At 45.7% G+C, this 143,546-nt stretch overlaps 2 protein-coding genes and 1 long non-coding RNA gene across 6 annotated transcripts; 2 read left to right on the top strand and 1 right to left on the bottom strand.

Annotated features, from left to right (window-relative positions):
- Nucleotides 1-3,950: 3,950 nt before the first annotated feature.
- LOC125638526 (NACHT, LRR and PYD domains-containing protein 3) lies at nt 3,951-64,726 on the top strand. 3 transcript variants are annotated; one of them, XM_048854414.2, is made up of 14 exons: nt 3,951-4,150; nt 9,573-9,759; nt 13,503-13,807; nt 16,205-16,237; nt 16,704-18,468; nt 20,288-20,377; nt 33,180-33,350; nt 37,197-37,367; nt 38,570-38,743; nt 47,111-47,281; nt 48,977-49,147; nt 56,085-56,255; nt 60,259-60,429; nt 61,884-64,726. In XM_048854414.2, exons 3-14 carry the CDS (start codon nt 13,525-13,527, stop codon nt 61,972-61,974), a joined length of 3,462 nt encoding a protein of 1,153 aa, XP_048710371.2. In that variant the 5' UTR covers nt 3,951-4,150; nt 9,573-9,759; nt 13,503-13,524; the 3' UTR covers nt 61,975-64,726. The 3 variants fall into 3 exon arrangements, with proteins under 3 accessions (XP_048710371.2, XP_074985384.1, XP_074985385.1); XM_075129283.1 differs by having other exon boundaries at nt 13,483-13,807; XM_075129284.1 differs by lacking the exons at nt 48,977-49,147; nt 56,085-56,255; nt 60,259-60,429; nt 61,884-64,726 and having other exon boundaries at nt 47,111-47,285.
- Nucleotides 64,727-70,886: 6,160 nt separating this feature from the next.
- LOC125638529 (NACHT, LRR and PYD domains-containing protein 3) lies at nt 70,887-141,188 on the top strand. 2 transcript variants are annotated; one of them, XM_075129285.1, is made up of 12 exons: nt 70,887-71,043; nt 89,184-89,280; nt 89,864-90,167; nt 93,154-94,879; nt 100,363-100,452; nt 106,114-106,284; nt 109,905-110,075; nt 112,891-113,064; nt 122,235-122,405; nt 126,864-127,034; nt 130,411-130,485; nt 140,184-141,188. In XM_075129285.1, the coding sequence occupies exons 3-12, from the start codon at nt 89,885-89,887 to the stop codon at nt 140,266-140,268; spliced, it is 3,117 nt and encodes a 1,038-aa protein (XP_074985386.1). In that variant the 5' UTR covers nt 70,887-71,043; nt 89,184-89,280; nt 89,864-89,884; the 3' UTR covers nt 140,269-141,188. The 2 variants fall into 2 exon arrangements, with proteins under 2 accessions (XP_074985386.1, XP_048710376.2); XM_048854419.2 differs by having other exon boundaries at nt 130,411-130,515.
- On the bottom strand, nt 73,375-77,986 carry LOC142072475 (uncharacterized). The gene is made up of 2 exons (XR_012668843.1): nt 76,988-77,986; nt 73,375-74,557 (listed from the first exon to the last, which is right to left on the bottom strand). It is a non-coding gene; the product is annotated as an uncharacterized LOC142072475 (long non-coding RNA).
- Nucleotides 141,189-143,546: the final 2,358 nt, after the last annotated feature.

Genomic DNA, 143,546 nt, shown 5'->3' with positions numbered 1-143,546 from the left:
AGCTGTTCAGACTCAGAGGAAAATCTTAACATGCAGCAATGTAAGTACATGGGACAGAAAGTAAACTGTGCACACTGGATGGAAACAAACATGGGCAGACAGTGCACTTTGGTTTCACTTATCTGTTTCTGCACGTGATGTTATCACAAACAAGAAGTAATTAAACCTCAAGAACAGAGGGGCTTTCTATTTCCTGACTGATAAGCAACTATTTAGGCAGTGACACTGAGCATGTCATAAGAGATTTGGACATCAGGATGCACCAGTAGTAAAATCTCAGGCAAAACTGTGTGACTTCCATCAAAAGGCTCTAGACACTCAGGGTGATATTCTGCCATCTTTACTCATGCTGATTTCAGTGGGGTTATACCAGAGTTGTAAAGAATAATAATTAATTTGGCCACCAGCAGATAGGAGCCATAATCAAAAAGAAAAGAAAAAAGAAAATGGCTTCACAACCAAAAATAAACACAAATAGTGAAGAAATCTAGGCAAAATAACCCAGTGCTCTTTCTGAATTACCCACCAGACTCTGCTGAGCTGCAATGCTTAACACAGTCAGATTCTATAATGAGGAGAAGTTTATCTTGAGGACTAAACTTTGAAGGAAAAGAGATTTAAAACATATTAGGGCAAGTATGACCATTCTTTCAAAGGAACAATTATTTAAGAATGAAAGTGTTTCAGATACTCCATTCTTTCCTGTCTACAGCCAAATCTATGCATTTAATACTCAGGATGTGAAGGGTTTCCAGAGACCTTTTACAAAAGTGGGAATTGTAATATCCTGGTTTTTAGGCTCTGAGCCTAAATTTTATAATGTAACCAGTTATTCCAGGTACCTTAGATTCTGGGTGCCTAAATTTAAACAACTTAAAAATTAGGCTCTTTTCAAGTATCTCCTGTTGGGCACCCAAAATTACCAGTCAGTTCTGAAAATCTTAGCCTAAATGTTCGATTTCCAGTTTCTATATAGAAATCACAGACATTGATATGGAGGAAAAAATGTGGCCATTAGTTAAAATAGGGGAAAACTGTGGAGAAATCTCTTATGAGTGGTGGTCCTAGATTTTGAAGAGAGCTGCCATCACCTCCTCTGTGTGTTTCTGTTAAAGTAACTCACTGCAATGTGCTGTTCCAATGACATATCACTACCTCTTAAAAAATTTAAAGCAGTTCTGAGGTTCTGAGACAGTGTAGAGGGAAGATTCCATTCACAACTCCTGATGAGACATCCATCCTCAGTTTGATCGTTGAAACCAATGGATCCTGAGTGCCATCGGGCCTCATGGTGATATTGCTATGTCACCTTGTGAAAGCAAAGTGTGCACTAGGGATAAACTCCTGCCCTCATTGAAGTCAAGGCAAAATTCCCATTGACTTGAGTGGGGCCAGGATTTCACCCTTGAAAACTCTAAGCTTCAGCCTAACGTGCTGATTGCAACAAAATTCCCCTTAGCTACATGTTAGTAAAAGAACAGTCTTACAGGAGCAGTCTCTTAAAGAGCAGTTCAGATGGGAAAAAGAAAGAGAACTGCTACCAGTAACAGGTCAGCATGTATGAATGTATGGTTCTGTGTCCTAAAAAAAATATTAGAGATACAGAAGTAACTAGTAAAACATTAACACTCAGGCCCCTGGGCTTAGGGAAAAATGTGTGTGGGTTGTTTTGTTGTTGTTTTTTTTTTGTTGCTATTCACACAACAGACATAATATGAAGGACGGCATGGGCACAGTGTGGTCCAGATAACTATGTTCATTGAATATACAGACCACACAAGGCTGTCTGGTTGGGTTCTGGCAGCTTCTAATGCATAGCACACAGTGAGTGTCGCTAGAGGGTTCACATATTTTTAAAGGGATATTACACTATTATGTACTACATACTTCTGCCCCTTTGATGTAAAGGATGTTACAGTTACAAATATATTTCTGTCAAAACTACTATCAGTAAATGGACACCGTGCTAAAAATTCAGTCTGAGAGGTAGTTTATGACTTCTCTCTGGATAACACAGGCATCACAACGGTTTCTGGGACAGTTTCTGCTCTATCTGGTGCAGCTGTGTCAGCAACACCTTCCCGTTCTGTCATCTTAGGGTCATCTGTCGTAGAAACAAATGTGAGGCTCGGTGGTACTAGAACAAGGAGTTTAAATTCTCTCCACACTGGCACTGCTCTATTAATTTCCTTAATTCCGCCACTATTGAGAAATGGTTTCATTTCCCCTTCAATTCTGACTGTAAGTGCAGAAACGTTCTGCAATCCCCAGTGGCTTTGGGGATGGGGGATTTTATAGAATTTTCGCAATCAGCAAATATTGTGCCTGTGGGTTTAATAGCAGTTGTCCTGCTGTGCAGCGGGTTACATGTTTGAGCCCCTGTTACACTCAGTAAAACGCCACCTTTTTCTCCTCAGTTTATATCATTGGCTATTATACAGTGCTCCAGTCTCCCTAGTCCTCTATGGATCCATCAAACAAGTCCCTTTCCTACCAACGACCTGTCACTTTTAGCCTTTGTTTCCCCCTAAATAAGTAGTTTACTCTCAGTGGCTGCCGCTTTCTTTTTAGTTTCCCTTCCTTGAGGCCTCTGCAGTCACACTCTGTCACTGCAGTCCTGGATGAGGACCCCATCCTGATCACCAGTTGTCTTTTGCTCTTCACACAACATACATAATAAGAAGGAACCACATGAGCACGGGGGCGGGAGGGGGGCAAATACCGACATTGATTGAATATACATACCATGCAAGGCCGAGCTATGTGCACCCTACTGCTGTGGTTGAGTTCTGGCAGCTTCTAAAATATAGACTACAGTGAGGACCATTAGAGGGCTCACAAACTATTTAAAGAGATACTACCCTACTCCTGTACACTACAATTACATATACACGACTTGGGCGATCTGAACCAAACCTGTTGGCCAGGGCTATGAACCTCTTGTTCACTCCCCTCCTTTTTACTGTTTCTTCTAATCCTCTTCCTTAGCACAAGGGGCTAGTGGGGCTGCCCTGTCTAGGGCAGGAGGGACAGATAGATTCTGCTTCCTGCTGCCTGCCTCTGGAGCATGAGTGTTGCCTCAAGCATCCATTTAAAAAAAAGCCTTTGCGTGATAGCACTGGAGGAGCTCTCGGGTCTTCAAAGGGGGGATTTGATAGCTGCTTTCAACTACCTGAAAGGGGGTTCCAAAGAGGATGGATCTAGACTGTTCTCAGTGGTAGCAGATGACAGAACAAGGAGTAATGGTCTCAAGTTTCAGTGGGGGAGGTTTAGGTTGGATATTAGGAAAAACTTTTTCACTAGGAGGGTGGTGAAACACTGGAATGCGTTGCCTAGGGAGGTGGTGGAATCTCCTTCCTTAGAAGTTTTTAAGGTCAGGCTTGACAAAGCTCTGGCTGGGATGATTTAGTTGGGGATTGGTCCTGCTTTGAGCAGGGGGTTGGACTAGATGACCTCCTGAGGTCCCTTCCAACCCTGATATTCTATGATTCTATGAAAGCCATCTCTGGGGCAAAAACAGGCAACTTCTGCTGCTCAAGTCTCCTCCAGAACCTGCCCCTCTCAGGGCCCCAAACCCCCTTTGCTCCTCCTCAAAGGCCTGCCTAAAGCCACCTTGCTGTTGTTCAAATCCCTCCTTGAACTCTCCTCATCCATCATGCCCACAAAATATCAGTGGTCAGGCAGATGGTGTGATATGACCACCCCTTCCACACTGACCAGTTGGTTTCCTTTTGCTCCCTGTGTCTTTTGCCTTACACTTATACTGTGAACTTCTTGGCTGGTGGCAAAAGAATAACAAAAGAGGGTCGTTGATGTTAAGTGATTTCCGGTTGAAATGAAATAGCTCTAAATAAAGGACTGGCTCCCAACCAGGAGAACTGGTTTATTGGGGAGAGGTTTCCTTGGCAACAGAGTCATTCGGCAAGGGACAGCAGTCATCTTTTGAGGCTGAACAGAGAGTCACCTGACAGAGAGGACTGGGACATTATAAAAATGTCAGAAGCTGTTCTTTTTTATTTCTTTTCTTGGGTCATTTTTCTCCAGCTCAAGAGAAGGGAGAAGTAACCCAGCATGTCGGAGCCGGGTGAGGCAGGGGATACTGCCTATCTTCCTGAACACAGATGGTCCCCCAAGAACTCCCTAGGAAAGGGTGAGCTGCATTTAGGATGTTTGGTGTGTTCTATATGGTCTTACTCTCTTGTGCTTTATCTGTTAAGTAAAAGAGCAGTGGTATTAGAATCTGTTCTGTGTCTGTGTGTGTTATAGGCTTTACACTTCCCTCGTGCTTCCTGAGTTAAACTGTACTCCAGAAGGCTCACAGAGGGTGTGTTGAAGCTATGGGGAAGTGTGAACGGTCAGCACTGAGCCTCGGATCAGCTAGACAGGGGGTTGCAACACTTAAGGATAGTGTACTAGGCAGAGGGTCTGTGCCCCAAGACTGTGCCTAGGGACCCCAAACACCGGGACCGTGTGAGTCCCACGTCAGGCTCTGGGGGCTAAAAACATGTGGGGACCCAGCAGCTGGGTTCCCTCAGCAGTGGCCAAGACGGGCTCTTGACTGGGACCTGCAACAAGGTAACACAAGATAGCTGTGATCCAAAGCATGGAGGTATTGGTAAGCAAACATGGAGTCATCAAATCCTGTTAACTAGGGCCAAGATGTTCAAAAACAGGAGCCTGAAGTGAGGTCCCTCCAATAAGAGATCTGAGTTTCAAAAATGCTGAGCTCCCATTGACCTCAGCTCTGACCTCAGAGACTAGACCAGGGACCAGAGTCTTCATACCTCAACTGCCAGGTCCTTTTTAACTTTTAGGACATGAGATTTAAGATTTCCGCTAACCCTTCCCTAGTGTATCATTTCTCCCCCTTCCATTTTCTCTCTGTTCTTTTCCATCCTTTTTGTCTTCTCTATCAGCAGTTTCAGACTTGGTCAATTTTGGAATTGGCTCAGTTCCATTATATGATTGCTGTAATCAGTTTGGAAGGCTAAAGCAGCCTGAGAATCCCTGCACTGGCGTGAGAGAGAACTGGTGGGAAGAAACTAGTGCAAATGTCAGCTGAAACTGGAGGAGTGAAGTGAAACCCAAAGGTTGAGTGACCGGTTTATGACCAAGTTGTCCGTGTGTCCTGCCTGCAGCACTCTGGAGAAGCAAGTATCGTAGAAGTTCCTGTTCTTTTCTGTCATTTTCTTAGAGTTGGTAAATCATTAGAAAATAGGGTTCTATAGAATCATAGAAATGTGGGGCTAGAAGGGACCTCAAAATGATCAAATCCAGCCCTCTGTGCTAAAATAAACCTAGACCATCCCTGACAGGTGTTTGGACAACCGGTTGTTAAAACCTCCAATGTTGGGGATTCCACCACCTCCTTTCAAACCCTATGCCAGAGCTTAACTATCCTTGTCATTAAAACGTTTCCCCTCATATCTAACCTAAATCTCCCTTGCTGCAGATTAAGCCTATAATTTTTCTTGTTTTACCTTTAACGGACAGGGAGACCAACTGATCACTGTAATCTTTATAACAGCCCTTAACATATTTGAAAGCTGTCATCAGGTCCCTTCTCAATCTTCGTTTCTCAAATATGCCCAGTTTTTTTAGGTCAGGTTTTGTAAATCTTTTATAATTTTTGTAGCTCCCCTCTGGCCTCTCTCAATTTTTTCCTCATCTTTCTTAAAGTGTGGCGCCCAGAACTGGTCACAGTACTCCAGCTGAGGCCCCACCAGTGTTGTGCAGAGTGGGACAATTACATCCCATGTCTTACACATGACACCCCTATTAATGCACCCCAGAATGACACGAGCCTTTTTTGCTCATTGTTGAGTCATATTCAGTTTGTGACCCGCTATAACCCCAAGTCTTTTCCAGCTGTATTATCACTGCGCCAGTTACGTCCCATTTTGCAGCTGTACATTTGACTTTTCCTTCCTGAGTGAAGGATTTTGCATGTGTCTTTATTGCATTTCACCTTGCGGGATTCAGACCAATTTTCCAATTTGTCAAAGTCCTTCTGAATTTAAACCTGTTCACCAAAGTGCTTGCAACCCCTCCCGGCTGGTGTCATCCACAAATTGTATAAGTATACTCTCCACTCCATTATCCAAGTCATTAGTGAAAATACTGAATAATACCGGACCCAGGACAGACTCCTGTAGGACCTCACTAAATACGCCCTCCCAGTTCGACAAATAATCATTGATATCTTTAAGTGTGGTCTTTCAACCCGTTGAGCACACACCCTATAGTAATTTTATCTAGACTGCATTTCCCTAATTTGCTTATGAGAATGTCATGTGTCAAAAACCTTACTAAAAACAAGATATATCACATCTACTGCTTTCACCTATCCACTAGGGGAGTAACCTGAAGGAAATTGGTTTGGCATGATTTAGCATGGTTTGGCACGATGACAAATCTATCCTGGCTGTGTTTTATAAACCTATTATACTCTAGGTGCTTACAAATTGATTGCTTAATAATTTGTTCCAATTCCCTGGGACCTCTTTGTTTCCCCTTTCAAAGATAGGTACTATGTTTCTTTCTTCAGTCCTCTGGGACCTCACCTATCCTACAGGAATTTTAGAAAGATATTTTCTAGACAGTTCTTCAGCTAGGTCCTTAAGTACACTATGATGGATTACATCAGGCCCTGCTGATTTGAATACATCTAACTTATCTAAATATTCTTTAACCTGTTCTTTCCTTATTTTGGCTTGTTTCTTGCCCCTTGTCTATATTAATTGTGTTGAGTATCTGATTACTATTAACCTCTTTAATGAAGACTCAAGCAAAATAGTTATTAAACACCTCAGCCTTCTTGATGTCCTCAGTTATTAACTCTCCTTCCCCACTAAGCAGAGGACCTACACTCAGAGTGGTCCCTAGGATATGGTGAATCGGGGCCGTTGCCTAGGGCCCTGTGCTTTGGGGGCCCCCACGCTAATCATGAGGAGACATGCGGGGAGGTGAGGCGGAGGCGAATGGGGAGATGAGCGGCTAATGTAAATAAAGAACCTCTTTTTGTTGCCTTTTTTGTCCCTTGCTAACAGGACTTATTTTATGCCTTACACTTTCTGCTTTTGTCCCTACATGCTTGTGTTATTCTTTTGAACTCCTCCTTAGGAATTCATCCAGGTTTCCATTTTTTGCAGGATTCCTTTTTGATTTTCAGGTCATTATAGAGTTCCTGATGGAGCCATATTGGCCTCTTACTGTTCTTCCTATATTTCCTTTGCATCAGGATAGTTTGCAGTTGTGTGTTTTAATATTGTCTCCTTGAGAAACTGACAGCTCTCCTGAATGTCTTTATCCGTTAGATTTTTCTTTCCATGGGACCATTCCTACCAGTTCTCTGCGTTTGTCAGTGTGCTTTTTTAAAAACAAACAAACAAACTTGTCGTCCTTATTCTGCTGCTGTCACTCCTTCCTTTTCTCAAAATCATGAAATTTGTCATTTCATGATCACTTTCACCCAAATTGCCTTCAACCTTCAGATTCACAACCAGTTGCTCCCTTGTGGTCAGAATCATGTTTAAAAAATGGCTGTCTCCGTGGTTACTTCCTCAACTTCCTGAAATAAAAAGTTGTTCCCCATACTCATGTTTTGCCATATTATTTTTCTACCAGATGTTTGGGTAGTTAAGGTCCCCCATTATTGCCAGATCTTGTGTTTTGGATGTTTCTATTGTTTGTTCTAGAAATGCCTCATCCACCTTCTCTTCCTGATTTGGTGGTTTATAGTAAACCCCTATCATGTTATCACCTCTATTTTTTCCCCTTTTACCTTCACCCAGAAACTTTCAACTGGTCTGCCCCTCACCTCCTTCTGGACCTCAGAACAACTGTATATGTTCTTGCTGCATAATGCAACACCTCCTCCCTTTTTTCTTGTTTGTCCTTCCTGAACAGACCCCTCTATAGCAGTATTCCCATCATGAGACTTATCCTACCACGTCTATGACCCTATTGTACTTTTCCATGTTCATCCCCTCTGCTCCCAACATCTAGCCTCTGTTAAGGTTGCCTTTTTAATGCTTTTCCTGAATTTTTTTCTAAATACAAATCTAAACTAAATGTTTCAAGTTACTTTTTTCTGAAATGTTTTGGATTTTCCCCACTTTCTGTTTCACAAATTTTTCCAGTAGGAAAACAAAATAAAGTGGCAGGGGATGTGGGGAAGACCCGGGGCTACTTTTTCAAACCTTTTTGCTGTTTAACACAGTAAGAAAGTGTGATGAAGTAAGTTTCCCTCCGCTTTCTCACATTGTCTTACTGTTTTCTAACCTAAGCAGCCATTTGGTATGACTGTAAGAATTAAGGTTGTACAGCTGTTTATGAAGTCTTGGGTGTTAGCAATGTGTTGCGGAAAAAGAGGGCAGAAGTAGGTAAGAGCTGATACGTTTAATATTGGTGCAGGTAGCGAGCATATAGATGTGTGATTGTTGGCCTGTTGTTCTTAGCTTCTCAATGCTTGAAGAAAGTATTACAGTTGAATAGAGCTTCCTTAACTAATAAATGATTTGTTGTGTGTATATACATAATATATATAAAATTACCCTTTAAAAAAATTAGCAGCCAGCTAAACCTGTCATGGGTGAGTCATGGATGGCCAGCCCTAGTAGTCAGAGCCAAAGTCTGCAGTCACAAGACAGGAGATGAGATGGCAGGGCCAGGACACTGAGACTGGGCTTCACAGGTCTCAGGTAAGCTATTGCCCAGAGGCTACTAGGTGGAGGGTTGGAACATGGCTGCTCGTCTGAACCTTGCGGACTTGGGTTCGGAGCTCATGACAAAATCTGCACATACAAACCCCTACAAAACAGAGAACTGATCAGCGAAGGGAGGCTTCATTGTACCATAAAATCCATACATCTCATCAATGTCTCGCAGAGTCAGACCCTGTCCCTCCCTAAGAGACTCACTTCACCTCACACACACATGGATATCCAGTGAGACACAGAATTCCTCTCACTCACTCTGGAATGCAACTGCTGAACCCCACCTCCGCAGCCCATATGTGGGGATACTCTTCAGTCTGTCTATGGAGGCTGGTAGGTTTTGGCCCATAAAGTTCAAAGATTAGTATAAAAAATTAAAAGAAGAATCAGATAGTTTAACATTTCTGTCTGAACCCAAGTCCAGGCAAAAATGAAATTAATTAAATAATATTCGATCAGTGTGGTTATCTTCGGTGTAAGATGTAGGGTGTCGATATTGCCGTGTTGTCAAGGGAAGGCGAATTAGCGGGGAGTGAGTAGGTGGCACATAATGATGGATGGTGTGTAGATATTCACGTACTCAGTATGGAATGGTGCAGGGGGGGTTCTGTCAATCTTAAGAGATTTGCTCTGGAATGACGAAGTTCAGTGACCCTTTAGGGTGGCTTCACTCTGCAGTTTCATACTCCACAATATGTTTTTTTAAATGAAACTTTCCTTTGTAGGTTTAAAAGGGAAAAAAAATCAGAAAGACATTCAGTATTCTACTAATAAATTTTATCTTTAAAGTACTGATAGAAATTTGCAACCTTAATTCCAGTTGCTGAACTTTTTTTTTTTTTTTTTTTTGACTAGGAAAGGGGCAGGGCTGAGTCTAATAGTGACTGATTTTAAAGACACTGGAAATGCAGAGACCATATATAGACTATGAGAGCACTCCCAGATTTCACCAGATTGCAGAGAACAGTATTCCTCCACTTTAGCATGAAAAAGTTCTAAAAAAAAAAATTCAAGCTAAACAAGCTCTCTTCAGCGCCTCAAGGTGAGTCCACAATGCATAATATTTTTATTGATCTGTCATATGGCTGTCAGCCAGGTTCTCTGAAGAAAGCCAGAGTTTTCTGTGCAGATAGAAAATGGACACACATGTAGAGAGCTCTCTGGTCCCGTGTAGAGACAGAGGGGTATATGTTCAAGATAATATTTGACTGTGATTTCTCTTGTGTGAAAACCTGAAGGGAGAATGTGTGTCATTTGCTCTAGTTTCTGAATCTCTTGTCAGGTCTCTTGTATTTGTGTGTGGGAAAGTGGCAGAAAGAGACACTGTTGGGGAAGAAGTAATGGGCCCTTCTGTGTCTGCAAGTAGAGGGTAGAGCTGGGTGAAGTATTTCAGCTGAAACCTTTTTTCACCTAAAAATGCAGATCAGTGTTGGCCAAATCATTTTGCAAATTGATTTTGACACATTTTTTTTGGTCGGGGGTAGGGGGTAGCAAACATTATTTATTTATTTTATTTTATTTATTCTGAAAAACGTGAAGTGGTTTGTTTAGGCATTTTGGAAACACAATATTTCAACTTTGCATTTTGAAATGTCTTGGTTTTGGAATTTCCTTTGATTTTTATTTAAAAGGTTAAAAATGAAATAAAAAAAGAAGGGTTTTGTTGCATCCAAAACAATTTTGTTTTGATTTTACAGAACTGTCACTACACTGAAAAATCAGTTATTTGCACAGCTGTAGTGGAGGGGAGAGGGGATCTGAGAATCCCAGCTCCACAGGGGAAGGAGAAAGCAAAGCTTGCTCTGCAGCATCTTTCTATTTTTGCCCCCAGTCCCACTGATGCCCTTCCACAGAGTTCAAGCTCTCTTATATGGTGAGGGAAAACAGTCCTGGGGTGGGCAGCAGAAATAGACCCTCTTTGTGACATTCTTGTATCTCGATTAAAAAGCCTCCTTTTTTGAACCCTCCTGTCCCATTGAACTCCCTGTTCTTTACCTACATTAATATTACATTAAATCTGCGAAAGCCAAACTTGCATGTGGTGTTTCAAGATCACAGCTACTTCACAGGCTGCTGACAGCATGTGCACATTAAAGTTACTCTAAGACCCTTAGCTTCTGAACTTGGCCCACAAAATGCTGCTCCATGTCACACCCTCTCTCAGCCGCGTTTTGCAAATGCTCATTGAATAACAACATGGGGTTTGAATATTTTCTTTTAATATTTTTAGTGGGTCAAGAAAATGTATGATAATAAAACTATCTTTGTGACTTTTTTCTTGCAAAATGTTTTCAGAAATAACACAAAAGAATAAAAGAAATATGGGAGAGATAGGACACCATAATCAGAAAGGAAAAACATACAGTAAAAATTATGAAACAGAATAAGAATTAGGTACCAGAAACAATAAGGAAGCCCAAATTACATCAGGAGAAGACTTTCATATCCATATCATATAGTAAAGCAAAGTGGTTAAATTCATCTGGTGGCTTATGGGACGTGGGGGATAGTTTTGTTCAAATGCTGAAAAGTGGAGCCAAATTGTTGAGAAATAACTAGGACTCAAATTGCCTTTTTATTGGTAAGATTCTTCATAAAACTAAATGAGCCTGCAGCATTGTTTAATCAAATAATTGTGTCTGGAGACTTGTTCTCTTACTAACATGCAGCTAAGGAGAATTTTGTTGCTCTCGGGAGATTAGGCACAAGCTTAGAGTGGTCTAGGGTGAAATTCTGGCCCCATTCAAGTCAATGGGAATCTTGCCTTTGACTTCAATGGATCAGAGTTCATCTGTGGTTCATACTCCCCGTCACAGGGTGGCACAGTAATATCACAAAGAAGTCCAGCTGCAATCTGGATCCAATGATTTCAAAGATTAAGTCAAGGGTAGTTATGTAAACATTTGCCACATTCAGACACTTTTCTGAATGGAACTCCCCCTTCCCCCACCCCACCCCTCTCCACTGAGTTGCTTTAATTATTTTAAGAGGTAGTGAGGCATCACTGGAACAGCAGCTTATAGTGAGTTACTTTCAGAGGAAAGCATACAGAGGAAGTGATGGCTCTTGTACACATCTGGGATCACTCATCCAGAATTTTGCTGAAGTTCTTTCCCCATTTTAACGTATTGCCACTTTTTCTTTCCATACCAGTGTTTGTGCTTACTATGGAGAAACTGGAAATTACACAGTTTAGGATAAGGTTTTCAAGAGTGACTCATAATTCTGGGTGCACACCATGAAACGCTGAAAACTGGGGATTTTTCAAGTGCCGAACACTCACCCCCTGAAAATCAGGCCCCTTTAAGGTGTCTCAATTTAGGCACCCCAAGTCACTGGTCACTAATGAAAATCTTGTTCTCAGAGCCAAAAATACAGGATATTACAATTTCCACGTTGGTAAAAGGTCTCTAGAAACCCTTTACATCCTGACTATTATGTGCATAGATTCAACTGTAGACAGGGCACAATCAGGATCTAAAATATTTCCATTCTTAAATACATGACTGTTCTGCCGAGAGAATGGTCACATTTGCGCGAATGGTTTTTTTTAAGCTTCTTTTCTTTCAAAGCTTGATCCTCCCTAGAACAAATGTCTCCCCCAGTATAATCTGACTTTCTGTGACTAAGCGTTTCAGCACAACAGTGTCTGTGGAAGGAGGTGGGAGTAACTCAGGAAGAGCACTGAGGTTTTGCTTAGATTTCTTACGTTTGCTTAGACTCTGTGGTTCTGCTTAGATTTCTTCACCATTTGTCTTAATTTTCGGTTGTTAAACCATTTTCCTTTTTTTCCTTCTGTTCATTTTTTATGGCTCCTGTTTGCTGATAGCCAAATTAATGATTCTTTTGCAACTCTGCTGAAAACTCTATTGTAAATTCTATTTAAAAAATTGGCCTCCAGTTTTGCCCCCTAATCAATTAGGGGCTCAGTTTTTGGGAGTGCAAATATTCATGGGGTTCAGTGTTGGCATTTAGAAGTCTCTCTGATTTGGGGGCACCATCAGCAAGTCAGTCAGCAGAGGGCACAATAGTGCAAAGGAACCTGTATGTGTGTAATGGTGACCCCATCTTAGGCTCGGGGCCTGTCACCTGTTGTGCCTACAATGATTTGCACCAACAAAACTGCACCTGCTACTGATCGCAGGTAGAAAAATGGACGCTGTTTTTAAACCTGTGGCCCTAAGCCTCTAGCTAGTAGAACTGATATAATTAGGTGCATGGGGATAATTCTTATTTAGTTAAGCATTTGTCATATTTTCAATCAATGGCTTTTCAGGGATCTGTCAGACTTTCCTTTGTTCATAAATTCAGTAAGATGTTTCTAGAGATTTGGTGAACAACAATTCACCCCCAAAACTTGGTTAAATTTTAGAGCTATATTCTGCCCCCATTATTCACCCCGAGTATACCTTACCCACATGTAGTCCCACTGAAATCAACATGAGTAAAGATGGCAGAATATGTCCCAGAACACTCAGAACAACTGGGCTGTAGTCACACAAGTCTGACTGAATGCGGGTGCAGCATGGTGTCCAAACCGCTTATGACACAGTTATGGCCTGTGAGTTAGATGAGTATGATTATCCCCATTTACAGATGGGAAAATAGAGGCCCAGAGAGACAAAGTGAGCTGTCCAGTGTTTCATTTGTGAGGAAAACAACAGAGGAGTTATGAGCCCCCATGATTTACTCTCATTACTATACTACACTTCTGTCTTCTACATAGGGAAAATTGCTGTTATACCCCATTAATTATGAATTACAGGATTTTATTTTGTGTGTTAGTTTCCTTTCCTGATACCCAGTGATGGAAAACAGAAGCAGCAGGATCAGTGACCTGCTCATACATGCCCTCAACAACCTCTCTCAGGAAGAGTTCAAAAGATTTAAAGACAAATTATCACACTGTGACTTTGAGGGGAAAGGTAACATCCCCCGAGGTCGGATGGAGAATGCTGATGCAATAGATACGAAGAACCTCCTGATGGCATTCTATGGTGGAGACGCTGCAGTAGATGTGACCATAGAAGTTTTCAATCACCTCAATCTCAGAGAAGCTTCTGCTAACCTCAGAGAAGAAAGAAAGAACGGTAAGAAACCTAAAGTTCCTATAAAACCTGGGAGTCTCCCCAAGGAATCTGCAACAAGAACAGAAGGAGAAACAGGCTGATGGGAGGAATGACAAATTCTAAATCCCAGCAGGAAGCCAGGGGAACTCAGAGCAGAGATGCTCACAGTGGGCCAGATTCTCTGACCTGCTCCACTGCCTTTTTTCTACTCAGCGGGCACAAGGGGAGCAGAGTCAGCCTGTAACTCTCCCTCTGAGGAAATCCCCATGAGTGTAGAGCCAACAGAGCGGTGCAGAGGGACTGTCCTGGACGGAGAGAGGTGGGGAGGAGGAATGACTGGAGTGCATCCCCGTCTGGGGGACCATTTCTTGGGGTCCAGTGGCAGCTGATGCAAGTTAGAACAGCCCCCAGGCAGCTCTAACCTGTGGTGGGGCTGGGACAGAGAATCAATGATCTGTAATTGGAAACTGATCACAAAAGAGAATCTGACCCAGCATATTCTCAGTAAACAGCTGAATGGGACCTTTCTACGATTCCAGGCAGGGACTTTATCTTCCAGGCTCTATTTAATTAAAGAAACAAATTTAGTGGAAAACAAACTGTTGAGTGGGCAGCAAACCTAGGGAGCTGCAGTTCAAAGGCCTCCAGCTGCTTTTAAGTGTCCCACACGAGAGCGAAGTCCAGTTCATGCAATCAGGGTGGTGCTGGCCTAGGGCATCTATGACACCACCTTCACAGTCCTCGAGACTTGTCTACACTTAAAGTATATCAGTTTAAGGAAGGTCTGAATTTAAATTGGAGTAGCTGTTCCCGAATAACTCCATGTGTGGACACTCTTATTCCAGAATAAGAGTGCCTTTTTTCCAGTTTAGCTTAATCCACTTTCAACATATATTAAGCTAACTGGGAGTAAGAGTATCCACATGTGGAGTTGTTATTCCAGAATAACTCCAGATGTAGACAACCCTTCAGACAGTGGTTAATGAAGTACATGGCTGCTTGTATAGTCTCACACGTACAGTTTTAAGAGTATAGACTGGCACAGGTGTGGTTAGCTGAGTCCCATCCTCAAATCCCATCCTCAAAGTTAGGTCTTGTAGAATTAGCACCTCCTTTACTCAGTTTCTAGGTGTGGGGAAAAGTGGACCAGATCCAGTCCATTTGAGTGTTCAGGGCTTTTGATGTCCAGATTTTTCCAGGCCTTGAAAGAACCAATTCTAAGCTGCTGAGAGATTTGAAATAAGAAAAACACGTAAGGTGCCATTTTAGTTTTTACACCATGCTTTAAAACCTTTCATTTTTGTATGTAGAGGCCTCTTCAGCTCATAGTTTAAAAACCTTTGCCTCAGGTTGGTCTTGATTGACCAGTCTTTTGGATGGGAGCCAAACACTCTAGCCAGCTGAGCAGCTATGGCCAGTATCCCATCCTTATTTCAACCCCTTAAACTGTCTTACATATAATTTACCTGAGACATTGCTCTGTTTGAATTGTTTGGGGTCTCCTGGTCAGCTCCAGAGTGTCAAACCTCAGTTGTGCCCAAGGGCTGGGCTCATGCTTTGTCTCTGCACTGTCCTTGTGATGACATTCATCATCTGTTACCATGGCTGTGCAGCTCTCATGGCTTGGTTGTAGTGTATCAAACACCGGTTGTGCCAAAGGCAGATGTGTTTCTTCAGTTCTCACTGTCTCGCTCATATAACATCTCTTTACGAGCTCCTTGGCTATGGGTGGTGGCAAGATCCGATTCAAGGTGCCCCCATCTTTATCCCATGGTCCACGTCAATTGAATCATAGGGCTAAAAGGGACTGCCAGGGTCATCTAGTCTAACCCCCTGCCAAGAGCTAAGAGTGAGCATCATTCTTAGCACCTCCTGACAAGACTGATGCTGTTAGAAAGAAAATCAACTGTCTCCTTCTGAAGGGACAGCTTGTGAGCAAGGTGGCCTCCTGGTATTTGCAGGCTTCTTTTGAAATGTTTTTTTCTCTATCAGCCATTATGTATTTTCAGTGTGCATTTAACGTAATTTTTGTATTTTCTTTGTAGTTTGCAAAATAAACCAAGTAAAGTAATAATGGTAAATATTTTCTACAAAACTATTTAAGATATGTTGAAACTTAAGGAGAACCTTTGGTTTGCATTTCCTGCCCCATAATTACTAAACTGTAGCTTCCCCTAATATTTCAAGGCTATTTTCATGTATTAAATCCATGTTTAACCATTTTCATAACATTACTCTCCATTATTGAAAGCACAATAAAAGCAGATACACTCGTACTCCTATATACCGATACCTTAAATTTGACAAATTCTTATTCCTGCAGAGACCACTGACTGGATGAATTACCCCATCTTCCTTAACTGCATGCCACACTGTGATTCTGTTACACTAACATTCATCTGCAAATTTCTCTTGCAGCTTTATGTCCTAAACAAACACCTGGAAGACCAGGTATGTGACATTCTAATAGAAAATTGTGTTGATTACAGGCATTAGATGTTTTGTTTACCACTAGAAATAAGAAATAACACCTCAGCCTGTGTAGTCTTATTACATCAGACTGTGTACTCGGGGGAGGCAGTGAGGTACCCCACACTTCCGGTTATCTGAACACCCAGTTATCCAACCGCCCAGTTATCCGAACATTTCAGATGTCCTGCAGGCCATTCGGATAAAGAGAATTCTATTGTACGTGCATGGAAGATCCTACAGCTTTTACTCACATGACTAATTTCAATGGGACAATTTATAATCAGGCCCATAGTTAATTGATTTTGGGATACTTAGTGCTGGAAGTTGCAGTATAATCTTAAAGTAGCATTATTATTGTTTAAATAGCTGTACTGTAACATTAGTGGTAAGTCTTTCTTCTGAATTTCTGATTCCATATTTCTAATGCTTCATGTCACTACCTTAGATTACAGGGTGAAATATAGAGAACACATACAAAACAAGTACAGAATAATAAAAGACTTGAACTCTCGTCTTGGTGAGAACGTGACTCTAAACAGCAGATACACAAAGCTGATTATTGTAAAGAAACATTGTCACAAAAAGGAAAGAGAACATGAAATAATGACCTTGGGATGGAGACATGAAGAAATAATGACTAAGCGAGCTAGTTCTATCACCCTGGGTAATTTATTTAAATGTGATGAAGATGGACAAACACCACAAATTGTTGTGCTGCTAGGAGCTGCAGGGATTGGAAAAACAATGACAGCAAGAAAGATTATGTTTGACTGGGCAGCTGGAGAGCTTTATAAAGAAAAGTTTGATTATGCTTTCTACATAAATTGTAGGGAAGTGAACTTTGGCAGTGAGCAAGGAAGAATTGCTGATTTGATTTTAAAGAATTGTCCTAATAAAAATGCACCAGTTGAAGAGATTTTGATAAATCCAGAGAAACTCCTGTTTATAATTGATGGTTTTGATGAATTGAGATTTTCCTTGGATCAGCCAGAAGACAGTCTATGCTCTGATCCCTGTGAGAAGCAGCCAATGGAAATTACATTGAGCAGTTTACTTCGGAAAACTGTTCTTTTTGAATCCTATGTAATAATCACTACGAGACCAACTGCTCTGGAGAAACTCAGACAGTGTTTGGAATGTGCACGTTATGCAGAGATCTTGGGGTTTTCTGCAGCTGAGCGGGAGGAATATTTCCACAAGTTTTTTGGGAATGAAGAAAAAGCAAGAAAGGCCTTTAACTTTGTCAAAGAAAATGAAATGCTCTTCACCATGTGCTTTGTCCCCATTGTATGTTGGATAATTTGCACGGTTCTGAAACAACAGATGGAAGCAGGTGAAGATCTTGCACAAACATCCAAAACAATCACTGGTGTATATATGCTCTATCTTTTCAGTTTATTAAAGGGTCACAGCAGCAATTCAAAGAAGCACACACCAGCTAACTTGAAGGGACTTTGCTCCTTGGCTGCAGATGGAATCTGGAGGCAGAAAATACTCTTTGGGGAAGAAGAAATCAAGAAGCACGGCTTAGATGTATCTGACTCTCTCTTTCTGAATGAGAACATGTTTCAAAAAGATATTGACTGTGAGTGTGTCTACAGCTTCATTCACTTGAGTTTTCAAGAGTTTTTTGCAGCTTTGTTTTACGTGTTGGAGAAAGAAGAAACAACAACCGTGGAAGATTCAGGAAGTGCTATGAACAATGTGAAAAAATTGTTAGAAAACTATGGAAAATCTAGAAATTACTTAATGTTAACAGTGCGATTCTTGTTTGGTCTCTTAAATGAAGAGAGAATGGAGGACATGGAGAAAAAACTTAGCTGCAAAATTTCTCCCAAAATTAAACCAGATTTACTACAGTGGGTTAAAACAAAACCAAAAATATCGTCTTTGTCCCTGGAGTCTGAGGAGCTGTTCTTGGAGCCTGATGAGGAGTTGTCATCCTTTAAACGTAATGCTGAGATGATTTATCAGCTTGAGGAGTTTCACTGTTTGTATGAAATTCAAGAAGAGAGTTTTGTGCAAAGTGCACTCAATCGCTTCACTGAGCTGTATTTAGCTGAATATAATTTTACCAAAATGGACCAAGTGGCTCTTTCATTCTGTCTAAAAAACTGTCGTAAGCTGGAGACGCTCTATCTAAATCTGTGCATGTTTGGATTTGAAGACCCGAATGAAGATTCCCTACGGCCACCCAAGCAGCCACGTTTGTAAGTAGTGTCTGAGATGGAAACACACCTACATAATTCCTTAAGTAGAGAAACATACATTGTGGAGGGAGAAGGTCATTTAAAAAGGAAAGATGGCAGCAGTACGAGTGACAAAGGTCTTACGGCTGAACTTCAGATCAATGGGAGAATCTGGGCAGTCAGGTGACATGTCAATGAGGCATTAAGTACCAAAGCACCAAAGTACGGTGATTTCAACCGTAAAACTGAAAGGACCTTGTGGAGGTGTGTGTGTGTGACTTTCTGTTCCCTCAGCTGGAATGACACTTGTGAGCCCTGCTGCCTCCTGTTTCCAAGGAGGCCAGGAAGATGGCGCTGCTCTGGGGCTGCAGAGAGTCACCCTCTCAACCACATTAAGGTGTTCACTGAAGAAACACAACTGCTTAAGCTGGGTGCCCAAATAGTGACATTCAGGGCAAGGCACAAAAAGGATCTTTAAAATCTGAGTTACACAAGTTACTGTTAAGTGGAAGAGGGAGGGGGAAAAGCAAAAACATCCCCACACACCTATCCTTTTCTTCACCTCATGTGGAGGGTCAATAATCTCCTCCTCCTCCACCCCTGTAGGCCTCTCACCCCCGCAGGGGTGCTCCTTCTGACCCAGGCCAAACACTCCAGGAAGGTCCCACTCCCTCCCATGTCTCAGTAAGGGGATTCACATCTGCATAATCTTGTCCCCTGCCACAGAGATGGGACACTGGAAAAGGGTGCCGGAATCAGAAGAGGGCCAATTCACTGAACATGTGTTAACTGATGACAGAAAAAAAATCTGCCCCATATTTTCAGTGCATGCTGCACTTTGCGCAAAATATGTGAGGGCAAGAGTGAGGTGATTATGGGTGGCTGGGAACAGGGAATGCAGAGAGGTTCTAGAGTAGCAGCCGTGTTAGTCTGTATCCGTAAAAAGAAAAGGAGTACTTGTGGCACCTTAGAGGCTAACAAATTTATTAGAGCATAAGCTTTAGCTCACTTCATCTATTTTTCTGGATTCATGTCTTCAAGCTGGTAGACTTTTACCAGCCCCGAAAAAAACAGTGCAATGCTCGAGTCCATTTCAAGCCCTTCTGTTTTATACCGGTTCTTATAGCATGCTCATCACTATCATCTGAGGGATTGCCAGTAGCATGCTCATCACTATCATCTGAGGGATTGCCAGCATTAAGACATGAGACACTGTCAGGTGGTATTTGTTCTCTCATCCTCTCCTCAGAGGGAGAAGTGTGTGCAGCAGGGGTGAAAGTAACGTAAAAGACTTACTGGTATGGGGACCTGACTCTGGGACCCTGGAAGGGGTGGGGCCTCGGGCAGAAGGGGTTGGACTGGGGGAGTCAGCCTCTCCCAGCCAGCCCTTCCACGCTGCCCAACCTGCACCACCTGGGGCTCCGGCGGTGATTTAAAGCAGCAGCAGCTGCCCCGTTTGCTCCCCCATGTCCGTGGCCCTGGGGAGGGAGAGGTGGCAAAAGGGGCAGTAATGTTAAAGTGCTGCCATGGCAGTGTTTTAACATCGGCTGTGTACGGGCCGGTACCGGCGGCCACTTCTTACCGGTGCACCGTACTGGCCCGTACCGTCCTACTTTCACCTGTGATGTGCAGTGTCATGTTTTGCTTGTGTGTGTGTGTGTGTGTGTGTGTGTGTGTGACCATGGGATGGCTCCCTTGTGAATCCCACTCACAGACTCATGGAGTAACTTATATGCAGTGTATGATTACGCCATCTGAGAGGATATTATCATGTTCAGGAAAGAGAATTAAAATCTGTTTCCAGAGATCAACATAGAAAATTTCTATTCTCTCTTTTTAGGGAACAGCATTGGGATGAGCCGACACGTTCACCTATTTACCTGCTCTGTCAAGCATTGAAGGATCCAAACTGTAAATTAAAGAAACTAAAGTAAGACGCTTTTTTTTCCTTTTCAAAACCCTCCTATTATTGCTGTTATCCCGGAAGTTCTACAGCACCGTAGCTCTCCTGACCCTGTCTGCTGTAGTGACTACATAGAATTGTTTAGGTGCTCAGGAATATAAATTTCCATTTACCGTATACTCCCTATTGCCCAAATAGCTTGGGGGACACAGATTTTATATGGATAATTGGGAGTTTGGATAGTCAGGAGGCAGGGGCATGTCCCCTCTCATTCACTTCCATGACAGTGGGGCCGTAGAGAGCTCCCTGCGCTGCCTCCTACGCTGATCCCTGCAGGAGGAAGGTGCAGCGGCTGGAGTGGTCTTCAGGGGGTAGAACAGACAGCCCCAGCCAAGACTGCTCTGCCCTGCCAGCACCACAGCCTTCTTGCACTTGTGTAACGCCGACAGACCCTGGTTGCCAGTGGGCAGGATCGAACCGGGGACCTCTGGAGTTTAGTGCATGAGCCTCTACAGCATGAGCTAAAAGCCAACTGCCTGTTAGCTACGGCTGTAGAGCAGACTCATTTTATCTCTCTCTCACTCTAAGTGGACTCGGTGCCACTAGATGGGACAGGGTGCCACTAGATGGGACAGAACACCACACCCAGGAGGTGTGTGGGTTGCACTTGCACCTGCAGAAATCACCTGCAGGGAAGGCTATGGTTCTGGTGTGGCAGAGCAGAGTCCTGGTCTGGGTTCTCTGCTGTCACACACCAAGGTGTAGGTGGTGCAACCTAGTGGGCGGAGCAGGAGTCTGGCCTAGTGGTTGGAGCAGAATCAGAGGGCAGAACCAGAGTTGTGGTCAGGAGACAAGCCGGTGGTCAGAGTCAGGGGTCAGAACAGAACCAAAGGGCAGAGCTCAGGTTGTGGTCAGGAGACCAGCCGGTGTCAGAGTTAGGACTCAGGAGTTCAGAGGCAGGCAGGAGCTTGGCTGGAGTGGAGCAGGCAAAGGCTGGACAGGTGGGAGGTCTGGTGCCAATGTAGGTGTGGAACGCATTAAGCAGCCACTGTACTGTTCTTGCTACAGGCTTCAATGATGATCTGTTGGCTCTTTTGATCAGTCGCACTGTGACTTAGTGAGGGTTTATTGGTCCCAGCTGAGCTCATTGGGTTGCTAGGCAACCAAGCCTGGAGGCGGTTTTGTTCATGACATCTGCTCTGCCCTGCTGGGACTGCAGCCTCCCCTCCACACCTTGCACGCGCAGGTGTCACCAGCCCAGTGGCAGTGCAGGGAGCCCTCTGCAGCTCCGTTGGCATGGCCCCGCTCGCTCACTCCCATGACAGCAGGGCTGCAGAGGGCTCTCTGCGATGCTGCAGGGCTGGTGACAGCCGATCCCTGCAGGCCCAAGGTCTCTGCTCTAGTCCATATTATCCGAATCCCTACCTTGTCCCCTAACATGAGATGCGTGCTGCAGAGGGTATGTGTCCTCCAGCATGAGGTATGTGAGACAAGAGCTGTGAGAAACACGTAGCCAGGATGATGGGCACATTTAGGTGAAAGTTCAAGATGCTCCTGGGAATGAATCTCAGAGGAGTCTATACTATGACCTTAGCTTTGTAATGTCTGGTAAGGTGGATCAGTGAGTAGAGTCTGAGACTCATTTGCTATCTGAGTTACAGTCATGCTCAGTAGGAAAATGATCTTCCACGTAAGAAAATTAAGCTCAAGTTGAAACGAATGCTTCAAAAGGAGCTTATGACACAGGAGCTGTTTAATGGGTGTTCAGAAGTGTCAATCCCCATATGAACCAGAGGATAACGGCTGCAGAGACACTTTGTCTGCTTCCTGATAGGCTGGAATGGCTGACAAATGCCCCTGGATGGAGTTAGTCTTTAGTGTAGACTCAGATGAAGGAGTCAGTCAAGCTGTTTTTCTGTGGCGCAAATACAGGGGTCCCATGGACATGTCTGCATCCCACCAGAAACCCTTTTCACTGGACATTATCGGTACTTCTCATAGTTGGCTGATACGATTCCAGGAAGACATAAGCCATGCGCTTTTGTCTATGGCCCTGTACTCTGTCCGGAGCCAAGCTGTCAGGGAGAGGGCTCCAGCGTAGGATGGAGCAAGGTGTCTTCATTTTACATGATGATCCAAGACTAGACTCTCAGCCTGATGGGATCATCTGCACCACAGCTGAGAGCCGTACCTGTCCTGGCCAGTGTGAGGCTCTGAGGATTGTAGAACCCTTGTCTCTTCTGAGATGTGCCACTGCTTTTGTTATAATGGGCTGGAATCAAGGTATGCAGGAGCATCCTCCTCCAGGGATAGAGAAGACATCCCTTGCTAGCACTCTTCTCGGGACTATAGATTCATAGATTCTATGATTCCATAACGGACCACTGTCATCCAGACTGACCTCGTCTAGAACACAGGCCATAGAACTTCCCCTAGAGCATATCTTTTAGAAACTTCCCCTAGAGCATATCTTTTAGAAAAACATCCAGTCTTGATTTTAACATTGCCAGTGAATGGAGAATCCACCATGACCCTTCCTAAATTGTTCCAATGGTTAATTACTCTCACTTAACATGTATGCCTCATATCCAGTCTGAATTTGTCTAGCTTCAGTGTCCAGCAATTGGATCCTATTATACCTTCCTCTGCTAGATTGAAGAGCCCATTATAAAATATTTGTACGCCATGTAGGTACTTATAGACTGTGATCAAGTCACCCTTTAAACTTCTCTTTGTTAAACTAAAATGATTGAGGTCCTTGAATCTATCACTATAAGACAGGTTTTCTAATCCGTTAATCATTCTCATGGATCTTCTCTGAACCCACTCCAATTTATCAACATCTTTCTTCAATTGTGGACACCTGAACTGGACACAATATCACACAAGAGCCTCATACAGAGGTAAAATAACCTCTATACTCCTGCTTGAGATTCCTTTCGTTATGCATCCAAGGATCACATTAGCTCTTTTGACCACAGCGTTGCACTGGGAGATCATATTCAGCTGATTATCAACCACTATCCCCGAATCTTTTTCAGAGTCATTGCTTCCAAGAACAAAGTCTTCCATTCTATAAGTATGACCTACATTCTTTGTTCCTAGATGTATACATTTACATTTGGCCTTATTAAAACGTATATTTGTTTGCTTGCATCCAGCTTACCAGGCGATCCACTGTGTATCAATGACCGGTCCTCTTCATTATTTACCACTCCCCCAATTTTTGTGCCATCTGCAAACTTTATCAGAAATGATTTTTTGTTTTATTCCAGGTCATTGATAAAAATGTTAAATAGCATAAGGTCAAGAACTGCTTCCTATGAGACCCCACTAGAAATACACCTCAGTGATGACTCCCCATTTACAGTTACGTTTTAAGACCTACCAGTTAGCTAGTTTTTAATCCATTTTAATGTGTGCCATGTTAATTTTGTATCATTCTAATCAAAATGTCTTGCAGTAGCAAGTGAAATGCCTTGCAGAAGTCTACGTATATTACATCAGTACTGTTTCTTTATCAATCAAATCTGTAATCTCATCATAAAGAGATATCAAATTAGTTTGACAGGGCATATTTTTCATAGAACCATACTGATTGGCACTAAACTGTATTTCTCTTCTATAATTCTTTATTAAACAAGTCCCAGATCAGCCACTCCATTAACTTGCCTGGGATCAATGTCAGGCTGACAAACCTATAATTACCTGGTTCATTCCATTTACCCTTTTAAATATTGGCACAATACTAGCTTTCTTCCAGCCTTCTGGAACTTCCCCACTGTTCCAAGACTTACTGAAAACCAACTTTAATGGCCCAGTGAGCTCCTCAGTCAGCTCTTTAAAATCTCGGTGAGCATGGGGGCATGGCTCAAACAATAAACAAGATAGTGGTTTAATCTATCTCTCCGCAATAAACTGGGGAGAAATTAAAACAATTTAAGAAGATAAAAAGAACTAAGACAAACTGAATCCACAGATCTGTGCCCTAAATATGAATAACCCCTCTTGGAGCCAGTTTTAAACAGAAGGCTGAAGGAAGCTGGATAGCTCCCAATCTCAGAGAGCTGACTCTGAGGGAGAATATCCAACAACAGAATCCAGAGCCCTCAGCTTGCAGAATATATTAATAATTACTATGCAAATGTGGAGATGTTGAACTGGACCCTCATCATCCTGTAAAGAGACAGAGGATGAGTGCAATGAGATTTAAAAAAATAATAATTAAAATTGTACTATTGTGTCCGGGGGAGGAAGTGTGTCATCAGTGGCCATTTTGGAAAGGTCAGACAAACAAAGGGGAAGTGTGGTGGCAGCCATCTTGAGAGAGGTGTAACAAGCAGGAAGGAAAGACAAGAAGATGTAGATGTCTGGGAAAGGAAAGATCTCCTGTGTACAAACATCTGACTCCCCCAAAACAAAGACATGGCCATAAAAAGTAGTAACGGCCCTTCAGCAAACAAACTGTGGAGAAGCACCAGTCACTAAGGCTGATTTGAAGGACCTGCTGTTAGAAATCAAAGGAATGAATAAGGAAATGAGGGAAGAGTAATGCAGCCTTACATTAAAGAGTTAAAAATAAAATTAATGATAAACTAACAGATGTGGAAATAGGATTAAATGAACAATCCAACGGAATTACTAATCAAGATTGAAGAATCCAAATAATTAAAAAAAAAAAAAAAGAACAAGAAATAGAATTGAAGCTGCAGGACATGAAAATTAGAGAATGCAGGAATAGCATAAGGATTAAAGGTTTTCCAGAGGAGACTCAAGGGAGAAATCTGCTGGACACATTGGTCGATATTTTTCATACCATTAATACTGGGTAATAAAGATGCATTCATACTGAGAGGGCTCACAGATCTCTTTTCCCCAGACCCCAAGCAGGCTCCAGACCAGAGATAGGGTTGTCCATCTACACTGCGATCAAGACAAGGATAAAATACTGAGGGTGATGAGGGAGAGAGCTGAATCACTGATGATTCTTAATCAGCCCATACAAATGTTCTCAGATCTAGCAACAGCAACCCTTAGAAAGTGAAGAGAATTTACTAGGTGACCACAATTCTTAGAGAGAACAATATAAGATACAAGAGGGGTTTCCCATTTAGATTGGCCTTTAGATGGAAAAGCAGATATCTGTCTCAGGTCCAAAAGAGAGGAAACCAGTACTTATGGATATGGGTACAGGCAAATCAGCTCAAGAACAATCTGAAGGGGATGAAGGACATCGGTCCTCCAGGTTGCCAAGAATCAGTGAGATCAAAGAGACCAAAATAGCTCAAAAAGATGCATCATTAAGACAACTGGACAGACATGAGAGCAAAGTAAAAAGTCCACATCCCAAAGAACACAATCAGTATTTCAAGACATTACAATAAATAATGGATATTATATCCATGTGGTTATAGTGACAAAGGGTTAGAGTTAAATGGAAGCTGCATGCAGGATAGTTTACTCTGTGTGGATACAGTATCCTTAATGGTTATAAGATTATAGTTTTTTTAATGTTGTGATTTATATTTATATTGTATAAACAAAAATTAATAACAAAATAGCAGGAGACCTAGATCTGCCTTATTGAAGTCAGTTTGACTTTAAAGTAATCACAAACATTCCAAAATTTACATTAATTGGAAATGGATCATCTATGGTGGAATATTTTAAGAATAAATTAACTCAAAGATAGCATTATAATCTCAGAATGCTCAATATTACAAAGGTGTTTGATAAGATTATATAAGGCTTGGTTCTTGAAACATTAAAAAAAGAAAGAAAAGAAAACCTCCCTTCAGTTGGGAGCTAACATGCCCCCGAGGACATAAGGAAAGTCTGGATTCTCGCTGATAAAGTATCAGGGGTAGCCATGTTAGTCTGGATCTATAAAAGCAGCAAAGAGTCCTGTGGCACCTTATAGACTAACAGACATATTGGAGCATAAGCTTTTGTGGGTGAATGCCCACTTCGTCGGATACATGCATCCAACAAAGTGGGTATTCACCCACAAAAGCTTATGCTCCAATACGTCTGTTAGTCTATAAGGTGCCACAGGACTCTTTGCTGCTTTCACTGATAAAGGGGACCAGATGACAGTGGGAGAATGCATAGGGAGGGGAATGAGAGGGAAACAGAGGATAAGAGAACAGAAACATGTTAAATACTGTTATATGTTTCAACAGAAAAATTATACTAAAAACTTGGGGAGCAGAATTGAAAATTATAGTAAATCAGATGCAGAGTCAAGGTACACTAATGCAGGTGTTAAAAAAAGGAAAAGTGATGTATGTGAATCTTAAAATGACTATGTGTAGGATGTGAACTCTATCTAAAATATCTTACTTAAAGAACAGGCACAAATGTAATGGGGACATGGCATCTGGCTGGGGTAATATACTGGGTGAGAACAGGCTTGGGAGTTATAGGTGAGTTTATTGTGCAATGATTGTTAATGTTAAGGGGGATGAACAGTCCAACAAAAAGGAGAAGTGTATTCTGCTCACTGAAAAAAAGATTTTCCTAGTGTAATCTAGTTACAGGAAACACACTTGAAGAAAAATGATGATAAATAATAAACTACCTTGTCTCCCCAGGGCAATCTAATAGAAGAAGGATGGCAATATTCTTTGCTAAATGCTTCCATTTTATTTTTTCAGCACAACTCATAGATACAGAAGGCAGATATATTTTAATTCAGGGGCCCTTGAAAGATAAACTTCTCACATTAGCCAATGTACCTGCTCCCAGTCAAGGGCAAGCTTCCTTTGTTAATAGTTTTTTAGGGGTTTATGAAGTTTTAGGGACGGGGATATTATTCTAGGGGGGATTTTAACAAGGTGCTTAATCCCACTTTGGATCGATCAAATGTACCCAGAGGGCTTTTGGGAAAAGCAAGTGCAAATTTGTTGCATCACTTGGAAAATGTCTGGCAGGAGATGAATCTGGATGTTGGGAACGGTACATATTCTGCTACTTATGGATCTTATTTCAGTATTTATATGATTTTTATTCTAGGACCTTGGCTAATTTATTAAAAAAAGAGCTTTGTTATATGACCCCCTTAGAATTAAAGAGCTGGAATACAATTTTCAGAAGTGTGTATATATAGTAATTAGAAAGAGATCAATAAAAGTGAGTTCTGGGATGCCAAAAAGGTGATAATGAGGGAGCGCCTTATAAATAAAGCACCATACCTCAAAAAGACGAGAGAGCATGAAGAAGAGAGTTTGGTTAATAAACTTTCTATTTTGGAAGGTAGACATAAATCGACAGAACATACAAGAGTGTATAAGAAAATAATTGAGATAAGAGGGAAGATTAGCTTGTTACAAACAGGTACAGCCGAGTAAACACTTATATATATTCAACAAAAATATTATGAAAAGGACAATAAGGCTGATCGGCTTTTCCCCAGAAAGTTAAAACAGAAATCAGCCTTCCCCTTGATTAGAAATAAAAAGGGAGATTTGGTAACCGGCATCAAAGAGATCTCTGAATTGTTTGCTAACTTGTCCATAGTTAGTACACTTCATAACAGCCAAACCCTGAACTTATAAATAGATATTTGAGAAGTGTGATGCTACCTCAACTCTCAATGGATTATGGGGCAGCTCATGATAGGCGAATTGCTGCAGAGGAATTTTAAGTTGTAATTATGACTTTAATATCCAACAAAGCTCCAGGTCCCAGTAGGGTTCCTGGCATCTCTCTGATAATATCAGAAGAACTCTCAGTTTGATCTATAATGTTAATTCTAGCAATTCTTCCTGTGTGCTGCTTTCTTTGGATGCTGAGAAAGCCTTTGACTGGCTGGAGTGGGAGTACTTCAGGCAGATTTTGGTATGGTTTGGTTTTGGAAATCAGTTTTCTACAAAAAGAAAAGGAGTACTTGTGGCACCTTAGAGACTAACCAATTTATTTGAGCATGAGCTTTCGTGAGCTACAGCTCACTTCATCAGATGTTTACCGTGGAAACTGCAGCAGACTTTATATACACACAGAGAATATGAAACAATACCTCCTCCCACCCCACTGTCCTGCTGGTAATAGCTTATCTAAAGTGATCAACAGGTGGGCCATTTCCAGCACAAATCCAGGTTTTCTCACCCTCCACCCCCCCCCACAAATTCACTCTCCTGCTGGTGCTAGCCCATCCAAAGTGACAACTCTTTACATAATCAAGTCGGGCTATTTCCTGCATAGATCAAGGTTTTCTCACATCCCCACCCCCACCCCCATACACACACAAACTCACTCTCCTGCTGGTAATAGCTCATCTAAACTGACCACTCTCCAAGTTTAAATCCAAGTTAAACCAGAGCATCTGGGGGGTGGGGGGGGGTAGGAAAAAACAAGAGGAAACAGGCTACCTTGCATAATGACTTAGCCACTCCCAGTCTCTATTTAAGCCTAAATTAATAGTATCCAATTTGCAAATGAATTCCAATTCAGCAGTTTCTCGCTGGAGTCTGGATTTGAAGTTTTTTTGTTTTAAGATAGCGACCTTCATGTCTGTGATTGCGTGACCAGAGAGATTGAAGTGTTCTCCGACTGGTTTATGAATGTTATAATTCTTGACATCTGATTTGTGTCCATTTATTCTTTTACGTAGAGACTGTCCAGTTTGACCAATGTACATGGCAGAGGGGCATTGCTGGCACATGATGGCATATATCACATTGGTGGATGTGCAGGTGAACGAGCCTCTGATAGTGTGGCTGATGTTATTAGGCCCTGTGATGGTGTCCCCTGAATAGATATGTGGGCACAATTGGCAACGGGCTTTGTTGCAAGGATAAGTTCCTGGGTTAGTGGTTCTGTTGTGTGGTATGTGGTTGTTGGTGAGTATTTGCTTCAGGTTGCGGGGCTGTCTGTAGGCAAGGACTGGCCTGTCTCCCAAGACTTGTGAGAGTGTTGGGTCATCCTTTAGGATAGGTTGTAGATCCTTAACAATGCGTTGGAGGGGTTTTAGTTGGGGGCTGAAGGTGACCGCTAGTGGCGTTCTGTTATTTTCTTTGTTAGGCCTGTCCTGTAGTAGGTAACTTCTGGGAACTCTTCTGGCTCTATCAATCTGTTTCTTTACTTCTGCAGGTGGGTATTGTAGTTGTAAGAAAGCTTGACAGAGATCTTGTAGGTGTTTGTCTCTGTCTGAGGGGTTGGAGCAAATGCGGTTGTATCGCAGAGCTTGGCTGTAGACGATGGATCGTGTGGTGTGGTCAGGGTGAAAGCTGGAGGCATGCAGGTAGGAATAGCGGTCAGTAGGTTTCCGGTATAGGGTGGTGTTTATGTGGCCATTGTTTATTAGCACTGTAGTGTCCAGGAAGTGGATCTCTTGTGTGGACTGGACCAGGCTGAGGTTGGTGGTGGGATGGAAATTGTTGAAATCATGGTGGAATTCCTCAAGGGCTTCTTTTCCATGGGTCCAGATGATGAAGATGTCATCAATATAGCGCAAGTAGAGTAGGGGCCTTAGGGGACGAGAGCTGAGGAAGCGTTGTTCTAAATCAGCCATAAAAATGTTGGCATACTGTGGGGCCATGCGGGTACCCATAGCAGTGCCGCTGATCTGAAGGTATACATTGTCCCCAAATGTGAAATAGTTATGGGTATTTCTACAGGCATTTTGGCCTTGCATTCTCATCCTCAAGTGTCTGCTTTGGTTAATGGTCATCACTCCCCTCCCTTTAATTTGTTTAGGGGTATGAGACAGGGTTGTTCCTTATCCTCCCTATTGTTTGCTTTGGCAATGGAGCCATTTGCAATAAATGTGAAAAACAGCCCCTAGAAAAGGCATCAAAACATCTCCTAGATTAAAACACAAAATAGCTTGTATGCTGATGTCTTGTTGTATTTGCAGGATCCAGAAGCCTCATTAAAAATGATAGGATAATTGATTTTGGAATTTGGGCAGGTATCAGTTTTCAAAATAAAGGATGACAAATCTGAAATTTTTAGGAATTGATATTCCTGAAGGGGTCAAAACAAACTGTTGGCAGGTACATACATTTAAAAGAACTAAGGAATCTTTAAAATATTTAGGAATAAATATTGTGGAGAAACATACAAATTCTTTTTAAAGGCAAATTATCCTCCACTGTGAAATAAAATAATAAAGTACTTGGAAGAATGGAACTAATATGAAATTTCTTGGGTAGGTATGGCAGCCTCGGTAAAGATGAATTTCGTCCCAAAGTTATTATTTTTGTTTCTGTGGATCTCTGTTGGTATCCCTGACATGAGATTAAAAACATGGCAGGATGTGCTATTAAAATTAATATGGAAACATAAAAGACAAAAGGTGAGTTCTAAAGTTCTGTTTAAGTCTATAAAGTGAATTGGACTAGTGTCCCCCTAATTCGTCGTCTTCTTCTTATTATGCATCACAATGGAAAATATATGATAAATTAGGTTCACAATAGACCATCTGAACATTGGGTAAAACTTGAACAAGACTGGAGCTCAGACGCAGCTATTTATAGTAATTATTGGTTTAAGAAAAAATGTAGGTCACCAAAAATAAAAGTCACCCATTCATCCAGTCTACCTTAGCCACTTTGGACAATTTTTTTTTAAATTTGTGTTGCGAAAGGCCCTCTTCCTTAGGTATAGTCATTAATAATCAGGAAATTATCCCTAGAAAATATCAAAGTGACTATTCATTGTGGGTAGGAGCTGAGATGACTCAATTTGGACAGCTGTTCCGGGGTCCTGATTTAAAATCACACCAAGAGATATGTAATAAGGTAAAAATCCTGTATTTTCAATATTTACAAGTCGAACACTTTATTGTAAAATCTAGTTACAAGACTGCGCTATCTAGACCTTTAACCGAATTTCAGGAGTTGCCCCAGGAGCAAGCTGGAACAAAAGGTTTAATTGCTAAGACATATACAATTTTGATTGAAAAAGATTTTGATGAGAAAACAACCCAGATGAAAATATGGGAGAAGGATTTGGACAAAGAAATTGATCTGGATGAGCGGGTCCCTATATGACAAAGGGGATATACATCTTCAATTTGTGTAGCTCATAAATAATTTTTTTTATAAAATACTGTATTCATGGCATGTTGCTTCAGTTAAGATCCATTATATTTTTTGCTACTAAGGAGGTGCTCTCTTGGAGGGGTTGCAGGAAAAGGGGGACATACTTGCATATGTGGTTGTTGTGTCCAAGAATTTGATAGTTTTGGGAGGAAATTGTTAAAGATTTTCATCTTATGACAAAATGCCAGCTTCCTGGGAGATGCCCTGACCTGCTTAATTAATGCTCCAGTACGTGATCTATGTTTTAAACTGAAAAACAAATTAATTTCTTTTTTATTGTTAGCAGTAAGACTTTGTATTGCACATTATTGGAAAATTGTAGGACTTCTCCTATGGAATTGTGGTATAGTAAAATATGTGCTGTCCTTGCACTGGAAATGCTTTCAGATCAAATACGTGCACAAGCGAGAGGCCAAAAAGAGGATAGGCATTTAGAAATTTGGTTACCCTTTTTAGCATACTCAGAGGAGGAGAACTCCCCAACCAGCAAGCCAGAGTCTTTAACCAGATTCTATGAATATTAACCGGATCCTGAATAAGTAATAAGCAATGTACAATGTGGTATTTTATTGTAACTTTGCCTTACTAAAAAGTTTCAGAAAGAAAAAATCTGTATGAGCAGAAGGCTAGTAGCTTCTTGTTCAGATGGGTGGCAAAGACGTCTGGTGTCCACCAATGGAGGAAGATGTGGTCTCTTTGTTATAATTTCCTATCATTGCGCTACTGCGGGTGCAGTGCCCCTGCAGGTAGCAACAGACACCCTCATTTTTACTTAGAGCATGGTTAGGTGACACCGTGGTTAATAACACTGGCAGGCAGTCTGCACCAAGGGAGTTGAAATGGTGAGAGACTATAAGAACAATTTCATTGTGGGTATATCCACAATGCAACAACAACAACAAAAAACCCGGTGGGACCGAGACTCAGAGCCCAGCTCAGCTGACTCGAGCTGGTGGGGCTCAGGCTGCAGGGTTATAAAATTGCAGTGTACGAGTCCGGGCTCTGAGACCCCACAAGGCAGGAGGGTCTCAGAGCCCAGGCTCCAGCCTGAGCCTGAATGTCTACAGTGCAGTTTTATAGCCCTGCAGCCCAAGCCCTGCCAGCCTGAGTCAGGTGGCCAAGGCCAGCTGCAGCCGTGCCATGGGTTGTTTATTGCACTGTGGACATGCCCTGTAGGCCCAGCCTATGAGACTCGGCTTCCTAGGGAAATTCCAGCCTTTTCTAGTCTATGGTCCAGCCCAGAAAAAATGGGAGAGGGAGAGAGGACTGAAAAGCTGGCAAAATGGAACCCATCCCTGAGTCCTGAATGTTCAACACTAAGTATCCCATAGATGGAGGTTTGTTTGCTGAGCCCTAAGTAGAAATGATGCAACAGAGAGAAGAATGGGCTCCCCCTCATTCACAGAACTGTAACATACCTTCCAGCAGTGTGTTCATTATTTCCCAGTGAGATTCCTTTCGCTCCCTTTCTTTCCCGTCCCCTGACCCCTCATTGATAATAATTTCTTTATTAGGGGAAACCCAAGTGTTTCTGCTCAGGGGATGGAGTTTGGGAACTTCGCCTTTGAATAACATTCGTGTGTGGAACAAAGGATCAGTGAGAGCTACAGGTGCATGTGGATTGAAACCTACAAATGGTCATATGATCCTCAGCATCCACTAGCACAATGCTGTGGATTTTATTCCCAGAATAAAGGACTCTTTCTAAGAACACACTGGTACCCACTGAGGAACCGGACAGACAGAGGTGCTCATTTTCCTCTCTGTTTATCTGTCTCCTGCAGGCTTACTAACGGCCATCTTACCAACGCTTGTTATAGGGATCTCTCTTCTGCTCTCAGTACCAAACAGACCCTGACTGAGCTGGACCTGTCAATGAACAACCTGGGAGACTCGGGTGTGAGATTACTATGTGAGGGACTGAACCATCCAACCTGCAAACTGCAGAGACTGGGGTGAGTACTTGCAGGTTTCTTTCTGTAAAGAACTCAGCAGGCCATGAGGATGGTGTGTGATGTCAGCTCTTGTAGGAGCATGGAGAGGCTGAAATCTGTGTGTCCCTCCAGCATCAGGTGTGTCAGTGGCTCCCAACAGCCTGATGGCTGGTCATTTTTGGAGAATGGAAGTGATAAATAAGGATGGTCCCAAACTGGAGCACTAATTCCAAACTCCCCTAAAAGTGATCTTCACTGAAATGGATTTTTGAATAAAAATTGAAGCATAATCTCATCTTCTGAGGGAAAAGCCCATTTTAAACACCACTTTATGATCTTTAAAACTATTTTACATATATTGTGCATCTAAGCATCGAAGGCAGAGGTGTGAAACTCACTCAGGGAAGAGGCCTGATTTGTATGGTTAATTGTAGTCCAGGGTATAAATACAATGTACTCCCTGTGATGCACAATAGACTCCTCCCCTGATAGCAACAATCAAGGGGACAAAATGGGTTTATGTAGTAACTAATTGTTTTGTTTATTATTTGTGCTGCGCTTTCTTGCCACATTCCTCATCAGTGAGAAAATCTGCTCCCCTTTAAGGTCACTGCATTTCTGCCCTTGGTTTCTCTTCCTTCTCCATCCTTCTTTCTGTTTCTCTTCCTCTTGCTGGTGTTTGGGAGTTTGCTCTGTTCCATGTCTCTGCATTTTCTTCTCTGTAGCAACTTCCAATCCACAAGCTACTGGGTTTCATGCCCACCCCTTCCTACCTCTTCCAGCCACCAAAATGATCAGTGATTTAAAGCCCATTGATGATGGTTCAGAGTCAATATTAACTAAGTTGATACTCCAGTCAGAATACCAGGCAACAGGAGAGTTCAGACCCCCGCGTTGTTGTTTCAGGCTGTCTGCCAACTCAGGTAAACGTCATTGTATGTGTTACACTGGATTCACATTGAGAAGGTGATCTCTGCTGCCATGAGGGCTAGAAACTTACTTTGTTTAAATGGCAGCTTAGATTTTGGAGAATCTGAGAATGTCATATGGGCTGCATAAATATATCATGCACATCAGATCCTCCTGCAGGCTGCATGCTTGGTGTCTGCAGTGTAAGGGGTTCCCAGGTTCCATGGCTGATCTGGGCAGGGTTAAGGAAGTAAAGGGGAAGCAGGTGTGGAGGAAGCTATCTAATGGGGAGGCACTGTCCGTTACCCTTCAAGCTGACAATGTCGTGGGAAGTTATTACCCAGTATAATGAGTTGATTTCCTCTTGCTTTTAAAACTTGTTTTTCACAATAAAGCAAGACGCGATGAAAGGGACTTGAAGTGAGTTGTAGCTGGGACTTAATTTTTCCTCACCAGCTGCTGAGTCTGCCCATTGGCTTACACTGTGCCATAGGGAAAGAGGAAACCCTGTATTTGGAATACTCCCTTGGGAAAGGCCAAACTCAGCCTTTGGTGAGCAACATCTAGGCCTCAGTGGACAAACCTAAGCCTATGTCATGGTTACAAGGCTAGCTACACCCTGTCCCCTTTCAGGTCTTTTTGAGTGCACCCACCTCAGGCCCTGGGCCCCTAGTCCTTGCTTCTCTCTGGGTGGAATCATGCAACTTCCCCACTCTTAGACCAGGCCCAGGGTAGCAGTCCCCTTTGTATTCACTGTGATGGCCCTGCAAGTCTGACCGGTTCAGCCAGTACCTGTGTATCCACTGTGATTATCCTGCGGGTCTAAGTGGGTTCAACACCTGTGATTCTTCCCTTCGGGAGTCTCTGACTAGTCAAACCCAGTGGCCAGAACAGCCTTCTGAGAACACAAGTATTGTTTATTTAATAAGAAGAAAGCCTTTTAGGGAAAAAAAAGGTTTCAAAACATCAGAGTCTACATGCATAGTTATCTTACCCGGAATCCTATCACTCCCATCCCCGTCTCCGCTGGAGATCTAGGCTGGTCTAGCTTCCTCAGACACTCTAGTAGATTCTAGGGTGTGACCCTCTGTTTCCCTTTGCCTTAGCTCCCTAGGTATGTCTCCTTAAACCCTTCTATGGTCCCCTCGTGTAAAAGTGGAATATTGTGTCCCAGCAGGAGGGGGAGCCAGTATCACCCAGGCTAATAGTTCTGGCATTGTCCTTTGAGGGTGTGGTGTTAGGTGTTTATCTCAAGCAATCTCCCCCTTCCTGACAGCCCTGCTATTAAGCTGGCAGTATGAAGTTGGTCATGGCAAGTCAGCAGGAGCTAGAGGTGTAGGTATTTTCTTCTGGAGGTGGGCAGATCTACTTGCGGGAAGTGTGCATTGCTTATTTGCACTCTTTTGAAGCATAGTCAGCCTTGCATGCTGCAGGTCATTTTCATATGTTATGGCCCTCCGGGCAGTTTTAAGAGTGATGGCATCGTCAAAGTTTGCGGGATCTATATGAGCCAACCCATATAAATTAGATGTGAATGTATGGCTAAGGCGGCCACTAAAGGCTGTATTCAGCTCCGAATCAACAAGATGCGTGGGCTGATTCCTGCCCCACACTGCTGCACAATATTCTGCCGGATCAAACACTAGAGCCAGGACTGAAGTTTGCAGAACATTTGCCTCTTCTCCCCAGGAGGTGAACTTTTTCTTTCAATGGATGTTAGCCTGCAGTCCAGTTTGACTCCTAAATAAGTGACAACTGGCTGGAAAGGGAGTGGATGATCCTCCACACAGAGTGTAAGAGGCAGATTGATCAGGAAGCACATGGCCAGTGCTTCTTAGTTTCCACACTAAGGGCCAGATCCTCAGCTGCTGTCAATCAGCAAAGCTCCACTAACTTCAAAGTAGTTTGTCTGATTTACACCATCTCAGCATCCTGCCTTGCGCATCACTGGAAATTCAGTTGAGGTTTCTTAAGGGAACTCATTTGGCATCTATCGGTTTCTTCTTAGCATTGTGCACTTGTACGTAACATGTACAACACATCAGGGCTCAGTCATTCTATCTACCCTTTCAGTTCTTCCCGAATGCACTGCAATTTAACTCCTAAGCTTCTGATCTCTCTCCAGCCGCATCCCTTCCACATCATTTTGTCAGAGTCCAACACACACGAATTTTCCACAAGCACCTTTAGGTTACTGTTTATTACATTGTCTGCTCAGAGTTCTGTTCAAATTTCACTAACAAAATGGCACTACTCCCAGTGCAGCTGCAAAGGTATTAACAACGGACAGTGGCATTTTCCCTAAGAGCAGGGCTAGGCGCTCCAATGGTTAAGAATGTGGCAGGCAGTCTGCCACTGGTAGAAATGCAATGGTGAACGATGGTAACAATTTTCATTGTAGGCCCAGCCCGTGAGACTGCCCTCCCTTGGGAAATTGAGGCCTCCTTTAGTGTGTGGTCAAGCCCAGGCAACATGGAGAGTGATGGGGGACTTGAGACAAGGCAAAACTCACCCATCCCTGAATGTTCAATACTGAGTATCCCATAGAGGGCAGCTTGTTTGCGGAGTCCTAAGTTGAAATGATGCCGCAAGAGAGAGAAGAATGGGCTGCCCCCATCCACAAAACTGCAATAGACTTTCCAGTGAGGTTCCTTTCCCTCCTTTTCTTCCCCTTCCTGTCCTATCAGGTGTAATAAAGTTTCTTTAGTAGGGGAAACCCAAATGTTTTTGCTCAGGAGATGGAGGTTGGGAACTTTGCCTTAGAATAATGTTCATGTATGGAACACAGGATCAATGAAAGCTACAGATGCCTAGGATTGAAACCGACACCTGGTCATGTGGTCCTCAGCATCCACTACTACAGTTCTGTAATTTTTAATCCCAAATTAAAGGAATCTTCCTAGAAATCCACTGAGACCGAAGTGCTCATTTCCCTCTCTGGTTATCTGTCCCCTCTAGGCTTTCTAACTGCCATCTCACGGCCGTGTGTGGTGGGGATCTCTCCTCTCTTCTCAGCACCAAACCCACCCTGACAGAGCTGGACATAGGGGAGAACAACCTGGGGGATTCAGGAGTGCAGCTGCTGTGTGAGGGACTGAAACATCCACACAGCAAACTGCAGAAGCTGCGGTGAGTATTTCTAAGTTTCTCTTCTGGAAAGAGCTCAGCAGGGTCTGGGGACGGTGTGTAATGTCAGCTCCCTGCAGGCTCATGGCGAGGCTGAAAGCTGAGTGTCCCTCCAGCCCCTGACGTGTCAGTGGCTCCCAACATCCCGATGGCCCCTCATGTTTGGAAAATGGAACGTATAAAGAAAGATGAGCCCAAACAGGAGCCCTCGTTCAACCCCGCCTCCCCTGAAATTGAGGACGAAGTTGTAGTAATATTCACTAAAAATGTAAGTCCAATAAAGCATGATCTCACTCCCTTTGATAACAACCAATTCGTACAACGATCTTTAAAACAATGTTACATTTTCTGCGATTTAAGACAAATGAAAGGACAAGAGGCCTTACAAAGCCTCAGAATCCTAAATCTCTTACAGCCCTGCCTAAGGGAGGGTGTGAGAGAGATTCTGTGTGAGGGAGGTAGAATTCTTCCTGCACATCCTTCACCGGCAGGGGAATTTGCCTGCAGCTAAATCCTTCTGCGAGCTGCACCATGTTCTTCTGTTTGTACAGCCAGCCGTGCTGGCCAGTGAGTCGCAGGACTTTATCATGCCCCCTTCTGTTCTGCTCTTGCCTGCTTTGGTTCTACTTTTGCATCACAGTGGAGAGAGAAGGGATCAGACCTTTGGCTCAGGGGAATGCAAGGGCACAGCCGTAGTGCGGGTTGCAAGGAGAGGGAGGCTTTCTGTGCTTTTCCTTCCCCTCGAGCACCTTGAAATAACTTCATTTTTCCACTCCAGCTCTGAGTCTGTCCAGTGGCTTATAGCCTGCCATCGGGAAAGAGGAAACCCTGTATCTAGAATGCTACCTTGTGAAAGGCCAAATTCAGACTTTGGTGAGCAACATCTAGGCTGCAGTGGACATATTCAATCCTGTGTCACAGTTACAGGGCTAGCTACACCCCTGTCCCCTTTCGGGTCTCTCTGGGTGCACCCACCTCAGGTCCCGGGCCTCCATCTCTCTCTGGTGGAATCATACAATTCTCTCACTCTTAGGCCCACTGAGAGCTAAAGCTGCATGTGGACTGAAATCCTTATGTGATCCCTAGCATCCACGACTACAGCAGGGTGATTTTATTCCCAGAATAAAGGACTCTTTCTAGAAACCCACGGAGGGAACTGGCCAGACAGAAGTGCTCATTTCCCTCTCTGATTATGTCTCCTGCAGGTTGATGAATTGTGGTCTGACAGCCAGTTCCTGTGGGAATCTCTCCTCTGTTCTCAGGGCCAAACCGACCCTGACTGAGTTGGATCTTGTGCTGAACAACCTGGGAGAGGCGGGAGGAATGAAGCTGCTGTGTGAAGGACTGAAACATCCCGACTGCAAACTGCAGAAACTGAGGTGAGTATTCACACATCTTCCTGCTGGAAAGAACTCAGCAGGGGGAATGGATGGTGGAAGATGTCAGGTCCTTGAAGGAACACAGAGAGGCTGAAAGCTGAGTGTCCCTCCAGCACCTGTTGTCTCAGTGGCTCCCAATATCCCTACGGTCTATTGCGATTGGAGAACAGAATTTATTAATAAAGATGGGACCAAACTGGAGCAGTAGTTCAAACTCCCCTGAACATGAGGAATGAGTGATTTCCACTAGCATGTATTTTTTTCAATAAAAATTGAAGCAGGCTCTTTTAAACACCTGTTTAATCACCTTTAAACAAGACTACATTTATTTTGATTTCAAACTAATAGAAACACAAGAGGTCCAAGGAGATCAGGAGCCTAAATCTCTCATCTGTCTGCCTCAGGGGGAACTGTGGGAGGGATAAAAAGGAGTACTTGTGGCACCTTAGAGACTAACAAATTTATTTGAGCATAAGCTTTCGTGAGCTACAGCTCACTTCATCGGATGCATGCAGTGGAAAATACAGTGGGGAGATTTTATATACACAGAGAACCTGAAACAATGGGTGTTACCATACAGACTGTAACGAGCGTGATCAGGTAAGGTGAGCTATTACCAGCAGGAGAGGGGAAAAAAACAAAACAAAAAATCCCCATAACCTTTTGTAGTGATAATCAAGGTGGGCCATTTCCAGCAGTTGACAAGAACATGTGAGGAATAGTAGGGGGGGAAATAAACATGGGGAAATAGTTTTACTTTGTGTAATGACACATCCACTCCCAGTCTTTATTCAAGCCTAATGTAATGGTGTCCAGTTTGCAAATTAATTCCAATTCAGCAGTCTCTCATTGGAGTCTGTTTTTGAAATTTTTTTGTTAAAGAATTGCTACTTTTAGGTCTGTAATCGAGTGACCAGAGAGATTGAAGTGTTCTCCGACTGGTTTTTGAATGTCATAATTCTTGATGTCTGATTTGTGTCCATTTATTCTTTTACGGAGAGACTGTCCGGTTTGGCCAATGTACATGGCAGAGATACACACAAAGTGTTTGGCCAATGTACATACACAGTGGTACACACAAAGATGGACTACAAGCCGTCAGGAACAGTATCCCTGATAATGTCACGGCAAACCTGGTGGCTGAACTTTGTGACTATAAAAGGTTTTGGTGTCCCCCCCCATCCTGCTGGTAATAACTCACCTTACCTGATCGCTCTCGTTACAGTGTGTATGGTAACACCCATTGTTTCATGTTCTCTCTGTATATAAAATCTCCCCACTGTATTTTCCACTGCATGCATCCGATGAAGTGAGCTGTAGCTCACGAAAGCTTATGCTCAAATAAATTTGTTAGTCTCCAAGGTGCCACAAGTACTTCTTTCCTTTTTGCGGATACAGACTAACACAGCTGCTACTCTGAAACCTGGGAGGGACACTGTTTCAGAGAGGAAGAATTTTTCCTGCACATGTAATGCTGACAGACACCGGTGATCAGTGGGCAGGATTGAACTGGGGACCTCTGGAGATTCGTGCGTGAGCCTCTACCACATGAGCTAAAAGCCAACTGCCTGTTAGCTAAGGCTGTAGAGCAGACTTATTAATTGCTCTCTCTTTAAGTGATCTCGGTGCTACTAGAGGGGACAGAACACCACACCCAGGAGGTGTGTGGGTTACATACTTCCCCTAGCTGAGGAAGCATGTCCCGAGCTTCAGAGACTTCCCAGTTGGAATCCTGGATGAGCCCCAACTTGTAACACTGACAGACACTGGTCACCGACGGGCAGGATCGAACTGGGGACCTCTGGAGCTTAGAGCATGAGCCTTTACTACGTGAGCTAAAAGCCACCTGCTTCTTAGCTAAGGCTGTAGGGCAGACTCATTTTATCTCTCTCTTTCAGGGATCTCGGTGCCACTAGATGGGACAGAACACCACACCCAAGAGGTGTGTGTGTTACACATATCCTTTACATGCCAAGGGGTCAGGAAGATTTGTCTGTAGCTAAACCCTCTTCAAGAGCTACCATTTGTTCTTCTGTTTGCCCAGCTGCCTGTCCTGGCCAGTGCACTGTGGGATTTTATCATGGCCCCCTTCTACTCTTCATTGGTTGCTTAGCTGTTTATTTTGCCCCTAAGAGCAAAGAAGGGATCGGACCTTGTGCTCAGGGGAGCGCGAGGGCTGCAGCTGGGCAAGGAGAGAGAGGCTTCCTGTGCTGTCCCCTCTGTAGCCCGATCTATAGATTATAGAGGAAATATAAATATAATCCCCAGTTATCACTTTGAGGGTTGACAGTATCTTGTCCCAAGATCAGGCCCAGTATTTATTCAAATCATTATATAATGGGAAACTCCGATGTGCACAGCTGCAACACTCACACTACAGGAACTCCTCTATATTTACAAATAGTTTATTAATATATTTAGCACAGTCACAAACATATCCAGCTCAGGATTCTACAGAATGTACATCTGTACATCCATTTACTCACACCATCCATTGTAGAACAACCTGAAATGTGAGCCATCATAGAATCATAGGACCGGAAGGGACCTCAAGAGGTCATCTAGTCCAGTCCCCTGCACTCACGGCAGGACTAAGTATTATCTAGAACATCCCTGACAGGTTTGTCCAACCTGCTCTTAAAAATCCCCAATGATGGAGATTCCACCACCTCCCTAGGCAATTTATTCCAGTGCTTAACCACTCTGACAGTTAGAAAGTTTTTCCTAATGTCCAACCTAAACCGCCCTTGCTGTAATTTAAGCCCACTGCTTCTTGTCCTATCCTCGGAGGTTAAGAAGAACAATTTTTCTCCCTCCTCCTTGTAACAACCTTTTACATCCTTGAAAACTGTTATCATGTCCCCTCCCAGTCTTCTCTTCTCCATACTAAACAAACCCAATTTTTTCAATCTTCCCTCATAGGTCATGTGTTTCTAGACTTTTAATCATTTTTGTTGCTCTTCTCTGGACTTTCTCCAATTTGTCCACATCTTTCCTGAAATGTGGTGCCCAGAACTGGACACAATTCTCCAGCTGAGGCTTAATCAGTGCAGAGTAGAGCGGAAGAATTACTTCTTGTGTCTTGCTTACAATACTCCTGCTAATTCATTCCAGAATGATGTTTGCTTTTTTTGCAACAGCGTTCCACTGTTGACTCATATTTAGCTTGTGATCCACTATGACCCCCAGATCCCTTTCCGCAGTACTCCTCCCTAGGTAGTCATTTCCCATTTTGTATGTGTGCAACTGATTTTTCCTTCCTAAGTGGAGTACTTCGCATTTGTCCTTACTGAATTTCATCCTATTTACTTCAGACCATTTCTCCAGTTTGCCCAGATCATTTTGAATTTTAATCCTATCCGCCAAAGCACTTGCAATGCCTCCCAGCTTGGTATCATCCACAAACTTTATAAGTGTACTCTCTATGCCATTATCTAAATCATTGATGAAGATATTGAACAGAACTGGACCCAGAACCGATCCCTGCGGGACCCAACTCATTATCCCCTTCTAGCATGACTGTGGACCACTAATAACTACTCTCTGGGAACGATTTTCCAACTAGTTATGCACCCACCTTATAGTAGCTCCATCTAGGTTGTATTTCCCTAGTTTGTTTATGAGAAGGTCATGCAAGACAGTATCAAAACCCTTACTAAAGTGAAGATATACCGCATCTACCGCTTGCCCCCTATCCACAAGGTTTGTTAGCCTGTCAAAGAAAGCTATCAGGTTGGTTTGATATGATTTGTTCTTGACCAATCCATGCTGACTGTAATTTATCACCTTATTATCTTCTAGGTGTTTGCAAATTAATTGCTTAATTATTTGCTCCATTATCTTTCTGGGTACAGAAGTTAAGCTGACTGGTCTGTAATTCCCCAGGTTGTCCTTATTTCCCTTTTTATAGATGGGCACTAAATTTACCCTTTTCCATTCTTCTGGAATGTCTCCTGTCTTCCATGACTTTTCAAAGATAATTGCTAATGGCTCAGATATCTCCTCAGTCAGCTCCTTGAGTATTCTAGGATGCATGTCATCAGGGCCTGGTGATTTGAAGACTTCTAACTTGTCTAAGTAATTTTTGACTTGTTCTTTCCCTACTTTAGACTCTGATCCTACCTCATTTTCATCTTCCTCATCACCATCACCTTCCCCTTCATCATCAGTGGCCATCATTCTGGCACCTCCGAAGAGCTACATCTCCTTCTCCTACTGCCCCTAGGCTGGGATGCAACTTTTATATGATGTTACGCTGATGCCTCTATGTTTGATGCAAGGCTTTTCCCCCTTTTCCTCATTTGTATTTCCTCACCTTGCTAATGTTGGAGTATCCTTCTCCTGTAAGTCAGTATATCAGTGATCTCAGCTTATCACATAGGTCAATTTGTTACCATGGCCCTCTTTTGGTTAGGTGTCTGTGGATGTAGCTCATGTACCTGTTATGTATGTCAGTTCATTGCCATAACACTCTTGTGGTTGGGCCGTGTTCCTGTGGTCAGAAATCCCCCTTAAATACTCTATTTACAGCTCCCTGTTTCTGTTGGGCCGTTTATCTGTTCAGAGTTCCTAGGCCTCAAGCCTTATGCTAACTTGCTGAAGCTAATGTCTTAGAATCATAGAATCATAGAATCATAGAATATCAGGGTTGGAAGGGACCTCAGGAGGTCATCTAGTCCAACCCCCTGCTCAAAGCAGGACCAATCCCCAATTAAATCATCCCAGCCAGGGCTTTGTCAAGCCTGACCTTAAAAACCTCTAAGGAAGGAGATTCTACCACCTCCCTAGGTAACGCATTCCAGTGTTTCACCACCCTCTTAGTGAAAAAGTTTTTCCTAATATCCAACCTAAACCTCCCCCACTGCAACTTGAGACCATTACTCCTTGTCCTGTCCTCTTCTACCACTGAGAATAGTCTAGAACCATCCTCTTTGGAACCACCTCTCAGGTAGTTGAAAGCAGCTATCAAATCCCCTCATTCTTCTCTTCTGCAGACTAAACAATCCCAGTTCCCTCAGCCTCTCCTCATAAGTCATGTGTTCCAGACCCCTAATCATTTTTGTTGCTCTTCACTGGACTCTCTCCAATTTATCCACATCCTTCTTGTAGTGTGGGGCCCAAAACTGGACACAGTACTCCAGAGAGACCTCACCAATGTCGAATAGAGGGGAACGATCACATCCCTCGATCTGTTGGCTATGCTCCTACTTATACAACCCAAAATGCCATTGGCTTTCTTGGCAACAAGGGCACACTGCTGTCTTACAGGACACAGGCCTGTAGGTTCCTTGCATTACTGCTGAATATAATGTGAAGCAGTGAATATAATACAAGCAAGCTCGCTCTACGAGCTACACCTCCCTTTGTTCATCTTCTGAGCAGCCAGCACAGTGTGAACTGCACCATTCACCAGTGTCAGCTTCCTCCTGGCTGAGGTGGCTCTAGCCTGTGAAGTCCCCGCACTGGGAAGTGAAGCAAGGCTCAGCCAAGAGAAACAACCAGTTTGTAGAAATACCCTTGACAAGAGGCCCCTCCGGGAATAGAAAAATGTTTCTAGTTACTAAGGTAGCAGTATGTGGGTGTCCTCTGTCATGTGACAGGCCATTATCACATTGATCCAAGTCATGGGACTAGGCAGGGCCAGGAAATAGCAAACAGTTTCTCTCCAGCACTCCTCTGTGTCAGATCCTTGTCATCTGGGGGCAGAAGTGAACTGAAACCTTTCACTGAATGAAGCCTCTTCAGTCTCTCACTTGGAAAGGGAGTTTGGCAGAGAACTGTAGGAGGAGATAGCTGCGCTTCCAGATTTTCCTGGGAGCAAATGGAGTTGCAGAGAAACCGGTGAGAGCGACCTTCTCCTTTCTGCTACAAGTGGGAATGGCAGTGGGAGCAGATGAATGATCCCCCCGAGAATCCTGTTGCTCAGCGACCTCCAACTGGGGTAGGGTGAGTTGCAACATCACATTCACTTTCCAACACTGACGGACAGGTTTAGGGGGGCCTCTAACATGTTGCCCCAAGGAATTGCCAGGCCCAGCCTGGGCACTGGGGGCTGATCTGCTGCTGTGACCAAGAAGGGGGGGGGGGGGGGGGGGGCTTGATGGCGGGGGGAGCCTACCGATGGGCAGTTTGTATTGGTGTTCTGGAAGGCTTTACCCTTTCTCAAGAGATCTTCGGGTGAGTTGGGGACCAACCCGTCTCAGACTGGGGCAGCTGCATGAGCATTGGCTGCTGGATTTCAGACTGCAAGCTGCTGTGAATAGTCAGACGCAACTTTTTAAAAAAATACAGCGATCCAGGCAGCAGTATCTCTTGGGAAAGGCACTTCCCCAGCAGCAAGGCGACATCACTGACCACTATGTACAGACCACAGGGCAGCCAAGTGTCAGGTATCTCATCTGACCCTGGTTTGGCAACCCTGTGACTCCTGTCCCTACTGCAGATGGAATCCAGTGAAGGCAGGGAGTGTAGTTCCTCTGGCCAGTCACTAGAGGTCACTGCTGCTTCATATTTTGGAAGGGGCCGGGGGGAAGTACTTGCGAAATGTTCCATAACAGGTAACGTTGTCAAGTTGATGATGCACACAGGGCCGCTGTGCCAGGTTATGAAATGTAAACGTCGTATTTGTCCTTGTATAAGATGCTTTGCTTTTCCTTGGGGAAATGTCCTGGTTTTCTGACCTTGGGGGTTTGCCCCTCCTGTTCCTGATGGGGCAGAGGAAACTTAACTAGTTTTCTGAACTTGGAGTATGAGCCTGTGCCACTCCACATTTTGGAAGGCTGTGTGCTGGGCAGCAATTGGAGCTACCTGAACGCCGGTCTCTGTAAGGGATCAGAGAGGCTGGTCTGGCATTTAGATCTGAACATGGACAGGGCCAGGCTCAGTCTGATCTTCCCTGGGAAAGCGCTCCCCAGCTGGGGCCTGCTGCTGAGAATGCTCTGCCTGTGCCCCTGGGAGTCTGACCTGGACTTTGTTAGCTGTAGTGCCCCTGGAAAATGTAGTCAGGTTGGTGGATCACGGGTGGGTGAACAGTCTCTGAGACAGCCTCACCTTGAGCTATTACGAGTCTTGTAAATCAGGGCTACTGCTAGGGTTTGGAATGATATCCTGAAACTCATGGGGGTTTGGTACAGTTTGAGAGTCATGGTGTGATATGCTCAGATAATTTGGCTGCTGCACACTGTCTGAGCTGTACTTTGCGTGTGACATTTACCTTCAGTCCCAGAGAAGGAATTCCAGTCTCAGCCAAGGGGATTCAGGAGTGACACCACTTTGTAGAGGCTGAAACATCCCAACTGTAAAATACAAAGATTAGCATCAGCAGCCACTGGCTTCCTTTGTAATTCCCTCCCCAGTCTTCACTTCCTACACCAATCCATGTATATTTTCATCCATTGATAAATTGTGACTCACACTACATGTCAGGGAGTTTATGGCCAGTGAATTTCCACACTAGGGACCAGATCTTCTGCTGGTACAAATCAGTATCGCTCCACTGACTTCAAAGTAGCTTCACTGATTTACACCAGCCACGGATCTGGCTTTGACCATCATTGGAAGTTCGTTTGAGCTTTCTTGAGGGAAGTTGTGAGGCACCTATCAGTCTGTCTCTAGCATTATGAGCCCATATGTAACACAGACACTAGCTCTGGGCTCATTTTATCCCACTTTTTAGCTCTTCACAAATTTCTGATGCCTCTACAGTCACTCCCATGATGCTGCTGTCACAACAGTGGGTCTGCAATGGTGAAAGACTGTAACAATTTAATTGGAGGCCCAGCCTGCGAGACTGGGCTCCCTATGGAAATTCCAGCCATTTCTAGTGTATGGTCAAACCTAGGGAAAATGGGACAGGGATGGGGGGACCTGACCCTCAGCAAAACTGAGCCCATCCCTGAATTCTGAATGTTCAGAACTAAGTACTCCATAGAGGCTGGCTTCGTGGCTGAATCCTAAGTAAAAATGAGACAGCAAGAGAGAACAACAGGCTTCCCACGTCTGCAAAACTAAAGTATAGCTTTGACTGCAGGAGCAGTTTCATTATTTTCCAATGAGAATCTTGTCCCTCCCTTTATTCCCTCTCTCCTGGCTCCTCCTTTAATGTTCCTTCATTAGCAGAAGCTACAGTGCTTATGCTCAGGGGATGGAGTTTGGGAACTTTGCCTTAGAATAACATTCATATGTGGAATACAGGATCAATGAGAGCTGCAGCTGCACATGGATTGAAATCCTCACATGGTCCTCAGCAACCACTGCTGCAGCTCTGTGATTTTATTCACGGAATAAAGGAATCTTGCTATAAAAACCCAAGGAGGGAACAGGACAGACAGAGGTGCTCATTTCCCTCTGTTTATGTGTCTCCTGCAGGTTGATGGGTTGCCAGCTCACAGCTGCTTGTTGTGAGGATCTCTCCTCTGTTCTCAGTATCAACCAGACGCTGACCGAGTTGGAGCTGAGGGGGAACCTCCTTAGAGATTCAGGAGTGCAGCTGCTGTGTGAGGGACTGAAGCATGCAAACTGCAAGCTGCAGAAACTGGGGTGAGTGTTTACAGGTTCCTTTTCTGTAAAGAACTCAGCAGGCTGTGCCGATGGTGTGAGACTGTCAGCTCCCAGCGAGTAAATGGTGAGGCTGACAGCTGACTAAGCCTGCAGCACCTCATGTGTCAGTTGTTGACAACATCCCGCTGGCCTGTCATGTTTGTACACTTGAAGCTATAAAGAAAGATGGGGCCAGACTGGAGCTTTACCTCCAAACTCCTCCTCTTCCTCTGAATTTGAGGAATAAGTGTTTTGCCTGTAATTGAATTCATGTGCTGGTAGTATCACCTATTATTAAGTTTGCCTGATACTTCCTATTGTAAGTCTGTCTTCAGTTGCTTATAAATTGGCTGAACTCTAACTGCTTGGATGGAAATTTTCCATACTGGGTATCTGCTTCAGGCTGAACTTTTTTAGTAAATTTAAGCTCAACAGCGCAAATGCTTCCAAGAACAAGATTAGGGTGAACATACATTTTTACCAGCTATTTTGCTGAGGAGATCTCGCCCCCACCACCCTTACGTTGGAGAAAGGACTCAACATTTAGCAGGGCGCAGCCTTTTTGTTAGATGTGCCTTTTGCTTTTCCTGTGAAAATCTTCCCAAATGGGCATCTCTGGGCCTTCCTGTGTTCTGTCCCAAGCCTACAGACCAGCTCAAGTTAATTGCATCCTCCACAGAGGCTCAAGGGCTGTCCAATTAGACAGCAGGCTCTTATGTGTCACAGCCTTCTGTAGGCATCCCATGCCTGCCTTCCAGCGGGACCTAATAATTATGCAGGGCCATTTGCTCTATGGCTAATCAGACTCTGGGAGCGGGGGCAAAGCAAGAGGTTTGGTATAAAAGGCTAAGTTGATCTTGACAGAGGGGTCCTCTTTTTTGATTTGACAAATGGCTGTGACCTTTTCTCCAAGGGAAGACCCCACCCTGCTGAAGGGTTGTTGGGACTGGAACCTGCCTGGGTCTCCATAGAGGTGATGTGGGGTGGAGGGAGCATTTAAATCCTGTTATTGTTTTATGTTTTCTCTGTATGTTTTTGTCCTTAAATAATTGCACTCTGCTTTGAGAGTGCTGGGTAGGTCACTAGTAAACCACAGTTACAGGCTTTGGAAAGAGAGCAAAGTCCAGGGACTGCACTTAGTCAGACCTTCTGGGGATAATCAGAGTGTGGCTGCCCCAGGCTAAACTCCCAGTCAGAAGGGAATAGGGCCTGGGTCCCTGCCGAGAGAGAGGTGAATGCTAGAAGCATGAGGGAGTTTTCCTTGAGCAGACCACAGAGGGGATCAAAGGTGCAGTTACTCTAAAACTCTGACAGATGGGAGTGCAGGGGCCATCCTGGATTCTGGTTGGTCAGTGGAAAGGACTAGGGGTGGTGCTTAGTCTTTCCCCACCCCTTATTCCTCATTGGTCGATGGCAGAGGGTTGGGGCTTGAATGTCTGGCTCATTCCCAGGGCGGTCCAGTCAGGGTGAAATGCATGGAGCCAGGCTTATGCAGGAAGTCCCACCCAACACTGGTTTCTCATTAGACTAGGGGTGAGGCTTGGGACAGGGTGTGAGGCAGGGCTTCTGGCTCATTCTCAATGCTGATTGGTCCGGGAGAGACGTGGGTGGGTGTGTGGGGCCACCTGTCATAACAGCTGGGACAAGCCCCCTTCACACAGTGATTGCTTGTCTCTGCATTTCTCTCTCCTGCAGGTTGAAAAATTTCCTTCTCACAGATGCTTGCTGTGAGGATCTCGCAGCTGTTCTCAGCATCAGTGATAGCCTGACAGAGCTGGAGCTGGGTATTGACTATCTAAGAGATTCTGGAGTGCAGTTGCTGTGTGAGGGACTGAAACACCCAAATTGCAAACTGCAGAAACTGGGGTAAGTAACATTTGGCCTCCTCTGTGCATTTACAGGTGTCCTTTTGTGTAAAGCGCTTGGCAGGGTGTGTGGCTGGTGTCTGATGTCTGCTCCCTGCAGCTACATGGAGATGCTGAGAGATTAGTGTCTCTCCAGCACCTGCGTCATTGGCTCACAACATGCACTGGAATGCCCTGCTTGGAAAATAGAAATTTTTAAGTAAAGCAGGGCCCACACCAGAAGCTGGCTCCACAGCCCCCTGATATTTAGCGAATAAATAGATTTTTTTTTAAAACAACTCTTTACTAAAATGCATTTGCTTTAAAATAGCGCAGTCTTTCCCCTTCAGCTAGCGGCCTGTTTTGTAGAGAACTTTGATGACTTTTGACACCTTGACATTGATTTAAAATTTATTAAGGCAAAAGAGGTTCCAGGAGCTGGAGGATTCTTAACCTCCCGATCTGAGCTTCAGCCCTAGCCATGGTAGCTCCTGCCTTGAAATTCACAGAGATGGGGCGGAAGCTTCTCTCAGCTGAGAGGCGCCACCAGTTTGGAGAAATACCCTTTAAAGTGCAGCCCTTTGGGAGTGGGGAGGTGTGGTCACAGTAACAAACCGGGCAGGTTAGAACAGAGGCCAATGTTGTACTCATTATAAAACACAAAACCCTTTGGGGCAAGCTGTGGTTCCTCCCTTTTCTATTCTAGTACATGTCTGCTCAGTGGTTCTTCTTTCGTGACTGAACTTCTACCTGGTGTGGGGTGCTCCTGGGAATTTGGGCCAGATTTTCAGAATTGCTCAGAACCCAGCAGCTCCCATTGTCACTCTTCTGCCCAAGTTTTCCAGAGACCTGCACGGTGGATGCTGAGATCTCTTGAAAAGCTACAAAAGCACAAGCAGAGTGAATGGCAAAATCAGCCTCCCAGCTAAGGTCCATCATTGGAGGTTTGGGGTTAGTGCCACTAACCCCTAATGCAGGGATCCCAATTCCCCCCCCCCAAGAACATCAGATCCACATCCTGGAGGGCTGAGCTGCTTCTGTCACCATCTCTCCCCTTCAGCCATCAAGGGAAGCCTCAAAACTCTGCCTATCTGTGTGTAGATGGATGGGATTCAACTCCGGGCTAGTTTATTTCTTCTTTTATTCTCACCATCAGTGCCTCTTCCTTATCTTCCCTCTTGAGGATAAGGTGCATTTCATCTCCATTACACAGCCTGCAGAAAAGAGAATCCACCAGCTACTATCAAAACCCCCCCTCTCTGTAGGGAAAGTAGCCATCTGTCAGTAGTTTCTCTTCCCATCACCTCACTGACTTTCCTTCCCTCCCCCGTGCTCTGGGAGCCTTCTGCTCAGGACACCTGCTGCCTCCTGTCTCCTCCTGAGGATCAAAACCTACAGCTCACTGGTGCCTCCCATCTGTGTGGCCCTGCAGAGTCCTGCCCCTTTTATCCCTCATAGGTTGGAGGAGGGTTGGGAGTGAGTCATTCACAGATGGTGGCATGAGAGGCAGTGATGCCAAATGGTCAGACAGCTCAGGAATGTGATGGTACCTCATCTGCCCCAAATTCAGCTCCATTTTCATTGCTTGGCTGAGCCTGGAACTATGAAATTTCCAGCTCACCGGGGGAAACATCTTTGGGTTTCAACCAATCAAATATACCTCCATTACAACTGTCAGAAGCCCTGCCTCTGAGCCCCTGGCTGGACAAAGCTGCCCATCTGTCAATGCCCCAACCTGGTCTCTGATCTTCATGCAAGTTCTCTCTTCCCTTTCACACTATGCCCCCATTTCCCTGTCTCTTTCTTTCCTCTCAGTTTCTTTCCTCCCTGCTCCCCAATGGGCTTGCTATAGGACAATGACCTTTCTGAAAGTGCGTCACCCCATCCCCTTGTCTTTCATGTTCAGTGTAAAATTAACCTTTGGACAGTACAGCTCCCTGACCCTCAAAACCACAACTTGGTCTGGTGGGTGATTCATAGGCCTCATGCACTAGACTTGTATTGTTGGAGTTTCAACTGGTTTTTTGAATGAGCGAACCACAGGCAATTCAATGTGTCCAACTCGCCACGGCTGAATGGACTCAGGCTTTGCCCTCCACACTGGCATTGTCTTACCCAAAAGTACTGGAGCTAAATCCGTGCATCTGTCCTCATGCATATAGATTAGAAGGCCAGAAGGGACCTTGTGACAGGTAGTCTGACCTGTACAATACAGGCCAGAGAATTTCCCTGAATTAATTCCCGTTTGAACTAGGGCGTCTATTTTGAGAAAAGGTCCAATTCAAACCCAACCACAAGTGTTGCACAAGAGAAATGTGCAAACAAACCCTTGAAAACAAGAAAACATCCCATTTAAATATCGTCACCCCTCACAAAACACATTCACCACTTCCACTGCCAGACTCTGCTCCTCCATAAGTCCTATGCTCTGCCATGTGCAGTAACGCAACGCACGCATTGCATTCCTCACAACCGCACTATAATGCGAACCTTCACTCTGACCTTGGGCGCGTGTGTGTCTGCTGGACACCCGTGCCTTCATATTTCAGAGGACGGCATCATTTGCAATAGCTGAGACAAAGCTAGTACCTTGGTTTATCTCTCGGGGAACTCCCAGGACTGTAGAGGAATGAGGATCCCTTTGAATGGTGTGAGGACTGAGGGATGGCTGGGTACTTACCCTCTGGCCTGTCCTTTGTAAGGTTGGGAGGGCAGGAGGTGCTGGCCTGTGCTCCTCAGAGGCAGGAAGGAGCTGACTGTAACAGCTGGTTGTGAATTCCCCCCCCCCCCGTACATACGTACACACACACATAAATTCACAAAAAATGGACAATTCTATGTAGTTGAACAAAGTCATTTTCCATTTTAAAAAAAATTTAAATGCAGAATTTTCAGCCAGCTCTGATCGCTGCAGTACTGGGAGCCTCCAAATATGCTTTGCCCACCGGCAGCTCCGGCACCAGGTGGCCTGGCAGGTACTCTACAAGCTGAGCCACTGTTTCATTGTAGCCCTGCCTTCTTAGGGGGCTGTGCTCTATGTGTAGAGGACAACAGGGGGACCTGTCTTATACCACTCTCTGGTTTGACTGCAGGCTCTTACCTACAACTGGGGCAAATGGGCCCTTGAGGTCCTGGCTCTGAGAGACCTCCACCATCAGAGCACTGATGGCCCCTCTTCTTTCCTCTCTCATCCATGACCAGAGAGTTAAAGGAGAAAAGACTGACTGCCCCCAAAACGATCCCTCTTGTGGAAGAGAGGTGTGGCCAGAGCAGATGCAAGACTGGCTCGGAAAATCCCTTAACCAAAAGGGAGCCTGCTCATTGCTATTTTTATAATTTAATATAGTGGACTTCAGTTTAGAGTCATTTGTATGAGCCTCCAGTGGAATCCAATTTAAAAAGATCTTGAGACTCTGCCACAAAGAGGAGACCCCTGGTGTGCCCATTACCCAGGAGTGCAGGCAGAGAATTCTGGGAGCTCCACAGAGGGGCGGTTCTAGTCTCTGGCTGGCTGTCAAATTTTGGCCGTCTCTAACCAGCAGGAAAAAAGGGAACACCTACAATACATGGATAGGGTGAGAACTATCAGTCTGCCAGTTTTCAATCCACTTCATAGGTGTTGTATTGATTTTTGTACAGTGCTATTTTTTTAATCCAAATGCAATGTGCTAATAAATCAGGTTTCTTGCAGAAGTCTAAGTACATCATCTCAGTAGTTACCTTTATCAATCAGACTCTCCGACAAACCTGTTTTCCATGAACTACATTGACTGCCATTATTGATATTCAGTCCTTTACCTCTTTATTACTAGATCCATCTCTGCTGTTCCATTATTTTTTCCTGGGTTGATGGGAGGCCAAATGACTCCGTTCGTTCCATTTGTCATTTTAAAATATCAGCACAGCATTAGCTTTCTTTCAGTCCTCTGGAACGTCCTCAGTTTCCCAAGATTTACTTATCAACAGCCCAGTCATTGGAGACTTTTAAGAGCAGGTTAGACTGGGGTGGCCAACCTGAGCCTGAGAAGGAGCCAGAATTTACCAATGTACGTTGCCAAAGAGCCATAGTAATACATCAGCAGCCCCCAATCAGCTCTCTCCCGCCCCCCTCCTCCCCCCGCTCCCAGTGCCTCTCACTCACTGGCAGCCCTGCTGATCAGTGCCTCCCCCTCCTTCCCTGCACCTCCTGATCAGCTGTTTCATGGCATGCAGGAGGCTCTGGGGGGAGGAGCGAGGGCACTACAGGTTCAGGGGAGGGGGCAGGAAGGGGTGGAGTGGGGCCCAAGCCTGTGGCAGAGCCAGGGGTTGAGCATTGAGCACCCCCTGGCACATTGGAAAGTTGGCATCTGTAGCTCCAGCCCCGGAGTCGGTGCCTATACAAGGAGCCACATATTAACTTCTGAAGAGCCGCGTGTGGCTCCGGAGTCATAGGGTGGCCACCCCTGGGTTAGACAAACACCAGTCAGGGATGGTCCAGATAATATTTGGTCCTCCCAAGAGTGCAGGAGACTGGACTAGATGACCTCTTGAGGTCCCTTCCAGTCCTATGACTCTAATTCCTGTCAGCTACAAAACAAAAGTAGATATTTAATACTTTTGCCTTTTCTGCATCATTGTTGACAATTTTACTATCTCCAGCTAGTAATGAACCTACACTATTGTTAGGATTACTTTTGTTACAGATATATTTTAAAAAATATCCTTTTCATTATTCTTAACCATATTGTCCATAGATGCTTTTGCTGTTCAGACTTTTAGCTTCACTTATCAATTGCCTGCATTTCTTAATTTCTGATTTATATTAATTGCCATTAACCTGTCTTTTATCCTCTCCTATCCTTACTAAATAGGTTGTAGTCACTAATTTAAACATTCTAATCATGTGACTCCTCCCATAGGTTCTAGTAATACCAACTACGACAGAGTTTCTCACACGAGCATTTCCAATTCCTCCTATTTATTACCCAGACTCCTAGCAGTGGTACATAGAAAACTAAGGAATTTCCTTCATGTCATCTTGAGTGTCCCAGAATGACCCAGTAATATATTCTGTGGTCAATACCAGGCTTCTTTTATATGTAGCAAGTTAAAGGGTTCAGCCATGGAGGTTAACTACAGACTTCCCATAGCAATTCAATCGGCCAAGAAACATGCTCCCGTTAGAGGGATTTTTTTTGATTGTGGAGTGTGCATACCATCATGCAGTGAGATCATGTGTCCCAGGTCTGGAACCTTACAAGGAGCACAAGTCAGATTCATTGTGAATTCCTTCATTTTATAAGCATTGTGAACCCCACCTCCACCCTTTGTAAGTGGTTCTGATGCAGGCAAGGGAAGGAAGTCATTTATTACAGACCCAGAAAGTCTCTTGGGGAACAGTTGTGTTAAACAGGTGGGCTGGGAGCAGGGTGTGTTCTATTATCAGAAATATACGTAGCTTGGAGTTTGGCTGCGAGGAAAAAATGTCACCAGTCTTCCAGTTTGGAAGGGGTTTGGCTCCCACATGCCCTGGCTGATAGGATACGTGGTTACTGCAGAGTTAACCTGGGCTGTTACCAAGGCTTTAGCCCTAAGTCCTCTGCTGTCCACAGACAAAAGCCTTTGACCCAGGTTTGGAAGTGCTGTAAGCCATGGCTAGCTTATTTGACTAGGGCAGTGGTGCCCAAACATTTCCTCTTGCACCCTCCACCCCCTTTACCAGTAATGGAATGTCTCTGCGCTCTCCCAGAGAATGGAATCATTGCCGAGAATGGGGGCCAGAAGCTGGGGGCCAGGCTGCTGCCGGGAGTGGAGCCGGGGTCTCAGCTTGGGCTCGGGGCCAGGCCAGAGTGGAGCTGGGGTACGGTGGGGCTGGGTGGCACTCTTTCCCCATCACTCCATGTGGGCTGGCATGGGCCTCACCGTGCCCCCAGGACATTCTTCCATGCCCCACAGTTTGGAGACCACTGGTCTAGAGTATAGATTGGAGCTCAGGTTCCACATTAACTCAGGCTGAAACCAACCCACTTTGCACGTGGATGCAGGTTGGAACCTAGGTTACTTAACTCAGGTGCTGACAGTCCTCCATTGCCTTGCCACAGTTCCCTCAGGGCCATATTTTCCTGCCTGTCTACCTATGCCCGTCTTCTACACCAGAAGATACCTCCCAGCATAGGTTTCAGAGTAGCAGCCATGTTAATCTGTATTTGCAAAAAGAAAAGGAGTACTAGTGGCACCTTAGAGACTAACCAGCCTGGATACACCAGTTTGGTGTTTAAACCCCACATTCCATGCAGCCTGCTATGTCTTACACAGCACTTGAATTGTACTGCTGTCTGGGAGAGCCTCACCCCAGCATACTACTAGCTGGCCAGAGGCTCACACCATAGAGTGGCGCAGTTTAGTACAGTGCTGAGAACCATGGGATATGCCCCCAGAAGTCCTGGCACCTGACCTGGGTTAGGGCAGCGCCAGTGTGGACAAAGCTGCAGAGGTATGACTCGAGTGTGGCTTAGCAGCGTGGACACTCAATGCCCGTGGTTGGCTAACCTGGGTTCCCAGAACTGGACATCCAGAGCTGGGGTAACTGCAGTGATGATATAGGTGTAGTTTTAGGCACTGGGGGAATGTTTTGGGGGAGGCAGAGGAGCTCACACAGCAGCTTTAGATTGAATTTGCATAAGCAGAAAGGAGCTTGAGTACAAGCACTGGGAAAGGGTTTGAACTATTACTCAGTGCCTGTTAGGATTCTCCAGCCCATTACAAACACCCCTGCAGGCTGCTGCCCTCCCTTCAGCTCATCTGAACGTTCCTTTGTGGACAGGAATCCACACAGGGGTCGTTGGTGTCAACAGTCCCACAGCCTCCTGCTAGAGCCCCGTGACTGGTCTCTTCTGAATGAACTATCCCTTTCCAGACAGACGCTGACATCAGTGAAAGAATTACTAGTTTCCTTCTCTGTGTGTTTCTGTCTCCTGCAGGTTGTGGGGTTGTGATCTCACAGCTGATTGTTGTGGGGATCTCTCCTCCGCTCTCAGCACTAGCCAGTACTTGACAGAACTGGAACTGGGGTATAACGAACCTGGAGATTCCGGAGTGCAGCTGCTGTGTGAGGGAGTGAAACATCCAAACTGCAAACTGCAGAAACTAGGGTAAGTAGCAGCTGGTTCCTCTGTGCCTATTGATATTGTACTATTGTGATTTCAGCTCTTTCTACTAGAGGGGGGAGAGATAGCTCAGTGGTTTGAGCCTTGGCCTGCTAAACCCAGGGTTGTGAGTTCAATCCTTGAGGGGGCCATTTAGGAATTGGGGCAAAAATTGGGGATTGGCCCTACTTTGAGCAGCGGGTTGGACTAGAAGATGACCTCCTAAGGTCCCTTCGAACCCTGATATTCTATGAATCCCAGCACTAATGAATGCATCAACAACCCTTAAACGCCTACTGTCTTCCCAAGGTGTCAGAAAGAGACCCACTGCTATGTAGATTTATCACCTTGTATTAGATGAGAAATTAGATCACACAGCCACTCTACATGCACCATAAATGCAGTGTATTTTACTGAAGACCCTTTGACTAATTTACTCACTGTGTGTGAATGAAAACACAGTGTAGGAGATTTCACAATTTGACTAGAATAACCCTCTGTCATTCAAATCCTTTGCCTTCATTGTAATAAATGAATCCTGGGACAAACCTAACTACCTCAGAAAGAGGAAAAAGGGAAGCAGGAAAGGATGAAGAAATTCAGTAGAAATATCATTAGCTGGGGACTGTCTATGGGAGCAGCCAGGGTGCTTTGTCCTTCACCCGTCTCTTCCTCAGCCTGCCCCTCTCCCTAGGCAGCAGCTCTCACCAAGGTTGACAGCACTGTAGGTCCCGTTAGCTCACCCTGGAACTTCTGCTCTAGCCAACAACTGACCAGTGTCAAACCTCCCATTCCTGAGCAAGTTCAAAGAGAAGCTAAGAAAAGGCCAACTACAAGCTCCACCTGACTGAAGCCACCATTCCAGACCCAGCACAGTCTGGATTCAGGCTAGGATATGGAATTGATGCTGCTTTAATGGAACAGACGGATGCTCTTCTTCTCCCGTCACTGGGTAGATGATAGAGAATTAAAGGCCTAAAGATTATGTGCTGCAGAAGAATTGGGCCACATCAAGTGCATCCAGAACGCATGGACCAACTAATTGGCCCAAAGCTACAAAGATGGTTCCTGAGATGGAGGAAGCATGAAATGACACCTATCACGGTAAAGGCCTGTCACAAGGCGCTTCTCCAACTATCCAGTGTGCAGCACTGCCTAGCCAGTTTTCACAGCCTCTCCATTACAAACACATTGTTTGTTACCTTTCCATCATGTACCTTTTAATCCTCTATTTTCAGACAGGGCAGGGCAGAGCACAGTTATACACCAGGGGAAGCCTGCCCCACAGCTTCTCTCCTCCACCCAGCTTCCTGTTCCTCCCAGTTACTGAGCCAATTGTCTCATTAGCCCAGCAATTATCACCAAGTGTCAGGAATCCCCAATGGAAATAGGTTGATTGGCTCCTATTAAGCTGGCAGCCTTCGTTGTACTGCACCATCTTCAGTGACTAGGGTGTTGCAGTCATTGCTCTGTAACAAGTCCATGTGGAAGAGAAGGGAGCTCTCTTGGTTCACCAGCAACATCTGAAGCAAAGTTCCCTTCTCTTCCCTGGCTGGGCTGTCCAGAGGAAGAAGAGGTGAAAGATTCTGGTAATTAGCTGTGCCAGCCTGAGCAGTCTGCTACTGCCTGAAAGACCCCACTGGCGGTAGGAGCTCTCACCATGTGATTCCATCACTTGGTTCCAGTAAACAACCATCACCTGAGGTAAAGATCCTAAAAAACAAAGCAGAAGGAGGTTGACCCTTTTCTTTTTATCTTTGTCCTCTATGAGGGATGCCTCCTGGCTCCACCACCGTGTGTGGGAGTGTTGGAGGCAGAGTGGCAGCATTAATAGCTCCCTAGGAGGGAACACCAAATGTCCATGTCTGTCCTCTATAATTACTGATGTTCTCCTGAGTGGTGTTCCAAAAGCTGCTATTGTGTGTGATTTAACAATGCAGGGGAGGGATAGTTCAGTGATTTGAACATTGGCCTGCTAAACCCAGGGTTGCGAGTTCAATCCTTGAGGGGGCCATTTGGGATCTGGGGCAAAAATTGGGGATTGGTCCTGCTTTGAGCAGGGGGTTGGACTAGATGACCTCCTGAAGTCGCTTCCAACCCTGGGATTCTATGAATCACTGCTGGGTTTAGGCTTTTTCAAAAGATTCTGTGCTATTTACTATGTGAAAGGTGGAGGGAAGTGGGAATATAGAAAATAGCTTGTAACAACACAGGGATTTAAGAGGGAAGTATGAAAGTGGTGACTTGCAAAGAAATCACTCTTTGGGTGATCTCACTTGGCAAGGGCCTCAGACCAGAATGGACACTCATGTCTTGCTGTCTGGAACGCTGGCTGGGGCTTTAGATTACAGGGAAGACGGCTCCTCCTTAATTCTCCTAATGCAGGATCAACAAAAGAAATTCTTTCTTGTGTCAGCTGCCTAGTTTGGTCTGCTTACTTGCTACCTTGATTTGATAATTTTAACTAATTCATCTAGTGAATCAACCTCTGTTGTGACCTTGATTTTGATCATTGTGGTGTTCCATTCTTAATTAGTTTAGTGGAATTGTAGAAAGTTAGTCAGTGATATGTATGTTCATTGTTTTTTTTTTTAATCTTTTATATAAAATCCATAAAAATTACCCAGACCTGGTTTATTCTTTCAAATTGCAACATGGGTCAAGTGACCCTGAAGGCAAAGGCAATCTACTCAAGATATTTAAAACACAAGGTGGGTGAGGTAATATCTTTTTTCAGACCAATTTCTGTTGCAGAGGAAGAGGCAAGATTTTGAGCTACACAGAGCTTTTCTTCAGCTCTGAGTAAACTTGAAAGCTTGTCTCACTCACCAACAGAAGTTGGTCCGATTAAAAGACATTACCTCACCCACCTTGTGTGTCTCATATCCTTGGACCAACACAGTCACAGCAATATTGTCCATGAGATATTAAAGAGCCATTTGGCTTTGGTTCTAAATTGTTACCTAGGTCCCTCACAGTAGCCCAAGGGGGTAGTTTTGTGTGGTGTGAGGGTCCCTGCTCTCCCAAGCTGGGCTTCACAGTCTGAGGCACTGGGTTACTTTCTGAGAAAGCCAGGCCAGTTTACACAGCAGTAGTGGTTTTCATTTGCTTAACCTGCAGGGAAACAGAGTGCTGGCAATGAATGAGCTTGTGACCTATTTCCCAGGCATTTCCTTCTGTGTAGTGAGGTATTCCCCACCCCACTGGAAATGCATCTACATCCTATCCACCCTGCTCCATTCTTGGCTGACCATCCCTTCGTGGAATACAGGGTAACTGGTATAACTGGGCACGTGGAAAGGAATCCACTCATTACCAAAGCATTCTGAGTAGCAGCGGGCTACACTTCAAACCATTCAGAGAGCAAAGCTGGTGCAGACACAATGACTTGCTTACTGAGCGAGGCATCTCACAGTGAGCACATGATCCAGTGGTCTGGAATCCGCAGTGGCTGACAGCTGGTCTCTGGGTGGAGTTTAAGGTGTTGGTTATGAGCTATAAAGATCTAACTGGCCTATTGGATTACTTCTTCCCACACTACTGCCACAGCTGCAGTCAGCAGGGGCATCTCAGTTGGATCCTCCTGGTTATAAAGGAGAGGGGCCAGCTGTCAGGGTGCTCTGGAACTTACTTCCCTCCTTGGCACAAAATAGCCTGAATCTGGGGACCACTTGGGCATGTTGTAAAAGACTCTTGTTGGATCAGGGTTTTGGGTTTGCTGAGGGATGCCTCCCAGAGCAACGAAGGGATAGGAAAGAGATTTTTTTGTGTGTGTGGCTGGCTGGCTGAGTTCCCTTTTGAATATTTATTTTAATGTTGCTGGGGTTTTGCTGTAGTGTTGATTCTGCCTTAGGAGCTTTGAACTTTTTATAGGAGTATTTTGCTGATGATTTAAATAGAAATAGCGGATTTTTCTCAGTCTCTTGAGAGAGAGACACTGATGTCAAGGAGGAGAAACACAGGTGTTTTAAACAAGTAGTCTTTTCCTTTCTGTATCTGTCTGCTGCAGGTTGGAGCATTGCAGTCTAACTGCTGCTTGTTGTGGTGGTCTCTCCTCTGCGCTAAGCATGAACCAGCACCTGACCGAGCTAGATATAGGGAGAAACAAACTGGGAGATACAGGCGTGCAGCTGCTGTGTCAGGGACTGAAACATCCCAACTGCAAACTGCACAAAATAAGGTAAACTCCATTTACCAGGATCACAATACCCTGCATGGAACCCAGCCATGGACCAGCCCTCTTTGCTCCTGAGACAAAGAACAGAGACCCACTGATGTATTCACTGGTCACATTTTGCTAGTTAAACAATTGAATAATGTAGTCGAGTTCAACCCTTGACCCCTTTTAGGCTGGGCAGCTACCTTAACACAGCAGCCACGGATTCTGCTGACACAGGGTAATCCTTTGGTGGGGCAAAGCAGATATAGCCAACTGTGTGCCCCCCAACTCTGCCTCAACTGAGGGGGTGTGCAGGGGTATGGAGGGCCTATATAAAGGGCAAGATGGGCAGAATATGCTCCACCAAATCTGCTTAGCAGTCGAGCCCTACACTTGCCACAGGTGTATTACACTCTCTTCGGAGAGTCACTTTGGGCTGACCCATGTTGAGGTTCCAAACTGTATCTTGAATAACTTCTTAAATATTGCTTCCCAAAGGGGCAGTGGGTGGGCTGTGCTATCTGAGAGAAATTGCTATAGATTTGGGGAGGGTCAGAGCCATAGTTTGAGCCACCGCTGTGGGCAAAAAAGTCATAAAAAATGTCTGATTCTTCTATCCCATGACTCTTTGCGGGGGGGGGGGCTTGTATGTCAAGAACTTTTTTCTCAGATGACCCCAGATTTGAACCCCTAGCCCCTCCCTGCACCCCCCCATGACACACAATAATGTTCAAGACAATCCAAGTAATCATGTAGGTGACAAAGCACTTAAAGCCATCTGCAGCCCCACAACAGCTGCTGCAAACTCAACCCCTTCAAGAACGGCGTTACTGAAGCCCTGTGGGGAGCTCATGCAGCAATGACAGCTGAGATCACGCTGCTTCCATGGGGAGATTCTGTGAGCTGGATTTTGCAGCCCCTGCTCCCTGTGTGCGCTGAGTAGCCCCGCAATGATCAATGGGACTGTCCGTGTCCATAACTGCTCCCCGCCCTGAGCAAGGGCTGCACAGTCCAGCCCCATACAGGCAGAAAGGACATTGCTGTCCCTGCCCAGAGCTCACAGCATGAGTGGGAGTGGGGGGGAGCCGGCTGGCCAGGCTACAGACTGCACCAGTACTTCTCCCCTCTCCCAACAGAAAAGGAGGCAGGGGTAGCTCAGTGGTTTCAGCATTGGCCTACTAAACCCAGGGTTGTGATTTCAGTCCTTGAGGGGGCCTCATTTAGGGATCTGGGGCAAAAATTGGGGATCGGCCCTGCTTTGAGCAGGGGGTTGGACTAGATGACCTGCTGAGGTCCCTTCCCACCCTGATAGTCTAGGAAGGGCACCTGCTGGCAGTGAGATCAGCAGGTAAGGCAGAGGCAGCGACACAGATCCTGTGGGTGCAGCTCATGGTGCTTTATAGGGGCTGTGGGCTCAGGTGTTGTGTCTGCAGAGAGAATTAACACGTCCTTTTCCTTCCCTGTTTTCCCCACAGCTTGGGCTATCAGAGTGTAACTGAGGAAACCCAGGCGGAGCTGGATGCTGTGAAAGACACAAAACCTGATCTGGTCATAGAGATATGGTAGGGCTGGTGAGTGGGAGCCACGGAACGAGCAAGGCTCTGAACTGGCTGCCCTCTCACTAGCTGAGGAAGCAGGCTTTTAAGGGGGATCCCAGCAACATATTTCAGCATCTGTGGTACAGGGCTGAGTAGAGATTGTCAGGCCCAGCACTCCTGCCTGAGTGTGAGAGGCTCAGGAGTAGGAGCTGGATTTGCTCCATGCTTGGTCTGACCTCAGAAGGGATAGCTGGTTTGTGGGGGGAGGGAGTGGGAGGGAGGATGCAGATCAGGGCCCAAGTGTGGGATCATGAAAGATCTGGTAACCTCCCTTTTCAGTCTCCCTACATGCAGGAGGGAGACTCAAGAACCATCCTCAGATCCAGAGGGGAATTGTCACTCTGTTACAACAGCTCAGTCACTGTTGTTTGTGTATTTATAAAAGTCTTGTAGTTTTACGCAATTCCACAGCAACTAAGCCGGCATTTTCCATATTACATCTCCAGCATTTGTTTGTCCCAGCTGTACGTTTCTGTGTCAGTTTTGTTGAGTCCAGTAAAGATCATGAACCAAGAAATAATGCTGTCCTTTAGAGTTTGTATCTCTTGCCATAGTTTCTGCGAATGCACAAGAATTCTCCAGGCCTAGGAGAGCCCTCAGGGATGGTTCCTCAGAGATATATATTTTTCATGGTTCCTGTTTCTTATCCATTATGGTCAACACCTTCAGAAGCTCATGCAGGCAAAATCAGAGTGACTTTTAATTTCTCTGGGCTTTTGTCAGAAAGCTGGTGTAGGTGACCCCTAAGAACCCTGAATGGCCACCTGGGAGCAGAGATCAAAGGTGCAGGACAGGGAGATGGTTAAGTTTATGGCATATCCTTGGCATTTTCAAAAGCCCTATAGTAAGTCCTATGTGCCCAAACAGAAGCTACTGCTCTAGTGATACCTGATGCAACAACCTTCTACAGCCATAGTCCTCATTCAGCTAGCTCTCTCCCAATTCTGGCTCCTCTTTCACCGACAATGTCTCTTCTTCCCCCCCCCACCCCCAAAAAAAGCTTGAACTCTCCCCTTCAGCTGATAAATGGCTGAAGACTGGCTGCCTCTTGAAGCAAGGTCAATGAACTTTGGGAGAGAGGCTTGTCAAAGCTTTACTGGACTCTAAAGGCTGGGGTAGAGAACCCCCTAAGTTATCCATCACTGGACAGACACAAAGGAGTAGAGCTCTTGCAAACTGAGAAAGTTGGGCCCTTCAGCCAAGGGGGTTGAAGTCTCTCTGGGAACAGAACATCGGTGAGAAACTTGCTTAGGCAATGATCTTTCACCTAGGAAGACAAGGGAAACCTGCACCTTATATTTCTTGAGGAAGTCTCTGACAGAGAGAGAGTTGGCTGGAAAGAAAAAGACTGGTAAGAAATCGACCTTGAACCAAGGCTTTAGCTTGCTGAGTTAAGCCTTAGCCACTAGAAAGTGTATTTCACTTTTGTTTGTTTGTAACCCTTTCTAGCTTTATTCCTTCTATTGGGTGTTGCTTAACCTGTGACTTTTGTTTAATAAACTTGCTTTACTTTGAATGTAAACCAACCCAGTGCTGTGTTTGAACTGAATGCCAGGTGCTTCTAAGGGAATGATCAGACCAGGCAATGACTCATTGAACCATCCTATTGTCCGCTCCCAGCATTTGGCAGTCAAAGGACGGTTTAGGGACATGCAGAGCATGGGCCTGCATCCCTGATTATTGTGACTAAGTGGGAATGTTCTTAATGTTTCCTCTGAATACTGTAGGGGTGCCTCAGTTTCCCCGTGTGGGAGCAATTGCTGTGGGAGTAATTGCTGTAGACCTAACCCCCTCCCCTTTCTGCGGCTCCATCTATGCATTATATACAAGGGTTGTAATGCAAGAGGCCTACAGGCTTGTATCCTGTAAGACTTGGCTTGAGCTAAAGCACTGATGTATGCTAGGCTGTGGCACTTGACACAAATAATGGACTAGGCCAATTTCTAGCTAAATAAGAACCAAAAGGCCTCCAAAAAGTCCCTAGCTGTCCCTTGTATGCACCCTCCACCCTGCAAAAAGTCCCTAGTCAAAATGCTGCCGCAGCAAACCGCAGATCTTGATAATGACAAGGTGCATCAGCACTGTGCTAATTATGAAGCAGTTTTTCTATTTTCCTTATAAGGCTTTATTAATGCTTGAGTGGTGGGAAAATTACTAATTGGTTCAGCTTGAACATGGACCTATATAAGGCTGGTATTATAGGGGCAGGGCACAGAGAAATCAGGCTGGCACCTGCGCGTGACTGTCTCTGACTTTCTCTCCCTGCATGCTTGTACTCAATAAAAGGCCTCAGACTGTTTGAACCAAACAGAGTGTGACTCGTTTTCCACAACTCCCTATGCATTTAAGTCTCTAGGTAGTGGGATAAGGGGTTGTAATTGTTCCAGAGCAAAGGGCCAGTGTACGTAAATGGCTGACACTCTTGTCTCCTGGCAACTGATGGCCTGGGCCCTTCCCCCCTGCAAGGTGATAGCTAAAGGTGTTGGAGAACAAAGGAATCAAGTGACCTCCTGGCCCGGGAAAGGGACAAAGCCCAGAGAAGGAGGGGCTGGAGAGTGAGTCAGATTGGGACTGGCTGGTGACGTGGAGTGAAGTGCAGATGTGGTTGTCCGGCTCACTGCCCCCCAAAATGGACCCGGCTGAAGGGTCCTGTTTTCTGTACCTACAAGCTCTGTTTTAGACCGTGTTCCTGTCATCTAATAAACCTCTGTTTTACTGGCTGGCTGAGAGTCATGTCTGACTGCGAAGTTGGGGTGCAGGACCCTCTGGCTTCCCCAGCACACTGCCTGGGCAGACTTGCTGTGGGAAGCACACAGCAGGGCAGAGGATGCTGAATGCTCCAAGGTCAGACCCAGGAAGGTGGAAGCCGTGTGGGCTTCTTGCCCTGAAGACAGTCTGCTCACAGAGAGGAGTCTTCACCAGAGTCCTGACTGGCTTCATAGGGAGCAGTTCCAGAGCATCGCCTGGGGACTCCGTGACAATTATCTTGGCTAATAGCCAATCTACTTATCCTGAGGGACTGATCTAATTCTTTGTTCAACCCATTCATAGCTTTTCCTTTCAAAATATAATGAACACACATCTACAACCCCAAGATACCTTTACAATCACAAGAATTCTAAATTCATGAGTTATACACCTTCCAGTCAAGAAATTTTTATATAACAGATTTGAGCATAAGCTTTTGTGGGTAAAAACCTCACTTCTTCGGACGCATGGAGTGAAAGTCCACTTATGCTCAAATAAATCTGTTAGTCTTTAAGGTGCCACTGGACTCCTTGTTGTTTTTGTGGATACAGACTAACATGGCTACCGCCCCGCCATACTCTCTTTTTTTGGTTCCTCTTTGTTCCTGAGCCCGTAGGGTGCAGTAAGGTGAGTTCTAATCCCTTGAGCCTAAACACCTGAATGAATCTTAGTCTACCTTCATACTGTTCCTGTTACCTCTCCCAAACATTTCATATACCCAAGGCCATATCTACACTTTAAGTGTGGGTTAACTCAAGTTATGTCAGCATAGAGTCACTATGGTTACTGTGTCACTTGTGTGCATGCCTCCTGGACTCCTTGCCTCAGCAGTCAGGGTACTCACCAGAAGCACTTGTATAGATTCAGGGTGAGGTGCACTATGAATAGATATCCCACTGTCCACCCACCGTATTTTGGGAAGCTTTGGTTTTGCAGTGTTTGCTGGGTACCAAACAGGTTAGACAGGAGTGGTTGTGGTCATGGGATCAAACTTCTTAGAATGCGTTGCTAACCATCCACTAATTTTATATGTGTCCCATATATAAACGTATACATAATGTTTACACCTTTTTTTCCCTAAACCCACAAACCTGCCTGGCCCTCCTCACTGCCTGCCATCTCACACAGAATCATGAAGCTTGCATGGCTCTGCACTATTGTCATGAGCGTTTTCACCCAAAGGTGCATACTCCTTTAGTATTTGCAGATCAGCAAACATACATGTGGGATGTGACATTATACTCTACATTCTTTATGAAAATATGCTTATGATATGGATATGACATAGCTAATATATACTTTATGCAAGATGGCTGATGTGGGGTATCATTGCAAAACTTAAGACCTATTTACTGTGTTTATCGAACCTGTATGCATGTAATGTTTGTATCTGAGGCTAGAAATATTGACCATGTCTCTGTATTTCAAATGTGCTCTGCTGGATGAGGCCAGACAATGTTAGTGGCTTATTGAAGGAACGCACAAACACACAAAGATTACCCCAGGAACTGTGTGCAATAGAAACCTCTGAATGACAGTGCTATACAATGGGGACTGTTTGACCAAGATCAGATACCTCTACACAGTGGGTGCTGTTTGACCCAGGTCACAGCAAAAGAGCCTTCCAGAAAGTGGGGGAAGAAAGAAAAGGGGGACAATGACAGCCTACAAGAACAACTGGAAACACCTGAGGTACAAAGACTGAACAGTGAGAAGTGATTGTCCCAGCAATCCAGATGATGGGAAGACAGACACTTCAGCTCACCTTAGCATACTGAGAACGAGAAGATCTGACATTATCACCCACTGAAGAATAGACAAGGCCAGGTGTGTCTAATATATCTGGTGTCCCCATTATGCAGACATAGCCCTTTGTCTCACTGCTAATAAAACTAATGAAAACAACACAAGACAAGTGAAGTTTTAACAGTGAAGACAAAAGGCGGAAGAAAAATGTCTCAAATTAAATGAGAGATCAATGAGGTGACATGTGAGTACCACAGTTCTGAGTGTCATTTTGTTGGTGATACCTCTTTGCTCCTGAAGTGTGTGTAACAGTGACAGAAGTGGAAGTCTGTATAAAGCACAATGGTAGATTGTCTCCAAAAATGAGTGAACTTTCTTTCCGTCCAAAGTTCCATAAAGAGGCCAACAGACATTTGGAACCAGTTACAATGGTCTCCTAGAGAGCTACTTACCTCAGAACTTTGGCACATGCGTCTTGAAAAAAAACGGTGGGAGCACCCATTGCTCGGGGGCTGTTCGTTATAGAGACAGTCAAGGTTCCAGTTATTTAGGGCCTACATTTTTTATAGTTCATGCTTTTTTCCTTTTCCCGATGTTACTTCCCTTAAATAAATCTGTTGTTTGTTTGCAAAAGTCATTTCTCTATCTCTTTTGTCCACTACACCACACAAGAGAGGTGGGAGGCACAGCAACTTCTATCTAACACCAGGTGATAGATCCAGATGGGTGAAAATATCTGCTGCTGAAATCAGAATTGTAGCTGGACTATTTACTCTTGAGTTAACAGGGGAGGGACAGATAAAATGTTATACAGATAAAGTTACACAGGATCGTTTCAGGGGACAAGGCAGGATGCCACATTTATTAGGATAACACAGTTTGATCTATAACTAAGAGCTAATACCAAATACTTACACACACACACACAATTCAAATGTTCTGCAGCTGCTGGATAGTTACCAGTCCTGAACGTAGCTTGAGTACGTGGCCTGATTTCGCAGCTTTGGTTCGTAGCTCGTGGCAGCTAACTGGCCAGGAAAGCTGGGCATGAGGAAGGGCTGGGTCTCTGTCGGGCACGCACAGATGCCACTCAATGTTGGCAGCAGAATGTTACCCACAGTCTTCCATACCACCCATCCTTTATTATAGGCTTTTAGTTTGAATCAAGAGTCTATAGGTCTTGCTGTGTCACGCTGCCTCTGGGTTCGGTGTGATTGATCACTTGTCAGTTGGACCTGTCTTTGATCTTGCTTCAATTGTACCTTTCTTCTTTTCTTTTGAGGTGGACTCTTCTTACTTTGTCAGGGCTGTCGTCTGCATCTTCAGCCGTTGGTGTTTGCACTTAACTTTATCAGGACAGGCTGCGGCTGGAGGTTGATTCCATTATCCATGCATACCTCATTCACACACCTGAACTAAGTTAATGAGGTTACAGCAGGGTTTTGCAAAATGGAGTGAGCATTTTAAAATGGGGTTTTAGTTACAATATGGAATCTTATTAAAACAAGTGTAATGAACAATTTAGAGTGTTGGGAGGCAAACAAGAGTTACAATGTTAGAACAGTTAAGTTGGTTTGTTCATTTGATACAAAATAAAGTCATATTAATAATAGTAATTAAAGAAAAGAAACAATTTCATAACTTCAGCTCTACATTGACCCACAAATGACCCTTCAATCCAGAGGTACTGAATGGGTCACACTTTATGTAATTTTCTCAAGGCTGTATAATTTTTTTGAAACGATCTGAGCTGGTGGTTTCAGCATCCAACAGAACATACCACAGATTACAATTAAACGTATCAGAATAAAGAAAAGAATAATTGGGTGTAACAATTTTTAAAGTTGAAGACCAAGAGGGGCCCATCCTTTAAGAATATCATACCAATGGTATGTTATAATTTGTTCTGCTTGTGCAGATACTCTTTATATTTCAGATCCCTGATTAAAATAGCCAAACTGCATGTCTGAACCTGGGCCTGTGTGATTTGATTATTTTTCTTCATTAGTTTGTACAGACTTGTTCAACTGACCCACAAAGAAAAGTTGAAGTTTATAATATTACTGGTATCCAGTGTGTTAGTTCTTTTATCCTCATGAGTTGGGAAGTAATAGGTTAAGGTGGGAGTTTTTAACATAGTTATATTACACATACATTGCTCTACTGGTGGTTCTTGCCAAAAAAGCTCCTCTAATCCAATGGCACTGTAGTGAGGTCGAGACTCACCAGCGCAGCACCTCCTGCTGGTCATCTAGGGAATTAGCTCTCCAGTGTACAGAGCGCCTCCTACTGGCCAGTGTCTTGCCTGACACTGGCACCCATGTCCCTGCTGGACCCCGGTGCCCTTTACCTTGGGGTGCTGCTCCCGTAGTAACCCCTTATTCTGGGTTTTCCCTCCCAGGGCAACCCCCAACCCTCTAAACCCACTTTGCCTCAGTGGCTACTGCCAGTCATCATCTAGCCCCCACTCACTGGAGCAGACTGCAGTGTAATGGCCACTCATCATTGGCAAGGGGTTAGGACCTGCTGCCTTTGCCTATCCCTGGGCTGCCCCTCTGCAGCCCCAGTCCCTTTTCAAAGGCCTTCATCAAGGCCTGCAGCCTGGGGGTTGAACAGGCTGGAGCTCCCCTTGTCCTTCCCCAGCACTGCTCCACTTCAGGTACCTTACTCCCCTTTCCACTCACTCCAGGGCTAGAGTAAAACTTCTCCAGCTTCTGGCCCACAGCCCTCTTATCAGGGCCAGCTGGGCCCTAACTGAGCTGGCCACAGCTGTGTACCATCCAGAAACATATGTAAGGAAAAGGTTATTTTCATGTTTTGTCAGCAGCGGAGTTAAGACTGTCATATCTTTAGCTCGTACCCAATCCATCTCACTTTCTGTTAGCATAATAGCTAATGTTGTTCAGAACACCACAAGGCTAACAGGTACGGCCCTTCGCAGCTCTCAGGAACTGCTAATGGTAAGAATTCTCTAAGGCCAGCTGATGTAGCTGACTCCTACAGATAGCAGCCTCACATACTGAGGGTGTGAGAAAGCGCTGCCTGTCGGAATTAGCTTCATCACATTGCAGTGTCACAGGTAGCACATCTCTATAGTTTGCCGCAGCGACAGGTCCCACTTTGTTAAAAAACAGTATTTCAAGCAGTCTCACCAACCTGATCGCTGTCTTTAACAGTGTAAAAAGCCTACATGCAGTAGATATGGTATATCTTGCCTTTAGTAAGGCTTTTGATGCTGTCTCCCATGACCTTCTCATAAACAAACTACGGAAATGAAACCTAGATGGACATAACGATAAATAAAATAGGCATAAGGAGTGGGGTTCTCCAGGGATCAGTTCTGGATAGGTTTCTATTCAAAATCTTAATGACTGAGATAATGGCATAGAGAGTACGCTTATAAAGTTTGTGAAAATTTAAGGTCTAGAAAACATGACCTATGAGGGAAGATTGAAATACGATAACAGGTTTCAAGCATGTACAAATAAAGTAGCATCTTTTTACAAAAGCTGTTTCTTACAATCTGTACGTATCACTAACTGCTACCGGTAGCACATTTCTACATGTAGCAATTTCACAGACACCATAGTGCAAGAAACTGCTACCTGTAGGCACTTGCTACATCAGGTAGCAGTTTAATACAAGAGCAGTTTCTTACAATCTGTACGCAGCGATAAGTGCTGCCAGTAGCACATTCCTACGCGGAGCAGTATCCTTCACTACCCCAGCACAACGCTCTGGGCGGCGGGGCTGCACAGCCAGGTGTAACGACAGCAGGGCAGTTCGGGGGGGTGGATAGGGGTCAGGATGGTCAGAGGGCGGGGAACAGGGGGGTTGAATGGGGGTGGGGTCCCGGGGGGCCAGTCAGGAAGGAGTGGGGGAGCTAGATGGGGCGGTGGAGGGCAGTCAGGGAGAGGGGTTCCGGGAACAGGGAGAAGGGGTGGTTGGATGGGGCAGGGGTCCCTGGGGGCAGTCAGGAAGGAGGGGGGGTTGGATGGGGCAGCAGGGGGTTCTGGGGACGGTCAGGGGACAGAGAGCAGGGGGGTTGGATGGGGCAGGAGTCCTGGGGGGGGGCATCAGGGGGCTAGAAGTGTGTTGGGGGGGCCAGATAGGGGGCAGGGTCCAGGCCATGCCTGGCTGTTTGGGAAGACACGGCCTCCCCTAACCAGCCCTCCATACGATTTCCGAAACCTGATGCGGCCCTCAGGCCAAAAATTTGCCCATCCACATCTCTATTGTTAATGTTCTCTTTTGCTGGATGTTTACTAGGCATCTGCTTTGAGTGTAAGGCTTTTTGCTGCACTGTTTGTTCGAGCACTGTAGGGACAAAACAGTTCTGTTTCTTTAAACAGGGAAGGGGAGGAGAAAGGAGCTGAGCTGAGAGAGAGAGACAGGAAATAGGCAAGGAAGTCCTGCCAGGGTCTACATCTAGAGAGTGAAACTTCTTGAATTTCATCAGTTTGTGGGGATTTGCCCACTCATTTTGAGAGGAAGAAAAGCTGATTTTCGTTCCAACGGAACCAGTGCTCTTCAGTGCTGCAGGGTGAGCTCAGCATGCAAAATATTTCACTTGGCTGAAATCATGTTAGAGCAGGGTTTTTGTTCTGTAAAGATCAGCGACATCTCCTCTTGAGAGACGGGTGGGGGAGGTGCATCTCTGCGGAGGTCTCTAGAGTCTCAGGATTGTAGTCTTTCGTAGGTGTCTAAACCAGAAAGGAGAGGACTGGTCTGCCATTCCCTCTGCTTTTAGCAGCTGCGTGTGTGAGGAAGGGATCGAGACTGAGGAGGCGCTTGGGTGGGGCATGAGACAGAAGTGTGTGTGTGACAGAATGAGTCTGAGTGTAAGGTATGGGCTATAGATCAGAACTGTCCCAGGGGAGGTACCACCCTCCTGCCCATCATCAAGAACAGCTGAGAAAACCACAGGAGCCACTGGCCTGCTGTAGGGCACAGAGGGGCCATGAGGGAGCCTGGGGGATCTCTCCCTTTGCCAGGTGGAGACACATCCCCAGCCCTACTTAAGCTGTTTTGAAACTTCGGAGACTGGAACTGCTGCGGGCATCCTGTGGCTGTTTCCCCCCCTGGCTGCTCACAGGCTTTAAGGGTCGGGGGTTATCTCTGGGAAGAGAAGGCAGATTTGGGGATTGTTGTTAAGGAGGTTGTTTAGAGAGGAAATAGAAACCAAAGAAGGAACTAACTGAGGTGCCCTCCTTTCCCCAATCCCAATTCTGGACTAAAAACTTCCTTTGCTGGAAATTCAGGCAGCTTTGAGACATAGATCCAAAACCCCCACAGGAAAATCACTCTGTGAATTACACAGCATAGATCACATGCCATGACATTTATGGACACTTAAATATTAACAACTGCTGAACGACGTACAGACCCAGCCTTAAATCCCATTTATACTGGTTTGTTTACATACATTACAGTCAGTGCATGAACTATGTAAGACAGGATTTAAAAAACAATCCATGTATATTTCACTCATTTTGGGGCAGACACTTTGGTTTATGTCTACATCTCTGAGGCTCCACTGAAGGAGCTACATAATGTTATGACTGGGACCATGTGTCACTCTTACTTGGGCTCTGTTTCTTGGTGTGCCAATGGGCTGCTGCTCTTGGGGGGGATGGATCAAATGGGGGTGTTTTTTGGTTTCATAAATTCATAGACTTTTAAGGCCAGAAGGGACCATTAGATCATCTGGTCTGGCACCATTTGTTTGATTAAAGCAGATCTTCCAGAGAGGCCTCCAGCCTTGATCTGAAGGCTGCAGGAGATGGAGAATCCACCATTTCCTTTGGTAGCTTGTTCCAATGGTTAATCACCCTCGCTGTTAGAAACTTGTGCCTTATTTCTAACTTGAATGTATCTGGCTTCAGTTTCCAATCATTGGTTCTTGCCATGATTTTATCTGCTCTGTTATGCAAGTATTTTCTGTGTGGAGACAACTTTGGGAGAGAGGGAGCTCTGTGGTCAGCCTGAGAGTTTGCTCTCTGCCATGGGCTCTGATTGAAGTCTGTTCTCTGGGAACTGGGCATTGGTGCTGGGCTGAGATTCCCAGAAGAAGGGTTTGCCCCACCTGCTGTGTGACCGTCTCATGCCAGGACTGGTGTGCATGTGAAAATAAAACAAGTTACACTTAAAGTGTACCCAGACTTTGCATCACTGACTTCTTCTCTATCGGAAACTGACCTGCAAGACCCTGGACATCTGCTCCTGTTTAGCAGAGAGATGACACTGGTGTCAGAAGCTGGGACAACAATAGCAACATAAGGCTGGATTATATTTCAAACCTGCACATGAAGAGAAACCATTACGGACCGTTACTGATTTAATCCGTTCAGTGACAAGGTTTGGGAGGAGAAATCTAGCCCCAAAATAAAGGTGCAAGGCTGCTGTGCAGCTCCCTGAATCTATGGACTGGGCTAGTCCACAGTTCACTCATAACCGTTTCACAAGGGCTACTCGATTAGCATGTACAGGGTTGAAAGTAAGGGGGAGTGGGAGGGAGCTAAAAACAGAGGGCGAGCTCCCCCTCCATGGCTGGTGAGCTGATTCTCCTCCTGTTTCAATATACTTTAGCTTCTGTACATCGGCATCTCTCAGAAGTTGGAATCTATGTGCCTGCCTGGGATGGATCTGTTAAACAAGAGACTAATTCCCATCTTCCCCTGCACATCCCCTTCCTCCTGGCCTGCAGGGAGACACCCAGAGGGAACTGCGTACAAAGTGTTGCAGCAGAACGCAGGCCACTGCAGTGAAGCAGGGTGTGACTGTCACGTGTTGCCGGCACCCAGTGCCGAGAGGCTGAACAACAGCTTGAGTTGGTTCGTTGCCCGGTGTGCTACACCCAATAATCACAACGGGGTGGAGAAGCAGAAAAGTTTATTTGCAGCTGCAATAAGGTACAGGGAGAATAAGCCACATACAAAATAGTGACCCTGTAGGGCCCAGTAAGGACTGTTTCTTAAGGGGATTCCTGGGATATTTAAGACTGCTTTGGCTGCTTTTTTAAACAATTTATATGCCCCTAAGGGGGCAGCCCATCCTCCTGATTGGGTACAAGTGGGGGCATTTCTAACTGTGCCGTTCAAATTACACTCGCCATAGGGACCACTACAAACCCACCATTGGCTTGCTACATTGGAGATATTAACTGGACAGCAAGTTACATTTACAAACCCCTTTTTTTGTGGTAAGATTATTTGTAAGTGTTTCCCTAAAAGGGGAGGAACCATTACACCCACACTGTTGGCCTCCCCTGTTGGTCTTTATCCAATACCCATCAGCCCACTGTGTAATAACACAGGAGCTCTTTCCCACAGGATGCCCATAGTGATCAGATTGGTTTCGGGTAAAACATAATACTTCCTCAGTGCGTACGGCAACTGAATACTCCTGGTCCTGATAGGTGGCCTGCTGTAAAGAGGTCTTATTCCAGAACGGTGAGTCCGTTCTTTCCTGCTCTTTGGTGGTGGCTAATTCTGCTAGGGTCAAGGGCAGCATGTCAAGGGGCATTCCCGTTTTGGGGGATAGTGGAGTTGGAGCACATACCCAGCAATCAGTCTGGTTTGTTAAATTAGCAACATGGTGCGCAAGCAAAACAAAGGAGTTATGCTCCCGATATGCACAGTTTGGAAATACCAATACAGAGAATAACAATGTTACCCAATTAATTATGACCAGAGTCTTCCCAACCCAGGGTCTCCAGTACCTGGGTGGGCCCATTTTAGCATTAAAGTGCCCGCTATTTGTGTCTTTTAAACAGTAGTTTTAGCCCGAGATCGTCACTAGATGAGGAGTCAGCAGGTTGGACGGTCCACTGTCCTGCTGACGAGGGGGCAGTTACTGCCTTTAGACGAGAGTGATGGATCCAGTTCTCGTGTCCCTCGATCTTTGCCGCTGTATGGGAGATCAGCAGGACGGTATAGGGTCCTTTCCACTTTTCCTGGAGAGGCTCGTCTTTCCAGGTGCGAACAAGCACAGAGTCACCAGGCTGTAAGGAGTGAACAGCAGAGTCCAAGGGGACAGGCTGGGAATCCTTGGTATACCTGTGAAGAGACAAGAGAACAGCAGACAAGGAACACATATACTGTGACAAAAAACCATTACCCAACTCCCATTCCCCTGACAGAACCAGGGTGCCATTCATAGGCCATGCCCTTCCAAACATAATTTCAAAGGGACTGAGCCCTAATCTACCCTTTGGGAGAACGCGGATACGGAGTAGGATGAGGGGCAAAGCATCAGGCCATCGCAGTGAGGCTTCTTGGCACACTTTTGAGAGATGCCGTTTAAGGGTCTGATTGGTATGCTCCACTACACCACTGGCTTGCGGTCTCCAGGGTGTATGGAGTTTCCAGGGGATCTGTAAGGCATGTGAGATGCTTTGAATGATTTTTGACGTGAAGTGTGTCCCATTGTCAGATTCCATCCACAGGGGGAGTCCAAAGCGAGGAACGATCTCCTTAACAAACTTGAGGGCCACTGTTCTGGCAGTACAGTTACGGCATGGGAAGGCTTCTGGCCATCCGCTGAACCGATCCACTATAACCAGGAGATATTTGAACCCTTGGGTCCGGGGAAACTCAGTAAAGTCTATTTGCCACACTTGTCCGGGGCCCGGAGTGGGTTCTAGGGCAGCTGGTGGCACAGGATGTCCCGGTCGGGGGTTATTCTTTTGGCAGACTAAGCAGTCCGCTTGTACCTGGGCAGCCAGGGGTCGGAGTCCGGAAGTGATAAAGTATTTTTCCATTAGCTGGATAAGTGCTTCCCTGCCAGCATGAGTGGTTTGATGTAGTTTCTGCAGCACTGGCCGGATTAGGCCCTTTGGTAAGAGGACCTTCCCTTCTGGGGAATGGAGCCATCCCTCCTTTCACAACAGCATAACCCACCCTCCTTTGCCCATTTATTACAGTACTGCTACCATCAGTGTACCACTCATAATCTGCATTTGGGAGGGGTACATCCTTTAAATCCAGACGGCTGGAGTACTGGACATCTATGATCTCTAAACAGTTATGTTTCTGTTCCTCTGTTTCTGGCAAGAGAGTGGCTGGGTTAAGGGAGGGGCAAGGCTGTAGGGTGACTTCAGAGTTCTCTAACTGCTTAGCCTGGTACCGAGCAATCCGAGCCTGGGTGAGCCAAAGCCCTCCCTTTGCATCCAATAAGGCTCGGACCATATGGGGAGTATAGATTTGCATAACCCCTCCCAATGTTAGCTTCTCGGCTTCCTCAAGCAATAGGGCTGTAGTTGCGACCGCCCGTAAACATGCTGGCCAACCCTTTGCAACCTGATCCAGTTGCTTAGAAAAATAAGCCACAGGACGTCTCCATGCTCCTAACAGCTGTGTGAGCACTCCTAGGACCACCCCCCTTCGTTCATGTACATACAACTGAAACGGCTTAGAGAGATCCGGCAGGTCCAGAGCTGGGGCTTCCATCAATTTTCTTTTCAGGATTTTAAATGCCCTGTCAGCCTCTGGGGTCCAATAGAAGGGGTAGATCCACTCCTTTTACACAGTCGTACAGGGGTTTAGCCCACAGTTCAAACTCTGGGATCCATATCCTGCAAAAGCCTGCCATACCCAGAAATGCCCTGAGCCGCTTACAATTATTTGGAGAGGAACTTGACAGATAGATTCCTTTCTTTTTTTTTTCGCTTGAACGCTGACGCTCCCCTTGCCTTAGCTGTAACCTGATCCCTCTCCACCTCAGACAACAGGGTTCTCAGGAGGATATTACAGTCGTCTCAATCGGCTTGTGACTACTGAGGCACCCCTCAAAGACTGAAATAAACCTGCTTGCGTTCGTTGAGAATTCCCCAGCCTGTGTTTTAAAAGCTGCTAAGTCTATTGGATTGAACGGCACATGGGTATACACTTGCATAGTGGTAGCCTGACGTCCGTCTGCCCCTGGGCAAGCCACAACAGTCTCGGTAAGCAAAGGATAGAGTCCCACCGAGGGGGCAATCTCTGTAACCCGAGGCATCCTACCCTTATACGGTGGGGGTGTGGGGGCCGAAGGGGACACCGGCTTTGCCGTTACAGTGGGGGTGGGGGTCTGGGGACTAACATTAGCTGCTACCGAACCAGTCGGAGTCAGATTACAGCGCTGTAAAATATCTGGTTGAGTACATAAAGTCAGAAACAAATGCGCATACATATGTTCATTTCATTTCCTTGTTCTCTGACAGAACAGGAGTAACTGAAGGATCATGTTGTAATTAATTGACCCTCCTGGTGGCCACCACTCCTGGTCCTCTAGTTGATATTGAGGCCAGTCAACTGTACAGAATCGTTTTAATTGGCTCTTAGTCATCGGATCCGCACCAAATACCTTCCAGTTTGCTAGAATGCACTCTAGGGGCGTACACAGTGCCCTAACCTCTGAGCTCTGTCCCTGTCCCATACCTACAGGGTAACTCTGGGCGTCCCCAGGTTCCAACAGAGCATACAATCCGGATTTTAAAAGGTTCCTACCTTATCCAAGGGACCAGTTCTTCACCGTGGCCTGCAGCTGCTCCTCCCCCATGTCTAAGGGACCGGTTCTTCACCGCCGTCCACAACAGCTTCTCCACTATGAGTGTGTTGCACCGTTGTGCCCTCTGGGGTCGATCAAATCGCGTCTCCTCCGAGGCCCCCGATGAACTCACCGGTGCGCGCTGGGCGTCGGTTCTCGCCGCAATCCTTGACCTCCAGGAGGGGTCCGGGCAAGGCTAAATTGCAGCCTCGTCGCCCACCCAGGGACGCCAAAAGCTGTTGCCGGCATCCAGTGCCGAGAGGCTGAACAACAGCTTGAGTTGGTTCGTTACCCGGTGTGCTACACCCAATAATCACAACGGGGTGGAGAAGCAGAAAAGTTTATTTGCAGCTGCAAAAAGGTACAGGGAGAATAAAATCTCAAATCCTGCACACAGAGCAGGAAGTTACACAGGCTTTTATACACAGGGCCTTTTTCCCAGCATACTTATCCAATAGCAAGCTGCCCCAAGTATCCATATAGCCAGCCAATCCAGTTCCCAGCTAGTTCCCTGATTCTCTGTATCATTTGTTAAACTATACATAAAGCTGCTTTATTTAGCATTGTTCTTCCATATCTCCCCTGTTTGGCCTTGCTTAGTTTCAGGCAGTCTGACTCTGCAACATATTGTTGCAGATTCTTAGCATAACTGCTGTGTGTGCCTCCAGGCGGGGGGGCCAAGGACACTTGGGCCTAGTACGCAGAGCTGCTGCAAGTGCCTCCAGGCAGGAGGGGGGCCAAGGACACCTGGGCCTAGTGCGAGGGGGCTTTATCAACACTCGTGGTCTTCCATCCCCTCGAGTTACCTAGTGGCCATGCCCCAGTGTCCCCAACACATGTGTAGCCGGGATGAGGTCTGTGTGGGACTTACGGGGAAGAGCAGAGAGGCTGAGCAGGGAACTAGGGCAGATGAGTCCTAGTGAGAGATCCTGGCCTGAAAACCTGGAGACTGGGCTGCTGTGGGGAGGGCTCCCAGGCACTAGGCTTGAAGAACCCTAAATCTAAAGTGGACTGTCCCAGGGACCCAAACAAGAACTACCATTGCTCACTTTGAACTCTTCAAGCCTCTGTAGCTAGGGTATTTGTAGCCTTTCCCTTTCTTGCCAGTCCCGTAAAATACCCCTTCACTTAGCCATGTGTCTGAGTGGATATTGGGACCCACTGGGGCGAGCGCCTACAAGGCCCAGCTGCTGAAGTGCCTACATTGCTTGCCTCCAAGTTGTGGTACACCTGGCATGCAACCGGTCCTCAGTGGGTTGGAGTACCCCAGCGCTGAGCAGCTGTAATAACTACATGCTAGTGTACACGTAGCCTGCTTTTAGGTGGAAAGTGCTGGAAGGCCAGGGCTATATTTTCTAGCGCCCTGTCTTTAAGGTTTGGAATGATGCTGAGAGGTCAGGAGGACACGGCTGGGATGAGCAGGGTGTGGTTGCAGTGTCGTTTGGTGCTCCTAGGAGATGCTCCAGCAGAGGGGCCTGTGAAAGTTCTTCATTTGTTTGCTGGAGCCTGCAAAAAGTTGGATAAAATGCTCCAGTTTGAAATAGCACCTGGTCTGGGAGTGTAACCCATCAGCATGGACTTACTGTCCCTGCCACTGCCTCCCACCACAGAGCCTTCTTCATGGTGTGCGTATGTGTGGCTGTGGGAATTTGGCTAGCGTCAGACCCCCGTGCATGCTTAGCTGGTGCAGAAGATGACTCTCCTCCTAGGAAAGCTCTTGGTCCCAAGATACGTTGATGATTGAAGTATTAGAAATAAAGAGACAAAAAATGCTGTCTTGGAACGGTACCGTTTCAAGCTGCTCTGTATTTGGGCTGAATTCTTGTCAGTGGGGAATCACCATTAAATGGGTGTGTTTCTAATGGGGTTCTGTGGGGATCCGTTCTAGGCCTTACGTTCAATATTTTCATCAATGACCTGGAAGTGAATATAAAATCACAGCTGATTAAAAATTTGCAGATGGGCCAAAGATTGGAGTGGTGACTAATGATGAAGATAAGGCACTCACACAGAGCAATCTGGGTTACTTGGTAAACTGCGTCCATTCAAGCAAAGTGCATTTTAATACAGCCAAATGCCAGTTCACACATCGTGGATCAAAGAGTGCAGCCATGCCTACAAAATGGGGGTGGGGGTCTGTATCCCAAAAGCAGTGACTCTGAGAAGGGTTTAGGGATCATAGAGAACAGACAACTCCACTTGAGCTCCCAGGCAGTGCTGTAGCAAAAAGGGCTAATGTGAGTCCTGGATGTCTGAACAGGGAGGTGATTTTACCTCTGTTTATGGTACTGGTGGGACTGATACTAGAAAATTGTGTACAGTTCTGCTGTCCATACTTTTAAGAGAATGTTGAAAATTTGGAGAGGATGCAGAGAAGAGCCACAAAAAATGATTTGAGGCCTCAGTGTACTTCGCTTAATTGAACAGGCCATGAGGTGACTTGATTATGGTGTTTAAAGTACCTTCATGGAGAGAAAATATCAGGCATTAAAGGACTCTAACTCCGGAAGGCATAACAAAAACCAGTGGCTGGAAGTTAAAGCCAGACAAATTTAAATGAGAAATAAGGCACAAATTTCTAACAGGGAGGGCAGTAACCATTAGAACAAGGTGATACTGCTCCTTAACAGTAGGCCTCTATGGGCTAGGTTGGGGCCTGGCTCCAGTAGAACTCCCCAGGCTAGGGTTAGGGTTACCAAGAGTAGGGATTCCATGGATCAGGTTAGGCCTGAGGTTGGTAGGACTCCCCAAGCTAGGGTTATGGTTGCCAGGGGAGGAGGTCCCTGGGCTACAGTGAGAAGTGCAGCCAATAGGGATCCCCAGACTAGGGCTAAATTTACTACAGCTAGGGCTGCCTGGAGTAGGGTTAAGGCTTCGATGTGTAGGCCTCTCCAGGCTAGGTTTAGGCCTGCGGTGAGTAGGGCTTCCCAGGCGAGGCTTAGGGTGACCAAAAGTAAGGCTCCCTGGGGTCAGTTTAGGCCTGGTGTTGGTAGGAATCCTGGGCTCAGGGTTAGGATTGAACAAGTCTTGGGGTGCCTGGAGTCTGCCAACACTTTAGACTGTTAGGGCTCCTTGGCCTGGGTTAGAGTTACTAAGGGTAGGGCTCCCTGGGACGGCATTAGGGTAAATTATGGTAGGGTTACCATATTTGAACTTTCAAAAAAGAGGACACTTCATGGGGGGGCTAGCCCCGCCCTGCCCCCCAGCCACTCCCTCCCACTTCCCACCCCCTGACTGCCCCCCACAGAACCCCCAACCCATCCAACCCCCCTGATCCTTGTCCCCTGATCACCCCCTCCCAGGACCCCTGCCCCTAACCGACCCCCTGGACCCCACCCCCTATCTAAGCCTCCCTTCTCCTTGTCCCCGACTGCCCGCTCCTGAGACCCCCCAACCCTAACTGCCCCCCTAGAATCCCACCCCCTACCTGTCCCCTGACTGCCCCGACTTCTATCCACACCCCTGCCACCTGACAGACCTCCGGGACTCCCATACCTATCCAACTGCTCCCTGTCCCCTGACTATCCCCCCCAGAACCCCTGACCTATCCAACCCTCCCTGCCACTGACTGCCCCTACCCCTCTCCACACCCCAGCTCCCTGACAGGCGCCCCCCCAGAACCCCCAACCCATCCAACCCCCCCTGCTCTCTGTCCCCTGACTGCCCCTCCCCTAGAACCTCTGACCCATCCAACCCCCCCTGCCCCTGACTGCCCCTACCCCTCTCCACACCCCCGCTCCCTGACAGGCCCCCCCCAAGAACCCCCAACCTATCCAACCCCCCTGCTCCCTGTCCCCTGACTGCCCCTCCCCTAGAACCCCCGACCCATCCAACCCCCCCTGCCCCTGACTGCCCCTACCCCTCTCCACACCCCCGCTCCCTGACAGGCCCCCCCCCAGAACCCCCAACCTATCCAACCCCCCTGCTCCCTGTCCCCTGACTGCCCCCCCCGAACCCCCGACCCATCCAACCCCCCCCGCCCCTGACTGTCCCTACCCCTCTCCACACCCCCGCTCCCTGACAGGCGCCCCCTCCCCCAGAACCCCCAACCCATCCAACCCCCCTTGCTCCCTGTCCCCTGACTGCCCCCCCAGAACCCCGGACCCATCCAACCCCCCCTTCCCCTGACTGCCCCTACCCCTCTCCACACCCCCGCCCCCTGACAGCCCCCCCCAGAACCCCCAACCCATCCAACACCCCCTGCTCCCTGTCCCCTGACTGCCCCTCCCCCAGAACCCCCGACCCATCCAACCCCCCCTGCCCCTGACTGCCCCTACCCCTCTCCACACCCCCGCTCCCTGACAGGCCCCCCCCCAGAACCCCCAACCTATCCAACCCCCCTGCTCCCTGTCCCCTGACTGCCCCCCCCAGAACCCCCGACCCATCCAACCCCCCCCGCCCCTGACTGTCCCTACCCCTCTCCACACCCCCGCTCTCTGACAGGCGCCCCCTCCCCCAGAACCCCCAACCCATCCAACCCCCCTTGCTCCCTGTCCCCTGACTGCCCCCCCCAGAACCCCCGACCCATCCAACCCCCCCTGCCCCTGACTGCCCCACCCCTCTCCAAACCCCAGCTCCCTGATAGGCGCCCCCCCCAGAACCCCCAACCCATCCAACCCCCCCTGCTCCCTGTCCCCTGACTGCCCCCTGGGATTGCATGCCCCTTCTCCAACTCCCCGGCCCCCTTACCGCGCCGCTTAGAGCAATGCGTCTGGCTCCGTGCAGAGCCGCTGCCAGATACGCTGCTGCGCTCCCCCACCCCGAATGCTGCCGGTGCGGCGCGCTGAGGCTGCAGGGGTGGGGATCTGGCTGCTGGAGGCCCCGATGTGAGCGGCTCAATCCTGCCCAGCCGCCCTGTCAGCCACGTCACGCTCTGCATTGGGAGGGAAATCCCAGACCTTTTTAGATTTTTTACAAATTCCTCCTAGATGGCTATTTAAAAACCAAAAAGCCGGACATGCCCGGGAAAATCCAGACATATGGTAACCCTAATAATGGTAGGCCTCTCCGGGCTAAGTTTAGGGCCCAGTGGGGCTTCCCGGGCTACTAAGGGTAGGGATCCCCGGGCTAGGATTAGGCCTGGGGCCTGTAGGGCTTCCTGGGCTAGGGTTAGGGCTACTAACAGTAGGCATCTCCACAGTGGGTTTAGGTCTGTGGTCAGTAGGGTTGTCTGTGTTAGGGTTATATGGATTAGGGATTGGGTCCCATAGGGATCCTCTGGATAAAGTAAGGTTAAAAAGCCCCTGGCTCCCTAGATTAGAGTTGGGGTTACTAAGTGGTTCCCCGGCGTAGGATTAGGTTAGTAAAGCTAAAGATCCCTGGGCTAGGTTTAGGTCTTTGGCCAGTAGGGATCGTCAGTCTAGGGTTATGGTTACAAACAGTAGGCTGTGATGTTATTGACTTGAACTGGGACCGTATAAAACATTGTTGCAACCAAGGTCCTGTAGTCGCACCAAATCTTATATAAAGGGGGTCAAATGAGGTGTCTAAGACAAGGTTATGATTTGCTGGTTATGATTATGCTATCTGTGTATGTGTATCATTTTTATAGTTGAAGTTTTGAATATTGGCTCTATACTGTCTGTATTTCAAACTTATGCTATGCTTCTGGCTGACACCCCAGACAAGTTGGTTTCAGCTCTGCCTAGCCTGTTTGATGGCTCATTAAGGACCATCAGCTATACAACTGATGCATTGAGAGAAGGCAGACACGCCTTGGGACTCAGCAAGGTATGCAAGGACATGCCTATGGACAGAACGCTGAGGTTTTTCCATGCCATGTGATGGATAGCTTGTCTTTGGAACAAAGAAAGAAAGACCACATGGCAAGAGAACTTAAGGTCACATAGGCCTCTAAGGGTAGTGTTAGGCCTGGGATCGATAGTGCTCCCCCGATTACGGCTACTAAGGGTAGGGCTCTCTGTCCTAGGGTTTGGCCTGTGGCTAATAGGTATTTAGCATTACTAAGGGTTGGGCTCCTGGGCTAGTGTTAGGCTTAGAAAGAGTAGGTCTCTCTGGGCCAGGGCTGATAGGGTTCCCAGGCTAGAGTTGGGTAACAAGGGGTAGGTCTCAGATGGTTATAAAGGGTAGGGTTCACTGGGCCAGGGTTATTCCTGTGGCTGGTAGAGCTCCTCAGGCTAGGGATAGGCCTCGGTGGATAGCAGAGGGCTGGGGTTTGGGTTAGAAAGGCTCCCAGGGTCAGACTTGGGCCTGGAGCTGGTAGGGCTCCCTGGTTTAGGGTTACCAAGTATAGGGTTCTTTGGGCTAGGATTAGTTCTCAGACTGGTCGGGCTCCCTGAGCTAGGGTTAGGGATACAAAGTGTAGGGCTCCCCAGTCTAGGGTTAGGCCTGGAGACAGCATGGCTCCCTGAGTTAGGTTTAAGGTTGGAAAGGATAGGGCCTCCCAGCTGGGGTTACATCTAGAGGCTGTACGGTTTCCTGGGCTAGTGTTAGGGTTATGGGGAGAGGGCTCTACGAGCTAGTGTTAGACCTCAGGCTGGTAGAGCATCCCATGATATGGTTAGGCTTATAAAGGGTACAGCTCCCCCGGCTAGGGTTAGTCCAGCATATTAGGTGGCGAAATGCTTATCTATCCAGTTAGAGATGCCAACGACATGGGTTTGGGGTGAGCCCCTTCCTTCCCTCAGAGACAAGCTCCTAAGCTGGGCTTCAGGGAGATGCCTATCTCTGCTTAGAGATCCACGAATGGGAGTCAGGCAGTTCAGGCACCTAAGAAGTTTCTTGAGGGAGCTAGCTAAGTGTCTGCCTTGCTCTACATAGAACAACCAGAGGAGGAAGTGGTGCTGTCTCTCTTATAACTTTTAGGGTAGTGGTTAGAGCACTTATCTGGGATGTGTGAGACCCAGGTTCCTTTCCACCCTCTTTGTGAGAGGGGGAGTAAAGATTTGAACAGTGTCTTCCATCTTTCAGGAGAACACTCTAACTACTGAGCTATGGGATATTCTGAGGGGGCTTTCTCTCTATCTCTCCTCTTGAAGCTGTTCCACAGTGGATAAATAATGAGTGATTGGGACTGGGGGGTCTCCAATCTCCTAGGTGGGTGCCCTAACCACAGAGCCATTCACAGTTGCTCTCTCTGGCCTAATGACTGTTCTACTGTTGATACATACTTAAATAGTCAATAGTGATTTTGGGTGCCCAACTTGAGATATATGACAAGATCCTAATTTTCAGAAAGTACTACCCTCTGAAAATCAGGACCCTTCAATGTGTCCCAATTATGCTTTCAAAAATCACTGGTTACTTTGAAAATCTTGTCCTCAGAGCCTAAAAAAACAGGATATTACAGTATTGACTTTCTCCGGCTAAGCATGGCAACAGAGCAGTGTCTGCTGTTGTCTATAGGACCCTGGCCTCATTTGTTGCAGAAGCTGGAATTTGTATTGTGAACGAAGCATTTTATTATAGGAAGAGAAAAGATGATGTCATGGTTAAGGCAGCTGAATGCTGTCCTGGAAAGCTAGATTATATCCCTGCCTCTGCCAGAATTCCCATGTGAGGCCAGCAAGTCATTTTAAATCAAAGTGCTCACAGCTGGCCATAAATTGTGTGTTCCTCATTTTCTGGGTGTCCGGCATGAGGCACCTGGACCAGTTTTACAGAAGTGCTCAGCCCTCACAATTACATCTGAAGTCGACTGGAGCTGTACTTTGAATGTATGAAGTGCTGTACAATGCTCTGTACTTTGGAACAATCAGGCCCTAGGTGTCCCAAGCTGAACAACTAAAATTAATGGATATTCCTGACAGTCTAATCTCTCTGTGCTTCAGTTCCCCAGTTGTAAAATGGGGATAATAATAACCCCTCACCTCACAGGAAAGTTGCAAAGATAAATTAATTCATGTTTTTAATTCCTCAGATACAAAGGTGAGAGCACCATAGAAACACCCAGAAAGAAATTAATTCTGAATGGGGTGTGTTGCATAAGGCCTGAGGCCACACATTGATTCAGGAGGATAAAAATAAATACTAACTGCCCGCTCACTGAATGAGGCACAGGTCCCGTGGAAAGACTAAAGACTGTATCGTGGTGCACTTGCTCAAGGGAGCAGGATTCAGGTGGCACAGCCAGCCTTAGTTCTGGCATTTCCTAACTTTTGGTTGCTTGCCTTTGCAACCGTAATGTTCTTTAATGTAGGTTTTTTTGAGGTGTAAGAGCCATTTCTAAAGGAGATGTCCTGGGGAGTTTGTCTGGGCTAAAGGCTGCAGTAGGAGACTAAGCCGAGATAGGGACCATAGCATCCATGTCACTTTCCTCAACAGATGGATGTCTCTAGGGCAACACTTATGATAGTCACTCTGTGTGCAGGGCTGATGCAAGCAAATCTAGGCCCCCTGTGACCCCACTCTTTAGGGACCCATATATATATAGTGGGTGAAAGACCATATGCAAAGAATAGTTATCGATGGCTTGCTATCAAACAGGGTGGGCGTATCATAGGAGTCAGTCCTGGGTCCAGTACCAGATAATATTTTCATTAATGACTTGGATAATGAAGTGCCTTATGAAATCTGTGGATGACACCATGGCTAGAGGGATGGCGAGCACTTTGGAGGACAGGATTTAGAATTCAAAATCACCTTGCCAATTTGGAGAATTCATCTGAAATCAACAAGATGAAATTCAGTAAAGACAAGCACAAAGTAGTACGCTGAGGAAGGAAAAATCAAATGCACAGCTACAAAATGGGAAATGACTGGCTACGTGGTAATGGGGGTTACAGTGGATCACAAATTGAATATCAGTCAGCAATGTGCTGCAGTTGCGAAAAAGGCTAATATGTTTCTGGGGTGTATTAACAGGCGTGTCATATGCAAACCATGGGGGAGGTAACTGTTCTGCTGTACTTGGCACTGATGAGGCTTCAGATGGAGTGCCGTGAACAGTTGTGGATGCCACATTTTAGGAAAGATGTGGCTAAACTGGAGAGGTTCCAGAGGAGAGCAACAAAAATGATAAAAGCTTTACAAAACCTGAGCTATGAGGAAAGGCTAAAAAAACTCTGGAAGTTTCAGGCTGGTCTACGCTGAGAAATGAGGTTGACCCAGCTACATTGCATAGGGGTGTGACAAAGCCACACCCCTGAGCAATGTAGTTAAGCCGACCTAATCCCAGATGTAGACCAGCACGAGGTCAACGAAAGAATTCTTCCATCGACCTAGCTATCCTCTCTCAAGGAGGTGGATTTACTACAGCGACGGGAGCCTCCTCTAGTCATTGTAGATAGTGTTTAAACCGAAGCGCTGCAGCTGTGCCACTGTAGCATTTTAAGTGTAGACATAGTCTTGGTCTTGAGAAAAGAAGTCTGGGAGGGGAGGGGGACCTGATAACAATCTTCAAATTATTAAGGGCTGTTATAAAGGGAACAGAAATCAATTGTACTCCCTGTCCACAGAAGGTAGGACAGGTAATAAGGGGCTTAATCTGCAGCAAGGGAAATTTAGGTTAGATATTGGGAAAAACTCTCTATAAGGGTTGTTAAACTCTGGAATAGGCCTCCAGGAGAGGTTGTGGAATCCTTGTCATTGGAGGCTTTGAAGAACAGATCAGACAAATGCTTGCAGGGATGGTCTAGGCTTATTGGTCCTGCCTCAGTGCAGGGGGCTGGACTAGATGACCTCTCAAGATCCCTTTGCAGCCCTACATTTGAGGTTTTTAAGGTCAGGCTTGACAAAGCCCTGGCTGGGATGATTTAGTTGGGGATTGGTCCTGCTTTGAGCAGGGGGTTGGACTAGATGACCTCCTGAGGTTCCTTCCAACCCTGATATTCTATGATTTGTATGATTCTATGATATGGGCCACCTCGTTGCATTCTTCCCAGACCCTGTGTCGTTTCCAAGATGTGAACTGTCCTTTGGCCAGATCCGCAGCTGGTGTCATCAAGGATGGCTCATTGACATCCACAGAGCTGTGCTGACCTATGCCTCCAGAGGATCTGGTACCTTGTCGTAAAACCAGGCAGAAACCACCCTCTGTGCTTCCATCTTAAAAGGGTTGAGGCTAGCAGATCCCTTGTCACCATTTTTCTCATTTCTCTGCTGAAATGAACGGCTGATGTCCTGCTTCCACTTTTCCATTGGGACATGGGCTTTGGGGAGCTGCAAATGAATATAACAAACTTGAGAAATTCTCAAAATAAGGTTTCAGAGGAACAGCCTAACAAAGAAAATAACAGAACGCCACTAGCGGTCACCTTCAGCCCCCAACTAAAACCCCTCCAACGCATTATTAAGGATCTACAACCTATCCTAAAGGATGACCCAACACTCTCACAAGTCTTGGGAGACAGGCCAGTCCTTGCCTACAGACAGCCCCGCAACCTGAAGCAAATACTCACCAACAACCACATACCACACAACAGAACCACTAACCCAGGAACTTATCCTTGCAACAAAGCCCGTTGCCAATTGTGCCCACATATCTATTGAGGAGACACCATCACAGGGCCTAATAACATCAGCCACACTATCAGAGGCTCGTTCACCTGCACATCCACCAATGTGATATATGCCATCATGTGCCAGCAATGCCCCTCTGCCATGTACATTGGTCAAACTGGACAGTCTCTACGTAAAAGAATAAATGGACACAAATCAGATGTCAAGAATTATAACATTCATAAACCAGTCGGAGAACACTTCAATCTCTCTGGTCACGCAATCACAGACATGAAGGTCGCTATCTTAAAACAAAAAAACTTCAAATCCAGACTCCAGCGAGAAACTGCTGAATTGGAATTCATTTGCAAATTGGATACTATTAATTTAGGCTTAAATAGAGACTGGGAGTGGCTAAGTCATTATGCAAGGTAGCCTAACTGTTTCCTCTTGTTTTTTCCTACCCCCCCCCCCAGATGTTCTGGTTTAACTTGGATTTAAACTTGGAGAGTGGTCAGTTTAGATGAGCTATTACCAGCAGGAGAGTGAGTTTGTGTGTGTATGGGGGTGGGGGGGATGTGAGAAAACCTGGATCTATGCAGGAAATAGCCTGACTTGATTATGTAAAGAGTTGTCACTTTGGATGGGCTAGCACCAGCAGGAGAGTGAATTTGTGTGGGGGGGTGGAGGGTGAGAAAACCTGGCTTTGTGCTGGAAATGGCCCACCTGTTGATCACTTTAGATAAGCTATTACCAGCAGGACAGTGGGGTGGGAGGAGGTATTGTTTCATATTCTCTGTGTGTATATAAAGTCTGCTGCAGTTTCCACGGTATACATCTGATGAAGTGAGCTGTAGCTCACGAAAGCTCATGCTCAAATAAATTGGTTAGTCTCTAAGGTGCCACAAGTACTCCTTTTCTTTTCTCAAAATAAGAACACAAAGCCTCAAATGGTGCCACTGGGGTGTGAGCTAGTGGGGTGGGGGTTTTGCACCCCAAGTGGAATTGCTTATTTGATCTTCGAGGGAATAAAGAGGATTGCCCCAGAAAGACAGCGGTGATAAAGAATCTCACCGGGGTGTATCAGCAATTCCTCCTCCCTCTCTCCATTTATCAAGCAGCAACTTCTTCCTGAGTCACTGGGAAAGTGACTTGTAAAGCTGTTCCAGGTTCACTTTTTCAGCTTATGCTATTCCTGGCCCATGAAGGTCCACTTCTGCTTCCTTTATTTTTTTCCAAACCCCTCTTTCTCATGCTGTTTTAAAACTAAAAATAGTGGTAATGTTCCACCTCAGGAAAACACGAGTGAGAAGGACTTCAGCCCCACCGTCTGCTGAGATCATTGAGCAAATACTCAGTCATGGCCCTTTTTATAGGTTGTTTGTTTTGATTAGACTTGCTACTTGCTTGGTTAAAGCTACTACATTATTTTCTCCCAACGCAGAATATGAGGGCAGGTGAAAAAAGATGAACAAGTTCATGGAGTCTGTGGTGTAAATAGATCACTGGAAAAGTTTTGCCAGTTGTTGATGCCAAAGGAGTGGAGCCAAAAGACAAACTTCCAGAAGGAATAAAAACCAAGAAGAGGTTTTATATCTATAAAAAATCACCAGGAAGGTTTAGAACCTTACTTGCTGTCCTTTGAGGAACTGTTCTAGAAATTCAAAAAGCTTTGAAGATTAGCTTTAACTGGAGATGTTTCTGTTTCTCTTTGTTGTGGAAATAAACTTTGAGCAAATTCCCTGTTCTTCTTTCTAGATGCCGTGTGCATCTGTGGTCGAGCATCAAGAAGACTAAGAGAAACAACTCTAATTAGGGACAACCGTTATTGTTTGCAGTAGCTTTCTGGCGAATGGTAAGTACGTCACTCTTTTGGGATGGGCTAATTTTGATCGGAACTAGTTAGTTTATAGGTTCAGGTTGTGGGGCCTGATCACTGTCAGAAATTAGCACAGGTACCTTTTACCTGGTGTGCTCTGCTATGCAAAAAACCTCCTGAGGTCATCACAAGCTAGCACTGGGTCTCAGTACACGGGGCCTGATTCCCCAGGGCTGTGATGTGCAGATTCCAGACTGAGTGGTTGTTTTCTGAAATGTAATTAATTTAGGGGATCCCAACCTTGCATTTTGAAATTCATTTGGGTGATAATTACTATTATTATTATTTTATTTTATTATAGCACCTTTCATCCTAAAACCTCAACAGGCTTTACCAATGCTGGCTAAGCTGCACAACAGCCCTGTGAGTTTGAGGAGTATGATTATCTCTATTCTACAGATGGAGAGACTGAGGCACAGAGAGACCAAGTCCAGTGAGCCATTTATGAGGAAAAGCACCCAGGAGTTATGTGCCCCGGTGATCTACTCTCGCCACTAGATCGCACTTGCTTTCTCTACCATATCACTTATTAATAATGGGACTTTTCATTGTATTTTAGCTCATTTCCTGATATCCAGTGATGGGAAACCAAAGCAGCAGAATCAGTGATCTGCTCGTACATGCCCTTGACAACCTTTCTCAGGGAGACTTCAAAAGATTTAAAGACAAACTATCACACTCTGCCCTTAAGGGGAAAGGTAACATCCCTCAAGGTTGTCTGGACAATGCCGACAGGACAGATACAAAGAACCTCCTGATGAAATTCTATGGTGGAGAGGCTGCAGTAGATGTAATCATAGACGTTTTCACTCAGATCAATCTCCGAGATTCTGCTGCTAAACTCAAAGAAGGAAAAGAGAAAGGTAAGAAACCTATAGCCACTTTAAAACCTGGGAGTCTCCTCCTGGAATATGCCCCAGGCCAGCAGCAATAGAAGCAGAAGGAGAAACAACAGGCTGATGGCACAAATGCCAAATTCTAAATCTCAGCAGGAAGCCAGGGGACAATAAGCAGGGATGCCAGTGGTGGGCCAGATGCTCAAACTTTATTTCCAAAGCTGTTTTTCATTAAGGAAACAAATTCAGTGCAATACAAACAGCCAGGTAGCCAGCAAACCTAGAGAGCTGCGGTTCCAAAGACTCCAGGCCGCTTTTCAGTGTCTCACAGGACTGTAAGTGCCAGTGGGGAGCCACTCTTTAGTGCAGCAGTGTTAGAATCCATGTGCTCTGTGATGGAGCTAAACTCAACCCTGTTACAGTCATTCCTGTTCCTCTCCCCTGTTCCCCACGGTGACAGTGGAGCTCAGCTGGGTTGGTTCTGGCGGGGTCCCTGGGATGGAATGCTCCAGGGCTGGCAGCAGGGCTCTCCCTAGAGGCCTTTGGAACTCTCTGACCTGGACAGTCCCCCAGGGGGAGAGTTTAGCTGCCTCCAGAGCACAATGCAGGGAGCATTTTGTTGGTTTAGTCTGTGAGCTCTTTCAGGCAGGATTTGTCTTTTACTTATGTGTGTGCACAGAACCTAGTACAATGGGGCCCTGATCACCAACTGGGGCTCTAGATCCTACCAGCACATAGTAATATTCTATAGGTTTTAGTTTACTTTTGACGAGCATCTGTTAATAACTAAGTTAGGGGGATAAAATATCCTCTTTCCACCCCACAAAAGATAAAGTAAATTGTTTTCAAACTTATTTTTGTAAAATAACATCTGATTGGGCAATGAGCATTATATGAATAATTGAATATAGTAAAAACTATACTACCCTCCAAACCAGTAGTTCCATCTTGATTATAATTGTCCCAAATAAAAATCTCTCTGCTTCCCTCTGTGTCTGTCTTAGTTCCCTAGGTTTGGAAAGGCTCTCATGAGCCATCTAGTCCACCTCCTGCACTAGGGCAGAATTGACGTGGGCCCTTTAATTGTTCAGCCTAATCTGCTTAGAAACATGGCTGCTTGGAAGAAGACTCCCTCTCTTTACAAATGCGCCTGAATAACTCTGCCCCAATTTAAGTTGTTCTGTTTTCCTGATGATGTAGGCTGCTCATTATGTAAAGTGCAGACCAATCCAGAACAGAAACAGACAGAGAGAGGTCACACAAACACAACGCCTCTTGCTGTATTCCACAAACAGAACTTCATAAAGTGACTGATAACTACATGGTAAATTACCTAAGAACATTGAGTTCCTGCTTTTTCATTTGGATCCTTTGCTGGAACAAACACCTTTCCAGATCATACTTTCAGCACAGGGTTTCCTTATTATTTTCTAGTCTTGGGAATATCATGAATTCAGCAGTAAGGCTACCTACTGCCAAAGGCAACAGATTTCAGTGGTGACTGTGGTAATAGCACCGGAGGTGAAGAGCATTCCCTATGGTTTAATGGGCAGCAGCCAGCATCAGTCCCCAGGAAATGCCTTTGTGTTGCTGCTGAAATACTTTAAGACAAAACAAGACAAATGCACACAAAGGGGGGAGAAAAGCATAGCAAAGGGAAAATGCAGGCCCTCTCTCTGGTGCTGACTTTCACTTCCAGCATCACTGCTGGGGACTCACAGGCCCAGCACATGGTCTGATCAGACACTCTAAGACCCGGCAAATGTCTACCAGAGTCAGGCTGTTTAAGGCATTGCCTTTGTCTCCCTTTGTGGTTTGGACTCACAGAAGTGTTCTAAAAGATGGAGTTGTCTTGGCTGGCTAAGCCATGAACTTACTGGACAGTAGGTATAAAGGGAAAGACTGGGAAGGAAAATGACACACCAGGGAGGGGGTGACAGCAGGAACCCCAAGCTGACATGCCAGGGTGGTGGTCAGGATTTAGCCAGTGGAGACAATGATGTCATTTGAGTCCCTCCCTCTGGCTTAGGCTGGTCAGGATGGCTTTCAGGCTCAGGATGACGAAGGTCCAACAGTGTCAGGGTGGATCACGGGAAATTACAAGGATGGCAGCCATGATGGTAAAGATCCATACGTCCCACTGCCCTGTTTAGTGACACCCCTCTGCCCCAAGATAAAGAGTGCTCAAAACAGGGAGCAACCTCATGCCAGCAAAATCAACTGACCACAACGCCAGTTGGCCATTTCAATTATAAACACTTCCTCCCATGTCTAGAGTCTCTCACCTCTGTTTTCATGCCAACCTGTCCTTTACCAGGAGCGTTGCAGGCCCCTGAGCACCGGTCTTCTCGACTGTAAACACTCCAGTTGTACCAGCCATTCTATTTTAAACTCTGGCCGACTTTTACAAACAATTCTATATAATGGGCTGAGTGGGACTCTTGTTACCGTGGGCAACTTCTAATACAGACATGGGCACAACACGGGTCAGTACTGAGCCAATGCACCAGCCTGGTGCCAGAGGATGTTCTGCTGCTAGGGGCACCATCTCCTAAGCAAGGACGATAACTGGAGGCATCCAGTTGTGGTCAATAAAGACACTATGATACCTTTATTCAAACCCAAGTGCCTTGGGCAAATTCTAGTTTATGAAGTTACATTTTCTCCACCTAAATTCCCAGCACTGTTTCAATTGCACTTTGTACATTAACTTGTTGTATAGTGTTGCTATGCACTGATAAACAGTTGCCAGGTTTCTCCCAAGAAGTGGCTGCTTTACAGTGGGGGGTAAAGTGATAACCACAGTCCTTACTCACATAAATCATTTCACTGGGACAATTTTATATGAATTAGGGCTGCAGAATCAGGCCCATAGTAAAATGATTTCTGGATTCTCTGAGGACAGGTGCAATATCAGTTTCAGGTACCATTATTATTTGTTTTATTGTAACAGATCAAGTCTTTTCTCAGAGCTTCTGGTTCAATACTTCTAATGCCTCATGTACTGATTTAGGTTACAGGAAGAAGTATAAAGAAGATGTTAAAAACAAGTATGAAGTCATACAAAACATGACAAGTCTTACTACAGACAATGTGATTCTAAACAGAAGATATCCGAAGCTGATTATTCTAGACGACCCTCATCATGCAAAGGAGAGAGAACATGAAATAATGGCCATGAGTCGGAGAGACAAAGAAATCAAGACTAAACAAGCTTGTTCTGTAGTTACGATAGACACCCTATTTACACGTGATAAACAAGGACAAACACCACAAATTGTTGTGCTGCTGGGAGCTGCAGGGATTGGGAAAACGATGACATCAAGAAAGATTATGTACGATTGGGCAGCTGAGGAACTCTATAAGAAAAAATTTGATTATGTTTTCTACATAAACTGCAGAGAAACAAACCTTATTGAGCAGGGAAGTGTGGTTGACATGCTTTTTAAAAATTGGCCGAATACAAATGCACCAGTTAATGAGATTTTGATGAAGCCAGAAAAACTCTTGTTCATAATTGATGGTTTTGATGAACTGAGATTCTCTTTTGATCAGACAGAAAATCTGTGCTCTGATCCCTGGGAGAAGAAACCAGTGGAAATCATACTGAGCAGTTTATTCAGGAAAAAGATTCTTCCCCAATCCTATTTGCTAATCACCTCAAGACCAACTGCTCTGGAGAAACTCTTGCAGTGTTTGGAGTGTTCACGTTATGCAGAGATCCTGGGGTTTTCTGAAGCCGACAGGAAAGAATATTTCCACAAGTTCTTTGGAAACAAGGAACAAGCAAGACAAGCTTTACAATTTGTGAAAGCAAATGACATTCTCTTCACTATGTGCTTTATTCCCATCATGTGTTGGATCATCTGCACTGTTGTGAAACAACAGTTTGAAAAAGGTGAGGATCTTGCACAAACTTCAAAGTCAGTCACTGGAGTGTACATGCTCTGTCTTTCCAGTTTAGCGAAGCCTGTCAGCAGCAATTTGAAGCAACACATGCAAGCTAACCTGCGGCGACTTTGTTCTTTAGCTGCTTATGGCATCTGGAAACGGAAGATACTGTTTGAGGAAGCAGAACTCAAGAAGTTTGGCTTAAATCAAACTGACTCTTTTCCCCTGTCTTTGAACAAGGACGTTTTTCAAAAAGACATTGACTGTGTGAATGCCTACAGCTTCATTCACTTAAGCTTTCAGGAGTTTTTTGCAGCTTTGTTTTATGTGCTGGAGGAAGATGAAGAGACAATGGAAGATTCAGGGACTCCCAAGAAAGATGTGAAAACGTTATTAGAAAACTATGGAAACTCTGGAAATTACTTAATGTTAACCGTGCGATTCCTGTTTGGTCTCTTAAATGAAGAAAGAATGCAAATCATGGAGGAAAAATTTTCCTGTAAAATTTCACCTAAAATTAAGCCAGATTTGCTGAAGTGGGTTCAAACAAACCAACAAAAATATTTACCTTTGTCCAATGTGCATCAGGAGACACGTCATATTTATAACCTTGAGGAGTTTCACTGCATGTTTGAGATGTATGAAGAAAACTTTGTGAAAAGTGCATTGGATCAATTGACTGCACTAACATTAAATTCAAATAAACTTACCCAAATGGATCAGATGGCTTTTTCATTCTGTATAAAAAATTGTCATCGACTGGAGTCACTTTGCATATCTTGCTGTACATTTGCTTTTGAAGACCATGGGGAAGACATGCTTCCAAGACGACAGAAGTGGCTATATCAGTAAGTATCACCTGAGTTCAGAAATCTGTAGTTTAATTAACAGATAAAACATTATTTTTCTTGCGTTTTGACTACCTTGCAAAGTCCATCATTGTGGCGCAACGACACTACAAAGAACAGGGAATATCTATGCCCTCAGTGTAAAACTATGTTCTTCTCCTCAATAAAGGCAGAAAATATAAGTCATTATCTTCTTCAGATTCTCTTTATCCAAACTCAGCTGTCCTTCCTGTTCTAAATTTCACTAAACACTGAATTTCAAGGACAGGCGTTTCTGCCTATACTCAGTGAATGTCTGAAAAAGAACATTCCCCTTGCAAACAGAACACCCACAAACCCCTGCTGTTACACACAGTAGCTGGGTAAAACTCATTGCTGACTTCCGGGTTGATGGTGCAAATTGCTCTTTCGTAGTTTGGGTGCTGTCCTCAGAGTGCTCAGTGGCCAGGAACTGTTGGGACCAAATGACAAGTGGGTTGCTCTGTACTTGTTTGTCATTTTAGGGCATTGTTCTCAGACTACTACAGTTGATTTGAGCAGTACCCTCATTGACATTGTGTGCTGCAGGCTTTCATCTCGGCTTTAAATCTAGTTAAACCACTTCAAGCAAAACTATAAGCTTTAAATATTGCTATGAAATGGCCAAAGTGCAGAACGGCCCATACTCAGTCTGTGCAGCACCTCAGCACGCAACAATCTGAGAATGGACGCCCAAGACTGTGAAGAAAACGTCCTGTGCTACTAAGAGCTTGTCTATGCTATGCCCCTGGAGCAAAATTGGTATAGTTCATCACTACAACACTGGCAGTGTAGAATCATAGATACAGAGAGCTGGAAGGGACCTTTAGGGGTCATCTAGTCCCCTGTGCTGAGGCAGGACCAAATAAACCTAGACCATCCCTGACAGGTGTTTGGCCAACCTCTCCTTGGAAACTTCAAAGATCTGTCACACGTTTCTGCACCATCAGTGCAACCTCATGCTTTTTTTCTCTTTTTTTTAAACTGAAAGTGCCACCAAATACCCTGTAGCATAGGGGAAGGTGCACAGAGATAGCAACTAAGAGCACAGGAGTCCTAATCCCCACCTTCTACTGGCTGCTCTAATATTGCTGTGTGCATCACAACCCTTTTAACAACGGCCCTTAGGGGAGGTGAACTATCACGCATCCATTTCACAGCTAAGATAACTGAGGTTGGACAAGGCCAAAGCGGGCAGAGCTGGGAGTGGAACCCGCATGTAAGATGACAGACACTCGTCTGCCTTGCAGGTGAAATGGGCCAAAATCTTTCCTTGCGTGATGCACATCCACACAGCGTAGATGTTTGCTCCTCTCCAGAGACTACGGCACATAGAAGTTTGAGTCTGTCACTGCATCTGTGCTAACAGTAGTGATACTTTAGGTCAAGGGTAGTTAATTATTTTTTGTCAAGGTCCAAATTTCCTGGTGTAGGTCCAGACTCCAGAGAAAATAATAAAAAGTATAATGATAAAATGTAAATAAAAAGATTTTCAGAAAGTCTTTGACAAGGTCCCTCACCAAAGGCTCTTAAGCAAAGTAAGCTGTCATGGGATAAGAGGGAAGGTCCTCTCATGGATTGATAACTGGTTAAAAGATAGGAAACAAAGGGTAGGAATAAATGGTCAGTTTTCAGAATGGAGAGAGGTAAATAGTGGTGTCCCCCAGGGATCTGTACTGTGGACAGTCTTGGTCAACATATTCACAAATGATGTGGAAAAAAGGGTAAAGAATAAGGTGGCAAAATTTGCAAATGATACAAAACTACTCAAGATAAGTCCCAGGCAGACTGCGAAGAGCTACAAAAGGATCTTTCAAAACTAGGTGACTGGACAACAAAATGGCAGATGAAATTCAATATTGATAAATGCAAAGTAATGCACATTGGAAAACATAATCCCAACTATACATATAAAACGATGGGGTATAAATTAGCTGTTACCACTCAAGAAAGAGATCTTGGAGTCATTGTAGATAGTTCTCTGAAAACATCCACTCAATGTGCAGCGGCAGTCAGAAAAGCGAACAGAATGTTGGGAATCATTAAGAAAGGGATAGATAATAAGACAGAAGATATCATATTGCCTCTATATAAATCCCTGGTATGCCCACATCTTGAATAATGTATGCAGACGTGGTTGCCCCGTCTCAAAAAAGATATATTGGAATTGGAAAAGGTTCAGAAAAGGGCAACAAAAATTATTAGGGATATGGAACGGCTTCCGAATGAGGAGAGATTAATAAGACTGGGACTTTTCAGCTTGGAAAAGAGACAACTAAGGGGGGATATGATTGAGGCCTATAAAATCATGACTGGTGTTGAGAAAGTAAATAAGGAAGTGCTATTTACTCCTTCTCATAACACAAGAACTAGGGGTCACCAAATGAAATTAATAGGCAGTAGGTTTAAAACAAACAAAAGGAAGTATTTTTTCACACAATGCACAGTCAACCTGTGGAACTCTTTGCTCGAGGATGTTGTGAAGGCCAAGACTATAACAGGGTTCAAAAAAGAACTAGATAAACTCATGGAGGATAGGCCCATCAATGGCTATTAGCCAGGATGGGCAGGGTTGGTGTCCCTAGCCTTTGTTTGCTAGAAGCTGGGAATGAGCAACAGGGAATGGATCATTTGATTACCTGTTCTGTTCATTCCCTCTGGGGCACCTGGCATTAGCTACTGTCGGAAGACAGGATATTGGGCTAGATGGACCTTTGGTCTGACCCAGTAGGGCCATTCTTATGTTCTTTTGTTCAAAAGCATCTGGCCATCCGGGTTTGGCCGGCAGTCTGCCTATTGACTACCACTGCTTTAGCTCAAGTGGTACGAGCTCATGTTTTCAGAGAGAAATTCCAGGTTTGTTCCCAGCAGACACCCAAAAAACGGGTATTGTTGTACTTAGATTTGCTATATCTAAGTAGACTATAGTAGACCCAGACCCAGGAACAGAACCCAGTCTAACAATTCTGCCCCCCAGTGTTCCAGTGCTAATTCACACTTGGCTGCCGAGCTGTCTCTGACCCATTCCTCATAGATAGGCTTGGCAGAATTTGATTTTTATCTTTGTATAGTTTTGATGGATAATATCAATGTTTATTTGTAAGCTTTTTAAATATACATCAGTTTAAGTTTTCAGAGTGGCGCAAATTATGTGTTTCAAGCATTATTATTATTTTTTTTTTTAGATTTTGATCAATTTAAATGTTCAGAGTTGTGGATATTATGAGAAGGGAGTTAGACAATAATTATTTAATGACAATAGATGGTGAGATTCAAAAAGTTAAACCTGTATAACCGTTGAAGCACAAACTGTTAAAATCACATATCAAAATATACAGAGTAAATATCTTTAAATCAAACTCTGCAGCATTTTTCTTACTTGGCCTATCTGTAAATTTCTATTATTATTGATGGAAATATTTTTCATCGGTTTGCGTGTGTATGGTGAAATCAATGTTGTTGCAGGTGTGTTGGTTCCAGGATATGAGCGAGACAAGGTGGGTGAGGTCACATGTTTTATTAGACCAACTTCTGTTGATGGAAGGGACAAGCTTTGACCTGAACAAAGCATGTCACGTCTGGGGAAGGTAGCCAGAGTATTGTAGCTGAAATACAAGCTGGGACAGATGGTTAAGCATAAGGGGTTCACATATGTTATAAGAGACCACTTCAAATGAAATGGGCAATTAACAGCCCTGACGTCGTAGGACGGAGGAGGATTAATAGGGGTAGGGTGTGTTACACATTGTTGTAATGACCGATATAACCAGGGTGAAATTGATGTTTGCTGACATTTACTGTTAAAAATCAAATCCCTCTATAGGCGTACCCACAGGAATTAATGGTATTTCTTCCCCAAGAGTTTTTTTTCCTAGCACTGAGGTGGCAGAGGTCTGGACTTTGCATCTTAAGGTTGTGATTGGGTGATACCCCATATGAGAGAAAACCATAAGTTAGTGTTAGGATTCTGGATTAATTGTTTAAATGATTTTTTTTGTTGCAAAATATGATATTTGGAGGTGAATTTGGGATGTTGCTTATAATTATTTGCTGTATCTTAAGTGTATTTTGGTTAACAGGTGTTGTCCTTAGAGAACAGGGCGGGGCATTTTGTAGGGTTTATCTGAAGGACACGGATAGCAGCATGCAGAGGATGTTGCTGGTGTATGCAGAAAGTGGGAGTCTCTGTCATACCAGCTCCAGAAAGGTGGTAACTTGATTTAATAAACATTTCTTCCAGAAAACAAGCTTTGAGATCTATGGATGCAAAGTGCTGTATGAGCGCTAGGTACTATTTTATTGAAAGGGAAATGGACCTGAGGAGAAGGGAGAGCTGGAGGAGACAGATGAGGGAAGGAGTGACAATGGCACAAAGATAGCTCAGGAGCTGGGATGCCGGAACAAATAGAGGGATAGAAGGAGGAGAGCAGAGCCAATGACTTTCACCCAAAATATCAAATCTGTATCATTATCTGCTTATTAGAGCTGGGCTAACAATTAATAATTGTCTCTTTTCTGCCCCACAGATTGTTTGAACAATATATGTGTTAAAATGTATTAGTTCAAAATTATTAATTTTGATTGGACACCTGGTTCATCTCACAGGCTTCTGTTCTGTGAATGGATGAGCATAAACATTAGAACCAGAATTCCAATATGAAAGCTCAGGATTACAAATTCTGATTTTTTCTTCCATGCAAACATTTTGTAATATTCATGGTTTCAGCAACATTCCTGTCTGTAAACTTGTTTGCTAGAATATTTGTAGAGCATGAACAGTAAAACTGTGTGAACACAATGGAAATAAATTTACTTTAAAGTTCATCAGAATATTCTTTAATTTTTGTACTATTCCCCCTGAACTATTTTTTAGGGCGATGCTGCCTTAAAATTAACTTGCCCTCTTGTACTCTTTGGGGTCAGGAACTAATAAACCACCATTTCTAGTTACTTATAGGGATGTAAATTCACAAAGTGTAACACCAGTTACACAATACTGAGTGATAGCCAGCATATGTAAAATTATAAACAAATACTCAGATTATTGGTTTTTATCTTTATGGGTAAATTAACACTCCTGGTTAAATTAAATAGGAATGAACGTGTTTATCTCCAGAAATGATGCAACGATTACTGCCCAACATGAAAACATGTAAACACTGGAGACATTCCCATTTGTGGGAGTCTATAGAATTTTATTTAACTGCGCAAAGGACCAGCATTGTAGAAGTCCAAAAAATAAATGGATTACACTTAGTAGAACCTATTCTATTTGTGTAGGTAAAGTACATCGTAATGTATTATACATACATTGTTTGGGGGTATTTACAATGAACTGAAACTGTAGATCAACTCATACACAGTGTATGATTGCGCCATACAAAGGTGTGTTTTAATGTTCAGGAAATTGAATTAAAATCTGTCCCGAGATGACAGCATAGAACACTTCTATTCTCTCTTTTTAGGATACAGCATTGGGATGAGCCGAAGCATTCGCCTATTTATCTGCTCTGTCAAGTTTTGAAGGATCCAAACTGTAAATTAAAGAAACTAAAGTAAGTAGCTGTATTTTTCTCCTTTTAAACATCCCATTATTATTGATGTTATCATGGAAATTCTACACCAGTGCAGCCCTCTTTGCCGGGGCAGGTGTAATGACCGTATATAACTGTCTAGCTACTAAGAAATCTGTTTAAATTCCCCGTCAGTTTGCATGGGATTCCTTTAGTTTCAGCCTAGCAGTTTAATTATATTTAACCCAGCTATGAACCAACAGATGAGCAGGAGAGACTGAGGTAAGCCGTGTGTCCAGGGGAAATGACTTAAGGTCAGAGAAGACTCAAAAGGCGAGAAAGATTATTTGAGCTATTTTAATCATAGGTATTTCTAAGGTGCCTGTTATCAGGGTATCTAATCACTGTCCATGTGTGTTTATTTAACATTCATGTATCCCCATCTGGCCTAACTTCTCCCTGATTCAAACGTGGGGTGTTTTGGGGGGTGGGGTTTTCTTCTCCTTTTCTATTTCTGTGCCATCAAGCCCATCTTTTTTTTTTTTCTATTTCTTTCTTTTTCTTCATTTTACTCTCTCATCTCTCACCATCTCACACTGACTCTGGTGTTGTTACTAGCAAAGAGACGATCTTGCATTTTGCTCGGGACATGGCCAGGCCAGGGCTCGGTCTGATCCCCTCTGACAAGGGGTTCTAGCTGTGGAAAACACTCTGCTCCTACACCCAAGAGTCTGAACCTGGGTTCCTCCAGCAGTTTTACAGAGTGATGAGTGGATAAGCAGTCTCTGCGACTGTCTATGCTAAAGAATAGCATCAGTGCATCTTCCTAACACACCTGTAACACTGCACGTCCGCACACATGCCTGCTTACAACAGTGCACAATGGATGACATCACCTTCTATGTTTAACCTTGCTCAGAGCCAGTGCAATCGCATCATGGCCACTACCATGCCCCTCTGCACTGTTTCAACACACTGGCAGAGCAGCTGCAGTTGTGCAATGAGTCTTCTCCCAGTGCAGTTCCACATTGTCCCTGCCCATCCGTTTGTGACAGCTTTGACAGCTTGGAGTTATTGGGCTCAACATAGGGGTGTTTGGGTGAAACTCAATAGCCTGTGCATGCAGCAGGTCAGACCAGATGATCTAACGGTCCCTTCTGGCCTTACACTCTATGAAACTGGCCCTGTCAGCTGTCAAGCGGCTCATCAGAAAACCCCATAATTTTGATAAAAATGGACAAACTGTTTCCTTTTCCAGCCAACTCTGCCACTCGTACCTCTGCTGCATGCCATCCCCACAGCAGCTGAGGGGAGACTGCCAGGTCTCTGCTCGGCCTGGCCCCAGTGCCATCCCCCATCCTTCGGATTAACAAAGATATAGCATTGCATTTCTCATTCGAACGTTTGAATTTCAAAACCGTGTCAACTTAAAAAAAAACCCACAAAACCCTCTCTGTTTGCTTGGTCCCTTGGGGCTTCTTCTGAAAAACATGAAAGGCAAAATCTGTGGTTCGTGAGCGCTGCCGTGGTGCATGTGTGCACACTGCAAGGCACTGATTTTTACTGACGGTTTCCCTGGCTGTGCATTCACTGCCTCAATAGCAGCTTCCATGCTCATGAGTTCTGCAAAAGAGAACACCGAGCTGGATAATTACGGTATGAAAGAACCCTGGATAAAGAAAAGCTGGTCCCCAAAGCGGGGAGAATGTGAATTCATGGCAGAAATTAGTTTGGGAATCTCAGCTGGAACATCATATCCCCTATTTAGCACATGGTGCAGTAGAGGAACTCCCAGAGTACTTGCAGGTCATTGCTGTGGATTCCTGGTTTTGTGCCTGGCAGAGGAATGAATATCTCTCAGCTTTTCTGGCCCATTAGAGGGTGGGATGAGCCTGGCCTCTAGGATTGGTCCTGCTTTGAGCAGGGGGTTGGACTAGATGACCTCCTGAGGTCCCTTTCAACCCTGATATTCTGTGATTCTGTGAAATGGAAGAGCGTTGGCTTTTTGCACACTGAGGGGACATACAGGCCAGATGGCCTCGGGTGACCATGGAGCCCTTAAGGTTTTGAAAGGTCTCCTCTGTTTGATATGGAACAATCCCAAATCTTTACAGGAAAGGTCTTCAGTTATGGTCTGGTCAGCTGGACCTGAACTCTTCAGCCATGAGACTGTCTTTGCTGTAGCTGATGTGAGCACAGCATCCAAGACACTTTTTTTGGCATGAAAGGCGTGTGTGGCTTCTTGCTGACCTTCAGAAACAACCCCATTCACCTGCTTCTTGCCATCATCTGTGAACTGCTTGAGAAGAGAGAAGCTTCTCCCAAGTGAGGAAATCATATTCAGCCAACGCTGTCTGATAGTTAGTCATCTTCATCTAGAGTGCGGACATTTGCCTTGCTAGAAGATCCAGCCTTTGGCCTCCTCATCCTCGGGGATAGATCTGGCAGCACTGGCTTGTCATCACTTCTGTTTACAGCTATTAGAGTAAGCAAGGGAGAAGGTAGGAATAGAAATATTCACACGCAGATGGATGGCCCTGAGAGAGGCAACATGCCCACATAGATTTGGGAGATGATTGCTGGTATAAGCCAGACACTTTAGCTGGCTCCAGGATGCCTTCATTATTAGAAACAGTCCATCCCTGTTTAGGCTAATGGGTATCAGAAAGGAGGTGCTGGGCCTTTTCTTGCACCATTGACAGCTTTAGATCAAGATTGCCTGCAAGTCTTCCCAAAAGTTCTTGTAATTTTTTAAAATCTGGTAGAGCGACTGTGAAAGTAGATCTCGCAGATCCTCCAGGGGCTGAAGATGGCGTCTCTCTTCCTGCCTTTCCTACTTCCTTACTTTTACTAATTCACATGTTCCTGCTATTCCTCATCTCTATCCCAATTTCACATTTAAAAAAACAAAACACCCAGCAGTAAGAAAAGTGGCACAATTCTTAGTTCCCTATCACTAGATTAATTTGCTTGTATGTTCTCTCCCCACCCTTAACCCTTTATCTGGTTGTTTCTCTGAGACTATAACCCTCCGGGGTAGGGACTGTGTCATTATTTTTGTTTGTAGAGCACCCAAAACAATGGAGCTGCAATTCTGCTTGGAGCTTTGGGGCACTACCATCTTCTAAATGTAGAATAATGATGGAAAGAGATCTTTATTAACATCCTCTTAAATCTTCCTCACACGCTGCTCAGAATTCTGTGAGGCAATGGAGATGAAGGGGTGGGAGTCATGACCTTGGAGATGGATGGTCTCTGGGAGTGAATCTTCCCTGGAGTTGATGATCTTTGAAGAGGAGGCTTCCTCAGATAGCAACCGTGAGGTCAGCTCCACAGCTTCATGGATGGGGAAGCCCATATGGGCTAATAGATCCACAGAGACTTGGAACCTTAAGGCTGTAATGATCCTAGAGCTCCACATGAAGGAGTAGATCCCCAGGGAAGAGATGTGGATGGGGCATGTAAGGGTATCAGAAAGCACCCTGGTCAGAGGCAGCACTAGAGGGATGATGGACACTTCCTGTTCCTGGGTTCTGGGGAACTTCAGCATGGGCCTTGTCCTCCATTCCAGAACGTAACTAGGCTGGAACTAAGGCTCCCTTGCTCCCCGCATTTCCTTTCCCCTGTGTGTTGCCTTGATGCTGTAGAATGCAGAGAGGTAAAGGGGGGGGGGGGAGGTTTCTGGGCAGGAGCCACAGGGGAGAAGAAGGAAAACTAGCACTGGTACCACATACCGCTCTTATCAGTCGTGCCAGCCTGGATCCCCAAAGGCTAGTACCCCAGGTGCTTGGGTTTAGCCCACGCATCAAAGGATCCCCTCTCTATGAATGCATCCCCATGGTCAAACATCCCCCAACCTTCCTCACAGGACCGATCCTTGAGCCAAGTGTGGAACTGCGTTATTGTATCACGGCTTCGCCCTTCTCCTCTAGGGACTGGACCTATTCCACTGATGATCACCCAAGCCTCCACTTCTTTAAGCATCTTCCCCAGCCAAACTTAGCTGTCCTTGGTGTCTTCTAGCAGGAGACTGGCACTGTTATTTGTCCCGACATGTAGGACAATCCATGGACTTTTTTTGCCACACCTATCAGGCTCCATTTCAGCCTCAGGTCCATATCTCATATCCTTGCTCCTGGCAGATAGCACACCCTTCTGTTCTCTGGATCTGCTCTGGTGACAGGTCTGTCAGTCCTTTTTAGAAAAAAGCCCTTAATCACATAGACCTGCCTCTTCCTGGTATTGTTGTGAATCCCAGGATCCCTCCCATTTGTTGTTCTTTCTATCAGCATATCATTCTGACCTATGTTCTCTTATAGTCCCCCATCCTCCCTAGAGCTCTGATCCAAGGGTATCTCCATCATCTCTTCCTCTCTTTTGCCTGGACTCCTTCTTCTTCCTTATCACCTCACCTTCTCATTGCTTCTCCTCCTTGCCTTCATCAGCTGGTCTCTTCCTCTGCCTTGTTCTCGTGGTCACATTTTTCCAAGAGTCACTCCCTTGTGTAGCAGACACTTTTCAGGTCCTCTCATTCAGCAGGTGTCTGTGAATCTTGAGTTGTGTGTGCAGCTTCCTCTCTTCCATCACGTCTTCAAATCCCCATCTGAACTCCATGGTCTCCATCTGCATCTTTGCTCCTCCGATCTTCTCCGTCACGAGCGCTACCAGGCAACAGTTCATACATAATTCTCTCCTGTCAGGTACCGACTCAAGAATGCTTTACACTCCCTAGCTTCTGCACCCAGACATCTTTGTCCCCTCTCCTGTTTAGGTCACCTCTCTTGCTGCCTCAGTAGCCATCATTGCCTTCTCTTCCTAGTCCTTAGCCTAAAAGAAAAAAGGAGGAAGATCCCCCTACCAAGCTCCCAGACAGATTTCCCTGTTTGCTGTTCTTTGGTCACTGTTATTTACACTGTAGCCTTGTCTGCTCTGAACACTGCAAATTTCCCACATTGCACTACCACTGGGGCAGCTCTCTGAGTTGCAGTAATGGCTTTTGACATTTTTTCTAAGAGCAGGGTCAGAGGACGCAATGGTTACTAATGCTAGCAGACAGTCTGCCACCAGGGGAGCTGCACTGGTGGAAGGCTAGGCCTCCAGTGAAACTGTTGTTACAATCTATCAGATTGGCCTTGCTAGAGAAATTCCAGCCTTTTCTAGTGTCCCAGGGGTACTAGGAGAGGAAGGTGAGCCTTGAGACTTGGGCAAAACTGAGCCCCTCTATGAAGCCTAAATGTTCAATGCTACATATTCCATGGGTGGTGGTTTGTTTTCTGAGTGCTAAGTAGAAATGATGGAGCAAGAAAGAAGAACGGGTTCCCCCCATCCACAAAACTGTAATATATCTTCCAGTGCAGCAGCATTTCATTATTTACCACTGAGATTCCTTCCCTCCACTCCTTTGACCCCTCCTTTATAATCATGTTCTTTTTAGTAGGACAAGCCCAAGTGTTTCTGCTCAGGGGATGGAGTTTGGGAACTTTGGCTTAGAATAACATATGTATGCGATCAATGAGAGCTACAGATGCATGTGGATTGAAATCCACCCATAGTATCGTGTCCTTAGCATCCACTACTACAGCGATTTTATTGTGATTTTATTCCCAGACTAAAGGAATCTTTGTAGATAGTCACTGGTACCCACTGAGGGAACTGGACAGACAGGAGTACTAATTTCCCTTTCTGTTTATCTGTCTCCTGCAGGCTTGTGAATTGCTCTCTCACAGCCGCTTGCTGCAGGGATCTCTCCTCTGTTCTCAATACCAAACCAACCCTGACAGAATTGGACCTGTCAGATAAAGTCCTGGGAAACTCAGGAATTAAACTGTTGTGTGAGGGACTGAAACATCCAAACCGCAAAGTGCAGAAACTGAGGTGAGTGTTTACAGGTTTCTTTGAAGCGAAGAACTCAGCAGGGTGTGAGGATGGGGTAAGATATCCGCTCCCTTTCAGGTACATAGGTGAGTGAAAGGTGAGTGTCCCTCCAGCCCCTGACATGTCTGTGACTCATAACAGCCTGAGGGCTTGTCTTATTTGGAAAATGGAAATAAAGGTCCAAACTGGAGCACTAATAACAGTCCCCGCCCCCACTTGAGGAATAAGTGTTAGATATAAAACAAAAAAACCCACCCTATGTTAAAAGAGCATTAAGGTTGCAAAGTCAAGCACAGAAGTTAGGGAATGCCAGAATTAAAGTTGCCTGGGTAACCTTAATTCAGCTGCCCTGTGCATATGCATTACAATACATTCTTTAATTACATGACCACATATTATTTGTTCCAGAGGAGCCCTGCCTCATGCAGTGCACAGGATGGAGAGCGCTCACTGAATCAGCAGCTGTTCACTATTCTGTTTTATCCTCAGTGTAGCACTGGGTGTCCGTGCAGTTGAAGGTGGGGTTGGAGGTGAAGCAGTGGCTCTTGGTCTCCTACAGGAGGCTGCTCTCGCTGCATGGTGGTGCTGCAGGGAGCTCTGCATAGTCAGTGTGTAGGCCGACTCGCAGTCCGATGCCTGTCTCAAACATGGTGCAGTGCATGGCCTCACTCCTCTTCAGTTAATGCTCCTGGCTGGTGTTCCCATCCGCTTCTCCATCTGTCATGCTGTCCAGCTGCAGCTTTGAGATCTCCAAAGGCCAGGCCAGAGCTGTGCTGCTCCTCTATACCCTCGGCAGGAGTCACCATCTTCTCCTGCTCTGAGGGGGCTCTCAGGGGAGACAGGATGGCTTTCTTTGTACCCCCACAGTTGCTCCTTCTGCAGCTGAGTGGGCATCACCTCCTGCCATCTTCTCCTCCACAGGAGGCTTTTACACATCTGTCTCAAGCATCTCCAGAGGTGGCAAAAGGAGAGTAAAGTATAAGCCAAGAGGAGTCAGGAACATCCTCCATTGTCCCAGGGGTCCGTGTGCCAAGGGGATAAGGGATGTCAGTGGGTAGCAGTCCCTCCCAGAGCGTGGTGCTGGGTTATGGAAATGAAGAGACATTTTAGTTTGACAGAGTGATTGACAGTCCTGAATTATTCAGTGGGGTGTGACTTAGTGGTTGCTGTGGCAGAGGAGGAGGAGGATCTGTTGGCCTCTTCCATGGCCAATGAGCAGATGTGAAGAATTCTTTGGGCAGATATTTGTTTCTTCTTAGATTTTTCCCAACACTGACACTTGGGGTTTGTTCCTTCCTGCTTCATCTGTCCCAGGTGAGACAAACAACAGAGCTTTGTGAGAACCATAAAGGGGAGGAGTGTATCGGAAACCAAGTGTTGATGGCAGTGGTCAGTCAATGATTGTGATGTCTCGCTGCTACTTCCAGGCCTTGCCTACTTGGTAGGGGATCAGTGTTTAATTTGCTGTAACTTAATTCAGATTAAGTAACAGAGTATTAAAGCCACTTTCTTCATGAATATGAGCAGTCAAATGGAGGTTTGATATGCTTTAATTTATGTGCATTGATGTCATGCCTTTTTAATTGATTTGAGTCTCACAGTCAAGCTAAAGAAATCAAACCTAATGCTGACAGAGTCAATAGAATTCATCGGGATGATCTTGGTCTCCAGAATTGCAAATGTCTTTCTCCTTCAAGAGAGATTTCAGAACATCTGTCAGCTAATATCTTAGATTGAGACTTGCCCTCAAAACTCATAAGGGTCTATCTTTGACTGTTAGGCCACATGGCCTCAAGTACTTACATGACACCCTTTGCAAGACTCGAGCTAAGGTTGTTACAGTCACAGATCGAATCAGTATTTTACCCAAGCATTCACAACATGAAGAAGGGTTGAAATCCCCCAAGGGGTCATTTGTCTCTTCTAATCCCTAACAATATATGTCAAGGAATTTCATTTCAAACTCCAGTCCTTGCCAAGACTCCGATCACCAATGCATCTAGACAGGGGAGCTCACTTAGTTCAGTTGCAGACTCATGGTCTTGGGGCAGCAATGGATTCAGCGGGCCACTTAAATGTCTTGGCGTGGAGGGCTATCCATTTAGCATGCAGGTCCTTTCTCCCAGTTGCAAAGGGCCTGTCAATACGGATCTTAGTGGACTATTACACAGCCATGTATATCAAGAGACAGAGGCAGCAAGATTGGACTCTTTGTCAAGAATCCATACTGCTATGGGAATGATGCATTCTGCATCAACTCAGTATCGTAGTATGGCTTCTCCTGGTAGGTGTAATATCCTGATGGATCAGCCAAGCAGGAAGAGCACGTCCTCTCACGAGTAGACATTAAAAAGTACAGTCCTTCAGTTAGTCTCCCATGAATGGGGATTTCTTCAGATAGATCTTTTTGCCATCAAAGACAAGTGCCCACTATTTTGTTCCCAGGAAGAAAGGAGCTAGGTCTATTCTACTGAATAGAAGAAGGTAATTTAGAAAATCACCCAGATGATTTTTGCGGCCTATGGTAGTAAAGTCAAAGATAAATTGATTTCTGCACAGAGACTGTCTAAATTGATTTTTGACTATATCAGTACAGCTTATCAAATTTAATAAACTAGATCATCCTGCACATTTAATGAGAGCTCTGTCTTCTTCAGCAGCATGTTTCAACGAAATACTGTTAGTAAAATCTATAGAGCAGTGATGTGGTCTTCAGTCCAACCAAACATTACTCATTGGTGGCAGCATGAACAGCAGATTTGCAGATTGGCAAGGCACTTCTCCGGTCCTTCTTCACATGAACTCCTGACTCAGACCTCCAGGCCAACCAACCTGCTGGGGAATCACCATGAGTGGGCTCCACATGCACAAAGATTTGAAGAAGAAAGAACAGTGACATACCTTACAGGAACTGTGATTTTTCAAGATGTTCAATGCCTGGGGATCCCACAACCTGCCCTCCCTCCCAGTAGCTCAGAGTTGTCCCCTGTGGAATCTGAGCCTCAAAGGAACCGAGGGGTAGGGTAGCTCCACCCTTTATGCCTGCAAGAGGGGGAACGTGAGGTTATGCAGGGTGCATGCATGACCCCAATGGACCCTGCTAGAGAGAACTTTCTGAACTCCTGCACAGAGGGTGCACGCATACAATGAGTGGGATCCACAGGCATAGAACATCTTGACGAATCAGTCACTGTAAGGTAAGTAACCATTCTTTTTACCCTGAGCATTTTGATGTCAACACAGATTAGGTTATTTCCCTCCTCCGTTCTGAGGAATGATGGACTCTCGTGCCCACCTATCATTCCCAACTAGGCGCCTCAGCCCTGTATTGTCTGATGTATGACCGTGTTGCCATCTCTCTCAATTTTATCACATATCTCTTGTAGTGATGGAGGGGGCTATGCAGGAGTCAGTTTTGGTGGCTAGGGACAGGGCTTCGGGAGGGAAGTTTACCCCAAACTGTATTTCCCATTGGTCAATGGCAGAGGTTTGGCGCTTGAAATATCTGGGCCATTCTGGATGCTGAATGGTCAGGCAGAGGGGCTGCTGGGCAGGGCCACCTATCAGAACGGTCCCATTCATGCCGTGATCACTATACTCTGCATTGCTTTCTCCCGCAGATTGGAATATTGCTGCATTACAGGTGCTGGCTGTGGGGATCTTGCTGCTGTTCTCAGAACCAGCCAGAGCCTGACAGAGCTGGACCTGAATGGCAATCCTCTGGGAGATTCCGGAGTGCAGCGGCTGTGTGAGGGGCTGAAACATCCCAGCTGCAAATTGCGAAGACTAGGGTAAGTAACATTTGGCTTCCTCTGGATTTACAGGTGTCCTCCATGTAAAGTGCTTGACAGGGTGTGTTGCTGGTGTTTGATGTCTGCTCCCTGCAGCTACATGGAGAAGATGAAAGTTAAGTGTTTTTACAGCACCCGCATCAATGACTCATAACGTGCACCCAGCTGCCCTGTTCGGAAAATGGATATTGTAAGTAAATCTGGGCCCACACCAGACAGCTGGCTCTCCAGCCCCTGGTCATTGCTGAATATATATGTTTAGGGTACGGGAGGGAGGGCAGGGATGTAAATATATAAAACAACTTTTTGTGATTTTTTTTTTTGTAAAGAAAGAGTCCGTAAAAAATACAAAAGAGAAGATCCACATACAGCTTGTATTTGTTCCCAAATACGAAAGCAGTTTTACAACTCACTGAAGCTGCACAAATACATGATAATGCTACCTGGATATAACACATTAGGGTGGAGGTTATATTAATAAAATAGATGTAGATAAATAGAGGCGGGAATGAGGGAGAGGGAAAAGGCAGGGGTGGTTAGGTACAATGAAGGTCTGGCACTCTTCATGCTGTCTTAGCCTTTGTCCAAACATATCCAGAAGAGATACGTTAGCAAATGTCTTAGCTGTAAGTTGTGCCACTCTGCGGAGGGCGGCAGGTCATAGCACTGCTTCAGCAGTAGAAAAGTAGCAAAGCCCTCATCACTGACTAATTGGGAAGCCTGTACAATGCCCCTGCTCGGCCAGTTCTTCCAACTTACAGGTTTGCATCTAATTTGCAAGTCTGGGTTGCCCATAGGGACGTGTGACATGATACCTGTTCCTTTGTCAGGGGTGGGGGAGGGGGATCAGGTGCGGGTTCCCAATGCTGGATGGAAGTGGATGTAGAGGATGGCTTTGGCACGCAAGAGATTTCCTCCACCATGCCAAACAGTACTCCCTAGACTCCCTAAAACCCTCAATTATTAATAATTATTTAAAAGCGCTCACTCTTCACCTTCAGCTACCAGCCTATTTTATAGATCACTTTACTAACTTTTGATACTTTGTTTTTACTAGTTTTACATGGAAAGATCAAAAGAGGCCCCAGGACCCCCGAGGATTCTAAACCTCCCTGTCTGAGCTGAAATACTCAATTTGGGTTTCAGCTTCAGCCCCAACCATGGGGGATCCTGTGACCCAGGGTGTCCTTCAGTGCCAACTCACATCAGGCCTGACACGCTCACTGTCCCTGCTCGCTGTTGTCAGAATCTGTATCTAGAAGGTGCCACGTAAGGGATCATATGTAAACTGAGGACACATTGGTCATTAGTATTATTGCGTGATGTATGTGCAGTTGGTGTATAAAGAATTACAGAGGTGAGCTGGAAGTATGGTCTTAAAATATGTTTGGCAGGCAGTGCGGAAGCCCAGTCTGTCCTAAACAAAAGAATGTTGTTTCTCCTGCTTGACTCTGTCTCCAATGTAAATTGAACAAGATGAGGTCAGTACATTTATATAGAAGGTAAACAAAACCATCAAACTAGCAAGTCTGGGGTGGCGGCCGTGACCACTTAACAATCCCAACAGAGGACGGAGGCTGTACCCCCCAGGAAGCCTTCCTGGCTCTTGAAAAAGAGACAATGGACTTTGGGAAATAGGATGCATAAGCAGAAACAGACAGCCATTTTTGCATCCATCACCTGAAGGACATGAGGTCAGAGCTCTTGAAATCTAAGGAAAGCTGGATCCTTCAACCAAGGAAGCTGAAGTCTCTAGGAACTGAGAAACCGTAGAGCTCTGTGAGGCTCAAACAGGGGAGGTGGTACTCTATAACCCATGTCTTGATGGCAGTGGTCAGTCCGTGACTGTGATGTCTCACTGGTTCTTCAAGTCCTTGCTTGATTGGTAGGGCACCATTATTTTGTGACCATAGCTGGGTCTTTGAGCTTCTGGGGACAAGCCACCATGGCCAGAACTTTTACCTGGAGACGATGAGAGTTCTGCTCTCCATTTTATGGAAAGGATGGTCTGATTGGGATAGGATAACGATTGTTGCTTACATCGACGTTCATTATGAAGATCAGATACAGGGTGTGACCAGCTCTGTGTGTGTGTGTAGGCCCAGAGACTCCATGTGACAATCATTGGGTGAAAAGGGTAGACTAGATCAGATATATTGTTGATGTAAATGCTGAAGTCTCCAAGGATGGTAATTCTTGAGAACTCCATCACCATACCAGGCAGTGTCTCTGTCAGCTTCTCTGGAAAACCTGTGCTGTCTGAATGCTAGTGTTGATCTTGTCATTGGTCTCTTTGACGTAGATACACTCAAAGGTCAGGGGAAGAGGTGGGGATGGTGTCGGAGAGGAAGTCTTACCCCAAACCTTATTCCTCATTGGTTGATGGCTGAGGTTTGGAGCTTGAAATGTCTGATTTATTCTTAATGCTGATAAGGGTGACGAGAAAGCAGTGGGGCTGAATCAGGAAGTCCCACCCAACACTGGCTTCTCATTGGACAAGGGGTGGGGCTTGGGGCAGGGCCTAGTGTAATATGCATGGATTCTTATGAAGGAGACTTAGACAAAGCTGAGAGAGATGGTTACTTATTCGAAGCAAAGCATGATGCACTCTCTCTCTCTCTGTTTCTGAACCTGCATGTGCTGCCAGGCATGGCTGTCTTAAAAATATCCTCCCAGCTAGCACTGGACTCTTGGCCCAGTTTCAATGCTGATTGGTCAGGAGAGGGGCTGGTGGGCAAGGCCACTTGTCAGAACAGCTGTGACGAGCGCAATTCACGTGCTGATCACTCTTGTCTGGATTTCCTCTCTTTTGCAGGTTAGAAAGCTGTCATCTCAAAGACACGTGTGGTAGGGATCTCGCTGCTGTTCTCAGAACCAAACAGAGCCTGACAGAGCTGGATATGTGTTATAATTATAATCTGAGAGATACTGGGGTGCAACAGCTGTGTGAGGGACTGAAACATCCAAACTGCAAATTACAGAGATTGACGTAAGTAACGTTTGGCCACCTCTGTGTATTTACAGGTGTCCTTTGTTTAAAGCGCTCACCCCTGGGGGTGGCTGGTCTCCGATCCCTTTACTGTCTCTCCAGCACTTGTGTCAGTGACTCACAACATGCACCAGCCTGTCTTGTTTGGGGATTGTAAGTAAAGCTGGGCCCACACCAGACAGCTGGCCCCACAGCCCCAATTTTGGGGGGATAAATAGTTTTTTTTTCCTTTTAAACAACCCTTAATAAAATGCATTTATTAAAAAGAGCGCACTCTTACCTTTTAGCCAACCCCCATTCTACAGCTATTTAAATGACTTTTGACACCCTGACAATTTAATTTAAAACAACTAAGAGAAAAAGAGGACTTGGCCCTCTGGCTCTTCTGAACCTCCCCCCTGCCGTTTCAGCTCCAGTGACTCTTGCCTTTGACGTTCGACCTGCTCTCAGCAGACAGACCCTTTGAAGTGCAGCCCAGTGGGAATGGGGATGTGTGTGTTTATGGTTAGAAGTAGGGCAGGCCAGAATGAGTGCCTATGTTGGACTTGCAATTAAAATGAAAAAAAAAAAAAGGGAAACCCGCTGGGCAAAGCTATTGTTCTTCCCTCTTCTGTATCAATAAGTTTCTATTTCTTCATGTCGGACACTCCGCCACCCCACCCCCACACCGCTGGCCTGTGATGTCCTGGGAAAATCTGGAGACTTTCAACAGATTTTCCAACACCCATTGTGAGGCTTCTGCTCAGATTTCCAAACAACCTGCATGTTGGATGCTGAACCCTCAGAAGCACTAGCTGAGTGAATGGCAAAATCAGCCTCCTTTTTCAGTAGCTTCGCTCCATCATGGGAGGTTTGGGGTTAATGCAGGACCCCCCTTGTCTTCCAAGAACGTCCAATCCTTTGCCTGGAGGGCTGAGTAGCTTCTCTCCCCATCTATTTCCACCAGTCCTCAAGCAAGGCTTCTTAGCTCTGCCTATCAGTGTGTAGATGGATAGGACTCATCTCATGGCTTTTTGTTTTCTCCTTTTATTCCCATAATTGGTGATGTTTCGCGTCTTCCTTCTCAAGGCTGACAAGCTGCCACTCTCTATTATGCACCCTGCAGCAGAGAGAGCCAATCAGCAACTATCAGTGATCCCTGTATGTGGGGAAAGGAGCCATCTGTCAATGAATTCCCCTTTCAGCAAGTACCACCCCACGCCCTTTCCTTCCCTCCTGCTTCCTCTAGGAGCCACCACGGGGTTGCAGCTCCCCTTGGTCAGTGCAGCTATAGCTTCTTGTCCACTCCTGAAAAGCAAGACCTGCAGATCACTGGTGCCTCCCTGTAGGAGATGAAATTAGTAGTTTCCTTCCCCGTCAGCAGTAATTGGACTTGCAGAGAGTCCTATAGTGATGGTGTCTTCTCTCCCTGGTGCCAACAGCCTCTGCTGTCCCTCACAGCCCGGAGAAGGGTGGGGAATGAGTAACTCACTGATGGTGATATAGGGGGTGGGGATGGGAAGGGAAGATACACAGCTGAAGGGTATCTGCTTCACTGCTGTGTTGCTCTGTCAGATCTGCTGGGAGATCGACTAACTCATGGAATAGTCTCCACCTGGAAGTGGTGGAAGCTCCATCACTCGGGACATTGTCATACTAGACTAGGCAACTCACAGAGAAGTGTACTTTAGGGACCAATCCTGCACTGGTGGGGGGGAGGTATTAGGTCAACTAATGGGAGGGGCTAATGAGCCTGGTACAGTGTCATTCCCCCCCACCTGGGTCTGGCTCTAAGGTGCCAATACACGAGCTGGGGATTGCTGAAACTCTGCCATGCCCCCCCGGCCCACGCACACCAGGGAGGTTGTGGGAAGTGGTCTAATGCCAGCTCTGTGACTAGCAGGGATTCCTCCACAGAGGGAATCCTCAGGTGGCTGGGTAGAAGAGCTTTATGGCCCCTTCGTGTTGCTGGAGCAGAGACATCACCCTTCTGCCAGGTGTTGTCCTGCAGCAACGAGGGCCAGGCTCATTATCTAGGGGTTCCTCTTAAAATTACAAAACAGAAGGGCTCAAGCTCACACCCAGAAACCTGGGACAACTATGTACCTCCCCTGGGCAAGGGGAATCTTCTTCGGCTATCCCTCAGTGCAAGGATGATGTCTGCCAAAGGGGTTCATTGCTGAGTTTTTAAGTGGCTGAGGAGCCTAATTCTTGCCCTGCAGATTTTCCCACTGAAGTGACAGGTGTAATCTTGGAGGAGATATAGTTTGTTGGCTGGAGCGTTGTGCCCTTTCTTTCCTCCTTTGTTGCTTCTCTATCTCATGAGAGTGTCTGTTCTCCTCCAAGTGAGCTGTGGCTTGGTGTATGGTGTGATGCCACTGTGTTCTGTTCCGCGCCAAGTCCTCCCAGTTTGTTGGGTTGATGCCTCCCTTTGTAAGATGTACTTTCAGTACGTCTTTGAAATGTTTCCATTTCCCTCCATGAGCCCTTCTTCCCTGACTTAACTGAGAGAAGAGAACTTGCTTTGGGAGGCGAGTGACAGGCATATGTACACAGTGGCCAGCCCAGCGGAGTTGGTATTTCATGACCTGCGCTTCTATACTGCTGATGTTGGCTGCAGAGAGAACACTGATGTTGGTGTGTCGGTCTTCCCAGCTGATCTGGAGAATCCTCCTGAGGAAGCACTGCCAAAACCACTCCAACTGCTTGAGATGTCATCTGTAGGTTCTCACATCGACAGAGAAGAGTGGGAATGACAACTGCCTTGTAGACCAAGATCTTGGTACCTGTTTGTAGATCCCTCTCATTGAAGACTCTTTTGAGTAGTCTTCCAAAAGACGTGCTGGCACAGTGGATCCTGTATTCAATTTCTGTGTCAATGCTGGCTGTTTGGGAGAGGTGGCTGCCAAGGTATGGAAAATGGTCCACATTTTCCAGGGGTTCTTCGCTGATGGTGATTTGTGGAATACGAAGAGTAGTTTGTGCAGGTGAGGGCTGGTAGAGTACCTTGGTTTTCCTGATGTTGAGAGAGAGAGACCCAGGCTGTAATAGGCATTTGCAAAAAGATTTAGGGTGCTTTGCAGGTCAGCCTCTGTGTGTGCAAGAATGACACAGTCATCTGCCTACTGAAGGTTAGTGATGCCAATTCTCATGATCTTAGATTTTGTTTGGAGACGTCGAAGACTGAGGAGTTGGCCATCCATATGGTACTCAGTCCTGATTCCATCAGGAAGGTGGTCGCGAATGAGAATCAGGATCATGGCAAGATAAATGGAGAAGAGTATTGGAGCAATGACACAGCCCTGCTTGACACCAGTGCAAATGGTGAATGGTTCGGTCTCTGAGCCATTGCACAAAATGGTGGCAGTCATCCCATCACGGAGTAGTCTGATAATGGAAATGAATTTCTGTGGACAGCCAAACCTACACAGCACCTTCCATAGGGCATCACAATTGATAGAGTCAAAGGCCTTGGTTAGGTCGATGAATGCCATGAACAGTTCCTGGTGTTGCTCTCTGCACTTCTCCTGAATCTGTCCTGCCATGAAGATCATGTTGATTGTGCCTTGGGATGGCCTGAAGCCACACTGTGATTTGTGGAGGAGTTCCTCGGAAAGGGGGAGGAGGCAGTTTAGTAGGATCGAGGCAAGAATCTTCTCTGCGATGGAGAGGAGAGCAATACCTCTGTAGTTCCCGCACAGTGATTTGTCCCCTTTCTTAAATATTGTAACAATGTTAGCATTCTTAAAGTCAGGTGGAATTTCTTCGCGGGTCCAGATTTTTGTCAAGGAGTTGGTAAAGTTTGTGCTGGAGCATTGTTCCACCAACTTTAAAAATCTCAGCTGGGGTCTGGTGCCTTGTGATTTTTTTTTGTCTGGGTGATGGCATGCTGGACTTCCTCAAAAGATGGGGGATCAGCAAGGTGTTCCATTGCTGAGCATTGTGGAATAAAGTCGATGGTGTCTTCAGAGACCGTGAATTCGAAGTTTAGTAGGCTCTCAAAGTGCTCCTTCCAGCTTTGTTTAATGGCTGCATTCTACTTGAGGAGAGCGGAGCCATCCTGAGAACGTAAGGGGGTCAGGCCTTTGGAGCTTGGCCCATATATAGCTTTTGTTGTGTGAAAGAAGCTGTCATAAATATAAAGGGAAGGGTACACACCTTTAAAATGCCTCCTGGCCAGAGGAAAAATCCTTTCACCTGTAAAGGGTTAAGAAGCTAGGATAACCTCACTGGCACCTGACCAAAATGACCAATGAGGAGACAAGATACTTTCAAAAGCTGGGAAGAGGGAGAACTTCAAAGGGTCTGTGTCTGTCTGGGTGAGGCTTTTGCCGGGGACAGAACAGGAGTAGAGTCTTAGAACTTAGTAAGTAATCTAGCTAGATATGCGTTAGATTCTGATTTCTTTAAATGGCTGAGAAAATAAGTTGTGCTGAATAGAATGAATATTCCTGTCTGTGTGTCTTTTCGTAACCTAAGGTTTTGCCTAGAGGGATTCTCTATGTTTTGAATCTAATTACCCTGTAAGGTATTTACCATCCTGATCTTACAGAGGTGATCCTGTTCTTTTTACTGTTTCTTCTATTAAAATGTTTCTTTTCAAGAACTGAATGCTTTTTTTCATTGTTCTAAGATCCAAGGGCTTGGGTCTGTGGTCACCTATGCAAATTGGTGAGGATTTTTACCAAACCTTTCCCAGGAAGTGGGGTGCAAGGGTTGGGAGGATTTTGGGGGGAAAGAAGTTTCCAAACAACGCTTTCCCAGTAACCCAGATAAACGTTTGGTGGTGGCAGTGGAAGTCCAAGGGCAAAGGGTAAAATAGTTTGTACCTTGGGGAAGTTTTAACCTAAGCTGATAAAAGTAAGCTTAGGAGGTTTTCATGCAGGTCCCCACATCTGTATCCTAGAGTTCAGAGTGGGGAAGGAACCTTGACAGAAGCTTCTCATGTCATCCTGGTCTACGAAACCCTGGATCTCAGAGGTCTTCTCTTGCCACCACTTGTTTTTGATGTCACGTAGCCGCCTTTGGACTTTGGCTTTAAGCAGGTGATAGGCCTCATGTTTTCGTTTGTTAGAAGAATCATTTTGCCAGTTACAAAATACAGTTCTTTTCTGTTGAATTAATGCTAGGATTTCCTCGTTGTTTTCGTCAAACCAGTCTTGGTGCCGATGAGTGGAATATCCTATGGTTTCAGCACATGCATTGTGAATGGTGTTTTTAAGTTGATCTCAATGCTCTTGAATGTCAATGATGTTGTCTGGCATGTTAGAGAGCTTTTCAAACAGATGTTTCTGGAATGTCTTGCAGCTGGCTTGGTCTTGAAGTGCTTTGACTTCGTACTGCTTTCGTGTGTGGTGGAGCGAGCTGCAGGTACATGACTGATCTTACGAATCGATGGTCTGTCCAACAGTGATTGGTACCCCTCATAGCTTGTGTTATATGGATGTTGGTATAGTCTCGGGTTCTGACTATAACATAGTCAAGGAGGTGCCAGTGTTTGGACCTAGGATGTTTCCAGGTGGACTTAAATTTGTTACTCTGCCTAAAGATGGTATTTGTGGTGAGCAGGTCTTGTGCCACACATTTGCTGAGGAGGGTTTACGTTTCCCACCCCTTCTTTGCCTATTGTGCCGCTCCAGAGTTGGGAATCCCATCCAACTCTGGCATTGAAATCTCCCAGGAGGATGAGTTTGTCTGCCTTAGGTGTGGCTGTGAGGACTGCATCGAGAGCGCTATAAAACTGCTCCTTATTGTCTTCCTCATCACCGAGTGTTGGGGCTTATATGCTGATGACCGTGGCATATTGCTTGTGCTAAGCTTGAGCCGAAGAGTCAAGAGACACTTGTTGATCCCCACAGGAAGCTCCAAAAGGTGACTGGCGATCTTATTTTTGATAGCAAAGCCAATCCCGTGAATGCACTCTCTTCAGGTGGCTTTCCTTTCCAAAAGAAGGTGTAGCCACCTCCATCCTCTTTTAATTGGCTCTCATTGGCCTGGCGGGTCTCGCTAAGAGCTGCAATGTCAATGTTGAGTCTTGCCAGTTCTCTGGCAACTGTGGCAGTTCTTCTTTCTGGGCATTCACTGTGCTGAGAGTCCATAAGGGTGCGGTCATTCCAGGTGGCAAAATTCATTGTCATATCTCTTGTTTCAGCTGCAGAGTTGAGTGATCCCACTGGGTACGGTCGTCCAGTCGGAAGAGTGTGAGACAACTTATGTTTGGGACACCTTTTCTAGCCCCCTTCCCATTTGGGGTGAGCGGGGGGGATCCTGAAAAGGCCCTGCTCAGTCACAGCCACTGCTGCCGAAATGCACTTCTGTCTCAACCAAGCACAAAATGACCATCACAGGGCTGCTGCCTGCATGCAGGTTTGTGACTAAAGACTCTCAGAGATCACTGCTCCTGTCTTCCCCGCCACTCGTCCATTGTCTCAGGACTTTGTGCAGGTGTGAACCTTTTGGCAGAGGCCTGCATGTGAAATATTTTAACGTGGGGAAACCGGTGTGCCAGTGGTAACCACACAAAGCTTGACATGAAGAAAACCCTGACGTCGTTGGGGTCTTTTGAAGTTTGGACCACGGTCAGGAGCCTTGCCTCAGAACTGCTCGCCAAGGGGAACCCTACCAGGAGTATAAAAGCTCCGGATGATATAGCTCCACAGGTCTTTAGCCCACTCGAGCCTCTCCACCACAACAAGATTGCAGTTCATTGGAGAGGTTATATGGGAATACTTCCCCACTTGCAAGTCCTGAATCTATGTATAAACCAAAGCAAACTTTTACTAAAGGAGGGGGGAACACACAGCAACAATGACTCAAAACTATGCAGATCATTAAAACACCCCCCGAATTGGAGGCAGTAGTCTTTTCCCTCAATTCCCTACCTTTGGGAGAGATTGCCAACATAACCCATAGGCTAGGGCAGGGAAACCTGGATTCTAGTCTCTGCTCCACAGTGAGGATTCAAACCAGGGTCTCCCCACAGACCCAGGTGAGTGCTCTTACCCACTGGGCTAAAGGCTGTAAGGAAGCCACTAGTTCCTCCTTCAGCGTGGTGAATCTAGCCCTGAGGAAAAACGTTGGCCAAAACTTTTCTGCAAATCTGTGCCAAATTCATGAATAGTTTTGGTTTGCCCCAAAATTGCATCTTTTGGTGAATAGACTATTCGCCCCCCAAACTTCAGCCAGTTCTAGTTATTACCTGCCTTTCACTGATGAGGGAAGTTGAGGCTCAGAGATCTTAATTGAGTGTCCCAAGATATCCCAATGATGCATTCTGGGATCCAGGCCCAGGGTTCTTTCATACGTAGCAACTTAACCTCCACAGCTGAGCCCTTTATTAACTACAGACCCCCATGGTAATTCAATAGGCCAAGAAAGATGCTCCATTCAGATGTGCTTTGATTGTGGAGTCAAACTGCATGCTGGTGCGCTATCTGGGCGATCTCTTACTTGGTCCCTAAGATCACGTGTCCCAGCTATGTAACATATTAACTGCGAGTCCCTTCATTTTACAACCTCTGTACCCCGCCCCCCCCAGCCTATGTAAGTGGGTCTGGTACAGGGAGGGGAGGAAGGTCTTTTCTCACGCACCCAGAAGGTCCCTCTGGGCACAGGGAACCCAGCTGTGATAAACAGATGGGCTGGGAGTATGGTGGGAGTCATGGGTTCTATCATCAGCCTTATACGGAGCTGGGAGTCTGACGGGGAGAGAACTAATGTAATTCGTCTTCCAGTTTGGAAGGGTTTTGGTCCCACAGGCATGGCTCATAGTTCTAGACCAGGGGTGGGCAAACCACCGTTTTAAGCTGGCCTGCGAGCCGCACCAAGCGGCTTGGCCCCACTCCAGCCGGGGTGCTGGGTTGGGGGCCTCATCAACGGCTCTGCGGCGCTCTGGCCGGGGCGCTGGGTTGGGGGCCGCACCACGTGGCTCGGCCCTGCTCCGGCGCTCCAGCTGGGGTGCTGGGTCAGGGCTGCACCATGCGGCTCAGCCCTGCTCTGGCCAGGGTGCTGGGTTGGGGGCCGCACCAGCGACTTGGCCCCACTCCGGCCGGGGTTCTGGGTCAGGGCTTCACCATGTGGCTCAGTCCCACTCTGGCCAGGGCGCTGGGTCGGGGGCTGGAGCATGTGGCTTGGCCCCGCTCTGGCTGGGGCAATGGGTCGGGAGCCACACCACGTGGCTCCCGGAAGCTGCAGCATGGCCCCGCTCTGGCTCCTACATGCTCCAATGGGAGCTGCCGGGGCGGTACTTGCGGATGGGGCAGTGTGCAGAGCTGCCTGGCCGCGCCTGCTTGTAGGAGCTGGAGAAGGGACGTTTCACTGCTTCCGGGAGCCACTTGAGGAAGTGCCGCTTGGGGCCTGCACTCCCTGAGCCTCTCCCCATGCCCCAACCCCCTGCCCCAGCCCGGATCCACCTCCCGCTCTCCAAACCCCTCAATCCCAGCCTGGAGCACCCTCCTGCACCCCAAACCTCTCATCCCCAGCCCCACCCCAGAGCCCGCACCCCCAGCCAGAACCTGCACCCCTTCCTGAACCCCTGCCCCAGCCCTGATCCCCCTCCCGCCCTCTGAACCCCTCGGTCCCAGCCCAGAGCACCCTCCTACACCCCAAACCCCTCATTCCCAGTCCCACCCCAGAGACCGCACCCCCTCCCGTGCCACAACCCCAATTTTGTGAGCATTCGTGGCCCTCCACACAATTTCTATTCCCCAATGTGGCCCTCAGGCCAAAAAGTTTGCCCACCCCTGTTCTAGACACTGGGGAATGGTTTGGGAAAGGCAAAGGACCTTTTACAGACGCTTTAGATTTCATTTGCATAAGCAGAAAGGAACCAGAGTACCAGCACTGGGAAAGGATTTGCTCTGTTCTTCAGTGCCTGGTGTTAGGATTCTCCAGTTCATTACAAACATCCCACCCCACACCCCCGCACACACACACTCTGCCTCCCTCCCTTCAGCTCCTCTGACCGTTCCCTTGTGGTACTTGGGGTGACTGACAGAGCCGGGGCAAATGGACCGGAATCCACACAGGGGCCTTTGGTGCTGACATCCTGTAGCCTCCTGCTAGAGCCCTGTGACTGGTCTCTTCTGAATGAACCATCTCCTTCCACACAGACGCTGACATCAGCAAGAGAATTGCCACAAACAGGGAGGAAACGAGTGATTATCTTCCTTGCTGTTTTCCATCTCCTACAGTTTGAACTGGTGCAATCTCACCGACGCTTCTTGTGGGGCTCTCTCTTCGGTTCTCAGCACCAGTCAGACCCTGACAGAGCTAGTCTTGGGGCGTAACAAAGTGGGAGATCCAGGCGTGCAGCTGCTGTGTGAGGGACTGAAACATCCCAACTGCAGACTGCAGATATTAAAGTAAGTAACAGCTGGCTCCCTGTACTCTGTGTCTCTGAACATTGCATTACTGTGATTTCAGTGTTTTCTACTAGGGTTACTGCCCCGCTATGAATGCTCCTCCATTCAAATCCTTTCCCACCATCACAAGAACCAACCCTGGGACAAAGCCTAGCAACTAGACAAAGAACCGTGGGAGAAAAAAGGAGGTGGGCGTGGTGGGGGGAAGGAAGAAGGAAAGAACAAGAGAAGCTTTTGCAATTTATTTAAATTTTGGTTGTGTAGATTTCAGGAGCGAGTTATTTCCCCAAGTCTCTTCTTTCGGTCTTGACATAAAGATAACATGGCTGCCATGTCCCTCCCCTTAGAACTGCAGCATCCCCAGAACTGGAGCACTGGAATCCTCTTCTCCTGGGTAGGCTGGACAGAACCCGCCCCCTCAGTTCTCCAGAACGAACTGTAAAAATAAATGAACAAATAAAATAAATATCACTGTGCTTCCCCCAGGAAGGACTTGACCTCCTCATGTGCTCTCAGAGGAAGCTTCAGGGCAAACCTGCAGCACCAGCGTGGCTGAGATCTCAGGCCCTTCAAAGAATCTGTTCTTGAGAGCCTGGTGGGGAGGCAGTAGGGGAAGCATGTGGGGCAGAACTTTGGTCCTAACCCTGAGAGATACAGTCCTGCTGCTACCATGGAGACATTCCTCACATGAAGGAAATTACTAATCAATGACCTAGGTTCAAACTGGTTCATTTGGGCCGGGAATGGGGGGCGGTGGGGGAGGGGCAGAAAGGAAAGGGCCTGTACTACTACTCCCATCCCCCACCATTCATTGCACACAGATGAAAAGCATTTTCTCCAAGTGTGATTCACAGAGGAGTGCAAATAACATAACGTGGATCCTGGCAGAAACAGAGGATATGACAATAGTCCAATTAGGAAAGCCGCAGGCTCTGTGTGGCTCTGCTGCCCTCAGTCAGTCCCTCACACTGTGAATTTCTTTGACTAGTTTAGATGCCTCTAGACCTATTTTCACCTGCTCCCCAATTGTGTAAGGGAGTCTGAGCTGAGCTCTCAAAACCAAGTAGCCAGAAGACAGTGTAAGGCCAGGTAAGGGGGAGGGATAGTTTGACTTACACCTTTTTACACCCCTCCAGCCCCTTACTTGCTTTCCCTCCTCACGTCCCTGATCTGGTCCCTTGGTTACAGCAGGCCTGATTCAGTTTGACTCGCTTATGCTCAGTTGGATTCACTGAGCCACATTCAGAATTGAATTGGAGAGGGGGAGGGTTACATGTTGGTAAGTGCGTGTGAGCAGTGATGAGCTGCCAAAATCTTAACAGCAGGTTCCATCCTCACCCCATGAGGGGGTCATTGCCCACCCCCGCCCCCCGGGACTCCTGCCCCATCCAACCCCCCCGTGTTCCTTGATGCCCCCCCCAGGACTCCTGCCCCATCCACCCCCCTCCCCGGTCCTCTGACTGCCCCCAGAACCGGGCAGGAGGGTCTCATGGGCCGCCGTAGTGGGTGTCCACCCCTAAGAGCCAGAGGCACCTGCCAGGGAGCGAGGTGGGGAGTCCCGAAGGTGCTTACCTGGGGCAGTTCCCAGGAAGCATCCGGCAGGTCCCTCTGGCTTCTAGGGGTGGGGGAATGTAGCTGGGGGGGAGCAGGGGGAGCGGCCACTCCCCCACTGATCACATCAAAAGTGGCACATTAGGCACCCGCTCCCTGGGTGCTCTGGGGCTGGAGCACCCATGGGGAAAATTTCGTGGGTGCAGAGCACCCACTGGCAGCTCCTCGCCCCATGCCCAGCCCCAGATCACCTCACCTACGCTCCACCTCCTCCCCTGAACGCACTGCCCCTCCAGGGGAGGAGGCGGAGCAGAGGTGAGCTGGGGCCGGGGATGGGGTGGGGGAGCTGCCAGTGGGTGCTCTGCACCTACCAAATTTTCCCCTTGGGTGCTCCAGGGCTGGAACACCCGTGGAGTCGGCGCCTAAGGTGCCACTTTTGGCCGGTTAAACTTAGAAGCCCTTTTAGAACCGGTTCTCCCTCGCGGAACAACCAGTTCTAAAAGGGCTTCTAAATTTAACAACCAGTTCTAGCGAACCGGTGCGAACGGGCTCCAGCTCACCACTGCGTGTGAGGGAGCGTAAGGGGAGTCTGAGCTGGTGGGACAGGCATGCTGAGGGGAATGGAGGAAGGGGGAATTTACAGCACAGATGAGCAAATTCCTATTCAGAACTTTAGAAAACGCTCTGACCTCATCAGTATCCAAAAGCGTGGCCCAGCTATGTCTGCAGCTGACACCTCCCTGCAGTTTTCCCCCAAGACCACATGGTGAGGCAAGGGAGGATGCTGCATGGGTACTAGTGCCTCCCAAGGGGTGCATCCTCCATGCGTAGTTCTGAGTCCAGGGTGCTGTGGGAGAGGGGTGGCCCTCGCCGGGCGCCAGTTAACCCCCTTCCCGCCCAGTGCTTCTGCAACTGCTCCCACCGGCTTGAGTCTCAGGGTATGTCTACACTGCGTGTGCACACAAAAACCTGTGTCCTTTTCTTGGGTTAGCTACCCGGCATTAGCTAACTCAGGTTAAAATAGCAGTGAAGACATGGCTTCTAACTCATGTTAGTAGCTCACGTTAAAGCCCAGGCTCCCCTATACATTTTAATTAAGGTGTTAACCTAAATTAAAAGCGGAGTTGCCGTGTTTTCACTTCTGTTTTAACCTGGGGCAGCTAACCTGAGTTAAAACACACTTTTTTGTTTTGTTTTGTTTGTTTTGTTTTTTGCTATGTAGACATACCCTGCAATAGCTGTGAGACACATGCTTTGCCAGTGGGTTTAATCCCTCTAGTAACCGATCCACATAGAGGATAGCAGCCTACTACTGTTACCAGTTAGTTTGTAGGCTCAAGTGATAGCGTTCTGAGCTGTGTTCCAAAGGTGAGAACACTGCTGAAGGCCCAGCTTGGGGGTCAATTATGATTCCATGTAATGGATTTACAGTGTTCAGGATTGTTGTTGGTTTTTTTTTTTTTTAATTAGGAAATTACATTAAACCTGTTAAAAGAATGTTACCGTTGCTAAGTCAAACATTTAAATGAGGAAATCCTCAGACTTTAGGTTGCCCATGAAAAACTAATTTGACACCCTCCCCCACCCCGTGCATGTACATTATGATGCAGTCTTTAATGCTATGCTTTCATGCTGTGAGGCAGAGGTCCTGTGGAAGGAAGTCAGTGAACAGCAGTGGACTGAACTCTGCGGATGAATCAGGGTTGTGCAGTGAATGAAGCCGTTGTCTGGAGGACCATTGCCTCCCCTGTTGCAGAAGTCAGAAGGCGGGCAGTGAATGAGGCTGGGTATTACAGGAAGAGAAAGAAGGATTAAGGCAGCTGAATGCTGCCCTGGAGTCTGCTCCCTGCCTCTGCCATGGAGTGTCTGTGCGGTGCTGGGCAAATCACCTAAACCAAAATGTTCACAGTTAGCCGCTTTCTGGGTGCCAAACTGAGATGCCTGGGGCCTTATTTGCAGAAATGTTGAGCACTCATGACTGCAATGGAGGCTGACTGGAGCTGTGCTTCGAACATGCAATGTGCTATTAAAATGTTAAGGACTCTGGAAGACCAGGGTCTAGGGGGTCTCGAGTACCCAGAACTAATGAACATTTTTTTAGCTTAATCTCTCTGTACCTCAGCTCCCCGCCTAGAAAGTGAGGATGCTGATACCACCTGTTGTCCTGGAGTGTTGTGAAGATAAATAATCCATTAGTGTTTGTAAAGTGCTCGGATACTATGGTGAGAGCACCAGAGAGAGGCCCAGGAGGAAATTCATATTTCTGTATTTGGTACAGAATTAAGGTCTGGGACCACAAAGTGAATGTTGCAGGTAAAAAGAAATTTTGCATGGCTGCTCCTTTAGAGTGCACCATCTGCCCTGTCTGCTGGATCAGGCAAGGAGCTATAGAAAAAACAGCAGGGGGGTCGTGTAACTATAGATTGTGTCATAATGCAAACAAACAAGGGGGCTGATTTAGGTTGCAGGGGAACCCTATGTCTAGCATTCCCTATGGTTTTGAATGGTTGACTTTGCAGCCTTAAAGTTCTTAGAACATAGTTTCTGTTGTTGTTCTTGATGTAATTATTTATTTTAAAGCTTTCTATAGCTGTCTTTATTATTTAAAATTAATATTTCTCTCTGAACTAAAATCACTTAGCGATAAACACCGGTATCAAGGAGGGGAGGGATAGCTCAGTGGTTTGAGCATTGGCCTGCTAAACCCAAGCTTGTGAGTTCAATCCTTGAGGGGGCCATTTAGGGATCTGGGGCAAAAATTGGGGATTGGTCCTGCTTTGAGCAGGGGGTTGGACAAGATGACCTCCTTAGGTCCCTTCCAACCCTGATATTCTATGATTCTATGAAATGCAAAGAATGGGGCATAAATAAGTCGTTCTGCTTTCTATAAATGTCTGTCTCCTGCAGTTTGTCTCTCTGTGAGCTCACAGCAGCTTGTTGTGGGGATCTCGCCTCTGCTCTCAGCACCAACCAGACCCTGGCAGAGCTAAATATAGGGGGCCACTCATTGGGGGCTTCAGGAGTGCAGCAGCTGTGTGAGGGGCTGAAACATCCAAACTGTAAACTGCAGAAACTAGGGTAAGTAAAGTCAGTGCCTGTTAACATTTCAATGCTGTGAGTTACTCTTTATACCAGGAGCACAATGTCCTACAGGGCATGGAACCCAGCCATGGACCAGGCCCACTCTGCTCCCCAGGCAAAGAACAGAGACCCACCGATGCGTTCACTGCTTGTATTTTACTAGTTAAACAATTGAACAACCTAGTGGGCTCTGGCCTCGACCTTTGTTGAGCAGGGAAAGCAACTGGGCAGCTGCCCTAAAGGGGCATCCAAGGATCCCCCTGACTCGGGGTAATTCTCCGGTGGTGCAAAGCTGGTATAGCCAACTCTGTCTCCCGCCCTTAGCGTAGGGCATGTGCGGTATGGAGTCATATATTAGGGGAGGAGGGCGGGGGCAGAGTTCAAGGTGCCTCAGCAGACCCTAGGCCAGCACAACAGCTGAGGTAACTTAGGGAAGTCCTGAGGTTCCTGGAAGTTAGATTGGAAGCTGTTTAGGCCCCAACTTTGCCCCAGGATCAGGAAGCAGAAAGGTGGGTTACAGCAAACTTCTCCTCCAAGTCTCCTCAGCAGCACCAAGTGCAGCTGAGGACAGGGCCAGGTTCTGAAGTCATTGCACGACTGTAGATATGTTTTCAGCAGCCTGTTTATACTTCTCACCCCGAGGACCACAGAGCATGCCAATGTTTCCTCCTTGCTGCCTGACAGCGCTTGCTTTGAAAATGGCTCAGGCTCACAGAAACAAGGAGGATGATGGGATGAAACAGGAGGAATCATGGGAATTATTCAGTTTGTCTCCAAGCCCCAAGATACCATTGTCTTCCAGTAGGAATCCCACGGTGCAGAGCATTGAAAATTTCCAGAATGCATAAAGAACAGTGGGGCGGGAGCAGTGACTCATTGGATGTCTGACCTGAATGCAGAGCACTTGTTTCAAAACAGTTCTGTCCTTGTGTGGCTGGAAATCAACAAGGCAACATTAACTTGATTGCAGGATAAACAAAGGCATTATCAGTAAGATCTGATAACGCAACAGGTATTGCCCATCAGCTGAAGTGGATACGCAAAACCAGCATCAAGTTGAAAGTATAGAGGTGTCCTTAATTTGCATAAAACAAAGAGAACTGCAATCTCTTCTTAACCCTGGTAACCCTTGCAGGAGAGGAGTGCTGTTCATGGTGAAAAGAAAAGGAGGACTTGTGGCACCTTAGAGACTAACAAATTTATTTGAGCATAAGCTTTAGCTCACTTGAAGAGTCATGAAGGTCTGATCACATTTAATGGATCAAGCAGCCTCTGAGCTGGTCCTTAGGTTTTAGACCCTTTCCAGGGGTTGTTGGAGGGGTCTGCCCTCTTCTCTTCCTATTTGACACTTGCCAATAGGCATCAGGTTTCTGCTGCTCCAGTTTCTTTGGTACTTGTGTCCAGTAGCTGGTGATGGTGTCTAATAAAGTTCGTGATTCCTTTCTCATCAGAGGATATTTAAGTTTCATTAATTTCAAAGATCGTTTTCTATATTGACCCACATTGTTAATGAAAATTCCCTTTGCTAAGCAGTTCTGTTAATATTCCCAAGCTACACACACGTCAGATGCTTAGCCCTGTCAATAACTTTTTCTCAGGCTGTAATATTCATATCAGTATTTCAGAGTGGTTTCATCACAGTATTTCAGAGTGCAACAACCAGTCAAAAGAAAAACAAACATCTTTTACAATTCCTCTGAACTGAGTAGACGTGTTTTGTATATTCTCTATTATGTCTGGTCTCAGTGGTAGCCGTGTTAGTCTGTATCACCAAAAACAACAAGGAGTCCTTGTGGCACCTTAGAGACTAACAAAGCTTCTGTGAAGCTGCAGAACTGGAATTAATTTGCAAACTGGATACCATCAGATTAGGCCTGAATAGAGACTGGGAGTGGTTGGGTCATTACAAACCTAAACGTAATTTCCCCAGTACTAATTTCTCCCTACTGTTACTCACACCTTCGTGTCAACTGTCTGTAATGGGCCACTCTCTTACCACTTCAAAAGTTAATTTTCCTCCCTTGCTATCCTGCTGTTAATTGATTTATCTTGTTAGACTGACCTCACACTTGGTAAAGAAACCCCCCATCCTTTCATGTATTTATACCTGCTCCTGTATTTTTTTACTTCATACATCTGATGAAGTGGGTTCTAGCCCACGAAAGCTTATGCCCAAATAAATTTGTTAGTCTCTAAGGTGCCACAAGGACTCCTTGTTGTTTTTTTCTATTATGTCTGGCACATTTTATTTAATAGCTTTTGGGACTTACTGTGGAATAAAAGAAAAAAAAAGGAATAAAACAGATTATCCACATGTAGAGGGAGACTGTATCTGATTCAGAAGGCAGACAAAAGTGCAGTTTGTAATTTGGGGTGAAAATTCATTTTGGAGTCTTAGTATTTCAGGAAGTTTGACTTATGGAACCTTCATTTCAAGTAGATCAAGCAGTGGATCTAACCAGTTTAAATTTACAGTGTCCAGTCTTATCTCTGATCTACCTCACTATGATTTGATTGTGTCCCGTAGTTAATATGTCATGCTTTACATGCTCTTTCCTATAAACGTGTTTAATCTTTGGGTGGACCTCTTTAGCTACACCAAAAAAGCAATTTCATTCATCTGTAAATTTATAAAATGTTTTCTATGTTCCCCAGTTGACTTACATTCACTTAAAGAAATTGACAAAGGTATCTATAAACTTAGGCAAAGTGAAGGAAATTTTTGTAAACATTCCCGTTTTATCCCTGGGAGAGTTCAGAGTTTAGTTTCAATGTATCTGGCTTTCTATAGAAAGCCAATCTGGCACCTTGAAAATGGAATATTGGCCTTCTATTGTCCTGGTTTCTAGAAGTTAGAATTGGAATAGGCACTCTTTTGGGGTAAACTGAGGTAGCTGTCAGCAAGTTTTTCTGTGTTAGGTTGGGGAAAGCATTCATCAACTCTTGGTTTGGAAATGAGATGTGATCATAGTGGTTAATAATCCTAATATATTCAAGGCATATTTAGTGCCCATGTACATCATCCATGAACCACGCCTTTCGCTCCAGCTTGTTCTAGAAGATGGGAGTATCCAGTAATGAACCAGTAGCTCATTACAGCAAGTTGCTAGAATTCTCAAACCCATTAAAAGTGAACTCCCAAGGTTCACCTTTTCCTTAAATTCAGCTGGACGTTTGCATGTAGAATATACCGTAACTGACGCAACAGGTGCACATGGAAAGGAATTCCCTCAGGGGCCTGTCGTGCCAATGGGAGCATTATGATTTATCTGTGCATGTCCGGGTAAAGAATCTCCTTTTAGACACCACTGACAGCAGTGAATGGTGTAAAAATAAGCATTGTTTCCTCATGGTCTATATTTGGTTCCTGCAGATTGTGGAGTTATGACATCATAGCTGATCTGAATGCGGGAGATCCAAGAGCGATGGTGCTGTGTGGTGGCCTGAGGTTTGTAAGCTGTGATCTTCGGAACTTCTTGTAAGTTACTGCTGGGTCCCTTTAATTTGTTCGTGTTAACTCCGGGTCATGAGTAAGGACTTTTTTTTACTTGATTCACAGTGTTTCTTTCCATGCCCCCTAACCCAAGAACTGGCTGTTATTCTTTTCCCACTGCTTTGGAGAAAGGCTGCAGTTTACTGTTTGAAAAGCTGAATAACACAGTGGTGTTCAGGGCATACAAAAGGCAGCGGTTTGTCATATTAGAATGGCACGTTATTTTATTCAGTGGGAAAGACTGAAAACAGAAGTCTGGGATTCTTTCACAATTTAATTAATGGAACCCGCCTGTACTCAGATAATTTACAACCATTATCACGATTGATCCCGGGACAAAGACTAACAGACAGACAAAAGAGAGAGAGAAAAGAAGAGTGAAAGACCCAAAGAAAAGTACGAAAGTGCCATTTATAATCCGCACAAACACCCAGCCCAAATGTTTTAAAGATACAGATAGCAGTGAGGCCTGGCTTCCACCTGAAACTTAGGCTGATCTATCTAAATTGCTCAGGGGTGAGAAAAAATCACATCCCTGAGAGACATCGTTAAGCAAACCTAAGTCCCAGGATAGAATTCTTCCATTGACCTAGCTACCAGGAGGTGGATTTACTACACTGATGGAAAAACCCCTTCCACCACCGCAGCGAGTATTCACATTACAGTGGTACAGCGTGAGTGGGGTGTGGGGGAAGCAGACCAGGCACAGACTGCACCAGCGCTTCTCCTCCCCTTCCCCAAGGGTAAGGCAGCAGGCAGGGCGGTGGCTCTGGCAGGCAGCTGGGACTGTGAGCTCTTTGGGGAAGGACTGTCTTTGTGTTCTGTGTTTGTGCAGTGCCCAACACAATAAGCTCCTAGCCTATGACAATGGCTCCTAGGCGCCATACTGACCAAGTTTCCCAGCATGTCAGGGAGACTCCCACTTACAAAGAACAGACTCCCGACTCCCAATTTAATAATGTTATCTCCTGCAGCTACATATGCATCAGCCACACATGTGCATTAGCCTTTCTCTCTCTCTCAGAGACAGAGTGAGAGACACTGATGCTCGTGTACGGCTGATGCACAAGATTCCGGGTAATGTAGCTGACCTCTGCTCAGCACCAGATTAACCTGTCATTGGTTCCTGGACGACCAGTGGGTCACAGCGCCTCTCAGGCTTAACCATGCCAAATTTGAGTGAGTGGTTTTGCGACTTTGTGTGTGGGGTCGCCGTGCTGCACTCGTTTGGCCAGGCTGCCCCTAAAATAAATTTGAAAATGTTGCTCAGTATGCTAGGCGTTACCGCAATAAGTAGTAATCATAAAGAACCCAAAGGTGTGCAGTGCCCTCCGCCTCAGATGGACTGTCAGCCAGCATAGAAATGTAGGGCTGGCAGGGACCGTGAGAGGATAGTAAGTTCAGCCCCAGGACCAAGTAAACCTAGACCGTCCCTGACAGGTGTTTTTCCAACCTGTTCTTAAAAACCTCTAATGATGGGGATTCCACAACCTCTCTTGGAAGCTTATTCTAGAGTTACGTATCCTTCTAGTTAAGAACATGAGAATGGCCATACTGGATCAGACCAAAGATCCATCCAGCCCAGTATCCTGCCTTCTGACAGTGGTCAATGCCAGATGCCCCAGAGGGAATGAACAGATCAGGTAATCATCAAGTGATCCATCCCCTGTCGCCCATTCCCAGCTTCTGGCAAAGAGAGGCTAAGGACAGCATCCCTACCCATCCTGACTAATAGCCATTGATGCACCTGTCCTCCATGAATTTATCTAGTTCTTTTTTTAACTCTGTTATAATCTTGGCCTTCACAACATGCTCTGGCAAGGAGTTCCACAGTTTCACTGTGCGTTGTGTGAAGAAATACTTCCTTTTGTTTGTTTTAGCTGCCTATTAACTGCCTGCTGCCTATTAATTTGATTTGGTGACCCCTAGTTCTTGTGTTATGGGAAGGAGTAAATAACAGTTCCATATTCACTTTCTCCACACCAGTCGTGGTTTTATAGACCTCAATCATATCCCCACTTAGTCGTCTCTTTTCCAAGCTGAAAAGTCCCAGTCTTATTCATCTGTCCTCATATGTAAGCCGTTCCATACCCCTAATAATTTTTGTTGCCCTTTTATGAACCTTTTCCAATTCCAATATATCTTTTTTGAGATGGGGTGACACATCTGCATGCATTATTCAAGATGTGGGTGTTACATGGATTTATATAGGGGCAACATGATATTTTCTGTCTTAGAATCATAGAACTGGAAGGGACCTCGAGAGGCCATCTACTCCAGTCCCCTGCACTCAAGGCAGGTCCAATTATTATCTAGACCAGGGATCTCAAACTCAAATCACCATGAGGGCCACATGAAGACTAGTACATTGGCCTGAGGGCCACATCACTGACACCTTGTCATACAAAGATACAAAAGCTCCCCCCCCGTCCCTGGCCCCACCCCACTCCATCCCTTCCATGAGGCCCTGCCTCTTCCCACCCCTTCCCTGCCCCCATTCCAACCCCTTCCCCAAATCCCCACCCCAGCCCCACCTCTTCTCAGCCTCCTCCCCTGAGCGCCCCACTCCTCCTCCCTCCCTCCTGGAAAATCCTAAGCGCTGCCAAACAACTGTTTGGCGGTGGGACGCACTGGGAGGTAGGCAGAGGAGAGGAGACACAGCGCGCTCGGGGGGGGATGGAGATGGGGGGCAAGGGGAGCTATGGCGGGCTGTAGGAAATAACTCCATGGGCCATGTGTTTGAGACCCTTGATCTAGACCATCCCTGACAGGTGTGTGTCCAACCTGATCTTAAAAATCCCCAATGATGGAGATTCCACAGCTTCTCTAGGCAATTTATTCCAGTGCTTAACCACTGTGATAGTTAGGAAGTTTTTCCTAATGTCCAACCTAAACTGCCCTTGCTGCAATTTAAGTCCATTGCTTCTTGTCCTATCCTCGGAGGTTAAGAAGAACAATTTTTCTCCCTCCTCCTTGTAACAACCTTTTACATCCTTGAAAACAGTTATCATGTCCCCTCCCAGTCTTCTCTTCTCCAGACTAAAGAGACCCAATTTTTTCAATTTTCCCTCATAGGTCATGTGTTCTAGACCTTTAATAATTTTTGTTGCTCTTCTCTGGACTTTCTCCAATTTGTCCACATGTTTCCTGAAATGTGGCACCCAGAACTGGACACAATACTCCAGTTGAAGCCTAATTAGCACAGAGTAGAGCGGAAGAACTACTTCTCGTGTCTTGTTTACAATACTCCTGCTAATACATCCCAAAATTATGCTTTCTTTTTTTGCAACAGCATTACACAGTTGATTCATATTTAGCTTGAGATCCACTGTGACCCCCAGATCTCTTTCCGCAGTACTCCTTCCTAGGCAGTCATTTCCCATTTTGTATGTGTACAACTGATTGTTCCTTCCTAAGTGGAGTACTTTGCATTTGTCCTTATTGAATTTCATCCTGTTTACTTCAGACCATTTCTCCAGATCATTTTGAATTTTAATCCTATCCTCCAAAGCACTTGCAACCCCTCCCAGCTTGGTATCATCTTCAAACTTTATAAGTGTACTTACTCTCTATGCCATTATCTAAATCATTGATGAAGATATTGAACAGAACCGGACCCAGAACCGATTCCTACGGGACCCCTCTTGATATGCCCTTCCAGCATGACTGTGAACCACTGTTAACTACCCTCTGGGAATGATTTTTCAACCAGTTATGCACCCAGTTTATAGTAGTTCCATCTAGGTTGTATTTCCCTAGTTTGTTTATGAGAAGGTCATGCGAGACAGTATCAAAACCCTTACTAAAGTCCAGATATACCACATCTACCACTTCCCCCCATCTACAAGGCTTGTTACACTGTCAAAGAAAGCTGTCATGTTGGTTTGACACAATTTGTTCTTGATAAATCCATGCTGACTGTTATTTATCACCTTATTGTTGTCTAGGTGTTTGCAAATTGATTGCTTAATTATTTGCTCCATTAGCTTTCCAGGTACAGAAGTTAAGTTGACTGGTCTGTAATTCCCCAGGTTGTCCTTATTTCCCTTTTTATAGATGGGCACTATATTTGCTCTTTTCCATTCTTCTGGAATGTCTCCCGTCTTCCATGACTTTTCAAAGATAATTGCTAATGGCTCAGATATCGACTCTGTCAGCTCCTTGAGTATTCTAGGATGCATTTCATCAGGCCCTGGTGATGTGAAGACATGTAACTTGTCTAAATAATTTTTGACTTGTTCTTTCCCTATTTTAGCTTCTGATCCTACCTCATTTTCACGGGCATTCACTATGTTAGACATCCAATCGCCACCAGCCTTCTTGGTGAAAACTGAAACAAAGAAGTCATTAAGCACCTCTGCCATTTCCACATTTTCTGTTATTGTCTTTCCCCCCTCGTTGAGTAACGGGCCTACTCTGTCCTTGGTCTTTCTTTTGCTTCTAATGTATTTGTAGAATGTTTTCTTGTTTCCTTTTATGTCCCTAGCTAGTTTGAGCTCGTTTTGTGCTTTGGCTTTTCTAATTTTGTCCCTACATACTTGTGTTATTTGTTTATATTCATCCTTCGTAATTTGTTTCCACTTTTTGTAGGACTCTTTTCTGGGTTTTAGATCATTGAATATGTGTTCTCTTGCCATACTTCCTATCTTTCCCACACAATGGGATAGTTTGCTCTTGTGCCCTTAATAATGTCTCTTTGAAAAACTGTCAACTGTCTTCAATTGTTTTTCCCCTTAGACTTGCTTCCCATGGGATTTTACCTACCAACTCCCTGAGTTTGCTAAAGTCTGCCTTCTCAAAATCCACTGTCTTTATTGTGCTATTCTCCCTCCTACCATTCCTTAGAATCATGAATTCTACCATTTCATGATCACTTGCACCCAAGTTGCCTTCCACTTTCAAATTCTCAACCAGTTCCTCCCTATTTGTCAAAATCAAATCTAGAACAGCCTTCTCCTACTAGCTTTCTTCACCTTCTGAAATAAAAAATGGTCTCCAATACATTCCAAGAACTTTGGATAATCTGTGCCCTGCGATGTTATTTTCCCAACAGATGTCTGGGTAGTTAAAGTCCCCCATCGCCACCAAGTCCTGAGCTTTGGATGATTTGGTTAGTTTAAAAAAAGCCTCATCCACCTCTTCTTCCTGGTCTGGTGGTCTGTAGTAGGCCCCTACCATGACATCACCCTTGGTTATTACCCCTTTTATATTTACCCAGAGACTTTCAACAAGTCTGTCTTTTATTTCTATCTCAACCTCAGTTCAAGTGTATACATTTTTAATTTATAAGGCAACACCTCCTGCCTTTTTTCCCTGCCTGTCCTTCCTGAGCAAGCTGTATCCTTCTATACCAATATTCCAGTCATGCATATTATCCCACCAAGTCTCCGTGATGCCAGCTATGTAATAGTTGTATTTATTTACTAGCATTTTGAGTTTTTCCTACTTATTCCCCATACTTCTCGCATTAGATACAGACATCTAAGATACTGATTTGATTTCCACGCCCAGTTCTGTCTTGTCTCTCCCTTATTTCTGCTATAACAGCCCTTGCTCCCCCCAGATTCTATCCCTTTCTTAATGATGCCCAAAATTTTTTGACTGCCGCTGCACATTGAATGGATATTTTCAGAGAACTATCGATAGTGACTGCAAGATATCTTTCTTGAGTGGTAACAGCTAATTTATACCCCATCATTTTATATGTATAGTTGGGATTATGTTTTCCAATGTGCATTACTTTGCATTTATCAACACTGAATTTCATCTGCTATTTTGTTGCCCAGTCACCCAGTTTTGAGAGATCCTTTTGTAGCTCTTCGCAGTCTGCCTGGGACTTAACTATCTTGAGTAGTTTTGTATCATCTGCAGATTTTGCCACCTCGCTGTTTACCTCTTTTTCCAGATCATTTATGAATATGTTGAATAGGACTGGTCTCAGTACAGACCCCTGGGGGACACCACTGTATACCTCTCTCCATTCTGAAAACTGATAATTTATTTCTACCCTTTGTTTCCTATCTTTTAACCAGTTACCAATCCATGAGAGGACCTTCCCTCTTAACCTATGACAGTTTACTTTGCTTAAGAGCCTTTGGTGAGGGACCTTGTCAAAGGCTTTCTGAAAATCTAAGTACACTATATCCAATGGATCTCCCCGTCCACATGCTTGTTGACCCCCTCAAAGAATTCTAGTAGATTGGTGAGGCATTTCCCTTTACAAAAACCATGTTGACTCTTCCCTAACAAATTATGTTCATCTGTGTGTCTGACAATTTTGTTCTTTACTATAGTTTCAACCAGCTTGCCCAGTACTGAAGTCAGGCTTACCGGCCTGTAATTGCCAATATCATCTCTGGAGCCCTTTTAAAAAATTGGAGTCACATCAGCTATCCTCCAGTCATCTGGTACAGAAGCTGATTTAAATGACAGGTTACAGACTACAGTTAGTAGTTCTGCAATTTCGCATTTGAGTTCCTTCAGAACTCTTGCGTGAATACCATCTGGTCCTGGTGACTTATTACTATTTAATTTGTCAATTTGTTCCAAAACCTCCTCTAATGACATCTCAATCTGGGACAGTGCCTCAGATTTGTCACCTAAAAAGAATGGCTCAGGTTTGGGAATCTCCCTCACATCCTCTGCAGTGAAGACAGATGCAAAGAATTCATTTAGTGTCTCTGCAATGGCCTTATCGTCCTTGAGTGCTCCTTTAGCATCTCGATTGTCCAGTGGCCCCACTGATTGTTTAGTGGGCTTCCTGCTTCTGATGTACTTAACATTTTTGCTATTACTTTTTGAACCTTTGGCTAACTGTTCTTCAAGTTCTTTTTTGGCCTTCCTAATCATATTTTTACACTTCATTTGCCAGAGTTTATGCTCCTTTCTATTTTCCTCACTAGGATTTAACTTCCACTTGTTAAAGGATGCCTTTCTGCCCCTCACTGCTTCTTTTACTTTGTTGTTTAGCCACAGTGGCTCTTTTTTGGTTCTCTTATTATGTTTTTTAATTTGGGCTACACATTTAAGTTGAGCCTTTATTATGGTGTCTTTAAAAAGTTTCCATGCAGCTTGCAGGGATTTTACTTTTGGTGCTGTACCTTTTAATTTCTGTTTCACTAACTTCCTCATTTTTGTCTAGTCCCCCTTTCTGAAATTAAATGCTACAGTGTTGGGCTACTGTGGTGTTTTCCCCACCACAGGGATGTTAAATTTAATTATATTATGGTCACTATTACCAAGCAGTCCAGCTATATTCACTTCTTGGATGAGATCCTGTGCTCCGCTTAGGACTAAATCAAGAATTGCCTCTCCTCTTGTGGGTTCCAGGACTAACTGCTCCAAGAAGCAGTCATTTAAGGTGTCAAGAAACTTTATCTCTGCATCCCTTCCTGAGGTGACATGTACCCAGTCAATATGGGGATAGTTGAAATCCCCCATTATTATTGAGTTTTTTATTTGAATAGCCTCTCTAATTTCCCTGAGCATTTCACACTCACTATCACCATCCTGGTCAGGTGTCGGTAGTATATCCCTACTGCTATATTATTATTAGAGCATGCAATTACTATCTATAGAAATTTCTATGCTACAATTTGGTTCATTTAAGCTTTTTACTTCATTTGATTCTATGCCTTCTTTCACATATAGTGCCACTCCCTCACCAGCACAACCTGTTCTGTCCTTCCGATATATTTTGTCCCTGGTATTACTGTGTCCCGTTGATTATCCTCATTCCACCAAGTTTCTGTGAGGACTATTACATCAATGTCCTCATTTAATACAAAGCACTCTCGTTCACCCATCTTATTATTTGGACTTCTAGATTGGTATATAAGCACTTTTAAAAACTTGTCACTTTTTAGCTGTCTGCCATTACGTGATGTAATTGAATGGGACTTTTTTTCATTTGGCTGTTTCTCATCAGATCCTACCTGTATTTTTATCATCTTTCATCCTCTCCTCCTTACTAGGACATAGACAATCTCCATTAATAGATCCTCCCCTAAGGGATGTCTCTGTCCACACCACGTGCTCCTCCGCACCTGTCGGCTTTCCCCCAGCCCTTAGTTTAAAAACTGCTCTATGACCGTTTTAATTTTAAGTGCCAGCAATCTGGTTCCATTTTGGTTTAGGTGGAGCCCATCCTTCCTGTATAGTCTCCCCCTTTCCCAAAAGTTTCCCCAGTTCCTAACCAATCTAAACCCCTCTTCCCTACACTATCATCTCATCTATGCATTGAGATCCTGCAGTTCTGCCTGTCTAACTGGCCCTGCGTATGGAACTGGAAGCATCTCAGAGAATGTTACCATGGAGGTTGTGGACTTCAATCTCTTACCTAGAAGCCTAAATTTGGCCTCCAGGACGTCTCTCCTATTCCTCCCTATATCATTGGTACCTACATGTACCATGACCACCGGCTCCTCCCCAGCACGACACATAAGCCTATCTAGATGCCTCGAGAGATCCGCAACCTTCGCACCAGGCAGACAAGTCACCATGCAGTTCTCCTGGTTATCGCAAACCCAGATATCTATGTTTCTAATGATCAAATCGCCCATTACTAATGCCTGTCTCTTCCTAATAACTGGAGTTCCCTTCCCTGGAGAGGTATCGTCCATGTGAGAGGATACCACGTCATCATCTGGAAGGAGGGTCCCAACTGTGGGATCATTTCCCTTTGCTCCAGTTGGGTGTTCTCCTTCCCTGAGACTTTCATCCTCCTCAACAGCACAGAGGCTGTCAGACTGGGGGTGGGACCGTTCTACTGTGTCTCGGAAAGTCTCATCTGTGTACCTCTCTGTCTCCCTTAGCTCCTCCAGCTCAGCCACCCAGGTCTCCAAAGTCCGTACACAGTCTCTGAGGGCCAGGAGCTTCTTGCACCGAATGCACACATATACCACCTGCCATAGGGCAAGTAATCATACATGCTGCATTGGGTGCAATAAACTGGACAGCCCCCACTCTGTTGCTGGACTTCTGCCTGCATTCTCTTTTTACTCCTGAAGCTCATTCCTTTGTTGGTGTTTTGTTTTTATCAGGGGGTGTTTTTAGCTTCAAGTTTAAAGAATGTTAAGTTTATCTAGCTTTCCCCCCACTCGCCCTGGAGAACTCTCTTGCAAAACTCCCCTGTTAGCCACTCCTGTTCACTAGCACCTCTGGTCACTTACGAGTGAGTGGGCTTTTTAAAGCCCTGGTCTTCCTGAGTTGCCCTGCCCCCTGGTTAAGGGTTGATGGGTGCTAAAGGGCTTAAGGATCAAAGCCTTGTTAAGAAGCTCTCAGCCTTGCCTAGCAGGCTGCTAGGCTCAGCACAAAAACGGTCAGCCCACAGTCCCCCAAATAAACAGACCACACGTTATATTTCAGTCAAGCAGCAAGCACACCACAAACACACACACTACAGACAACAAACTTACCCCAAGGATCACATAATCGCTCCTCCTTCACCTGGAGAACTCCCTTGCAAAACGCCTCTGGTCACTTAGGAGCAGGCTTTTTAAAGTTGGAAAGTTTTTCCTAATCGCTAACCTAAATGTCCCCGGCTGCAGATTAAGCCCATTACTTCTTATCCTACCTTCAGTGAACATGGAGAAAAATTGATCGTGTCTGCATTGAGAATTAACACTTCTTTTCTTTTTTGCTTTTCCCCACAGAGTGAACTGTTTCGATCTAAGCGAAGAGAAACATCCAGAGCTGTATGCTGTCAAAAAGATAAAACCTGAGCTGTACATATGGTAGGTCAGTGATACTCAGACCTCAGTGGATAAGGAGCCAAATTAGGGATGAACGCTACCCAAAAGAACCACAGGAGTTTGAATTCATTGTTTCATTTACTGTAATACTATTCATATTTAAGCAGTATGATGGGAAATATTTAGTTTACATATATATATACTCACACCAAATAAGTTAATAACTTAGTGCAAGTTGATAACTTTGTTGATTAATGATATAGTAAAAGCATCCTGATTGGTTAATGACTTAAATTGGTTAATAATTAAATCACCCAGTGTTTTAATATCATGTGCTGCAAAGAGCCACAGGAGACACATCAAAGAGCCACTTGCAGCTTGCGAGCCGCAGTCTGAGTATCACTGTGGTAGGTTGATGAGTGGGAGCCATTGCACCAAGGTGGCTCTGGCTTGACTGCCCTGCCACTCGCTAGGACAGCAGCCAGGGAGAGGGATCCCATGCCCCACCCCCAGTGACTCCAGCAGCTTATTTCAGCATCTGGGGTAGGAGACTAGGTAGAGATTGTCAAAGCCAGCCCTCCTGCCTGAGGGTGAGACTCAGGAGTAGGAGCTGGATTTGTTCCACGCTTGGTCTGACCTTTGGGGGAAAGGTAGGAGGTAGGGGACCAGGACCTAGGGGAGGGGAGATGTGGGATCATGAGATGGAGGAGTCTGGGAACCTCCCTTTTCAGTCTTTGTGAGTTCAGCAGGGAAACTCAGGAACCATCTTTGGATCCAGAGGGGAATTGTCATTCTGTTCCGATAGCTCAGACACTGTTTGGGTCTCTACAAATGGTTTGTAGTTTTACACGATTCCACAGCTATTAAGTCAGTATTATCTGTATCTATCTGCAACACTTGTTTATCCTGGATGTACATTTCTGTGTCAGCTTTGCAGGAGTCCAATAAAGATAATGAATCAAGAAATATTGTTCCACTTTAAAGTTTGTGTTTCTTGCCATTGTGTGTGCTAATGCACAAAAATTCTCCCGTTCTCTAGAACTAGGGAAGTTCTCAGAGGTGTTAGCCAGACATTTTTTCATGGTTTCTGTTTCTTATCCGTGACAGCCGTGTGGGCAAAAATGACAGCGTTTTTTTAAACTTCTTTGGGTGCTCCTGGCTTTTTCAGAAAGTTCTAAACTAGTTCACACACTGTGACTATGTAGATGAAGATCCATTACCCTCTGAGTGGGCACTTGTACAGTGTTCTCCTACAATACAGTCTTACACAATTTTTTGGAAATTCTTGAAAATGATGCAGAGGGGTGAGATGCTTTAGGGACAGACCCAGGACTATTGGAGAAGTTTTTGGTCATAAAGCATGAGTTCTTCCCCCCCCACCCCCCCAGGCATGTGGAGGTGGATTTTGATAGGCCATGTCTGCCGCCAGGTACTTGGAGTGACTAGTAATAATAATACAGAGAAGGTGTCACACACACAGACACACACACCATTTCCGAATGCTTCTCATTACTCTTGCGCACGTGAAGTGCATTAGATATGATTTTTAAAAAGTTTCAGCTCTCTGAGGAAACACGCTTTTGTTCCCTTCCATACCGAGGGCAACTTAGCTCAGGAGCCATACATTGGATTTTTCAGTATGTGAGTTTATAGCAATTGGAACAGGCCCTGCAGCAGTTTATCCTGCTAACCCTGGGTTGGTTTGCATGGTAATGATTCCTCTCTTACAGGACTCGGATGGAGCCGAGAGGTTGCTGTGACACAAGGGCCAAATTCTGCCCTTAGTTACATCCGTGCAACTCCACTGACTCATGGAAGTTACACGTGGACAAGACCCAGGATCTTCCTGCCAGCGCAGGATTGTTCCTGGAGAAGCCAAAGGGGCTGCACAGGGAGTAACTCAAGGTGGAATTTGACCCTAACACTCTGGGTGATTCTCCCCTGCACGGCCCCGTGTACAGACAGCCGCATCTGAGCAAAGCTGGTGTGAAGAGCGAATTAAACCTTACTGGGGAATTTCCCCCACTCTGTAGGCCCAATACTGCTGCCATTGGAATCAACTGCACAAGTCCCATTGAGTTCTGTGGAGCCGAAATGAGCTTTATGGGCCTGATCCAAAGTCTCCATGAAACAGCTACCTCTAGAGAAACCTTCACACCATATCCACTATATCCCCCAACCAAAGGGTTGCCCTGCCTGGTTCCCCACAAAACCGCAGCACCCACATCCCCACTATCCCAGAGCTCCTAGCTCCCTGCTCCACCCCCACTGGGGTGGGAGCTGGACTTTGCCAGTGAGACCCCCAGAATCCTCAACCCCCTACCCGAGGTGACTGCCAGGGGACTCCCAACCCCCAAAACCTCTGTGTGCCTCTGACCCTTCAGTCCACTCCTCTGCCATCCCCATGTGGCTCTGACTCACGGCTCTCATGTGCCTCTGCTGCCCCCTCTGCTCCCCGCCCCACATGTCTGCACAGCCCGTGCTGGGGGAGGTGTGGAGCACAGCTGCCCCAGGGCGAGGGCAGGGAGCACAGCACCTGCTACCCCCCTTCAAGGTGCGTTACACCCCCCGTGTGCGCCAGTTCCTCTCTGTGGGCTGGTGCCTCAGCCCTACCACTCCTGCTTCCTGCCCCTGTGGGGTGACATGGAGGGAGCAACCTCTGCACTGCCCTGAGCACAGGGACTGCAATTGTGCCTGGCCCTTACACAGGCTGTGCAAGTTGGAGGGGAAGCTCCTTGTGCCCCTCCCCGTCTGTGCACTTGTGTGAAAGCATCTGAGTTAGTCTACAGTAGGGCCATCTGTGAGGAACGTCAGAGAGACCCTACTGTGCTGGGCAGATGGAATTCAGTATTGACAAGCCCAAAGTAATGCACATAGGAGGGAATAATTGGAACCACTCGTACGTGTTACTGGGCTCTCAAAACTGGCAATTACTTCCAGAGAAAATATTTGAAGGGGGGGGAAAATTATTTATTTGAAAATTTTAATGAAAATGTTCAGTTTTTGTTTATCTGAAGAAGGTGGGGGGGGGGGAGGGGAGGTAAGAGATGGGGGGAAGCCCCCAAATATTCACCCTGATTTGAATTGAAATAGATTTTTGATTTAAGAGAAAAACTGGACTATTTTGAATGATACAAAAATGAGAAACGTTTTGTGTTGTTCAATGATCTGTTTTTTCCATTGAGAGGCTTTGGTGAGAAGATTTCAACAGCTCAGGGAAAAGCCCTCAGCGATATTAGGGACAGCTCAGTCTTAATTTCAACTCCCCCCAACCCCATCCCACACAGAGCCCTTGTGAAGCCGCCTGAAGGAATCATGGACATG

The sequence above is a fragment of the Caretta caretta genome, chromosome 6 (assembly GCF_965140235.1).
Source record: "Caretta caretta isolate rCarCar2 chromosome 6, rCarCar1.hap1, whole genome shotgun sequence".
Lineage (NCBI taxonomy): Eukaryota > Metazoa > Chordata > Testudines > Cheloniidae > Caretta > Caretta caretta.
Note: the sequence above shows the minus strand (reverse complement) of the source record. Positions and strands in the feature narration are given on the sequence as shown.

Bases quoted from the DNA above. Each gene is read 5' to 3' on its own strand.
- LOC125638529 (XM_048854419.2), top strand. From the start codon at position 89,885: ATGGGAAACCAAAGCAGCAGAATCAGTGATCTGCTCGTACATGCCCTT. The intron at 106,285-109,904 runs GTGAGTGTTTAC...TTTCTCCCGCAG, and splicing joins CGCAAAGTGCAGAAACTGAG to ATTGGAATATTGCTGCATTA. The intron at 122,406-126,863 runs GTAAGTAACAGC...TGTCTCCTGCAG, and splicing joins TGCAGACTGCAGATATTAAA to TTTGTCTCTCTGTGAGCTCA.
- LOC125638526 (XM_048854414.2), top strand. From the start codon at position 13,525: ATGGAAAACAGAAGCAGCAGGATCAGTGACCTGCTCATACATGCCCTC. The intron at 37,368-38,569 runs GTGAGTATTTCT...TGTCTCCTGCAG, and splicing joins AGCAAACTGCAGAAGCTGCG to GTTGATGAATTGTGGTCTGA. The intron at 60,430-61,883 runs GTAAACTCCATT...TTTTCCCCACAG, and splicing joins TGCAAACTGCACAAAATAAG to CTTGGGCTATCAGAGTGTAA.